This window comes from Lycorma delicatula, chromosome 1 (assembly GCF_047948215.1).
Source record: "Lycorma delicatula isolate Av1 chromosome 1, ASM4794821v1, whole genome shotgun sequence".
Taxonomy (NCBI): domain Eukaryota; kingdom Metazoa; phylum Arthropoda; class Insecta; order Hemiptera; family Fulgoridae; genus Lycorma; species Lycorma delicatula.
Window position 1 is genome coordinate 23,396,898 of NC_134455.1, and position 144,179 is coordinate 23,541,076.

The 144,179-nt window shown below is 30.6% G+C and overlaps 1 protein-coding gene across 1 annotated transcript; it reads left to right on the forward strand.

Annotated features, from left to right (window-relative positions):
- The first annotated feature begins 47,378 nt into the window (after positions 1–47,378).
- LOC142317443 (IQ and AAA domain-containing protein 1-like) lies at positions 47,379–101,620 on the forward strand. The gene is made up of 15 exons (XM_075354010.1): positions 47,379–47,524; positions 52,031–52,183; positions 55,632–55,788; positions 58,111–58,218; positions 62,577–62,652; positions 66,971–67,135; positions 69,637–69,912; positions 71,648–71,868; positions 73,866–74,142; positions 74,465–74,469; positions 75,357–75,584; positions 77,473–77,727; positions 83,519–83,725; positions 89,712–89,975; positions 101,474–101,620. Exons 1-15 carry the CDS (start codon positions 47,379–47,381, stop codon positions 101,618–101,620), a joined length of 2,685 nt encoding a protein of 894 aa, XP_075210125.1.
- The last annotated feature ends 42,559 nt before the right edge of the window (positions 101,621–144,179 follow it).

A 144,179-nucleotide genomic window follows, 5' to 3' on the forward strand; every position in this document is an offset into this window, starting at 1 on the left:
CATACATATTTACTATAGATTCCTCTATTATTAGATTAACTAACTCTGGATGTCTTAATACGAACATAGCCCACCTAGTTCGTCTCCTAACTTGATTCAGTGAGATATTTCTCTCCTCTTCTATTCATAATAAATTTCTTCATTTCGAATTTATCGACCCACCTAATTTTAATATAACATTTCTTTTCCTATTTTCTGTTACTACCATTAAGCGCTGCACATCACACAAATATTTTCAAGAATTATTTTCTTATTCTTAATTTATAAATGGCATCGCAAAAATGCCTCTTTTTACCGAGAAACCTCTCCTTGCTTGAACTAATCTGCTTTTAATATGTTCCTTCATCCTTCGTAATTTTATGACGTAAGTAAAAATTTGTTTCTTGATTCTTCCTTATTATTCGTTAACATGTCTCATTACCCTTTAATATCTTTCATTATCGTTCTTTCTATTAGATGTCAGTGTCTTAGATTAGATTAGATATTAGATGCCTATTGTCTTATTCATATATTATCAAATTTAATTAATCCTTTCTTAAAAACGTATGATTTTTTTTAACCCATTTTTTAGTTTTTGCCAAAAAAAGCATTTTCATCAGCAAATTTAACTGTTTGTTTTTTCTTCTTGGGAATTTTACTCACACTTCTCAAACTTATTTTTACGGCTTCTTCTTTATACACATTGAAAAATTTTTATGGAGACTGTGTATTTCGTTGCTCAGACCTTCTTCAATCACAATAGTAAGAGTACATTTCATTATTGGTAAGAGTACTTTATTTCATAAAGTATAAATCGTTATTGACTTCAATAAATAATTTTGAAATCGTACAATTAGAAAAAGATTGAGATAATGAAATTCCAGTAGAATTTTCTTGTAATACAAGTATACAGTATTTAAAATATTTCAAACACTAAAAAAAAAAATTATCCCTCTTCAAGAGTTAAGAGCTTCAACTCTCTGTTACGGAAATAGGTTAGTTTTTGTTCTTTCAACAAAATTCTTAAAAAAAACTAAAAAACTAACATTAGAAATATTAATTTCTTATTTCAGCAATGAAACAGTGATTTCAGAGATTTCAGCAGTGAACAGGGTTACACAAACAAAAAATTAAAAATATATGAATAGAAACAAGCGTGATGAGTGGCACATATTAACAAGAGGATGTACCTAGGTGCATCAAGAATTAAATTCAGTAAATATATTAAATTTAACCGTTAACCGTTAGATTCTTTCAAATCAAGATATATGTGGTACCGGGTTGGTTTAGTGGTTAACGCGTCTTCCTAAATCAGCTGATTTGGAAGTCGAGAGTTGCAGCGTTCAAGTCCTAGTAAAGCCAGTTATTTTTACACGGATTTGAATACTAGATCGTGGATACCGGTGTTCTTTGGTGGTTGGGTTTCAATTAACAACACGTCTCAGGAATGGTCGAACTGAGAATGTACAAGACTACACTCCATTTTCATTTACACTCATACATATCATTCTAATTCATCCTCTGAAGAATTATCTAAACGGTAGTTACCGGAGGCTAAACAGGAAAAAGAAAAAGAAAGAAGATGTATGTGGTATATTCGAACTGGAAAAGGTATAGTTGCATAAAATTTCAGTTGAAAGATTAAGAATAAAACAATAATTAAAGTCTTGCAAGAAAACTTTCTTTAATGAATCTTTTGATTAGATTAAATAATTGTGCAGCCAGTGAACTAAAGAAACTTTTGGTTGAATATCAAAAAAGAATCTTAATATCATGGATATTGAAATATATATTTTTAAATATAGTTACGGAAGAAAAGGTAGAGGAATAAATATAGTCGGAAAATAAACACGAAACAGAAATGGAATGATAAAAATTGTTATATAAAATATTACGGGAGAAAAGAAAGAGATGTAGAAATCCATCAAACAAGTTGCTAATCTGAATGATTAATAAATGATTACCATCAGGATGATTAATAAAAATAGGATGATTAATAAAAAATAAGGAGAAGGAAAAAAGATATCCCAGATCTTGGTTATTACACGTTATCAGATTCACCATCTTTGTAACAAATCCTTGTAAAATCATTTTTCCGTAATAAAAACCGTTTGCATATTAAATCAGTTTACCAACGGAACGATATGGAGTTTAAGTGATTATTTTCTCCCTTTTTTTAAATGTGGCGTAATATGTTTTGTGCCCCTCTTAGCAAGATACAAGGCTGTTCATTTTTGTTGGAAAATATTTATACGAAGAGATATGTTTTCTTTAGCAAGTTTAACTGTTACGTTTCTCTTACAACTTTTGTCATTATTGATTTATGAACAGGAATAAATTACATATTGTATTCATAAATCTCATTAAAATGTCTAAGTAAATCACTGTTTCAAAAGGAATGTAATATAAATAAATTAAAAGAGCGATTATTTTATTATAAACAATAACAATAATTTAACAATAACAATAATTTTATTATAAACAATAACGGTTTCTATGATTTTTTCACATATATTTACATTAATTCTAAATAAAAAAAATGGATAAGTTTCATTCACATTTTTACTCAAAATTTTAAAGAAGCAATGCAACTAAAACATATAATTCCGTAATATTCGTAATTGTAAAACGTTGGTTTATTTGCCTACTAACGCAACTTTACACTCTGTATGCTTCTTTCTTGGCCAATATTTAACTGTTTTTTATACGATCATCTTAACAAGTATCCTTTGGGTTAACGTTCTTTATTTTGGAAACTACTGACCTAGAGAAACACCACGTAATGTACGTCAAAAAATTATTATAGGCTAGTTTATTAAGAAGTAACATTTCTTCCACTGTATTTAATTATTATTACTAAACATTCCTAGCTGCCTAATCACTACTATTTTTTCTATCGCTTTCAATCGTTGTGAAGTTTAAAATTAAAACAAAAAAATAACAGAAAAAAAAGCAAATTATCATGTAAATAGGATTTAATGTCGGCTGCCTAATGCTCATATAAATGACATTTATTTATTCACGTAATAATAAGCATTTGAAAATTTTATCATTTTTAATAATAACCATTATCTACGCATCTTGTTATTAACCTTTTTCCTAATAAAAAAAGAAACGTTATTCTTTTTTTTACGATGTTGCCTATTAAATTCATTATTTTTTTCTTGCAGGCTAATTGTAATAAAAAACAAAGCAGTTGCCCTTTGACTCGCTACTTTTCCTAGATTGAAATATATTTATTTACGTAACTGTGGATGAAAGCTTCTTATCTCAGTAAAGTTCATCAAAGTAACATAATCGACGTACGAGTACGATCGGAGGTTAACCGGTTCCTTTGCAGAGCAATGTTTTGTTAACCGTGAGGTCTAGTACAGTTTGAAACCGAATGTACAACGTCGGCCGTACTCTGTGTTTGTCCCCAGGGCGAGCGTGCACGACTAGAACAGGAACAAAACGAACCGCCCCACCCGCACGTAACGCCTTTTCGAAATTACGCCCCCCCTTTTCAGTGGGGGCCCGGGGCTAGGGGCAGGGCCGCTTAATGTTGCCTAAGAACAGGGTTTCTACGTGAGATATAGTGACCGGCTCTCTGATAGCAATAGATTTATGAACTGCGCTTGTCATGTCTTCTCTCGCGACGGGTAGACCAAGCCCCTCGACTCATAAACCCGGGCCTGCTCCGGGTTTAGAATTTTGGAATCTGGATGGAGGGGAAAACGTGTTTTTAATCATTCACTACTGCGCAAGGTGGATTATGACTAAAATTAACAACTGTTCCAGGAGTAACACGATAAAAAAATATAGTTCCAGAACTTAACACTGTAATTATTTCATTCAAAATTTCAGGTAAATACGTTTGTACAACAAACCCTCAATTAAATTTCTATTTTTACCTTTAATATACCCTTAAGTTCCACTTATGTTAATATCATGTAATTATTACTAAAAATTATCATTGTAAAAAAATTACTAAGATAATTTTATAACGATTATGTGAAATTAAAATTATATATTATTTTTATAGACATTAAAATATAACTGAGTTAACTAGAAGAATTTATCATTCAGATCCAGAATTAAAAAAAAAACAATATAACACCTGAAATGAGTTTACTACAACTAAATAAATATTTAACTGACAAATTTAAAAAAGCACAATAAAAAAACAGTTAACTTATTTTTATGCTACGCTGGTAAATTCTACTCAAAACAAACGAAAAAAGTGTAATTTCAAACAAAACTTTTGCAAGCAAAATGAAATTAGACTTTTTCTAGATGTTCGAATTCTAAAAGAAGCGAAAAGCTTAACTTCCTTTTACATACCCTTTTATATACTCAAATTTAATAAAAAATTCATAAAAATAAATTAGATAATGTACGTACTTCAATGTATGTGTGTGCGCGCGCGCGTGTGTAAATAATACACACACACATATATATATATATATATACACACACACACACATCCTCACATACACGAATGTATAATAACTACTATTTCGGAGGTACTCAAATAAACATTTTAAAAGTTAAACCAAAAAATGCATACAACGTGAGAGATACAAATAGTGGGTTTTAAATTACAATATGAAGTAAGTAGAAACTTGTTTCAGTATTTAGTTTAGAGGTTGGTTGCAAAGGAAGCTGAAAAAAAAACGAATAAAAGAAAATATAAAGAATTGCATTGATTTATTATTGCAGCTTATTTAGATATATGAAGTGTTTTGTGTGAAACCTTCCGTGTTAGAGGAAGGCCCGGGGATCGCGCTTCTGTGAATCGGTTAATTTGATAGTTGAGAGTTGTAAGACATGGTTGGTGGTCGTGGTTGAAAGAGGTCACATGAAGGCGGTAGTAGGTTATGTATATACACTGATAGAAATATCCGCCGAGATGTTTGAATCGGTAGCACCCTGAAAGAGACCTAAGTGATGACTATTGTGTTATGAAGGGTCTAAAAGACGACCTCCGGCAAAGCCCATCATGGCTAGGAACGGAGGGACGGTGTGGGGACCGGGATCGTCAAAAGGCGTCTGGATGCCTTTTCTTAAGGAGGTGAAGACTTAAATCAGCCTATTTCGAAGAGATATTAATTAGATTAATTTGTATTAATTAGATTAGTTGAAATAACTACAAACTTTAACAGAAAGCACACTGATGTGCCAATACACATGATACACTTCTAGGACTCCTAAATTACTGGATAACTTTGCATAAAGATGAGGTAGGTACAAAAGATAACAGTAGTCTGTTATTTTACTGTCTATGAAACTGGTTGAAAATAATATTTAAAACATAGAACTCCATTTTTAGTAATACATTTTTTATAGATCTAACAGATATCCTTTTTTTAAATTTATTATTTATACCAACAGCTAAGATTGGATAACATAATCAATATAGAACGAATATATAAAGGTAATAAATAATTATTCTTTAAATGTACAAATCCCTATCGTAAACACTTTTTAAAGATTAATTAAAAAAATTCATTAAACCTGAAAAACCTACACAGAAAAAGATTCTTAAATTACAAAAAAGTACATAGCTTCCAGCCTCAATTGTTTACCTCAAATTTAAATCAATATTTTTAAAATTTCAGTCATTTTCTCATTGCAAGTAATAAGGCTAACAATATTGCGTTTTAAAAATATAAAAAAATACTTAATTTTTATGAAAAAATTGAACAAATTTTAATGAAAAATTATACAAAATTTCTGGTAATAAAATTAGTGAATATTAGTGTGTACACCATATTTAACAGAACAATTTAACAGAATTGTACAGATTTCTGTACAGATTTGTACAGAATATTTAACAGAAGTCGTGATCATAATGCAGAGTTTTAGAAAACTGTTGAATTACTCATTAAGAAAGAATTGATAATGTGTACTTTAGATGAACTGATGATTTATTTAATCCACTATCTTTTGTAGAGTTCCTATACAGTACCAAGTTCCTATTAATAAGCAATTAAAATACATATTCTTTTAGATCAAAATCTGACTAAAAAATTTTAATTAAAATAACTGAAACAAATAATTTCGATAAAAATCGGAATGAAAACACTTTTCCAGTTATCTATGAATTTCAACTTTTAGAACTCAGGTTCTAATTAAAAGCAGCTATAAATGAAATTAATTATTTATTTTTAATTTAATTTAAAAATAAAGAAGAATTGAAAAAGTGTCAGTTTACTCATGAGGTTTTATTTAAAAAAATAAATTTATTATTTTTTAAAGTTATAAAACTTAAATAGTTTTAGTTTTATTTTGTTTAAATTATCGATGAGCCAAGAAAAAAACTAATTTAAGAGGCGAGAAACTTGTTTTTTTTAAATAAAATGTTAGATATGAAATGCTAATAAATGAGTACACACTATTTTCGTGCTTAAATCAAGGTTCTCAGGAATGCGGAAGTACATATTAATTTTATCATAACTTTTTAAAATTTGTTATATTTTATGTTCAAGCAAAATAATTAGTTCTTTGAATATCAGAATTCACTACACTATGAGCATCATTACACCATAGTGATCCATTACTAAATAATGATACAAAAAAAATGAAGCAAAGAGAGAAAAAAACGTTTTTTCATGCATGTAGACACTTAAAAAAATATATTTCCAAGTTATCTGGAAGAAATTTACGACATTAATAACAGAGGAAACTTCGTTACACCCTGCAAAATAACGAAATAGTCAAAATCGGTACACTTGCTTAAGTGATGGAGATAGAAAGATTCATCTTATAGAGTGATTCCAAATTGCACGGCAATCTCGCAGGAGATGATTCGATAGTTAAAAATAAGAAAATGTTCATACAAACTTAGGTCAGAAAACGGTTCGTTAGCAACGAAACATTAGCCTTGCTTTCTGCTCCCTCTACGAATTTAAACTGTACTAAAATTCTAGGGGTTCAAATCGAGGGGTAAATTTGGTACGTTTTTGATTTAAGAAATTAAATAAAAGTAGTCCCAGACTTCTACCTTGCTTAAGTTTTAAGATAAACAGGGTAAAACATGAAACATTTTTTCGTAAAATACACGTTTTTAGGTTTGGCATAACTTTGGTAATTTACCAATAAGGAAATAAGAATTTCTGGTTAACTTTTTAGAGAATTTAATTCTGAAAAAGTTATGTAAATACCATCTATTAAAATTAAACACACATTTTAGAAGTTCAACTTAAATAATAGCAAAACACACAAACTGGATCGGAAAAATGATACAATTTTAAATAGAACAATTTTCATCAATGTTTGAACACAAAATGTAAATAAAAATAAATAGAAAAATTATCAGTAAAAGAAAAAAAGAATAAAAAATAAATTTAAAAAAAATAAAAAACACACCTCTTTGTTTTTTCTAAAAATTATTAAATATCAAAAAGGTTACTGGATAAAGCTACAAACAATTCTCCAAAGCAGTTGCTCAATGTGCCTTCTGTTCAATGCATAGTTCAGCTCAGCCGAACTGAATTTATGCAAACCGGGCACATCTAATAGCATAATTATTGCTCCTAATAGTAGCTCCAGCTTCTTTTTTACAATGTATCAATCCTTCTTGTGTGTCAATATGAACGGCATAGAGTAACGACTTCATCCAATCCCAAAGGAAAAGGTCCACTTGAGATCGGGAGATCGAGGTGGTCATTTTATTGGTCTGTTTCAACCAACCCATACTAAATGTGTTACTTAGATGATGCATCACGTCACGGCAGTAGTGAGCAGGTGCGCCATTGGAAAACAACATCTGGACTCTATCTGCAAATGGAGTACCTTCCAAGACTTCCAACAGATTTGTTTGCAAAAAAATGCAAGTATCTCTCACCACTGAGTCTTGTTGGGGAAGAAGGGCCTATGAGATTACCACTAAGAAGACCACACATATAAAACGAAAAAATGCGTTGGAAATGACTTCTAGTTATCTGATGGGGATTTTCTTCCGTCAAAGTGTCTGTGTTTCGATAAATTATATTGCCATTTCTTATAAAATAGAAATCATCAGCAATTAAAATATTATATTACTTAGGATATCGGAATGATGTCCAAATTTTATAATTATCCATAGACAGCATTTTATCCGTTTATCAAAATCAAATGGTAATAGTACTTGCAGACATGAAATGGGTGTAATTGTTGCTCTCGTAACGTTCGCTACACGCTTGATTATGAAACATGAAAACGATGTGACAACCTTGTGAGTCTTGAGATGGGAGGTACTTACATCGCATTCATTATTGCTTCTTCAGCGTTGGCATTTCTCACGAAACGTTGACGATCAGCATCGAATCGTTATGGTTTAAACATACCTGTTTTTCAAACTCGCCTCTCCAAAGTCTCGAATGTTTTACGATGCGGTACTCTTCGATCTGGATAATATTATCAGTATTCACAAACAGCAGCCAATCTATTTTTATTTATTTTACCATAAATTAACAATATTTCCCCGTCAACTTTTTAAACTAAAATATTTTTTGTTATCACCGAATGCGAATGATTGAACGAACAATAACAGCACAAACACCGCTCAAATGATTATTCAAATGCTAGAAAAAACTTAATTGTTGAAAAGCTATTATTGCCAACCTATAAAAAAATAAATTTTAATATGTTTTAGAAAAATGTGTTTCAAATTTATTTTAATAATTTTTAGCATTTGTATCTAAAATGTTCTGTTTAAAATAGAATCGCTTTTTCTATCCAGTTTTGTTTTTTTATTAAAGTTGAATTTCTCAAATTTGTATATAATTTTATCAGGCACTTTTAACATCAGTTTTCTCATAATTAAATTTTCTACAAAGTTAACTAGAAAGTTTTATTTATTGGTACATTAACAAAGTTATACCAAACCTAAATTTGTGAATCATTTCTCCGACAAAATGTTTTCATGTTTTATCTTGGCTTTCTTAAAATCTAAGTAAGGCACAGATCTAGGACTACTTTTATTCAATTTCTTAAATCAAAAACCATAAGGATGCATAAAATTTATCCCTCGACTCATACTCCAAGAATTTTAGTACGGTATTATTTCATAGAGGGAGCAGATAGTAGGGCTAAATGTTTCGTGAGACAAAACTCGCAAACAAACTGTTTTCTGATTTATATTTATGTATGTACTTTATTTCTTATTTTTGGCTATGGAATTTTCTCTTGAGAAAATGCCGTGCAATTTGGAATCTCACTGCATTTATATATATATATATATATATATATATAAAATTACCTGTAGTAGTAAAGTTTGTTGTTAACATCTTTCACCGATTTCTAAAGTAAATAAAATTTTGTAACTATTTAAAAAAAATATATTGAAGATTTTATTACTACTTTTAATATTTTCATCGCATCTAGAAACAGAAATTCTATTATGCAAGAATCACGCTAACTAAATCCAAGACTATTTAAATTTTGATACTTCAAAAAACACATAATAGTTGATATACATAATGTTTCGAATTTTTTAATCAAATAATTATGATTTACAGCTTTTTAAACTGAATTTTTACATAATAGATGAGCTAAATATTGTTAAGTTTTTCAAATAGAAGAAAAAAATTACAGTATTAATTAAAAAATTAGTTAATTAAAAAATAACTATTTAATATCTAAGAAGCAAAACTAATAATTTTTATTTTTTAGATATGATTTTTTTTTTCTTCTTAGATATTATTTTATTATTTCTTCTTAAAAATATGAAAATATTGTGCAAAAACCTCAGTAAGTTATGTATCAAGATAAAAAGTGATGTATCTCGCAAATGCTTGGTCAAAAATAATTCACCGAATAAGGAATATTTACGTACACTTTAAAAATAAAATAAATTGTTTTAGACATAATTGTTTGAATACAGGTTGTACATTAAAATCATATTTGTAATAATATACGCTTGACTGTATGCTGATTACATTTAAAATATATCGAGAATGTTAAAAACCAAGAAAATATGACTGAAAACAATGTATCATTCCGATCACCCTCTTGTCCAGTCTAGACTAAAGGATGGCCTCAGGGGTGGCTCCGACGTAGAACATGCAAGCAAGGCCAGTTTCAATTCTCGCTCCGAGAGTATTGTTTAGTTTCCCTCATGTGAGGGATTCGGAGCCCAGTTTTGAGGGTGAGATTGCCTAGAGAAGAAACACGGATATAAATTGATTCCATTTTGGCTTGCTGCGCAGTTCCTAACTGAGCCAATAATTCTGTCGCTTTTCTATTTCGCCCACTTCCCTTTTTTATCATTAGTGTAACTCCCACACTTTATTTTAACTCCTTTTATTTGAAATATCACTAATAAAACTTTCTTATAATAAAATTATTATTATAATTCGGTTCAATTAATTATCATCATCAATTTTATTCGTGTTGTTTTGAAATAATTCAGTTTAAATAAATGTTTCTATTCAATTATAATTCAAAACCTGAACTTTATCTCCTCTGATTTAACTTCTTAAGTAAAAGAAACAGCTAACTGTTTCTGAAAACTGGTTAAACATAATTTTATTTCTGCACAATAATTTCATCATGAAATAAGTGACGAATAGAGAGATAACTTACTAGTAATATATTTAAACAATCTGCAAAACAATAATTAATACAGAAAAATTAATTAAGTAAAAGAAGACTGGTAGTTATGTATATAAAATATTTAAGCATTTTATTTTACTGATGTTAAAGTATTACTGTAAGTCCCATATTATTATCATATTTAATTTATGGAACATTCGATTGAGATAAGTGATAAATGAAATTAAATTAATTTTTAAACTGAAAATGATTCTGAACCATTCTCAAAATTATTAAAATTAAGTAAAGTTAGTAGTTTTCCAAGTAATGGAAAGAAAAATTTATAAACAGGATAAGTCCAAAAGAAGGAATCTATAAATATATTTGCTTTATTAAATTTAATTTAGTAATAACTTAAGTAAACAATTTTTTTTAAAAAGTAACTAATTTTTTTCTAAAATTTTTTTTGTTCTACTTTACAAGAGGCTTTAATTCAAATTGAAATTTGCTTTCCGTCTTGTCCAACCTACCGAAATTAATGAGATATATTTATCCTTCAACTGATAAGTTTATTACATTTATTTAATGATTACTTATATTTTGAACATCATTATTCTCGGAAAAAGGAATTCTGATAAGTGTCTATTACAATTTATGTGACATTCATACGGACTAAGCCGAATGATCAATTGTTTAAAAGGTAATAAAAAATTAACGTATTCTCTTACTAAGTAGAAAAAAATGAGTTGATCGTGGATAAAGAGAAATTGACTAGTCGGTGTTCATGCTGTAGATTATTCCAGGATTTTTAACAAATTAGGAAAATTTACTTTATTAAAAACTAATTTTTAAATTATGGCTCTGTATTTTAAATATAATTTATTAAATGGATATTAATAAAACTTACTTTTGAAAACCTAAACGGTATAACTGCGGTCTCTAACCGTATTCCACAATAATAATTAAAATAAAATTATTCTCAAAAAATTGTTAAAGAATATTTAACTTTAAAAGTAACAAAAAAAAAAACCTTGGGATTATGTACATATATATATTGGCATGATTCAGCATTTTTATAATTTTACAGTAAAAAAAATTAGGGAGGTACTTTTCTGTGAATTTAAACCGACAAAATAATATGAGTAGTTGTTTTTTGTAAGTAGAGAAAAGATGAGAAAAGAATTTAGAATTTGTTATGGGTAAATATATAAGACAAAGCAACAATAGTCAGTCCTAATGAGAAAACGCTTAACTAAACCATAATTTTACCAAATGAGAGGTGGCAAAACCTAGAAGGTAGTACTTTAGTCTCAATAACAGTAATAGTAATACACCGTTTATTGATATCACAGTAATTGCTGGCATACACCTGGATATATTGCGTCTAAAAAACACATTACAAAATCATAATTAATCTAGTATATGTTGTATATAATGTTAATGAATTAAATAATTAAAAAATAAATTTATTAAACAAAATAAAAAAAATTTAACGATCCTCTACGTACAAACCCATTCTTAATTAACTCAAAAGAGTGAGATGTGTATTCATTATACCAGAAATGCGTCCTCTAAATGATTATAGTGTTCGAATTTTATTTATATTTTACAACTAAATGCAAAATTGTAGCAAGTTTAATTATTATAAGTTGCAACAACCAAAGCATTTTTTTTCATAATAGTATTCGATCATAATCATTAATTTAATATTAAGATGATGCCTTGAAAGTAAACGTAAGAAAATCATTGACAAACAATGATACAGAAAAAAAATTACGTTTTGATGAAAAGAATTGATGAACTGATGATTTATTTAATCCACTATCTTTTGTAGAGTTCCTATACTGTACCAAGTTCCTATTAATAAGCAATTCAAATACATATTCTTTTAGATCAAAATCTGACTAAAAAATTTTAATTAAAAATAACTGAAACAAATAAATTCGATAAAAATCGGAATGAAAACACTTTTACAGTTATCTATGAATTTCAACTTTTAGAACTCAGGTTCTAATTAAAAGCAGCTATAAATGAAATTAATTATTTATTTTTAATTTAATTTAAAAATAAAGAAGAATTGAAAAAATGTCAGTGGTTTTATTAAAAAAAAAATTTATTATTTTTTAAAGTTATAAAACTTTAATAGTTTTAGTTTTATTTTGTTTAAATTATCGATGAGCCAAGAAAAAACTAATTTAAGAGGCGAGAAACTTGTTTTTTTTTTAATAAAATGTTAGATGTGAAATGCTAATAAACGAGTACACACTATTTTCGTGCTTAAATCAAGGTTCTCAGGAATGCGGAAGTACATATTAATTTTATCATAACTTTTTAAAATTTGTTATATTTTATGTTCAAGCAAAATAATTAGTTGTTTGAATATCAGAATTCAGTACACTATGAGCATCATTACACCATAGTGATCCATTACTAAATAATGATACAAAAAAAATGAAGCAAAGAGAGAAAAAAACGTTTTTTCATGCATGTAGACACTTAAAAAAATATATTTCCAAGTTATCTGGAAGAAATTTACGACATTAATAACAGAGGAAACTTCGTTACACACAAAATAACGAAATAGTCAAAATCGGTACACTTGCTTAAGTGATGGAGATAGAAAGATTCATCTTATAGAGTGATTCCAAATTGCACGGCAATCTCGCAGGAGATGATTCGATAGTTAAAAATAAGAAAATGTTCATACAAACTTAGGTCAGAAAACGGTTCGTTAGCAACGAAACATTAGCCTTGCTTTCTGCTCCCTCTACGAATTTAAACTGTACTAAAATTCTAGGGGTTCAAATCGAGGGGTAAATTTGGTACGTTTTTGATTTAAGAAATTAAATAAAAGTAGTCCCAGACTTCTACCTTGCTTAAGTTTTAAGATAAACAGGGTAAAACATGAAACATTTTTTCGTAAAATACACGTTTTTAGGTTTGGCATAACTTTGGTAATTTACCAATAAGGAAATAAGAATTTCTGGTTAACTTTTTAGAGAATTTAATTCTGAAAAAGTTATGTAAATACCATCTATTAAAATTAAACACACATTTTAGAAGTTCAACTTAAATAATAGCAAAACACACAAACTGGATCGGAAAAATGATACAATTTTAAACAGAACAATTTTCATCAATGTTTGAACAACAAAATGTAAATAAAAGTAAATAGAAAAATTATCAGTAAAAGAAAAAAAGAATAAAAAATAAATTTAAAAAAAAAAATCACACCTCTTTGTTTTTTATAAAGATTATTAAATATCAAAAAGTGTTCGAATTTTATTTATATTTTACAACTAAATGCAAAATTGTATGCAGTTTAATTGTAGTTTATTTATTATAAGTTGCAACAACCAAAGCATTTTTTTTCATAATAGTATTCGATCGTAATCATTAATTTAATATTAAGATGATGCCTTGAAAGTAAACGTAAGAAAATCATTGACAAACAATGATACAGAAAAGAAATTTCGTTTTTTGTTAATAGGTTATGCTTTAAATATTCTTCTTTTTCTGCTTAGTCTCCAAAAGCACCGTAAGGTATTATTCCATAGGATGAATGATTATGATATATATAAATATAAAGAGTCTTCACGTGTGGAGTGGTATAAAATAAAAATCATCTATTGAAATTTTATGAAATCTTTATTCAAAATAAGAAAAAATCCGTTAACTATCAGAAAGTTAATTTAATGTTTTGAAAAACCCAATTGTTGACTAATGATTAAGGAATGATTTGTTTATCGCGATATTAATCGTAGTTACTAATCGCAGTTACGTACGGTAAATTAATAAATACTTCATGGTAATATTACTATAACTAATTCAGCATTCGAAACTTTAGAGGTATATGAGAGAAGTAGATCTTCAACTGTATGTTTGCAGTTTTAGAAAATTGTTGAATTACTCATTAAGAAAGAATTGATAATGTGTACTTTAGATGAACTGATGATTTATTTAATCCACTATCTTTTGTAGAGTTCCTATACAGCACCAAGTTCCTATTAATAAGCAATTAAAATACATATTCTTTTAGATCAAAATCTGACTAAAAAAATTTAATTAAAATAACTGAAACAAATAAATTCGATAAAAATCGGAATGAAAACACTTTTCCAGTTATCTATGAATTTCAACTTTTAGAAGGTAATATTACTATAACTAATTCAGCATTCGAAACTTTAGAGGTATATGAGAGAAGTAGATCTACATATATATCTTCAACTGTATGTTTGCAGTTTTAGAAAATTGTTGAATTACTCATTAAGAAAGAATTGATAATGTGTACTTTAGATGAACTGATGATTTATTTAATCCACTATCTTTTGTAGAGTTCCTATACAGTACCAAGTTCCTATTAATAAGCAATTAAAATACATATTCTTTTAGATCAAAATCTGACTAAAAAATTTTAATTAAAATAACTGAAACAAATAAATTCGATAAAAATCGGAATGAAAACACTTTTCCAGTTATCTATGAGTTTCAACTTTTAGAAGGTAATATTACTATAACTAATTCAGCATTCGAAACTTTAGAGGCATATGAGAGAAGTAGATCTACATATAAATCTTCAACTGTATGTTTGCAGTTCCGAGACAATAAAAATGACAAATGACGTCTTCAAAAAGGTAAACATTTTATTGCAGTAAATATGTAGAATATATCCTTGAGTTTATGTTTTCATCAGACATACTGAAAGTAATTTGACCTTCAATAATGGAACTGAGGTATTAAAATCTATAGACAACTGCTTGAATCTAAAGGAAGACATTATGAGCTAAATTTGATGAAATAGCTAGAAATCAACAGAGTTTAACGTACAAACCTACTTGACCTACTGATATCACTCGTAATTTATTTTAAATAATTATTAATCATTGTGACTGATATAAAACTGATTTCAAATGGTAACACTTAAGGGGCTGCATTTTTTCAAACGGAAATTAGTTTGGTTAAATTTTTCTACACTCGAAACAATTTTTAAATTCATATTTCAACCGTTCATTACATGTGTAAAGTAATATTCTGTTAGATAATTTAAATGTTTCTGTTTTCTCTACCAACTAATAAATTCAAGTTTTTAACACGGTGACAGACATTTTTTTCTAATAATGTGTGCATACATCTTCTTATCATGCTTAATCAGCCTATTCTTAAATATTTTTATCACTTTTACTTTTCCGGCATCATAGCTTTAGTGCTATGCTTCAAGAAGGAAACTGTAGTAACCAGTTAACAATTTTTTTTTTTTGCATTAATGGCACAGGAACCGCAAGAAACAAAAAAAAGGAGGTAATGTTCGTACGTACGTGTGTTGGAATATTTGAAGCTTAATAATTTTTGATTGATTTGATAGATTTTGATGAAATTATTTACAAAGACTCGTGTACATGGGACAATTTGTTGGTAAATTTTTGGAATCAATATCTCAAAGAGGTAAGGTGGTTTTTGAGGGTCAATTTTCTCAAGATTTTGCGAACGTAACCCTAATTTGTTAAGCTCAATACATCCTTGAATGCTTATCTTACTATTTAAAAAAATTATTTTTCCCAAAATACCCCTCTTCACCAAAAATCTAAAAATCTACATTTTTATTTATTGCATATTCTTTAACATTTTTTTTTAATGTCCTCGTAGGGATAATAGTAGCGCAAGTGACCCAAAAAAATATCTTGAGGCAGTATTGGAGGTAGGGGAGCTGATAAAATTTAAAAAAATTTAGATTTTTAAAAAGTTTTCAGAACCTTTTTTGGTATTTCAATTTTTAATATCATTAAATGTTTAAACTTTTAAATGATATCTTCAAAAAGAAATAATACGTGATGTTTTATGGGTTGTACGTTTTGAAGTGGAACTATTTTCTATTTCTCCCATTTAATACAATAAATGTAGAAAATAAAAAAAAAAACTTGGAAGGTGATTTTGGAGTTGGAGAACACAGAAGGTTAAAAAATACTGATTTTTTTTATTGAATTTCTTTTTTTTTGGTTTATTTAAAGATATAATTAAAATTTTACAATAATTTTCATCATAAATTATCCCCACCTAAAATATAATGTTTTTCGTATTTTTTTTTCCACGTATAGTATCTTTCCACCAAATAAGAATAATCAACCAAAGCCAGGAAAGTATTACAACTTTGTTTTTATTTCTTTTGTCAGGATTCAGTTTTTTATTATTCTTTTCCAATAAATAATTAAAAACTCAAACATTTATATACAGTATATTCAATGTTGTGTCCATTAATTCCCTAAAACATTACGTATTATTTTGCACGGGTGCAACGGAACTATCTCATAATGTTTCAAATACATCCGTCCCGGTAGATACCTTTACTGATCAACGCCACGACTCCGGTATTTCCGTTATAGCTTCTGTAATAAAGAGTATCACTAATACTTTTTTTTAGAATCACATAATTTTACCTCTTCACTAATGTCATATAACCTACTGTGTTATTTTTTCTCAGAATTTTTTACGGATAAATACGTGAACAAAATCTTCATTTACAACAAAAGTACTTTTTCCTTTCTTAAGCAGAACAATTTGTTACATAAGAGGAAGTTCTCAAACGAAGATTCATTTCTATAACAATTAATCTATTATTAGATATATAAACTATTATATCGTTTAAAGACTGGATTTAATTTTGTATCTTGTTTTTCAAAACTATTTAAATATTTTTGGTTAAGTATAAATGTTGGAAAATCAAATTAAAAATGAATAGAATAAAAATATAAAAATGAGATAGAAGTAGTTAAAATGAAGATTATAAATAGTTAACCTCTTTAACTTTTTTTTATAATAAGTACAATACAAGTTGGTTAAACTACTTGGAACTTAGTTGGATTATCTGTATCTACAAAGGCTATCTGTAAGACAACTTTTGAAGAAGTAATGACATGATATTAATTTTAAAAAGAAATCTGTTTATATTAAAAGGAAAAAGTGAAATAAATTAGTAACAAATTTAAGTAATGCCAAAAATGTAGTAGTTATATATAGTGTTAGGTTACAAGAAAAGTAAAGAACGTCGAATGGATTGACTTAGAGTCCCTATATAAAACCCTCCTTCACACATATTGTCGTAGAACTACTCCTAAGGCTATATAACTCTATTTCCGTCACTTTCACGACTCCTTACCGTTGGTAAATAGAAGAACGGAAATAAAGCAATCAAATCAGAACCGCATAACGGACATGACATACTGATATCCGTCAAACAGTTTTCCTTTCAACACGATTTTACAAACTTAGAAACTTCATACAAAATTCATTTTCTTTAACGAAATTTTTTTTAAAATCTATTAAAACACTTTTTAATCATTTTTTAATAATATATCTATAATTATATCTAGGTAAGGTAAAACTTTTATAATATTAAATATTCAATTTATAAAAAAATTATTGAGATTTTCCAATAGATCTCCGTGGCAGAGTGGTAGCGTCTAGGCCTTTCATCCGGAGGACCTGGGCTCATATCCCGGTAAGGCATGGCATTTTTCATACGCTACAAATTTTAATCTGAGCTAATGACCACAGCTGTTAAACCCGTAATCTAAAAAAAATTCAATAGATTTCATAATTTAAAAACTTTAACTATAATAAAAACTGGCCTACTATTGCATGACTTTACCAGTTATTAATAATACAAATTAAAAAAGTTAATATTTTTTAAAATTAAATTTGGCTCTTATTTCAAAAAATCCAGAAGACAAGAAACAGAACACTTATTTTTAAAGGTAGGGAATAAACTTTAAGATAAACTTTTCTGAAAATATTTAGTAACATATTTACTATGTTAAATATTTCTGAAAATATTTAACATAGGTTAAGTTTCCAAATCTTGTGTAATTGAAGTTTTAGCTAAATCTAATATCCTTTCTTAAATAAAGGATAAAATAAGAAAAAAAATTCTCAAAAACTTTTCTACATTTTAGTACGAGGGTTTATTATTAATTTTAGACATTTCTTGATACATCTATTTATAAAGTATAAACTTTCAAAGAATTTTTGATAAGTATTTAAACGCAAGGGATATAGTGCATAATACAAAAATCATATATTTCAATTTAAATTTTTTTATTTTTGTATCTATTCAAATAGGTAAAACAATTTGTTTAAAGAAGTTTACTCTAAAACGCGTCTGAAGAAAATCGAATTTTGATTTTCTCGATATCCCCTACCCTCCTAAAGAATGTTGAAAAAAAAATGATCAATGCCCCATATATAAAAATATTTGAACCAAATTTGAAGAAAATCAGTATTGTCAATCTTGAGATAAAGTCCAAATGCAGTACGATACACATAGCTAACGTATGTGTATTGCACATACATATGATTTTTGGGTCTGGATGAACTAACTGGCCCCTAAAACGTAAAGATTTCCAAAAAATTCGACATCCCATTTTCGGCACGATCTCCATACTTAATATTGCTATTCTAGCCGTAGCCGGGAAAGTAATAATAATAACAGGGTAATTCAGGAGGAAAGGGAAATAATTTGGGGCTGATTCTAGAGCTTGAAATGAGAAAAGAAGTTCATACAGACATATGTCCGTAAACGCTTTGTTATCGAGTTATGGCTAGCAAAAATTAGTACAATAAATTTAAAGCGATGTGAAATGTAGATTTGTGCTTCAAAACTATCACTTTATTTTATACAGTGCGATCATTTATCGTGCACATCATGTTAATGAACACTATAATTCCACTATCGGCTACAATACAGAGATACATTTGAGTTGATTCATATATCGTAGTTATACACTACTGGTAATGTCTCACAGCAAATGTTGGAAATGTCCACCATTCCTAATCCTGTGCACCATATTTTTGAGATGAATTCCATTAGCCCTGACGTCCTACGAAGGATGTCAAAAATATGGTGCAAAGGATTCGAACTTGCCTTCAGGAAAATGGAGGACTCTTCTAAAACTTGTTATAAGACATAATCAGTTATGTATAACTTCATTCCATGATTAAAATCAAATAATGTGAGTATTTCTGCATTATAATTTATAGTGGTGTCATTATGTGGGCGATAAAATAATCTCACTGTATAAACTTTAATAATTACCAGCAATATTTATATCAAAGTTTTTATTGATGGTTTTTGCTTTTAAAAATTTTTGTTCTTACGTGAAAAAAAAACAATGTGTGTAAAAACGACAAAAATAATCCAAAAACGTCATAGATATTTTAATTGCTGCATTATTAAAAAAAAAAATTATTTGTTGAAAATTTGTTTATATATGAAATAGCTGTTCAACACAGTTACTTTACAAACCATTAAAATATAATCAGATAATTCCAAAGATTTATAATTTTGGTTATTTTTTTTTTATTAAATGAGATGTACAGGCATCGATTGCTATGATCATTTAGCCCGCATGAAAATTTGTAGCGTATGAAAAATGTCATGCCTGACCAAGATTCTAACCCAGAACCTCCGGATGAAAGGTGGAGACGCTACCACTCGCGCCTCGGATGCCAGCACGATTTTAGTTCTTAATTTTTTTTTTAAATTTCGAAGCTACAACGAATAAATCAGTTTTCAGTTTGATTAAATTAGGCACAGGGAACTTCCAAAAAGAATTATTGCAACATATAGCTGTTAGGTTCAGCTTAAATAATACGATACTGCCGTTTAAAGTGTTAAATACTGAAGTTCATATTCACTAATGGTAAATTTATTTCATGCTGATCCTAAATTCCCTTGTTACAAATTTTTAGGTTTAAAACGAAATTTTCTTTGAACCATTGTAAATAATTCTTAACCCTGGCCTATTATGTTTAAAAATTACTTTCTGTTTAAAAATTTAATCGTGAATTTCTTTCGTAGCATTTATCCCTGAAACAGATCTAAACGAAATATTACTAAAAAATGTACTTGTTTTAAGTAACAAATTAGTCCATTAAATTGGAAAACAACATTATACTCGCAAACCGTTTACAAAAAAATAATTACCATCTAAACATAGATATTTCAATTTCGATAATTAAAGAATCATCTTCAGTAGACAATACGGTAAAATATAAATCAAAATAATTAAACATGTAAATGAAATAAGAAATAATAAAGAATTAAATGATAAACAAACAGTACTTACAAAATATAAAACAATTGCTGTCGTTTCTGTTAATCACAATAGAAAGTGTAAATTTTTTTTAGAAATATCTAATCCATTTAAATTTATTGCAAAGCTCTTTATTAGTAAATCATTTTTTTTTACAAATTAAATTTTTATTTTGAATTTTTAGCATTCAAAATAATCGCTACCTGTAATATTTTTTTCTAATTTGCTTCAGTTGTATCTAATACAACTGAGTGAAATTTACCAAGGGTTAACTATTTAAGATAAAAAAAGATAAGAAAGTAAGATGACTATAACAAACGAAAATGGAAAGAAGACAAAATCAGTTCTGATCCGCTTTTGTTTCTGAATAATCCAAACAATGTGTTAATAATCTAGTGTATTGTATAGTTGATATTGATATTATATGTTAGAATGATGTTCTCGGCATCTTGAGACAATTTAATTTTATGAATCATTGTACACTATCAGAATTCTCTGTTCATCATGATGCATATGTACGCGAGTTCTTTATCTCAGAATGTTATTATTAAAGTTATCAGAGAAGTTAAAATAATCAACTTAGCTACTGTTATTACATTTCTGCAGTTAGCTGTTATAGAAGAAAGCCTAGGTGGATCTAATATAATGAAATAGACTAGCGTTTTGGGATTGAAAATAATTTTCATTTCAGATTAAGCATACGAGATAAAAAATAGGAGAAGGTTATTTGGATTAGCTTGAGGCATTTGGCCGATGCCAAAAGGTTAGAAATAAAAATTTAAAAAAAAATCGAAGGCATATTATTTAGTTGTAGGCTGCACCTGTTTTTAATACTAAGTAAAAATAAATATCATATATAATCAGTCTTTTTTTTTGGAAACGAATAGTTTTTATGATGTCTTTAATATATTAAACGCGAGTACATATGCTTTACAGATTTTCATGAGTATATTATTTATACTAATATCTTTATTGTATTAAATATTTTGTGTTCAATAAATTTCTTTGCTTTAAATAGTTAGAGTGGAGGTTTATGAACTATCATGCAACAAATCTTAATTTAACAGGCTACTTTAATAAGTTATGTTTTAGTGATATACTACTCTTATAGTAATTAGCTGGAGTTGCTTGCCTCTAACCCAAACGTTTCCTTGGATAGTTCTAAATCCTTATGTAAATTTAAAAAAATAACTTATTTTTTAACTTATGTTCAGACATAAGCGTATATTTCACATATATCAGAATATATTGTATTCTGATAGAATACACACACACACATATATATATATATACACATACACACAGGGGCACAATTATATTCAGAACTGCTTCTCTTAAAAATTTTGAATAGTAAAACAACCCTGAAGGGTGTGTATTAAACAGACGACAATTTATTACACTCATATAATCAAATTAAAAATAACTTTACTACGTATACCATACAACACAATAAATTTTATATTTTATTTGCCAATTTTTATAATCAAAGTAAAGAAAAAGAGTGTTGATTCATTTGGAAAAAAAGATTATGTTAGCTCACAGCTTATATCAACATTTATATTAAAATGATTAATTATTCTGCTACAATTTTTTTGATTTTCTTTTTCATGCAAGATTAACCAGGTAGGTTATTATTGTACGAAAATAAAAATGTCTTCAGTTTAACTAAAACGATTATTTAATCTTGTGGAAAACCAAAACAGAAACATCTTCCTTATCATCCAAAATTATGCATTCATCTTAGGTTATTTTATTACAGTTTTTGAAGTAAAAAAAATAGTACAGATATATTTTTGACTATCTGAAATAAAATAATACACATTCAAACTGTTCTATAAGAATTATGTGCCCTTTTATTTATTTACTTTAAAATAAGCCTTTCCTTATTCCAATTTTTAGCCAGTTTCTTAATTGCCTTACCGCGGTGAATTTAACTGCTTCAGATAGACAAGTGATGAACAGCATTGCTTGGTGAAAACAGATTCTGCTAATCGAATTTAAGAAAGATATTAGAATGAGATAGCTGCTTCATGAGATATCCGATCTTCAAAAAGACAATTTAAATGTTACAATTTTTTTAAAAAGTTGATGATTTTATTACTCTTTATTTGAATGAAGAATGCTTTCCTTAGAAATACTATTCATAAAATGTCGTAGTCGTAAAAACCAGTAAATTAAACCTTACGTTTAGCGGTTGACTGAATATAGATTTTCTATCAAAAGTCTATGGTAAAATCATTGTACACTTTTTAATATTTTCTTGATGATGGCAGACCGTTTCAAAATCATTCGTTTTTTACACACTAAATCACACTAGTTTTTTAAACAAATTTTCTGAAGATATAGGATTATTGAACAGTAAGTTGTTTATCGTCGAATTAAAATTGTGAAATAAACTGTTTCCTTAACTTTCGGAAGAGATGTTTTCCGTCTGAAATTATTTCAAAAGAATAAGTCATTTTTAATAGATTCTGCCAGCATCTATTCAATTAATCACGAGAAATAGTTTTAAAATTTAAATTATTGTAAATAAAAAGGTTGTGCAAGTATGCAAATTAAAATTCATTGTTCAAATTTTAGGTTATTTAATTAAAAATCAGCATTTTTTTAGATAGTTTAAAATTTCATTATTTTTTATATGCGTATTTCAAATTCACATTTTCCGATAATAATGATATTGTATGCAACTGTCAGTGATTAAATGTAATTTTTTTTCCGCAGGTACTATAGGTACCTATTATAAAAATTTAGTAAAACAGCCAGGTAAATAACTTTTATTTAATATGCTATTCGTACTAGTAATAAGTAATTAACATTACAGTTTTTTTTTAATATCATCAGTAATGGGTTTTATTTAACTTTTTAAAATTATGTCTGATTTATTTTAAAACTAAAAGTGAAACGAAAATTTCTAGTACTTTGAAAACCTTGTATTAATTTGACCACTATTTTATATTAATGAAATGACTAACAGAACTTTCACACAAACATTAAGTTGAAGTGATATTAAACAATGATATTTAAACCAACCTATTTTTCTGCTTCGTAGTTAGTCAAATGTTGAAGTATGTTGGATTTTTTACGGAAAATATCAAAAGGTTTGATTCCGTTTCAGATAAATTTAAATGTTATCGGCTCCGTAATAATTATTTTATATCGGGCTCCGTTTAACAACATTTGTAGCCATGGAACTTTCATCTAGCATAAATATTATTTTCATTCACCTTTTATCTATCATAAGTATTATATTCTGTAACTTCACTTTCCAGTTTGCAATCTGCTGATTTCGAATCATTAAAGCTGCATCGTAAATTTCGTAAATAATAAAATTACAACAGTTTGCTTGTGTTTTTATCCGTTGCCAGCGTGCTCTAATATTAATATAATCATCTTAACCGGAAATTTTTGTATGTTATCTCGGTCTTTAAAAATGAAAATAAGAAACCAACAAAAAGCTAAACGAGTCTGTTGTTAACTGGAGTTAAACATAATTTTCAACGCAACATATATCTCCAAATTTTTTTATAGATAATTTAAACTGTGATTAAATATTAAAGGGTTGAAAATGTGTAAGGTAAAATATTATTATAATCATGTAAGGAAATAATTAGATCTTTCCAGTTAAGAATTTTTTTTTTTTTTATGAATTAATTCACCATGTAAACGTTCAAAGAAGCTTGTGCTTGAGGAAATGGATATTAGTAGCGAATGAAAAATTCCAAGCCTGACCGGGATTCACATCTGGGATCTCCGGGTGAAAGACCAAGACGCTACCACACTGATCGGCATTTTATTTAATATTTAGTTTAACATTTTTTTATTACATTAAGCATTTTATTTTAACAACAAAAACAAAATTATCTTTAATAAAGTAACTTATGCGGACTGAACTTATAATTTTTTCAAATGTTTGTTTTTTTAGTTTAAATATATTTATACCTATGTTGCAAATATATTACAATCCGAGAATGACCCGGCCGATTTCTGTATAGTTTTCTTACAAAGTATACCTTTAAGTTTCTTGTAGAAGTGGTTACAAACAATATTTTTTTATAAATTGTGAAGTATATCTCCTCGCAGCCAGTTAAAATAGCACGAAAAAATAGTTTGTGAAATAAAATTTTACTGATGTATCAGTATTACTTAATATTACGATAAACTCGCAACTCAACGATCGATATATTATGTTTATTTTCCTTTATTAACGTTATTCTAATTAATTTACGGAACGCATTATATTTATCTTCTTTTATTTTATTTATAAACTTGCTTGAGTGGATTTCCCTGCAATAATTATAGAATCTTGTTTTGTAGATTTTTTGCGCTTCTCGTTTAAATTTATTTTTTTCTAGGTTTATAAGGATTAGATAAAAAAAAATGGGTTCTAAATACATACATAACTGTTTTTGTCGTACTTTAATATTATTCAGAACAGAACATAATTTTATATTTATATTTAAATATAATCTTTTTATTAAAACCAAAATGGATTACAGGGACTCAATTTTTTGTCTCTAATAATAATCAGTAGAGACTTTTGGGTTGAAATTAATTTATTTTTAATTATTTTATGCGTAATTAAAAATATAAGGTACAGATTATCTGAGTCATAGTAGGAAAATAACTTAGGTTATATTATCGTACTTAATAATTTGTATATATCGTTTATAATATTTAACAAAATTGCGTATTTATTTTAAGATCAGGTAAATAAAAATACTGTATTAATCAAGACAAAGTTGTTGCTATATAATTTGTACCTAATTATGGTACGGTGTAAAAAAAAAAAATAAAAAAAAGCTCATATAACTCAAAGCATGGGAATTTATTTTTTTGACTGGTATACTTTGTATCTTTTTTCCGAGTATTTTTGGTTGGTTTCTTGATTGATAAAACCGAGCCAACAATTTTGATAAGTTGTTAGTTGCTGGGTACAATAAAAGAGTTTGTTCCGACCGGGAATAGAAAACCCTTTACATTTAACTAAGGTATATAAAGGTAAGACAATGAAGGCTCTTGTTTACCTAATGGATGTTTTGGAGCTGTATAATGACAGAGCAGTGTTATAGCGAGGGTGGTAGGCACTGTATCATTCTATCTAATGACAGGTTAGTAAAAGTTAAGTCGGCGCCAGGGGTTGAACCTCTTACCCTGTGAAACCGCACGAGTTAACCCACCCCCTTTCCTATTCATCCTCTACGTCAGGGTTACTATATCGCAGGTCTTTATCCATTTCATTATAAAACCTGTAATCATCATCAGGTATCATCTGTTCATCTTTATTATACTTTTACTCCCGTGTGTTTTTGTCACTCTATGGAAAAATCGCGTCAAGGACAAAGTATTAAGTTTAATAACAATTTAATGAATTGTTTTGCAGGGATTAATTTTCCTTTTTTTATAAGTAGTTTTGAAAATTGAATTTAATCTTATTAAAAAAATGTATCTTCTTATTTTAACTATGTAATAATTTAAAAAAATTAATGTATTGTACAACTGTTATACGAAGTAATATATAACTATGAAGTACACATACAAATATATAACTGATACATAAATATTTTTTGTTGGTAAGAATCAAATTATTTGTTTCCAGCCCAGATTTTTTCTCATTAAGGACATTTTCGTATCTAACAATAACTAATAAGGAATGAAACAAAATTGCATCATGAGGCAAGAACTTCTTTCAGTGTTAATACTAATAGTATTGGTATAAATTACAAATCTTTTATATTTTTTAAACAAAATCTATGTCGTAAAATATTGTTTAATTGTTTATAATAGCCTGCTTTTTGATGTTAATAAAATAGTATTTATGTAAAATATTTTTATTATTTTATTTGTTAAAAGTATATTTTAAATAAAAAATATAACTGAATTTATATATTTTTTGCAGCACATGTTTCTTCAGCCCCTTACATTTAACCCTAAATAGCACGATTTTATACTTTAAGGATTCGTGATTATGATTAAGTATTACTTACTGTACAAATATTGTCTTATTAAGGATACAACTGTTCTTATCAATTGTTTTTAAAAGACAAACTAAAAGTTTGATTAAATAATTTAATTCTGGCAACATGAAGTAACAAAGTAAGTGCTACTCATGCTTATTACTACATTTAAACTACACGCTACATATAATTTGGGTCTTATGATGATTTTTATCTATGGTTAATAATTACAACTATACCCTTTTTTCTACTATAATTGTAGAATAACTGGTGTTTTAATATTCCAACTATCATCATTAAAAATTTTTAAAAACATTCTTCCTCAGTTCTGCCCAAGAAGACAGGTATTTCGTTATTTTAATTTAGTTTAATATTGCTAACGATTGATCTGCAGATAAAGAGCAACTCGCAGCATCATAACGAATCATCTAACCTTCCCCGGTCAAATTTTTTCAACTTTACATTTTGCGTCACAAGAACGACTCATCCAATCTTCATAAAACTTTCAGATGAACAATTTCTGATACAGTACTACAGTATTTAAATTTCAGTGAAATTGATGTAATAGTTTTGAAGATTTTCGAGCTTTTTTGAAGATGTAAGAGTTTTGAAAGTTTTATAAATATATAACTAAACACCAATTTAAGTGAATGGTATTTTCGAAATCCTCAAAATTCAAAATGAAAAGAAATCATTTTCACCGCCCCCTTTAATTTCACCAAGCGACCGAAATAATATCGTACTTTTCTTCGGTAAAAAAAGTGGAATCACATTATAGACAGAATAATCTGTTTTTAAAAGAATGTAGTGAGAATTTAAACACATATGACAATATGTGAGATATCGGATTTTATATTTTTTTTATAGTTTCAAAGCTTATTTACAGTCGGTTACATTTATATATTTACACAAACCTTTAGTAAATTGGGTCACACCCCAAATTGCATGATAAGGAGTCCTCAGCAAAACTCCTTAAAGCTACATACTACTGTAGTAAAAACTTGTATGACAAGTACATCAAATTAGCATTTATGAAGTAGAAGTAAAAAAAAAAAAACACAAATTTATGAACTAATGCATAAAAAAAATGTATTTCGAAACATTTATTTGCTTATAAATATATAAGGAAATCTAATTTAAGTGAATGATATTTTCATAATCCTCAAATCTCAACATGTAAAGAAAATTCTATTTCATTCCCCCCTCGCACTAAGCTATGAAGTAACACCGTACTTTTCTTCGAAAAGTTGGTAAAAAAAAAGTGGATTCACTTTATGCACAATAATTTTTTTTAGAAGAATGTATATGTATCAGATTTAAAATTAACAGCCAAATAGATTATGCACATTACTCACATCCGAGATTCCGAGACACTTAGGTCTAGAACGTGCAGTCGGTTCAGTCTTCTAATATCATACCCGTTGTTTAGTAGGTTCACTGCCAAGTGATTTTTTTTTTGTCTTCAGTCATTTGACTGGTTTGATGCAGCTCTCCAAGATTCCCTATCTAGTGCTAGTCGTTTCATTTCAGTATACCCTCTACATCCTACATCCCCAACAATTTGTTTTACATACTCCAAACGTGGCCTGCCTACACAATTTTTCACTTCTACCTGTCCTTCCAATATTAAAGCGACTATTCCAGGATGCCTTGGTATGTGGCCTATAAGTCTGTCTCTTCTTTTAACTATATTTTTCCAAATGCTACTTTTCTCATCTATTTGCCGCAATACCTCTTCATTTGTCACTTTATCCACCCATCTGATTTTTAACATTCTCCTATAGCACCACATTTCAAAAGCTTCTAATCTTTTCTTCTCAGATACTCCGATTGTCCACATTTTCCTGACATTAAATTAATTTTTGATGTAAATAAATCATATTTCTGACTGAAGGCTCGTTTCGCTTGTGCTATTCGGCATTTTATATCGCTCCTCCTTCGTCCATCTTTAGTAATTCTACTACCCAAATAACAAAATTCTTCTCCCTCCATAATCTTTTCTCCTCCTATTTTCACATTCAGTGGTCCATCTTTGTTATTTCTACTACATTTCATTACTTTTGTTTTGTTCTTGTTTATTTTCATGCGATAGTTTTTGCGTAGGACGTCATCTATGCCGTTCATTGTTTCTTCTAAATCCTTTTTACTCTCGGCTAGAATTACTATATCATCAGCAAATCGTAGCATCTTTATCTTTTCACTTTGTACTGTTACTCCGAATCTAAATTGTTCTTTAACATCATTAACTGCTAGTTCCATGTAAAGATTAAAAAGTAACGGCCAAGTGATTACCTAAATATTATTTTTTATATCAGCTACTTATAATTGCTTGCAGTGCAGGAATCTTAATATTTTTCAGTAACACAATGTTTTACTACTTTACATTTTTTGACTATGACAAGTCATTTAGTTTCTTTTTTCAATTTTAAATGGAATATTATTTCGTAAACTTTTATCAGATTTTTGGTAATAAAAATGTGAGAAAGTGGTTACACTAAATTATAATTATTAAACGTGATTTTAGTAATAAAGGTATCAAATAACAGGAAAAGTATTAAAAACCTTAAAAACGGTTATCAGTTTCATTTTTTTCAAAATAAAACAAATTATAACTGTGAATTAATCGCTGTTAGGTTTGCAATATACACATCAGTAAATTATTAACAATAGTATTTTTAAAACTTTATTTTACTGGGTGAAGTTACTAGTTATCTAGGAAATTATTTTAATATAACTTGTCACGGATAATAGCAAGACTTCTTTATTAATTAAAGATTAGTCGAAAAATTCAATTGAAATATTTTTTTTTGATTCATTATACTATGTTAAAAAAATAAATCCAACCGGTTTAAATCGGTTTTTTTTACGATAGTATAATAAAAGTTATATTTACCAAAAGCTGGGGAGATAATTTTAAATATTTGTATTAATTTTTTGTAAATACCAATAATAAAATATTTGAATTTTATTTCAAATCAACATCAAAAATAATAAACTAAAAAATTTTATTTTTTTATGCTAATAATAATTTTATTCAATACTTGACTGAGTTCAGTAATAATGGTAAAAGAAATTAAAACATGCTTTTCTTAAAAAAAAAACAATTTTTTTTCAAGAAAGTTTCTTTAAACAAATTAATTTCAAGATAATGATTATTAAACAAATTTTTGGGGGGCTCTCATTACAGCCACTTTATAATTGAAGCGCGCCCCACGGTTTTCGTTTTAGTCATGCATAAATAGCAAATGTTTTTAAAAGTAATTCTCTTGAAAAAAAATTATTTTTTACTTTTCAGTTCGAATTGTTTTCTTTACATTTTTTATTTATTGTATTTTGAAGAAAAGCATGTTTTAAAAAAGATTTTTGTTTAGATTTTATTTTATTTTTACTTTTTAGTCATAATTAAATGAAATTATTATTAAATTTTAAATTAGTTTTATATGTATATAAATATATTTGTGATTCAACTGGCGTCGAATCACAAATCGAATTTCATCCTGTTCTGGTGTTTATGTTGCTTTCAACTTTGCTGTTTATTAGTTATGAACATCCATTCTTGCCCTGATCAGTCTAAGTATCTTCATTTGCTTTTATCTTGGTATTTTTGACGTGCTTTCTCTAACCGTCTCTTTCGCTGGATCTGCCTCTTTTTTCATCGTTGTAAAATTTTGTTCGTTTCCTTTCCTACATGTTTACCGAGAATCGGTGTCTTTCGACTCTTCTTTTATTTTACCACTATTATTTTTTTTAATTGAATAAATATTTAAACTAACAAGTTTTTACTTTTAGTTGTTTTAATTCTTAAACAAACAAGAATATATTTTTATGCAGTTTTTACCTTTAGTATAATGATTATACGTAAAACAAAATTCTCTATCTTGCATAAAAAACCGATTGAAGGTCTTACCTTGGCTGGATAAAGCCAGAGTTGCCTTTAGATATTCCACTGAAGTGTGAAGATGATATCAACGAAGCCGCAAGATAGTTAAGCTCAACAATGAGAGTAGCTGGTTGGCAGTCCATGCCTAGTGGGAAGCGTGCTGATTTGGCAAGCAGGAACTATCCGAGGAGGTGTTGGATCTAATTTCTGACTAGAGAAGGATCAGAAGAAGATAGCAGCGCTACAGGGGTCGGAGGACAGGACAGCCCTGAATAAGGCTGCTCAGAGGTTAAGGTATATTGCTGGGGAAAATCATTAACGAGTCATTCAGAAATTTAGTTGAAAATCTGTCCCATCTCAAGAGAGATGATTATTCATTATGGAGAGTTACGAGGAAATTCGGGCGGCCAACCCTTTCATTGCCTCCTGTATGGACTTCCAACAGATGGGCTTTTGGTGATGTTGCAAAGGATGAGCTAGACATTTTGGCGTGGTGTTCCGGTTCCATGATGAACAAGGAGCCGATGAGGGAAATATTTTTGATTTTTTTAATAGTCCTTCCCTTTGAGTGTGTCCATAGGACTATTTTCTTTTTAAAAGATAACTAGTAACCTCAAGAGGATAGAGAAAAATAAGCAAGACTCCTGGGTTCGACTGTATAATATAAGATGCAATTTATGCTGTCGTTTTCGGTTATAAGAAACTTGTTTCTTATTTATATAATATAACCGAATTGTTGGGATTCTTCGAAAGGCACAGTTTTCTTTGGAATGGAAAGTTTCTCAGGTGACGATGATTGTAATGTAAGCTAAACCCTTACAGGCAGTTTCTTCTTACAGACTGATTAGCCTCTAGCTGATTTTATTTAAGATCTTTGAGAGGCTTTTTCTTCAAAGGCTATGACCTGTTTTAGAGTGAAGATGTAATAACATCAGTTTGATTTAAAAAAAAAGCCACTCAACTATAGAGCAAACCCATCACAGGATTTATAATGTTATTATCAGGTCTCTCGAGACAAAGTACTGCTCTGCGGGGTTTTTAGATGTACAATACACCTTCGACAAAGTTTGGTTACCAGGCCTGCTCTTCAAATTGAAAACTTGCCTTTCTCAACCTTATGACTTGATTCTGCGAAGTTATTTAGATGATCGCTTCTGGCAGATTAGGTATAATTAAAATCTATCTAACGTCTTGGAAGTGCGTCGGAAGTGCCATAGGCTAGGTATTGGGACCGATTTTATTCCTAATGAATACTGCTGACTTTCCTTGCACAGAATCTGTTGTAATTGCTTCGTACGCGGATGATACGGCTATCTTAGCAATTGAGGATGGACGGATTCTAGCCTCGGAAGGTTCAGTCGGCGTTTGATACAATCACTATGTGGCGGCAAAAGTGAAAAATTAAAGTCAATCCGCCGAAATCTACCCACGTTACCTATACGACTAAAAGAGGAAACTGCTGTTCAGTCTGCTTGGATAATGTTGACATTCCTCATATAACTAGTTTGAGACACCTTGGCTTATCTCTAGATCAACGTATGCTTGGAGAAGTCATGTACTGGAGAACAGGAAACAGATTGACCAGAGATTCAAGCATATGAATTGGCTAAGGGTAGGGGTTCTTAGTTGTCTCTCTCTAACATGATCCTTCTTTAAAAGACTTTCTTGAAACCGATTTGAACGTATAGAATTTAGCTCTGGGGAATGACTAATGATTAATATTAATGTAATCCTAAGTTCACAGAACAAGATATTGTGGAAAGTGACCCAACCGTCTTGGTTCGTCAGGAATACTGAAATACATGAATTCCTGGGGATTCAGTATCTTCGGAATTAGATTGTCCGTTTCACTTCAAAATACATGGTTAGACTAAATAGACGTGAAAATCCCCTTGCGTTGAATCTGATAAGCAACGGTGATGACATTAGGCGATTGAGTAGGTTCATGTGATGAAACGAAAAATTATTAAACTTGATTTATTCCAACGAAAAATCGTAAGTATAATTAAAAATAGTCCTACAATAAAATAAAAAATTTAACTTAAAATTTTATTAAGCAAATTAATTAATCCGATCGTATCCATTATAATTCTTATATTATCATTATTATTTAAATACAAATTTATAAGTTTATTAGTAAAATAATATTTCTACTTTTCTAGGCATGTCAAGTTAATATTTTCAGCAGTAAACCCTGAAGAAGAATAATTATACTGGTACAACTAAATAAATTTTGTTAATAGTAGTAGTTAATAGTTGTTACCTTTAAATGTAATCTGTAATCCAAGAAAACTGGTCTTGAAAAAGTTACGTTAAGTATAGTCCTGATACTTTTATCCCTTATTTAATAATGGTTATTTTATTTTAAATACAAGAATTATACCTATTCGTTTTTTTTTACGTCGGAAAATGAGTTTTCTTTGGTGTGTAATATACAAGAATTTTATGGCTGTAGGTGGACAGCCTAACATATGCACATTTGTATCTGGCAGTATTGTTAAATTTAGTAGTGGTATATATTATTTACTGTAATGTACTGATCATTTGATTGCAGTATGAGTTCATTTCATGGCTACTAATTATGGATTACACAAAACAAGGCAGGTGCGTCAGTTCTCAAGCATTATTAATTATGACAGCGTAGTCCACTCAATATCATAGGTCTATTCTCTGCATGATGCACTTCCCCTCGGGGTAAACAGGATGGGTTTACTGCGCATGCTGCTTTTGTACTCTACACACCCACACGTACAGACGCACATTCACAACGGCATACCGGTATTAATTAGAAAAAAAGAGTTGGAATATGTAACAAAAACTATTATATTATTGCAGATTTTGTTTTTGAATTTATATTTAATCTTAAAATATTGATAAGTATTAGTAGTAATTTCTTTATTTCTATATACAAAACCTGTATTTCAAATTTTAGAGTGATTTTTCTTAATTTGTAATTAATTAATGATTAAAATAGTTCTTTATTAAAACTCAAATGCAGGAAAAATTTTATCAGTGAAAAAAAAAACAGTTTTAGGTTATTTTTAACAAGGTAAGTTACGACTAAATGACTAAAACCATTTTCTTTGACGTTTTTCAAGTACAGTAATTCAAACTAGAATATTTTATCTTCAGAAATGCATTCAATCATTTGATTAGAAACATTTCTTGAGATGTTTACATGAACTTAAATATTTCTCTATGCATTTGCAGTGACGGTAACTTTTAAAACAGTTATTGCTGTTTGTTGAATGTAAATTATATATATGTGTGTGGGTCTGTGTGCGAGTGCACGCGCGCCTGTGTGTGTGTGTGTACTCTTAGAAGAAAACAGATTTTAGTTTAGAACTTTGGGTTTTCTTCCGTTAGTATTTTTGAAAGATGTAAAACTGCATTAATTACATATTATATGTATTTAAACCTAATATGTAGCGTATTAAATATCGTAAAAGTGTTGTCATGTATCATACAGTCAGAGTAAAAATACTTCATTAGGTAGTAAATAACCAATCAAGAGGTTGAAATATTGTCAAGATTTTTCGAGATTGACTCGGTAATTTCCTTTCAATTTTATTTTTAATTTTGATTACACTTAAAAAACCATTAAGAATACGCAAACAATTTTATTTCATAATAACAAAAAAAAAAAGATAAAAAACTAATGATTAAAAGATTAGCTGATGCAAAACATCAGATAGAGTTGACCAAAATATAAATTTCCTAAGTATAAGCTACAATCAATGAACTAAAATTAATAAATGTTAATATTATTTAGGGTTGCGAAGTAAATATGTTAATAAAATTTTGAAAATTTTATTTAACAAAATGCTGTATTTATTTCTTATATATACCACACTGAGTGAAAGAACTAAGAGCAGAGATAAACGTTTTGTGTACTATTTAATTAACGTACGACTATTTACAAAAATTGTGCTAATTATATCAAATTATAACTATTTCTTTTAGCACAGTGCTTTCTAAGATTGTTTAATGTTGATAAATAGGAAGGCTAATAGCATATAAACCGATACACATCAGTCATTTCGGGTTTTTAGAACTATGAAGTGTATAACCATAAACGCAGTTATCATAAAACACCTAGCCGTTCATAACTACAAAACTTATTTTTCTAAAAAAAGTACCGTCATAATTTGGTTCTTGAATATTTCTAAAGTCTTTTTATTTGGCCAAAGCAAAAGCAGTTATTAGTGAGGCGACCCGACTCTAAGAGTAGTCTTATACAACACATACTTTTCTTCAAAATTCTATAATCACTTGCCACAAAAATCTTCAATCTCTGGATTACAGGTGTTTAAACTATTCCTTTTCAAGCTCTACAAAAAGTATTATTTTTTTAGATCAACTAGAAAATTTACAGGTTTGTGTCGTGAATGTCCTTTTAAGAAACCTTATTCAGCTCTCAGGAAGATTTAATTTCTTTAATTTCTGTTGCATCATATATTTATGTTGATGTAAAAACCAAATAATGGGCTGCTCCCCAGCCTGAAAAATTCCTACTGAATTACTGTGAGTCCTCATTTACTCAAAATGTGGAATATATCTTCCGGGTTTGATTGATTTCTCGTACTACGATCCTCCTTGGATAAATAATTTTTCTCCCTACCTAATCTTTAAGTACATTTAATTCCTTCTTATTTCCTTCTCATTTTTGTCTGCGATTCAGATCAAGTCGAAACCACCGTAAGGTATTACTTCAGAGGATAAATGAGGATAATATATATGAATGTAAATGAAGTGTAGTCTTTTACACTCTCAGGTCCACCATTCCTGAGATGTGTGGTTAATAGAAACCCAACTACCAAAGAACATCCGTATCCACGATCTAGTATTCAAATCTGTATAAAAGTAACTGCCTTTACGAGGATTTAAACCTTAGAGTTCTCGACTTCAAAATCAGCTGATTTGTGATGACGAATTCACCATTAGCCCCAACTGGTGGGTTACAATTTAGTTCTAGGTAGAGAAATCTGAACGATTAATTAGAGCTGAGCTGAGCTTTGGTGGTTTTACTTAAATAATTTTGCTTTCTAGACCATTTTTCTAGTCTTTCTTAAGATTCTTCCAGAGATTCTACTGTACAGTCACTAACATTGGAAATTTTTAAAAATTATACTTTTTAAAAATACCAAAAATACTTTTTTTATGACTTGTTACCATAGAAACAATGAACTCTTTTTTCGTACTATAAAATATTTGCGTGATAGTTAACAAAATTTTTTTCGTGTAACAAGTGGAGTAAATCTAAATTTCTTGTAAAATAAATTATTAGTTACGAACTAACTGCTACCAATTAAGTAATACTTTCGATTCGTAACTAAATTTTACAGTTTGGTAAGCATCATTTTTCATAATCAGATTGATAGCTGAAATATGCTGTTATGATAGTTGAACATATTCTGTAATTTAAAAGTAGAACCAATGTTACTGGGTTTCTTAAATGTTGTAAGGTCACCGATTTATTATTTTAACAATGTCAGTTAGTTGGTGTGAGTTTGCAGTGATCTCATTCAAACTCGGGCTAATAATTAATGACCATCCTCAACGACTAAAGAACACAGGTAACAGTAACAAATTCGTCTTTAACTGAACTTGAGCCAAGATTCTAGAAGCTGTAAGAAAGAGTTGATATGTGATGATCCTCACGGGTGAAACAATTTCTGTGAACTAATGTATCCGTAAATGTTATTCATTCTTGCATAACTCCTTTATTCTACTCCCAATAAAAATAACCGTTGAAGTTTTTTTTGACCATTATTTCCGAATTTTTTGTATTTAAAGTTAAATAAATACAAATTATATTTTCACTTTTTAGAATTATTGTATAGTTAATACTATTTACAAATTTATACCTAAAATTTAACCACTAATAAGCTGAATAACCTTGATCCACACCACAATAATTTATTAATGAAACGAAGGAAATTTTACCTAAAATACATTTTTTCCCCTAAAATTACTATTATTTGTATTTAATTGAAGTTGACTTTTTTTTCATATAAATTTCTGATTCTTTAAGAATTAGTCACTCTTCGATAATTTACGCACATTAATCGATGTGCGCAAATTTTTTTATATTGACTTCATTACAAAGCAGTCATACATGAATTGAAACAGAGATTTGGTGATTCTTTTTTGAATTAGCGACAATTTCATTCTTTTCTAATGAAAATGTGTACTTTCCAGGAAGGGTTTGTGAATGATATGAAAATATTATAGAAAATCTTATAAAATTTATTTGAATTGGAAAATAAATTTGAAGTATGCATAACTCGAAATAAAGGAAATGGTGAGAAAGCAAAGATTTTCCTCGAAGATTATGTTTAACAGAATTAATAAAATCTGTAGTAGTAACACGAGTGGTGAAAGACAGTTAGCTACATGGGTCTTTACCAGCAGAATCCGCATTTTCATTATCCGGGTTTCTCACATTGCTAGGGATCCAGCAAAAACTCACTTGTGTGTTACGACGGTTCAACTCAGCGATTGCATTATGAATTTTGGTGACGTTAAGGTGTCTAGAATACAAATCTTCTAAAGCTTGGAATGCACTGAACGAATCGCCGCTATAACTAAGGATGTGAAGGTATTTTGGGTTAATGATATTCAAAGTCTTATTGATGGCATACAGTTCAGCATTTTAGACACTTGTAATAGAAGGTAGTCCAATCATGTAAGTTCAGTTGTTTACAGAAAATGCGCAACCAGCAGTATAATTCTGTTTCGATACATCTGTGTATACTAATGCGTCTTGAGTTTATCTCGGATAGAAATTGGTAAAAGGTTTTCTGAAAACCGTTTTTAATTTTTATTATGTATGGTGAGGTCGTAATTAAAATTTATCGGGTCGAGTTTCCATGGAGGATATTAACAGGGGAAGGTTGGGAAAATAGGTGTGTCAACATTTAAAAGGTACAGTAAACGCCGGGTACGAAAACCCGTTGGTGCTATATAACGTGGATGATTTTCATACAGTTGTAAATGAGAATTTGCAATAACTGCTTTAAAAATGGGTGATTTGGTTGTCGTTTAAGATGGGCATAGTAAGATGCTAACAGCTGGACCAGCTGTTAGCAGCCATTATTTTGGTATAAACGGGACCCGTTTATACCAAAATAATGGCTACCCGCAATCACCAAGCATGCTTGCGACAGGACTTGATTTAAAGGCCCGTGTAAGCAAGAGGAAGAAAAGCGTGGTGTATAGCATTAACCACGGTATGACGCATTGAGGAGAAGGCGATACAACCATAATCCATACGGGGTCGAACGAAAAATTAATAAAAACACAACTTAGATGATTGGCTTCCCACTTTGTGTTGCTAAGGACTAGTAGCATATGTAGAATTTTTAAACATCTCACCTTTAATTGTTTTATATATGTGACCAGTGTAAGATGACTTCAAAAAGCTGTGCTAAAAATGTAACGTCAGGAGAGACAGAAATTCGCTCCCCATTGAAAGGAACTTATGGAATAAGTAGGAAGAGACAGCACATTTTGTTTTCTCAGGTGAAGAATGTGAAGCCGGTGACCTTGGACCAAGCATCAAGGCGTGATATAGTATTCTGTACTAGTCTCTCAGCTGTGGCTGTTGAACGAGTCGTGATGTACATAACATAATCATCTACAAATAGGGAAATACAGAACATGGAACAAGCGGCACACATTTAGTAATACTATTGATGGCTATTGTAAACAAGGTGGCACTTAATACACTTCCGTGGGACACTCCATTCTCCAAGATGAAGCTCCTGGACACAGAGTCTTCAACATGAACACGGAAAGTTCAGTTGTTTAAAAAACCCCTAATAAAGGCAAGCATATTGCCAACAACTCCCCCATTCTTCAAGGGTGTTTAGAATACCATGTCGCCAGGCCATGTGGTATGCCCTCCTGATGTCAAATAAAATAGTGACGAGTTGCTGGCGGACCAGAAAATTATCTTAGATAGTTGTTTTCAGTAATACCAAATAGTCAATGGAAGATAGTCCTTAGCGGGAACCACATTGTTCTGGAGAAATTACAGCATGAATACCAAGTAAACATGTGGTTCACCATTCTCTCTATTACTTTGCACAAAATGCTTGTGTAGGAGATACGGTAGTAGTCTAACGAGTTTGCTTTGTCTCTACCAGGTTATACTGGTACGATAATGGCTTCCGACCAAACGGGTGGGAAGAATTGCCCGAAGAACAACACATTATAAATACACAATAGGTGATGTAGTGCCGAATTGGAAAGTTTAAGTGCATACTGAGACGAATGTTGTCTGGTCCAGGACACGTGACACCTCAAATACATGTGACAACTTTTAATGTAACACCTTTTAATGCTGTGACAACTTGTAAAGGGAGCATCTAATTCACCGTCCGAATCACAAACTTTTACCGGTATTATTTCCATCTGTATCTTATACCTCTAAAATACAGAGGGAATCTGAGGATAAAGTTAGGCATATCGAACGAAAGCAATCTGACAGGTTAGCTACGACTGCAAAACATGACGTAAGAAGTTCTTCTTCATGAATAAATACGAGGATAGATTGTTTGAGATCGGCAAATGGCACGAAGTTTCTTACATGTAGTAGACGTGGGAGCAGTGCGTGAAATGGTACCAAAGTAATTCCTTCATCACGTTATCCTAGCGTCTATGAATACACGACAACATACCGATCTATTCTTACGATATAAAATTAAATATTTATTCGAAGGTCCGCGGTTAAATTTACGCTGTGCCTGCCGTCGTTTCCTAATCGCGCAGTGGTGAAGATTGCATTTATTTATACGCAATTGTCAGAGAATGGAGGGACCATTCAATGAGGGATTGGACGTCCTTCCATTTACTGGGGAATGGAGGGACGTCATGGATCTCCTGATGTTTGTGGAATATATCAATTAGCAATCCAGGGAGTATCAGGGAAGAAAAGAAGTAAGTTGATCTACGGCGTCAGCAGTGTCGTTATACTGTGATGGGAAGGCTTTATGGTAACCGTTCCAGTTTACACTTTCAACAATCCATCTCCGTGGTCTTTTGTTCACCACACTATTGGCATCAAAAGCAATAATAATTTGTTTTGTCACTGCCGTAAAAGTCTTGACAAAAAGACCAATTAAGAGGAGGGAGTAAATTCGGTGAGCATAAGGAGAGGTTATTGGATAAACAACCTGTCGATGACTACGGCATAAACTAGCATGATCTATTATTTAGCATACAGAGGTCCATGTCCTGTCTCACACTGTTTGTATTTCCTGTAGAGGAACAAATTTTTGAGCCCCATGAAATATAGTGGGCATTAAAATCTGGACGGGGTAACTGATACCCAGTCCTGCATGAAGATAGCAACCCTACCAACTCTATACTTATACCAGAGAGTGGTATTTCTTACAGAAATAGCCCCTAAGTGTTACTACAACTTGCAGAAGGTGCATTTCTTAAAAGCACATTATTAAAGGTTCTTGTGTACGCATCAATACTTTAACATCTTCAACGCGCGACCGGACCTTGAACGTTCCAGTGGATAATGTTCATAAATGAAGGTAAATGTAGACATATTTAGGTGTAGAATTAGATATATATATATATATATATATATATATATATATATATATATAAAAAAAAAATTAATTATGGGTGATTTGGTTTTTTTTTAGAATTTTTAATTTTAATAATCTCAGATGCCTTGGAATCAGGTAACCTTCTTCAACCATATCGTCCAGTGTATAAGGTGATGGCGAGAGAAACTTTGCAAAGTGGGAAATCACAGACAAGAACCCAAAAAGGGTATTTGTATGGGCTCTGTTTGGTACAAAGTTTGAGAATTGCCTTCTCTTCTTTAAAAGTTGGGCAATCTCGTGAGCGAGCGAAATGTGATCCCCAGGGTTAAACATTTCTTTTCCTCCTGGCAGTCAGAGTCGTTGTGATCTTCTTTTGTGTATCAAGCACGTATTATATATTTCAGTGTTCGAGCAAGAAATTGTAGTGTAGTCATACCTTTAACACTGGAAACATCACCAAGTATTGGGAATGAATTGTCGTACTCGAATAGACATGTAAGCTACTCTTATTATCTCCGGTGGAAGGTTAAACGTTAGTATAAGAGAGCGAGTAGGTTCCTCCATTCCGCTCTGACGTTTTATAATTCGTTTCACTTCTACAACACCTTGGGGAAGAAGTTTATCAGTAATCTCACTTACATCAATCTCAAAAAGTTCTCGGCAAAAGATTTTTTCTCAGCTGGTATTGAAGGATTGTGGCATACCGCCTTTATTTTGATATTACCCATGTTGGTGGGACGCTAGAGTTATCGGCTCTGTTCGTACCTAATTGCTTCGACCAGTATTGATCCGTCCATTAACTTTCTGACGTCTATCAGTGAACCATTTGAACCCGTTATAACTTTATTTATCAGGAAAGGTGAGATGTTTTGAAAGGAGCCTCCTTCCTGATTGTTTTGAAGAACATCTTATGTTATTATATTGTGAATGCGATGCGTCACCTTTTAAACTATTTTCAACAATACAGTTCATATCCTCTTCAGACAATGTTGAGTAAGGTTTTTTCATATGATATCGAGTGTTGGCTTTTTCAGATGGACTACTAACCATCATAGAATTTAAATCAGGACTAGTAATTTTGGTCCCACAAGTACCGCGGAAACACAGAACCACCTCTGCAGAGCCCACACGTACAGAGGATAGAGATACATACGACTAGGTTCATCCAGGCGCCCAGAGAACATCGTTCAAAACTCATCACGTAGAAGCATTCACTCATCGGCTCGATAGTTTCCATCTTGGGTTACAGTTGCGTTTCGCAAGGTGTCGCAACATCACCGAGCGTAAGTGTAGGATGTCGTTATGCTTTTGTGTAAGGGTATATCTTGTGATAAGTAAAATGCTTGTAGTGTGATGTATGTGTATTGTGCAAATTTGTATTACTGAAATCTACGGTAATATCTCGGTAGATACACGAGAATTATAAAAGCACTTCATTGTATCTTTCAGTAAAATTCATGATACAATGTGAAAATGAAAAAAATCTGAATTTCACTTTTTTTTTAAACACCCCCAAGGCAACCGGTCCTCGCCGTTAAGCACAACACAGTCACCTCGGATTGTCGTGGCAGCAGTCTCTGTCAACCCTAGCTAGCCCCCTTCCGGGGCTTTCCCACCGGGGTCTCACTAGGACACACCGACCTTCCTCTTCCGGATAGCCGCTATTCACTTCCGCTAAAGATACCAATCCTGTCCCTAATCTAACAGTTACAGATGTACGTTTTGTACAGTTTTGTAGAGTAGAGAGGCCTGACTTATCCAACCATACGCCGAGGTACTTAACATTCCTCGTCGTGGGAATTCTTGAATCCTTGACCGATAGTTCCAACTCCCTGGTTCGTCTGTAGCCAACCATCGCTACCATAGTTGTTTTCTGGGAGGCCAGAGTAAGTCCTTGCTTCTCCATCCAGTCGCTTACCATGTCACCGCCGCGTTACCGCCTCATTTGCTGTACCTTCAACCTCTTCTTCTGCCTGTACGGCTACCAGGAGCGCCAGATATTCAGCGTAAGCGACCGCCTGGGTGTCACCTGGAACACCACATTCTACTGTATTGAATTTCACATTCTATTGTATTCCAATTATATCTAAATCTCTTTAAGTGAATAATTTTAACAGAAACTTACGTTAGATTTATAATAACTTGCTAGAATGAAGTCTTTAACACGATCTTTGCACTTCATCTGTTTGTGTAGTTTTGACGCGATATAAGAGTTTTATTCCGTCCTTTTATATTAAGGTTTCTTATTATTAGGCAAAACTACGTTAATGTAACCTAAATTTCTGTTTCCAAATGGGAACTGTTGTTTTTCTTAGAGAGGCGCGAGAAAGTAGGAAAATTTCCTTTGCCGACCCGCTGATCTGCACCTGAAAAAATGACCTCCCGTGCGCTCCTGTTCTACTACTTCTTTCAGACGTCACCCATTACTTCAAGTCTAATCCTTAATCCTTAGCAGCTATGATTAAGATTCCTTACTCTGTAATGTTTTAGTCCTTTTTTTTTTTTTTTTTTTTTTTATATTCCCACCTACTCCTCTGGAACGGATCTACAATCAAGTTTGACTCGCGCCAGAGGAGTGTCCTTTATTCTAGCTCGCCTCCCCGCCCGCCGGCTGTATGTCCGGCACGGCAGGTCAGTTCACCGGTTAGCTCTTTTATTTCGTAGGTGGAAATTCCACCTACGACAACCCGTCATCAGCGAGCGGTTTCTTCTTGACGAGCTTCCTCATCTTTCTTCTTTATAACTGCGGTTATAAACGACGAGATCACATTAAAGTTATCCTCGTTAAGTAGCATTTTATCCACCACATTCTCTGTAGATAATGGCCCTATACGTCTTACACAGGATTGCCTGCTTTCAGTCCAACGGTTACATTCAAATACTACATGTTCAGGGGAATCATATGCCCCACAGTAAGGACAGTTGTTGTTATCTACCCTTAGTCTCGCAGATAAATAGGACCTGAACGACTCATGCCCTGTAAAAAATTGCGTTATCCAGTAATTTATGTCCCCGAACTTCCTTTCTATCCATGGTCGGATCAAAGGTATCAAACGATGTGTCCATCGTCCCGTGTTGGCTACATCCCATGTTGCCAATTACGCAGCACCTCTTCATATGCTTCTTTAGAAGGTTGTCCACATGCTATACTCACTCGCATCTCCGCCAGTTGTTTAAGCGGAGGAACTCCTGCAATTACGAGTACTGCCTCGGTGGAGACTGAAGAATATGCGCATATCACTCTTAAGCCCATGCGCCGTTGAATCCCTTCAAGGGCTCTTCTGTTCTTGTCGGCACGTAGAGCTCTTTCCCAGACTTGTATACCGTAAAGTAAGATGGAGTTAACTACGTGAGCGTAAATCTTACGCTTCGCAGTTCTGGATCCTGTCATATTACCAAGTAATCTGCTAAGATTTTTGACCGTGGATTCAGCTCGTTTACGTATATCATTCACGTGTGCCGTAAAACTCCTCCTCTTTTCAAGCCAGATTCCTAAATATTTGGCTGAAGTCTATTGCTGGACAAGATTACCCCCTACTCGAATTAGGATGTCAGATATTCTCCTACGACCTGTCATGACTACGTATTTTGTTTTACCATGCGAAAGTTTTAAGCCTTTAGTGGACATCCAGACTTCTGCCATTCGTATCGCTGCGTTTGCCTTCTCCGATACCTCTACTTCAGTTTTTCCAATAACAACCAAGGCCAGGTCGTCAGCAAAAGCCACTGGGAAAACACCCAGAGGATAAGTCAGCCCGAGAATTCCGTCATAGACCAGATTCCAAAGGAGTGGCCCCAAGACAGAGCCTTGAGGCACTCCACACGTCACTTTGAAGCGGAAGCAGGATCTACCCTGGTGACAAACAACAAACCTATCCTGCCGGTAATTCTGGATAATTCTTCTTAGGTATCCAGGAATATCCTTATCTCTCAACGCTTGTAGGATCGCATCCCATTTCAGCGAATTAAAAGCATTGCTCACATCAAGCAATATCACAATTGGTATCTTCCTGGTGCGCTAAGTACCCGATGCCGCTTCGTCCACCAGACGCATAACTGTCTTAACAGCACCCACCGTAGAACGCCCCTTACGGAAACCAAATTGTGCGTTAGAAAAGCCACCATGTTCTTCAATCGCATTTTTTAGCCGCAATTCCAACAATCTCTCTAGGAGTTTGCAGATGTTATTAATCATGCATATAGGTCTATATGCTACTTGTAAGTCATCGGTCCCCGGTTTCTTGATAAGGGCCAACCTGGACTCTTTCCATTGCATTGGAATACAACCATCTCTCAGGATCTTATTCATGATATTAAGAAGCTCTGCAGGCATCCTCTCTGCTAATATTCTGATTATCTCGGCTGGAATGCCATCTGGGCCGAGTCCCTCATGTTTTAGTCTTTACTTAAATTTATCTTTTTTCTCTGAGGACATTCTCTTACTATTTTACCGCACGGTGACTTTTTCTGTACCTTATTAAATATTTAATCTTTGTTTTTGAAAGTGAAGTTTTATTATAGTTTTCCTTTGGTTCATTCACATTACCAGAAAGAAGGATAGTTAGAAGAATTTGTCTTCGACAACGATTACAATATTTCTAATATAGTAAGATTATTTTTGGCACTGGATAAACCTCGATATACAATTGCAATCAACAATTCTGTTTTGTATTTTTTTATTTTCTCGTTACGAATTAAGTTTTGTTGTAATTTTCATTCTCAAAAAATTGAACCAAATTGATTCTTATATAATCAGTAATATGTAAGAAATAGAATTTATTACAAAAATTCATTTTTTATCATAGTTTGTTTAGTTATTTATTTACGGTTTACAGTTTAATAATATTCATTGCGGTAGGTTACTTTGATAGTGAATTACATTTAATAAAGATGTTACAAAAATACGGCTGATGATTTCAGGAAACAGAATAAACTATTTTTTAATATATAAAATATAAAATTTTCCATTATTAATCTTAGATTTTGAATGTTAAACTCTAGTAGAAGTGGAAGGGTATTTTTTACTTAGTTAAGTGCAAATGAATAGTTAGAAATATAGAAATAATAGAAAGTTTATTAATGAAATAATTTAAAGTTTATATTAATGAATTACAAGATCTATTTGAATATCTCGGTAAATACTTCGTGGAAAAACTACAATAGAAATATACTGTTGGTAATGAAAGTGAGGTGTTCCGCGTGTATTTAAAGTTCGTAGTGGATAACATATATCTTATACTAGGCATAGGACCGTTATTCTAAACAATATATATAATAACACAGTTTACAACGTATTGTCCAATGTTTTCCAATATTCTTCCATTCGTGTAGTCTTCATTCATCCAAGAAAAACACCAAATTAATTTTTTTTTCACATACTGATTATATTAGTTATTTATTGTGAGTTTCTAACTCACAATATTTCGGTGTTAAAACCGAAAATAAGTTCTACTTCTAGTAAAGAAATTATTGCAGGTATCAATTAAGAAGACACAGTTTGAAGACACAATTACGAAAGTATAAAATCCGGCAAACCAGCAAAGAGTGAAATAATATGCATTCGAAAAAAAGTGAAATGTTGCACTCTACAGTCTTTTAAACTTTTCGCAGAAAAAACTCTGTAGCCCTTTTATCTGTTAACTTCAATGACTGAAAACAAGAGGAAATTAAACTTTTAAACTTAGAAAGTTTCTGAAAACTAGTGACAATCAAAAGAGCGAAAGTTATATGACCAGATCTGTAGTTACAATTAGCCAGGAATTCTGGCTGTTGTTAGTTTAATTGCCGTTTAGGTTTTCAAAAAAAGAAATATACACATGCATAATATGTTTCAAGCGCTTTTTCAGAACACAATGATTCTTAGAATCGAACAAATTATAACTTATATCGCTATAAAAAGATGCAAAAAACATCTAATCTTTATCATTGTCTTACGTGATTTTGAAAAGTTTTTCCAGTTATTGAGGATTTTCAATGTGTATGGATTAATATCATCTGCATGCGAGGGTGCATGCGAGATTGCGCAAAGGAAAAAGTCATTTCTGTTTAAACGGTAATTCCTAAATATTAAAAACAACTTAATATGTTTTTTTGATAACATGATTAGAAAAAACAGTTTATTGAGTATGTAAAAGTAAGCTTTCTTTCGACAAGGATGAAAACGTACTGAAAAGAAATCTAAAATAACTACCGCATTAACTGTTATGGGGAGCGAAGTACTGTTATAACTACGTTACAATATATCCTTTGTTGTAATTCTTTGCTAGACCGTCCGTTTTCAGCTTTTTCAGCGTTTCAACTATATATAATGATAACCTAGAAGATTATATACATTTCATTTTGAAAATAAATTTATCTGATTAAGTCTTTTCTAATACCCGTTAAACTCTACATGCAAAGATCGAAAAATTTATAAATAATTTAATGAATTAGAGCTAAACAATGCAAAAATTTCTGTTTACATACGAAGAAAACTTTGCTATGCCATCCATAGCAAGTTTCATCAAGGAAAAGTTAGACATAAATATCATTTTACCGCACTAAATAAAAATTGGTAAACGGCTATTCCTTTCTGCTAAAACTCATCACTTAGAAGAAAAATTAAATGAATACTTTGAATATTTAAATGAATATTTTGATTGAATGCTTGTAATAAATCCTTTGTATCAACTATTATTCTATCTATGATTATGATAGAAAATCTATAAATTGGTTGTGAAATCCTTCCTCATTTTAGGGACGAAAAGTCTCTACAATGAATGAACATCATATTTAAGTTTGTATGCTTTTACTTTCTTAAATATAACGGCTAGTATAATTCCAAGGTAAATTACTAGCAGTATACTACTACTAGCAGTATACTAGCAGTATCTTGTTCAGTAGACAAATAAATTAGTCTTTAAAAAATTTATTTAAAAATTTTTATCTTTATTTTTATGTATGTAAATTGAAGTCTTCTTTTGTATATAATTTTTGTTTTTTTTTAGAGTTCATAATTAATGAAAAGTGTTATCCTTTTTATTCTTTTAAAAAGATACATAAAATTTCTAAATTTAGAATTAAATTTAAAAATAATCATTTGCTAATACTATTCATGATATAAATAAATTTAATAACCAAGTATATTTGTATGTATAAAATGTGAGACTTAGTATTTAAAAAATAATTTTCAGAATTATGAAATCTTTAATTTATATAAATACATACACTCGCGCAATCGTTTGCGTTCGGGTGTGAGAGTGTATTTTTGTGTGTATTTATATATACAATATTGTAATATACACATTTATAAGCAATATAACCCAAATTTATTTTTAATATTGTTTGACATTTCATAAATGATTGTTTTAATATTAAAATAAAATAGCGATAAAAAATATAAAATTATGCTATAGAATCATCAATTTTTAGAAATATGTCTGCTGAAACCTACAATCGATTATACAAAGAAGCGGAGAACGAACTTAGGGATATACAACCAGCAGAATTACAACTAACATCATCAAAACCAATAGAAAATCGTGCTAGCGGTTATAAATGGTTAGCTAGACATTATATCAAGTAAGTTAATATTTTAATTTTTAAGAGCTTGTAGTAATTTTATATTTGATTTGTTTTACTTTTATATGTTAATTATGAACAAAACATTATTCCTTTTTTTTTCGAGGATGGTGACACATATTTACTTTTTCCGAATTTACTTTCTAAAAATACTTAATTTAATAAAAAATACAAGTTAAAATATTTGTTAATATTAACCATATGAATGGGTACTTAGTTCAATTACTTTATGGGCGTATGTTTTGTGTGTATGACTGAGGGAACATTAAAATACTTCAGTTAAAAAATATAAAATCCAAATATAATAATAATTTATCATTTACATATAGCTAATAAAACCAGTTCGCTTCTTATTCATTGTGGATTGTACCTGTTAAACTACTAATTACATTTTTTCTATTTGCATTGAGAAATACTTCATAAAGGATTTGTCACACTTACTAAAATTGTCAAAATACGTCGTCAACATTTTTTCAGAAATTTAAGATGTTTTCACTAGTAGCTACAAAATCAAACGATGGATTTTAAACAAAATCAAAAGTTAAAGCTTTTAATGAAATTCAATACGTTACGTATAAAGATTTTATTACTCATTACAGCGTATTACTTTATTTCAAAAATACAAAATCGTTACACACGTTATTACGTAGTTAACACGGATAAAAATGAATGTTCAAATCGGCTACAGGCACAACCTATTTCCCTTAAGAGTTAATGATTACAAATAATAGAAAAATTTTAAGTTTTCCAACATTTAATATTTAACGTAGCGTAGTTAAAAATATTTCAAGAATAAAAAGTGTGGTATTCGTCACGAAAGAAAAGTTTTAAAGAGTTATATCTTACGGAAAAACTTATGTTTTAAATATTTTTCCTTTCTTTGTTACTTTTCACTTTTAATTTATTTGAAAAAAATATGAAGAGATTAGAGCAAGTTACGCATAAAAATTATTCCATTTTTTCCTTGTTTTTATGATACTGTTACTTCATCGTTTCAAAACTTCGTTAATAAATTACTCAGACTACGAATATTTAAGGGTAAAGAACAAATACCTTCTTATACGAAAGAGTACAGTCAATAAAATCATGGAATACAGTATATACATTGTACTTAGTCTATATAGTTATTTTACTGTAGATCTCTACGAAGCGGTGTATTCTTCCCAATCAAAAAGGCGAGATTGCCAACAATTACAAATATCGTTTTGTCTTCAACATAAATTTTTTTCATTCTGTTAAATGAAATTAATAATAGCGTATTATAATACTATTTTTGAAACATTAAAAAAGTATTTTCTATCTTATCGAGAGCTAAAGCAAATTTAAACAAATTTCCTTCCCTCATCTTGAAACCACCCATCAGAAAATAAAAATAACTGTCTACAAATTTGTTTTTAAATACACTGAAACTTCATAATGTTTTTATAATAAAAATTATGGAATTGTAAACCTGAATTTCAATAAAACAAGAGAAAACCAATGTGGTTTTTTTTGGGTAATATTTTGTAATTCCTATGGATTACTTCAAATAATTGAATAACTCAGGAATAAAGAAGAAAAAGAACGTTTAATACGGTTCAAAACTTAATTAAATAGGTATTAGGTAAAATAAAATACAAACCTTTCCTTTTTATGATTTTTATCAATCTTCTTTATACATTTTTTTTAATTTATAATTTTCAGGTATTAAAATTAAATATAAACAATTTCTAATTACAATCACCAGAAAAGATTATTTTTCTTTGGTTGACTTCCAATTAAGTAATGGATTAACCTAAGCTAAATATTGATCATAATAATTTAGCAAGAGTTTAAAACAGTTACATTCTTATTTCATAATAATCTTAAATTCCAGCATAACATTAAATCTTTATATATATATTTCTTGAGTGCATGTGTATGAAATTGAACTCCTCCTAAACGGCTGGACTGATTTTGATGAAATTTTGTGTGTGTTCAAGGGGATTCGAGAATGATTTAGATTCACAATTTGATCCACTGGAAAATGTTTTTTTAATTAATTTTTCATTTATAAGTAGTTGTTGATTTTGGAATGTTTTACATTGGATCCGGCAGACTGCACTACCATCGCAGAATCGAATATTCAATAATATTATATTTTAATTTTAGTTTGTCCCGACAGTTGGTGCTACGATCAAATTGAGAAAAATATTTCGTAATTTTGTGTTATTATTGTGTTACAAAAAATCGCTAGAAAACAGATTTTTAATAAACAAGAGGCTAATAAATCAGATGGAAATGTAAAAAAAGGAAAACCAATCAGATCAATGCAAGATGGCCGCTGTCAGACACAACGACAAATCACAAAGAGCCCGTATGGCCGTTGCCAATGTAAACAAAATCACAACTGATTAAGTAACAAGTAGGCAGCACTGCGATCGCGTTTAGAATTGTGCGCGTATTGAGAAATATTATATTATTATTTATTGTAATAACGTTTGAAAGTGTATTTAAAAAATGTACATTGTGCAAATTTGTAAGGTACAGTATTGAAGTGAAAATGATTTTTTAATTTATTTATGTGTTTTTGATCTTGGGATGGTTAAGGTTCACAATTGGGTCCGGTAGGCAGCGTGTGGGTCCGGTAGGCAGAGCTGCGATCGCGTTTTAGAAGTTTTTTTTTAATTTTTGGTTTATCAGTCAAACCCGGTAGTTGGTGCTGCGATCGGATTCTAGGAATTTATTTTATTTTGTTGCTTTTTCGCATATCAGTTACTTGCGTCGTAGCTTAGTGTTGTTCTTACATTAAAATTCGTATTTAGAGAATAGTTTGAATTAAATCCGATAGGTAGTGCTGTTCTGACAATTGGAATTATTTACATTCTGAATTTTATAAAATTAAAAGTGAAATTTTATAAGGTTCCGTAATGTTTTGTAAGTTTCTTAATGTTCAGTATTAATTGTAATGATTTTGCAGCCACTACACCTTTCGTTAAAACAATATTTTCCACCGAATACTGTGATTAGAGAGTGGTGTGAATTAAATCCGATAGGTAGTGCTGTTGTTTTGCCATTTGGATTTATTTACATTCTGACTTTTATAAAGTGACAGGTTAAATTTTGTTAAATTGCTAATCTTCAGTTTTTTAAGGCTTTATGAAACTTTAAATTGTTGTCAATTAATCTGTTATATACTCAGATCTAGCAATAGCGAAGCATTGCCGAGTCTGCTAGAATTGCGCGCTTATTGAGAATATTATATTATATTATTATTTATTGAAATAACGTTTTAAAGTTTAATTAAAAAATATACATTGTGCAAATTTGTAAGGTGCGTGCAGTATTGAAGTGAGTATTTTACATGATTTTTCATGAATTTTAATGATGTATACACGTGCATTCAATAACAATCAACTTAACCTACAAATTTAAATTGTCAGTTCTCATTTGATTCTATGCAACTTATGAAGTATTGAACGGCTCGTTGAAAATAAAAATGTCAGTTTGTAAAATAAATTATAACATTTATAAAATTAAAATATAATTTACGTATAATAATTATAGTTTAAAGTATATTTAAAAAATTGAAGTTATAATTTTTGTAGCTGATTAATTTTATTAAAAAGTTTCCTAAAATTATTTTTTATTTACAATTATCTAAAATTTGGTAAAATAGATGTTAAAATAAAGAATGAGAAAAATGATAAAAATTTATACGAAAATTTTAACTACGTTGCTTTTTACAGTGCTTTTATTTTTTTATTAATTGATTAATTAAGCTGTTACATGGTTATGAAACATCAAAATTATTAAATAAATAAAAAAATATGTAATAGGTACTTTTTTAGAATGATGTTAAGTGAAAATTAGTAGTAATGTGGATGAAAATTTATTAAATACACTAATTATTAATTTTACGACGTTTCGATTTTTTAATTCAGTTTTCATCGGTCTTCTCAATATTTAGTGAAAATAAATATTAACCATACTACACATAATTAATCAATAAACCCATTACAATAATACAACAATCACAAACTGATAATATCATACTAATAGTCATTTTAATTAAATTTAGAACACATTCTTGCTAATTTTAACTTAAGTTAATCATATTTATGTGTTTGCATTTATTACAGAATAATGCCGCGTCAGGACAACGTCTGTCGGGTCCGCTAGTATATATATATATATATTTATATATAAAACATTTTTTTAAATTTTATGCTAGAATTATATAAAGAACTAATAATAATTTATTTTCAATAAATAGGAAGTATTTGAATTTATAAAGAATAAGCAATTTCATGAATCTATTTTTTAATTTTAAAATTATTTGAAAGGATATCATTATGATATCAAATTGAATAAAAATAATTAAAAATGTTTCTTTTTTTCTTTGTTGTTTACGATTTAATATATCATATTATTATTTCGATACAGATACCTGTATAAAGAATTCAAAAGAGAATATTTTGCTAGTAAAACCCTACACATATTTATTAAATTAATTATTTATTTGAAGTTATAATTTTATTTTTTTAGATATGTACTCATTATAAATAAGTTGGGACTGTGCTACGATCAGATGACCGATTTACCCAGGCTAATAATAATGCGTAGACTTCTAGATGCTGCTGTTGGACGATTGCTGGAACTCAAAGCAGAACTAGTACGGGAAGAACTCTCAGATTTCAAGTAAATTATATTACTATACGTAGAATAAAAACTGAAAGTTATCCCATTTTTCCACCACAAAAATAATAAACATTATTTACTACTATCTAATTTACATCGTACTGCTCTTTTAAATTAAGAGTAAATAAAAGAAAAAAAAATTAGTACTTTTTTCGTATAAATTCAAGTATTCAATAATTTTAAACATATCTTTTGCTAAATATTTCTGCCTTATCTTGCTAACTTTTGCTATATTTTAATTTTTTTTTTAATTTTAAATGTATACCTTTGTTGTCATATACCTGTATTAAACTAAATATTACGAACTACATGTTTAATCATACAAATAAAAAAATAAATTATCTATACTGATCCATTAATAATACACAGGTTGGTTATCTAAGCATGAAATCTTTCGAGTACATAAAACTTTGTAATTAATTAAGAATTTCAGAGCCGTATAAAAATACACTACCAGAAATGTTTTGGTTTTAATGCGGGTGACCGAAATGACTCGGCTAAAACCGTACATGGAGATTAATACATACATGGTACTAATTCACAAGGTTAAAATATAAAGGAACGAGTCCGTGTAAAGGATTTTTTTACACCATTTTTTCTAATTGTACTCAAAGCAATTAATGTATGAATTTTAGAAATATTTAATTTATTTAAATATTTAATTACAGACATGATTAATTTTAACTTTAATGAATTTTTTTTTAGTAATACAATAAGATTAATCCTGGGTAGATTATTCCTCTTTTGAAATAAAAACAATGAATCGGTTAATCTGAAAAATACGCAACTTAAAAAATACTTGCAGAACTTTTCTCATATGTACAAGTACTCTCATATCGAAATCTTTTATAATTTTCATAACTTTTAGATTAAATTTGGACAACTCGATATGTAGATATATTATTACCCTAAGAAGAGGCTATCATAATGCAGTAACCTAATAATTTAAATTATAATATAATAAGCTAATATAAACATTAATTTTTGGTGGCACTACAGAGAAATAAAGAAAATTAATGACAAAAGTAAGATAAGCTTAGGAATATAATTGTAACTTTTAGATAAATGCAATAAGTTTCACAATTGACTTTTTTTAAAGTTATGTAGTAAAGAAAACTTAAATCAGTTATGCAAGTACTTCTCCTAAGTGTCTTTTTACTTTATCGAGAAGTTAAATTCCAAAAAAATGAAATCCTGTTAGTTAATAATAAAATAATCCGCTAAATAAGGGAAAGGAGTAATCGATTTACTGTTATAAAAATATGGTTAATATGTGTTAAGTATTTAAAAAAATTATTAAAAGCGTACTATCACTGAAGATATTGTAAGAAACGATTGAAAGTAAATATAAATCCTTTTAAATACTGGTTGAGGACAACCATGTAGTCTGTACCGATATAGTCTGCACGCATGATGTGCGAAATATTCTAGTAAATATCCTACAATTAAGATATGAAGCTACGAATACTTTAGTTAAGATAATTTTTGCATCATCATCACTCAAATAATATCTTCTAAATGATATATCGCATAATACCAGTAAACTAGATCGGGCTTGGCATGGAAAACTCGGGTTATATTTTTCCTTAAAAACCTATTATGTTATGAAATGTAATTGGGAATGTTTATTTAGACCATGAGATTCAGTAAGCAATCAGTTGATTGTAAGTTAGAAAATAACTGAATAACAAACAAAATTTATGAACAGAAATCTGAATATCGATCTAAAACGCACAGCTAATGAAGTGGAAAGATTTCCGAAAAATCAGTCCGATTAAAGAGCTGCCAGAACAGAACTGCCATAAACGCTAATAAGAACCGTTTCCACATAAATGTAGAAAAGCCCTGTAATAGCAAAAGAGTTTGTCTTCGTGCTTTGTTAAATAAATAAAAATAACTTGCCCACTTCTGGACAAGAAGACCGACTTTTCGTTTTCGACACTCTCACTATTTTTCAGTCAGAAACGTACTGGTTTTCAGAGTACAACGCATTACATACATTCGGTCAGCAAGTAGACTACACACAAGCATCAAGCTTTATCTCATTCACCAGTGTCTGATTGCATAAGCGCGTATGAAAAATTAACCACTACACAGTCAACATAATCTAAAATTGAGGATTGTGTTGTCTGTTGTCTAGTTGTCTAGTTGTTATTGAGTGTAACTCAAGAACGACTAAACCAATCTTCATGAAATTTTCAGATGCACAACTTCAAATATATTACTACAACATATATAAATTGGTGGGGTTCACCCACAAATCACATCGTATGACCGAAAGTAATACCGTAGGTACTTTTCTTCTAAAAGTCGTAAAAATAGGTTAGTGAAGGTTAGAGAGATTTTTTTTTTTTTGTTTTTTTGCGGGTGTAGAGTTTTTTATTTACTTACAAGAAAAGAATGAAATGAGTTATGTGCCAAACATATTATTTTTTTAGGATTTTTAGAAATAATTTATTTTAATTTGGAAGATTTAATTCCTTTAAATTTGCAATTTAATGAATAATCGTATGTTTTTTAAGTCTTTTTTAATTCATTTTATTCTGTGAAATGTGTTTTTTTTATTTCATTTAAAAAGTAAGGTTCTTGGTCGTATTCAGTTTCCTTGAGATCCAAATTGGTTTAAGTTGTTAGGGTATAATCATCATCATTTGCAGTACTCTGAAATTGTTTAGAGGAAATTCTTTCGGTAATTATTTTAGGTTCAGTTACTTACATTTTCTATACCATAATAAAGAGGATGGAAAATAAATAAAGATTACTCGATTTCAGCAAGTAGATGTAAGAAAAATTTATATTGAAATAAAAATGTGCTAAATATATGCGTACCGTAGAAGGAAAAAGTATTAGAAAAGAAAGAAAATGGAAGTCAATAAGAGAGAATGGAACTAGGAATAAAGGAGAAGAGTCCGTTATGGTGATCTGCATAATGAAAAATAATCTCATATCATTCCTCTAAGTATTACTGTTTTAATTCTAAATCCCTCATTTCACGCAATAAATTAGATCAAATAAAGGCGATTTACCTAATATTTAACATATTTAAAGTTTTCTATAAATTTACAAATTTTGATAGTGGTATTTACATAAATTCTCTAAGGGGTGACAAAGAGAATTAGTAACGATATGTAAACGTACCGACATAAGTATTAATCTCACTAAATTACTCTAAATCAAATATTCTGCTTATCTAACAAAAACAGAAAGTCATGACTTCAATTGCTTTGAATTCATGTTTTAGATACCTTTCCTTTTCAAAGTTTGCCAATAAAAGTAACTCAAAAGCACTATTAGTGTCATTAATAAACTATAAACCGTGTGATATGATTACTTTATTATAAACAGTATACTGAGAATCAGGATTAGTAAAACAATAAGTAATATTCTTCAAATAAATCAATTATAGCACGGATTAATTGTTTAATACAGTTGTTTCTATGTTTAATAGCTATTTCGACGATTTATTGATAGAGATGAAATTAACATGGCAAGATGTAGACCTTATTGTTCCACGTTATTACAGGAGAGACAGGCTAATGGAACTAACCCAGATGAATAAAGATATAGATATGATAATTGAAAGAAAGAAAACAAGTAAGAAAAATGTATTCTTTTTTCTAAGTTTACTATATTTCTCTATTGACTTATTCATTGTAATTATTTTTAGTAACAATATATATAATGTACATATACAGTAAATAAAAAAATATAATAGCATATATATGTATATAAGCTATGTCGGAAAACAACTATGTAGATTTAAAAAAATGTTTATCAGTACCGAACATATATAAACCAAGAGAATAAGTAAAACTTATTCTACTATGTTATGTAATTTTTCTTGGATGATCTTGCAAACTTTAAATTTTAAACTATAACGGAAAACCCATTAAAAGTTTTATAACGAAATTTTTTCTACTATTATATTCCCGTAAAATAACATCATAACGTAGTTTAATGTACGAGTACAAAATTATGTACGAGTGTTGTTTTGATGTACGAGTAAAATTCATGATTAATTAATATTTTGCATGATTTTATAGTAAATTGTATACTTTTAACATAATACAATCTGTTAATAATTTTAGAACCCTATAAAATACCTGATTTACTAAATTAGGATTGCCAGAAAATTACGGCTTTTAATCGATGAGAAAGTTTCTTAGATATGAGTGATTCTGGGTGAACTTCAAATACGTTACTAATAACTTCATCTTATTCATCGCTAATACAACGCTCATCTCATCCATAAAGAGAATACAATACATTCTCCATTATGGACAATCAAAACCTATCAACACATGAGGACATTAAGGATGCAAATAGTGGTCGCCTTCGATCTAGAAAGCCACCTATCAAAACAGCAATTTCTGCCACAGAGGAAGGATTTAACCTACCTGACGCCTGGAGTCAAGAATGGACCACATAGCCGAATAACCAAATCCCATTTATTACTCAAAAGCCGCCGGGTTTTGACTTGCCACGTAGGACATAGTCAACGCTAAACAGAATACGAACTTACAGACTTTTGTCCTAGGACAGCTTATGAAGGGACTCCTGAAGATTTCCTGATGGCGACTCCAGAATCAGTAGCTTATATTAATTTGTTAGATGTTTGTAGTTTTTGACTGTAATTCATGTTCTGTCTTGGTGCCATACACTAAATAAATATCCATCAGTCAAAATAAATTAAATAACAATTATGTTTTTTATGGCAAAAAATGTTTTGTAAAATGATTAATTAATCCTTTTCAGCTTTAATATCCATATTTATTTTTTTTTGTTTGGTTTGATTTAGGATGATTATATTTAACAGAACATTTCAATTCATATATTCAGTTCTGTAGCTTTCAAATAGTATACTACTTTTTTACATAACACATTTTCCTTTTCTTTTATGTTATCGTTACATCCGTTTGTCATAATTTCCGTTATTATCCTAACTTTTATAAAAATAAACATCGCAGTTATCATCACTCAGCGAATTGTTTTACGCGTATCCTTAGGTAGTAAGGTGTAACCCACCTAGTGGTCTAGTGGTGAACGCGTCTTCCCAAATTAGCTGATTTGGAAGTCAGTCGAGAGTTCCAGCGTTCAAGTCCTAGTAAAGTAAGTTATTTTTACACGGATTTGAATACTAGATCGTGGATACCGGTGTTCTTTGGTGGTTGGGTTTCAATTAACCACACATCTCAGAAATGGTCGAACTAAGAATGTACAAGACTACACTTCATTTACACTCATACATCCTCATTCATCCTCTGAAGAATTATCTAAACGGTAGTTACCGGAGGCTAAACAGTAAAGAAAGAAGAAGGTAGTAAGGTGTAGTATATAATACGTACCATTTGGTCTTCCGTTCGTTAATAGTTTGCATATTCCAGAAAATCATAAATTTTTAGATATGTTTTCAATTTTAATTTATTTTTAAATCTCAATAAATAGATTCAATAAAATTATAATTTCACTATTTTAAAAATTAATTATATTAATAGAATTATCTGATAACTTAATTACTTGTGTTTAATGACAACTTTCGGGAAAATGTTCCAACGCAGATAAAAGATCACTGCCTAGTGAGTTATAAATACATGATATAAAGATTAATTAATTTTGAGATTGTATTTGATTATATATTTTTTTTTTTTAAATAGGATTTATTACAATTTATGAATTTTTATATTACAGTAATCAAGAATAATAATATTTTGATGTGTTATCCGACTTTCTAAATTCTACTCATTATAATTCGTTTCTATATATTATTCATTAAAATATTTTTTCCTAAATATTAAAGTAAACTTACTGAAAATTTTATAGCTAGGGTATCAGTGACCTCTCTAAAAAGTGTAGAGAATGTAAACGAAGAAGTTAAAGAAGGAGAAGAAGAAGACAAAAAAGAGGAAAAGAAAGAAGAAAAAAAAGAGGAAAAGAAAGAAGAACCCCCACCACCTCCAGCACTACCGCAAAAAAAGAGGAGGTCAAATATGTCAGCTATAATAATTCCAAAAAAGCCGGAAATTTCACCGGAGAAGGTAGTTCTGTAATGAAATATAATATAGATAATTATTAAACCTTTTATACAAGAGACAAAAGTTTCTTAACAAAATAAGTAATTAAATACAGCAATTTTAAACTCGCTGTACGAAATATTTAATCACTAGGATTCTTTCCATCAAAATTTACATTCAGAACGTTTTGCAGTTATTGTAGGTTTTTTTTATAATTTATGATGTTAGATTCACAGGAATATATATATATATATATATATATATATATATATAAGATCGATAAATATTAGTGGATCATGTTTTAATTTTAAAAGTTATAGGATTTAATTTTCTCAATTAAGATGAAAACAAATATTCTGGGCTTCAACTAAAACTTAAAAAACAACTGAATCACTCACTTAAGAAGAAAATTTTCAAGATTGGATTTTGAACTGTATTAACAACAGTCTAAAATTCTCATTTATCTGATTTCATGTATTCTAATCTTTTCTTCTCTTTTAGACACCTTAAACCAATGATTTTAGTTCCATTAACAAATTAAAAAAAGCACCCCTGCAGATATTCTACCAATCATATTATCATTTTGTAAAAGTGTTTTACTTGGAAACTTACAACAATTATATTAGTCCATTTCTACTAACGCTTATTGATATAAATTCATTTATTTCAACCAAATTACATCCCAATTTTCAACTTTACATATCCTTTTTATTTTATATATATGTACACGCGTATGTAAAGATGTTTATTACTAACTAATGGCCAACCTCAATGCGTAACTCCCAGATCACTCTTAAATAATTTTTTTGTTCTGGTATGGATTTTTTGCGCCCATCTATAAGTAAACCACCAACAGCCATGCGCAAATTGCTATTTTATAATTTAACTCCAATATATATATATATATATATATAATAATTAATGAGATAATTTTTTTGTAATGAGATAAAATTAATGGATGATTTATCAATGTTAAAAACTTACAGGTTCTAATTTACCCTATTAAGATGTAAACGAATATTCTGGGCTTCACCTAAAACTTAAAACAAATGAGTCACTCACTTTCTTAAGTATTTCTAACTTTCAAGTATTCATACAATACTTGATTCAGATATTTATTAAGAAGTAGCCAGTAAAGCAGAAGAAATACAATAACTAATTTAAAAGTTAATTAAACTAATAACTAATTAATATATACATAACTTATTAATTATAACTAATTTAGATGTACATCATTAAATTTGTGCCTATTAGAATTTTTCTAATTTAAGACCGTTCGAAATAATCGCTTCGTTATGTTAAACTAATTAACATCGTTATTTCATTAATTACACAACTTATGTCTAAAATAAGGCGATACTCTTCACCGCCGAGAAGCAATCTCTCTAGGAATTAATTGTCTACTTCTATCCTCCTTCATTCCTTACCTATTATCCGATATTCCTTGAATAGTTACCCCTGTAATTCTGCTAGATATAACACCACCCGTGACGCTGTGATCGCAACTCCTAGAGGCTAGCGGATTCGTTTCTTTATTGGGTCCTAATAGAGTGGAAACTGTCTAGATAGAGTGGTAACATTTGGTTACTATCTGGATTCTCAGTTTGCGTCCCGAAATCCTCAAATGTCCAAAACACTGGCTGAAATTTTTTTCAAATAAAGCTAGGTCTTAATCAACGCTAAAATCTAATCTAAAAGTTGCTTTAATCCTGGTTAATACTGATAATCCAGCCTGAATGTTGGTTACGGGGTACGCTGTACAAGCTAACGGATTACTTTTGAATGGTACCAGGTAGGGAAGCGTCATATTTATAATTCTTTATGGTGATTTATAGAAAAATTATACAGGATGTCCCATATAAAGCGCAACCCAACCTTATATTGGTAAGTACTGAAATAATAAAAAGGCATGTGTAAATGTAAATGTAATTTTTATTATTACCATCCATTACCTTACATTTAGAGTAAATGTTGGAAGTGGCCGCCACCTTCTTGAATAAAAGCTTAAATTCTTTTTACAGCGTTTCTTGTAACTTTTTTCAAAGTTTGTGGCTGGATATTTAATACAGCTTGTTCAATATTGACTTTAAATTGTTCGTGGTTTGTTGCTGTAGGCTTTTTCTTTGAGGTAACCCCGTAAAAAAAATCCGCCGCAGTCAAATCTGGAGATCTTGGTGGCCACAAGCCTCGACCGATAACACGATTACCAAAGAATTCCTCGACGAAATCAGAAGATGAACCTGCGTAGTACGATGTCGCACCGTCATATTGTAGCCAGCAGTCTGTCTTCCTCTTCCAAGAGTGCGATGAACTGAAATAAAATATCCTGATATCGTTCTGCATTAATGGTGTACTCGAAAAAAATAGGACCGATTATTTTCTTCCGCAATATCGCGCACCACACGCCCAACTTCTGCCGTGTAATTGTTTTTCGTGATAAACGTGGGGATTTTCAGCGCTCCAAATTCTACTGTTTTGGCTGTTTACGTAGCCGTCCAAATGAAACCGTGCTTCATCTGTGAGAAATAACGAATCCATAACATTAATTCCCTCGCGCAGAAATCGACGGAACCGTTGACAATATTGTAGCCGTTTTTTTTTGTCGGGCTCAAGAAGTCGATGAACCGTTTGAATGCAAAAAGGTCGTAATTGTAATCGTTTGGTCACCCGATGAACAGTTGATTTAGACAAATTAATTTCAGTCTGATCGATTTATTTGGCGAGGCGAGTAATCGGTCTTTGATTTTAGCGACTGTATCTGTATTCAACACTGATGCAGATCTTTTGTGTTCCTTGTTATTAACAGAACCGGTCTCTCTAAATTTTGCGACTAACCTTAGTACTGATGTTTTGTTAGGAGCTGGTTTATCTGGGTACTTAAACAATGGCGAAACAAATCTTGTTGCATTGCAACTACTGATTTCGTACTCAACAATACGACTCAAAAGTACGACTCAACAATGAAAACACGTTCATCTAGTGAAAACACCATCTTGTCTCTAGCAAGACACTGAACGTTATGATTGCACTGTTGTTACTATCGGTAGTGTTCTACTGCGTCGCCGCGATGTTCAGATGTTGGAGGAGTCCATTTTAGTAAACGAGTAGGGGAGTAAGCTTGACTTTTGAAATTTCATGGATGAGTGATTGATGGGTTGCGTTTTATATGGGACACCTGTACTATTCCGATACAATAAAATACTAAATTTCAAACTGATGAAAGACTGAATTTACTTATTTAATAGAAATCTTTTTGAATTACAAAGATCTCAGATATCTCAGATATTTTTGAATTAAAAATAAACTAATTATATGGGTATTGTGTGCCATAAACAAATGATTATAGACATTTTAACATGAGATAACTCACTCACAAAAATTAAAATAAAAATGACATAATCGCACCAAAGAAAAATAAAATTATTTTAAAAAATATCCAATGCTCTATTTACCTGGAAAAGAGGAGTGCAATGGTTTTCCACTTCCTTCTTTGCTGAAAAGAATTTACTGTTGCGTTTTAGTTTATCCTCCATAATGCAAGTGATATTAATCCTAAAACCGACACTTTCATTTTGTCCACCGTAGATAATTATAATGTACTTATTACTTCCAGAAATGTGATATTTTAGTGTTATGCTAATAACAAAACATAAACACAGGAGTACAGAATCTTGAGCGATTTTGAAAAAATACAACAAGAGGCTTCCATTATAGTACTTTTGCATTTCTAGTTATTTGATAGATTGTCGATTTCAATGAATTTAAAAAAAAATGTTATCTACGATAAGCCTAGATTTTCAAGAAAATGATTTTGTCTAGTGTGTGATTTTCATACATAAATGACTTACCTGAACACAACTATATTCAGTAAGTTACTTACCGTTAATTAAGTTCCAAATGGCAAGTTGGCAATCGGGAAAAATGGTCAAATATAATTTTTATCAATTGCTATAAATACTTTAAATTTTATGCTCTCTGTCGCTTACTTTTTCACTCCATTAATTATACTGAAGAAAACCTCACATGTCTAACTTGAAGAGGATTCTATGTTGATTACGCATACAGAAATCTGTGGAAAACGTTGGAATTTTACGTTTTTGAGTGACGTTGGTGAAGATAATTTAGTTTTAACTTTATAGAAAGGTTTTTTTACGTAAAACTAAAATTTTAACAAATTGCAGGAAAGAGTAACTTGTTAACCACTCATATAGCAGAATATGTAACAAAATATTTTATTTAATATGAACACAGTCCAAAATAAAGACCCAATTATTTTGTTAAAATTGCAATTTTTCAGTATAAAATTAAACTGTATAGTAAGTAAAAATTAATTTAGAAATTACCGGGATATATCTTAAACATTCTAATTTTTTTCTTTTCAGGCAGCTTTTAAAGCTATTATAATGCTATTGCAACGCCACGAAAGAGCAAGGACTTCCAGACTAATAGCACAAAAATGTAACAATATAATTACTTTAAATTTTTGGTAGCTTTTTAATATCTTTACATACTAATATTCCTTTATATCGTATCTGTTTCAAATAACTTTTTTTAGTACTGTGAAATTTCGAAAAGAAAGGTATGCGATAGCAATTTGAAAATATTTACTAAAATTCAACAATAATGACAGCATAAAAAACTAAATATTAATGGCAGTAAATAATTTTTTAGTTTTCAATATTACTATAATTAGCAATCATGATTTTCATGAACGCGATATTAATTACAATATCTCAAATAACTAGAGTAATAATTAATAAGAAATTATTTCTTAAGTGTGAAAATGCAGAATGAAAATCAAATTCTCTATTAATTAAGATGATATATTTCATTCTAGAGAAATATTTTAAATTTTGGAAATAATTTCTTAAAACTCGTAATTTTTTTTATTCAATAACAAATGTAATTATAGTCGGCTCTCCTGCAAAGCGATAAGTAAGTCTCCTGACAAAAACACTTGATAAGGAGGTCCTTAATGAACTCCCAAAATAAGTAATACACAATAAATTCGCAAATAAACTTACTAGTTATGAAATTTCAATCTCAGTCATAAATCATAAAACATTAACTACAGCACACACAAACATTAAAACAAAGAATAAAAGTAAAAAGAAAAAACAAGAATTAAAGGAAAGAGTAAAAGCAAAGAAATTAAATACGATACTAATAAACTTGTTAGATCTCAAACTGTTACGCAGACCCTAAGCCGAATACGTGGACACGTGTCAATTGTTGAATGTCCGTGCTGTTATCGAGTAGATTAATTGCAAAATGGTTCACATGATTCTAAAGTCTCTGCAGGTATTTACACTGCGCTGCCGTGCAATCTCACGAACCGACGGGAGCTCCAGGTAATAGTGAAACTCTTCATTCCGCGTGAACCATGGCGCTTCGGCAATCACCCTCATTATTCTGTTCTGGAATCGTTCAATAATTTCCATATTACTAGTAATAGCCGTTTCCCACAATTCCACACCGTACGCCCAGATTGGGCACAGGATAGCCTTTTAAATTTTGATCTTGTTGGATAAAGTGAGGCCTGAGTTCCTCCGTAGCAGCTAAAGTAGTTCCCTGTACCTTAGGCTCAGCTGTTTACTCTTCATCCTCACGTGACACTTCCAGGTCAAACGGGGATCCAGGTGAAATCTCAATTATCGCACAGTTTCCGTTTGCGGGATCAAGACACCATTAAAGTACACAGTAGGACAGTCATTCCCTTTACATAGCGAATGTGACGTGCCTCGTCTTACCTTGATTAACCTTAATCCTCCACTTTTTCTGTCACGTGCAGATAAGTCTAGCGCCATTTGTAGGTCTGCGAAGCTACGCCAGGGTCTTCGTTAACGGCTAGGATAGCAGTGTCATCGGCGAATGTGGCGACGACGCAATCCTCCAGGGCTGGATTGTCCGCAGCGAATATGGAATAAAACACAGTGCCCAGCACAGAGCCCTGAGGGAAACCAGACCCAATCTCAAAGAATCTTGAAAACTCATTACATTTCATCTGAGCGAAATGCCCTTCAAGGTAATTTCCCAAGACTAGGAAGTAGGATTGAGAAAGTTGTAGCTTTAACTTGTCGAGCCAGCCAGGTATCCATACCTTATCAAAGGCCTGTTGGATGTCTAAGAACGCCGCCGAGAAGAACTTCCTCTCCTCCAAACATCTACTGTTGACTCTATGGGATTGTTCGATTGTGGAATGACCACACCTGAACCCAAACTGGTGGTCCGGAATCATCCCCGTACTCTCCAACACTGACCGAAGCCTGTGCAGTAGAATCTTCTCAAACAATTTAGATAAGACCGATCGATAATAGGCTAATTGCTCTCTAAGAAGAAACTTGTAAAATTAAAAATATTTTTAGCGCAAATATTATTTTATCATAAGCACTTTTATGTTTCTCAATTCCAAAAAAAAGAGAATTAAAAGAATAATTTTCTTTCAAACTGTCCAGTTTTTTCTAACTTCTTAGCAATTATATATTAAGATTTACATTTTAGATGGTAAAAACTTAACATATTTGAAGCATATTTTTTTGAAAATAACTGCAAGAAAAATGTAAAACTCACAGTTCAAGAATAGTGATTTGAAAAGCAGCTGCAGACTGAAATATGAAAATAACCTATTGGTTTGAAACTGTAAGTATTATATAAAGCAACCTTTTTTTATCGGAGGTATTTTATAATTCCGATAAATCAGTTACATTTGTTCACGCCGCCTTGTGCACATAAATGAATAATATTTCTGCTTTTATTTTAGTCAACTGTATGTAATTTCCAGCTAATTATAATATATTGAAATTTTTATTTGACTATTCATAATCGATTTTTTGAACGTGTTTCTGTCCTTATGTATTTGCTTGTAATAGAATTGCAATATTTGTTTACAATTTCTGAAATACCTTATTATAAGTACTGCGTGTAATTGATAAAAAACTGAATATAAGTGCTAAATTTCTTTTAGATTTAAGAAATTCATTCTTTTCTCATTACTGCTAAGTTTTATTAGTTATACCTTGTAAAAGATATTTTAATAAATTATGTATTAAATAAATAACACATAGAAAAAAGAAAGAAATTGTGATTTTAGATTACGGGTACTCTCCAAATATAAAAATTTTATTTTCTCTCTTAACGTTACATTTTTGAATGTACAGCCATTAAGTAAGCTTTGGATTCAACGTATACCTTAAATTAAAACATGGTAAAGGAGTCTATCTTATATGAAACCTTTAGAACTCGAAATCTTTTCCTCTTAAAACACAAAGTATTTGAATCTCAGGAATTGAAGATTGTAGATCATTTTAGATGGAAATAATATACATTTATTTTTTAATTCCTCCTCTATGAATCATGAGACCTTGCCGTTGGTGAGGGGGCTTGAGTGCTCAGGGATACAGAGTAGCTGGACCGAAGGTGCAACCATATCGGAGAGGTATCTGTTGAGAGCCAGACTAAGGAATGACTCCTGAAAGAGGGCAGCAGCTCTTTCAGTAGTTGTTAGGGGCGTAAATCACAATGACTTAAACGGCCATATCAACATCACTCAGTCCTCTGAGTACTGCGCAGCTGAAAGCAATGGAAAACTACAGCTGTTTTTTTTTCCAAGAAAATGTGGCTCTGCATTTTCAAAAGCAATAATGGAGGCGCCTTCCTTGGTAAAATATTCCGGAGGTAAAATAGTCCCCCGTTCGGATCTCCGGGTGGGGACTACTAAGGAAGGGGTCACCAGAAAAGTAAAAAATGTAAAACAAATTGTTAGGGATGTAGGGTGTAGAGGGTATACTGAAATGAAACGACTAGCACTAGATAGGGAATCTTGGAGAGCTGCATCAAACCAGTCAAATGACTGAAGACAAAAAAAAATTTTTTAATTGATTTTTTAACTAAATGTTTTCTAAAAAAAATGCAGTGAAAGTAATTCTGAAGTCATTGAGGTATAATAACAATAATTTTACCAATGTGATCATTCTGAACAGAATTAATTTTTGTATGTTTTACATAACTGGGAATACTAACTTTCAAAGAGATCACATGGAGAGAGCTGGAAATTTAAATGTGTTTAATGAAAATTCCTTGAATTTTTAACTTGCAACTAAATCAGTTTATTTTTTTTGGTTTGATTATGATAACTGAACTTTACGACTAGGAAGTTTTGTTTTCTTCCCTAAACTATCTGCGTAAACAGATTGTATCAAATAAATTTCAAATTGATGGAGTAACGAATCAAACGGTAAACAATTCAATGAATATTTTGAGAAACGGTCTTTATAACAAACCAATCTTTAAATCCTTATTACCATCTAGAATCTCATAATCCTACCCTATCACCTTAAAACGTTTATTTAAAATACTGTACTAAGAATTATAAATATTAAAAGTACTCAACGTATTTACACAACTGGAAAATGGTCCTGAAATCTTGGGCAACATATCAGAAAAATAGTTTGACACCAAAGGAAAGCATTTTAAGTGCATGATTTATGCGAGACAAAAAAAGATAAATATAAATATTTTAATAGTTGGAAAATGAAAACCATGTATGTTTTTTTTTCATTTACACTATTTTTATATGAGCACGGTAGCTTTTATTATAAAAGGCATCATCCATCGATTATATAATTATTTACATTTAATTTTTGTATTTTTTTTAAATTCAAGAATTAGTTGTTTGAAGTTACGCAATTGTAATTTAAAAATTCACTTATTAGTCTATTAAAATAATTATTTTTAAGTAATTATCTCTAGTAAAAGAGTAATAATTACAAATTTTCAGTACGGGAAATGAGGAGGTTACAAGAGGACATAGCATGGCACAGGCACGTACCGATTCCATTAGATGTGATGACCAAAGCGGTGAAAAATATACAAAGGTTTTGGAGAGGTTACGCTGCAAGACTTCATGTCTCTGCAAGAAATATTCGCCTTAGAATACTGATTGGTAGTATAATTTATTTATTATCTAAGCCCGGATACATATATTTGTGAATGTTCGTTTGGGTCCATATTTGTGTCAGGGGTGGTTGAAATTGAAAATCAAGAGAGTTAAGATTCAAGAGAATAAACAGAAATATTCTTCTCCGAAATTTTGCGATTTCTAATATACATATTCGAATATGTTTAAAAGAATTTACTTAAGTTTTAAATATTATTAATTCAGTAATGAAAATATTTATTAATTAAAATTTTTTAAATATGTAAATTCCTTGAATAAATGTAGCCGTTGGAAGGAATCACATCAGCTAGAAAGACAATGAACGCCCACTCAAATATTATATGAATATAAACAACAAACACAAATAATGAAACTAAAAGTGACAACAAAGTATTTTTTATACTTCTTTGTAACAATTTATATTCAGCTGCATAAAACTATATTCAGGTAAATTATCTCTAGGTTGATTATACTGTTTTTTTTTTTTCATATTTTACACAGAATTTTTCCAGTACTATCAATATTTTATTTTACATGTAACTTAAAGTAACAGTTTTAAGATTTGAAGTACAAATCAAGCTTATTACGTTGTTCTTCAAGACTATTACTTAATTTAAGGAGAAAATTAACATTTTTGTGAATTCCCAGACCTGCTGGGATAAGATTGAAAATCTGTGGGAACCATCGTTTTGATTTACCAGAAGTCCGTGGGTTTCCAAAAGAGCAGCCCCACCCAGGCTAATGAGATAGAACAAGGAATACCGGATATTTATATTCATATTGCTTTTTGATGATTGATATTCGAATATAAAAAATACACTCATATATTCACCGATGGATCGAAGACCTAGATCGGCTTCAGAAACTCTGTAATCGTACACGACGAAATCCACTTTTGAGGACATCTAAGATAGACAGTATCTATACAGCAGAGTTGTATGTTATTCAGCCAGCTCTTCGCTTTGTTTTACATTACATTAGCAAAGACAGAATGCTTCTCTGCTATGATTCCTTAAATGCAACTGCTGCTTTAAGGGATAGGTTTACATACGATGAACTTGTTTAAGATGTTTTAACAGCGATTAAGAATATCAAAGACAACGGGAAACAATGTATCTTCATTGGACTTCTGGGAATGAAACAGTGATGGAGCACCCAAACAAGCGGCAAAAAACACGGAAGTCAATATTACTTTAGTCAAACTAGATAACCCCCACTAAGTGTAGGTCGTGTAGGTCATAAGGAAGCAGTGGATAAGGAAATAGGATTTATTCCATTAAGAAAACCCCGTTTTCCATCAAAACAAGAAATGCTCTGACAAGACTACAAGAGTTCGGGTTGGTCATAATATACTCACTTCGTCTTACGTGTTAATAGGAGAACAGAGAACTTGTACCTTACAGTGAAACATATAATAGAAGAGTGCACGCTAAACAGACATCTCAGAGTGAAACTAAAATTAAATGGAAATTGATAATCACTTTATCTTATATAATAAAAGAGAGAAAAAGATTACCAAACTTTTAAGAAAAAGTGGTCTGTTAGAGCGACTATGACTTTAACTTGTCATACGTTTCATGTTATAATAACTATTTATTGATGTTATTTTTGCTTTTCTTTTGAGCTAATGACGAACTTCTTTAAAGATGTGTTCTTTAATTGCGGTTCCTTTACATCTGCTTTTGATTGTTTGATGACATTTTTTTAGCAATGAATTTTATGATTTTAAGTCCAATAGCTCTATACACCCTTGTCATCGTGTCTTTCTTCTGGGGGTTTTATTTTTTATAAGTTTGTTTTCCAGATGATCTGCTTGACAAGAATGATCTTTTGACTTAGCCCCTTATTTTAAAGAGAGTGGAAAAATTAGCTTTTGACAAGGGCTAATGACCACAGTAATCGATGGTCACTATACGAAAAAAAATTTGTTCAAATTATTTAAATTCAGAGCACGAGATAATAATTTGGTAATTAAAAATATTTATCTGGATGCACATTAATTAAAAATTAGCAGTTCAACGTACATTATCAAATTTAAATAAATTTGTTATTTAAATTTGAGCAAACGCTAAACAATGTTGTGTTATTCAAAAAATAAAACGTAGTTTCTATTATAACACGGATAATTACTACGAATAGTCCTTTTATACTTTAAGAAATGTTTTTAAGAATAATTATAACAGGCTTGAATTCTATTTATCGAGGGATGCACTGCAAGAGGCAGAGTCCAAGTTGATAAAATTTTTCGAGATGTGGAATCAGTGAATATTATTTTGATAAAGCAACATATGATTCTCCATGGCATTGATTTACATATTTCATCTTCTTTCTCACATGCAATGGGGGAATAGGGAATGAGAATGTTAGCTTCCGTTAAAGAAATATTAAATGGTTGAGTCGTACATACCTATAGTTAAATTAGTTTAATTATCGTGTCTTAATACTTTAATAATTTAATTATATAAAAATATAATTATATGATTTAATTAACCTATTCCATTTTTAAGGACAGTTAAGGAGTAGTTATGCTATAAGACCTCAGAAATGGGCAGTGGAACAAGTTGAAGAAGTTCGAAGAAGATTAAGAGCAGATGCAGAAAATAAATGGAAAAAAGTATTAGAAGATTCTCATTCCTATTTGATGTCAGAACAGCAAAAAGAGGATATTGGCGGTGAACTTCGATATTTTATAGAATCGTGGTTTAGAATAGTTGCCGAGTTACCAGCTTTCCCCAGTGATGAGTTAATATTTCCTCCACCAGGCTTACTGGGCTTACCAAAAGGTTCTTATACATAATCTACATTATTTAATTTAAATTTATCAGGTTTTTTTATTACTTTTATTTTAATGAAAGCATAGTAAATAAAGATTGAAAACGTACGTTTTAATCATAAACTCTTTATCTTTTAACTTATAATAGTTTATGACTATATCTTAATAATCTTTTGAAGTCTGCCGCTGAAATGAAAGTATTTAAAAAGGCAACTAAAATAAACATATTTATATGAAATCGATTTTACATTTAAAGCAGGCATAAAGTTCCATTTAGTATAAATGTATTTTATAAATTCAATCTATAGAGAATATTTTTGATAATTGTTATTCATCATACGTTAAATATATATCCATATTTTATATTTTCTTGGTACGTTAAATTATCATATAATTACAAAAATTATGTAAACATTTATCCAGAACGATCGATTATTACTTCATACTCCTTAAATGTTTACCAGGAACGTAGCTAAGGAAAGAGGTTGACAGGTGAATCTCCTCTCTGTATTTCAGATGGGAGGAAAGCATACTGCAAAATTAATAGAATTCTGAGTAATGTAAAGTGTTATTGGTTTGAGAAAACGTTCTTTAAGAAGAAATAATTACCATTTTAAATAGGAAGAACTGGATTTAATCGGTGAATTGTAGTAAGAGTAATTTTAAAAAAAGAGGAGAGTGTGTTAACTATTTTAATTTGTAAAGTTTATATAAACCAGTATTAGTTCGTTATTGCAAATTATTGTAATTAATTGGTTAATCTATATTAAGTACTTCAAACTAAAATTTATCAGTGTTTATTATTCAAATATTTTAACTGAAAAAAAGTTGCTGAATTCATTTAACTTCTACCAAATAAATTTAATTAGATTAAATCTGTTTAATTATTTTGAAAATTGATAATAAAAATGTGTAGTTACATTGCTCTTTTATTTTGCATATGAATATGTTTTCCTTTTTTTCTAGTCGTCTGCCAAAACGACCTTGAAGACATATCATAGGTGTAGAAAATTATTGTTATAAATATTTTTATGCGACTATTTTCAGTATTTAATTTTTTTATTTTATACCATTATTATTTTTTTTTGTAAAAAGTCACACAATAACATCTTAGTCATAATTAAAAAATTATTTTACATTTGAATTTATCAAATTTCCTCTTTGCAATGCTTAGTTGTTTATTGTATTCGGTTTTAAATGATTGGAAGCTTAAAAATATTTTTTTGCACATTCGTATTGTTCAAAAATAAAATGTATCTACGTTTCGTGTTCAAAGTATTATTCTTTTGTGTATGTGTGTGCGCGTGTGTGTGAGATCTCTCTCTTTGTGTGTGTGTTCGCGTGCGCGTGCCGGCACGCACAAACATACACCAACTATTGTTAAAAGAGTCGTTTGAACAATACGTATTGTAACATGTATTATCCAATAGTGTTAACTTTGATTGATATTATTGGATTTCAGTTCAAGCAATCCTTCAGCTTACTGAAAATTTCTTAGTTTTATAAGCTTTTACATAGTATTTTCCTCGTATATCATGTTTATAATGTGGAGCTGAAGGAAATGGGTAATAATTTGTTACGTCAACTTTTCGAATATATAAGTGTCATCTACTACGAGAGTTGTTGTAAACCTCTTATTATTACTATTATTATTATTATATTACTATTTTTATTTTTGTTAGACAAATTTTCTAATGAATTTTTGGAATAATTTTGTCATAAGAGTCTTAATTATGTAATTCTAGGAACTCCTGAGGACTTTATTAAAAAAAACTGTCCTCCAGTTGAACCTCAAGGACCCAATATGGCACTGAAAGGATCTGCTCTAATAGTAGCTGGATTCTGGGTCTCTGCTGAGTTGTATGATTTAGCATGGCAAGCTATGTTGATTTTAAAGAAAAAACAGGCTGGTCAGAAACCTCCACCTAAACTAACTGCCGAACAAATTAAAGAAAAAAAAGAGCAGGTAAAGTAATAGCGATTGTAATCAAAGTTTTTTTTATCTAAACTAGAAAAATAACAACCCTTTCCGTTGTAAAAATGCACCTAGTATTGAAAAATACACCTATTGTAAAACATGACTTTTATATCTGGAATTTAATTGAGAAAATAAAATATTAAGACTTAATATTATTTAGTTAATAATCTTTATTAAGAATTATTAATAGTATCGTAGTATTAAAATTTGGTTAAATTTAATGACTGGCTAACAGGTCCAAAATTTTAAAATTTATTTTCATACAAACAAAATTTCAGTTTCCAAAAAGAACGACAAAGTATAAGATTTTGTATTTTAAAATTTTATTCCTTTCAAAATGTATCGGCTTTAGCAGTTAACTGCGGAAACATATGAACGCGATACTTAGATTAGATGTAGATCGATTCCTAAACATTTTTAAGGAAATACTTTTGGTAATGGAAGAGAAAAAATCTTCCTTAAAAAAAATTTTATGTTTTAGACTTTCTTTAACAAACACAAGATGGAGGGACCTTAAATTTAATGATTGCTTAATTAAGGTTTCTTTCTTATTAATTAATGGCTTAACGCTTTCTCAGTTAGAGAGGTTAGCATCTATTTTCTAATGTTAGAGAAAAGAAATCAATAACTGAATAAGAAAAAAGAAGTATTTTGTGATCTCTATAACTTTTATTAGCAATGGTAAGGTAGATCATATTACAAAATATATCCTTAGAGATGAAATCATGTTTTAGATATTACGGAAGAAATGTGGTTTTTGATCAAAACAATTCTAATGAGACTTTTAAACTAAATGACTTACGCCCTTTAATTTTTTTTTAGTAAACAGCACATCTTTCTAGGAACATTAATAAGACATATTGAACATCTTCGTCGTCTTCCCGTAGGTTAGCGATTCGCATGATACAGGGTTACTATAATTAATGTTCAAGAAAATTTGGACTATGTTCCGTAATCAGTAAATTAATAATGAAGTAATGAATCTGGAATTCTAAACTTTTCTCTTTTCCTGGACCATTCCTGTTTATTCAATTTTTGTTTTTATTAATACATTTACCTAAATCTTTTTCCCTTTATTTAATTACGCCGTTCTAAATAATTGTTTACTTCTCAGTAAATCCTCTCACATGCAACTTCTCTCACCTATTCGTGCTTAGCATGATTTTTAAGAAATTCAATTCTTAAGTGTTGGTAAAAAAGGTTTGTTTTTACTTGATGTCAAAAAACGGTAAAATAAGTTAATCGTTGTATTCATTTATAATCTGTTTTGTTAATAAACTTCATAATTTACCAAAAATAATTAACAAATAAATTCATGATTTATTCTAAATATTTTTTAACCATGTTTATCCGTTACACTTTATAAAGAAATAATCTTAAGCAGATGCAACTTTACAAATTATCAATCACCTTTGCTGTGAAGAAAATAATTCTGACAACTAATTGCTTGAAAAAATTCTTGTTATAAAAATCTTAATTTTTCAACATCATAAAAAAATTAAGTTGTATTAGTCTATGTTAAATGAGTGATTGGTATTGATTAATGAAAATTATTTTTTTTTTTAAATTAGGTATTATACAACTAAGACTATTTTAAGAAATATATATATATATATATATATATATATATATATATATATAATTATGTATTCATTAAATTTTTAATCTTTCTTATATTTAGCAATTAATTTTTTAGTTTATAATAAATAAATGAAATAATAAAGAAATACTGTTCTTATTTTCTTAAAAATATTTAATGGTTTAACGTTATCATTAAATATGTTTTCTTTACATTTTTAATCTTTTTTGTCTTGAAAATAAATTTTAATTCAAATTCCGTTGTTTAAGTAAATTATAAATGAAGAAAAAATAAAATGACTGACCTTTAAAACACTTTATTACGTGTTTATTAGACAGGCTTATTCTATTTTTAATGAAATACTCTTTAAAATCATAATAAAAATTTAATAATTATCCGCACACAGGCAAAGGCAGAAGCATTGGAAAGAAAATTAAAAATGGAGGCAGATTTAGAAGAAAAACGTAAAAGAGGGCTTTATCCAATAGAAAGTAAATTCTTGACCGAATTTAAAGAAGCTCTCGAAGAATCTCGATTAGAATGGCGAGTAGATGAAACGTTAGAGGAGAGAGCGCGTATTGCTTTAATAAAAGACGTACATCTGGACTTAAGAGAAATTGTTGATGAAGAAATAAGAGGAGAACTGAAACGGTTGAATGATGCTCTCGATAAAGATCGATCAAGTAAATTATGTTTATACTTTTAGTTATCGATAATTTTAAATAGTATTTTTAAAGAAATATGATTTTCTTTTGAAAAAATTAACAGTTTACGTAAAGTTACATATTTTAAAATTTCTCGATGTAATTAAATTGTTATTAATTAAACTTTTGATGAAGTAACCGACCCAGTTACTTTATTTAGAAATTAAAAGTGTAATGTTATACTTGGTACTTTCATTTTTTGTAAATTATTTAAATTATTCTTTTATTCAACAATTGTTTTAGTCGAAGATACTTTTAATATTAATATTATAAATTATTTATTGTCGATTCTAATTTTAAGTATTTGTAAGCAAAATTATAACAGTATTGATTGATATTCATAACATTATATATAGATTTTCATCATTTGTAGTCACATAAATGGCTATAATTAAAGGCATTCTAGGTCAATAAATTATTTTAGTCCCGTAGTGTTCTATTTCACTTGCATATACTTGTAACATCTGCGCGATATGCGGTTATCAGGTAAAACTAGATTGTTTATACTGTTAATCGGCTGTAAGAATCCTTCTCACCTAATTTTTGGGAAAATAGGCGTGAGAATAACAACAAAAAGTAAACGAATAAAGAAGGCAAAGTGCCCTTTAGAATTTTCGGTAACGTTATTTTATTATAGCTTGATAAAATAGAGGTATATGTCTTTATACGAAGTCACTAGTTATAATTCAGATGGACATTTATAAAATACATTACGTATCTTTTTAGTAAAATAAAAGGTACAATTAAACCCCTAAAAAATTTAAAAGTTGTTTAAATGAACATCGATGATAATTTAATGGAAGTGTAAATTGTAATAGTCTTTATGCTACTGTCTTAATATAATGTAGCGTTCATTTTCACTTGAATGACTGAAAAGTGAACGTTACCATTATAAAAATTTGTTTTATCTGACTGGTTGATAAAGTGAAAAATTTTCAGTAATAAAATTTTAGAATAAATATTTTGGGTAGATTAGAAATTGAAAAATAAAAAGTTTCATCTTATGGGAAATTTTTTGCAAATCACCATTCCTAAGTAATTTATCGCAAACAAGAGAAGATATTACATTAAAAGCTATGTTTTTTCACTGAAAAGCAAAACATATTCTTCATTTCGTACTATATATTTTTTTTTTAATTTTAAAAAGAAATTGTTGATAAAGTATAACATATTTTTCAGGAAAAACCAAAGAACCAAAAAAACCAAAGAAAAAGAAAAAAGCTAAAAGAGGTCCCAAGGATCCGACTAAAGACAGAACTCTGTCCTCATTATTTGAGGAACTAGTTGAAAAAGGCGTAATAAAAAAATATCCTACCGTAAATTTTGATGACATTTGTAAAGACATTGGTTACTGTCAGTGGGACCTTCGTGTTGACCCGTTCAACCAAGACCCTACACCTCAATTCGGTGAAATTATGCAGGTATTGAAATATACGTTTGTGTTTATATAACTAAATCCACTTTTAATAAAGAGAAATTGTTCCATGATTCTTCGGTCAAAAAGAAAGAAAATAATTATAATTTAAAATATTTATCATAAATTTAATCTTCTCATTACACAACCTTATAAAAGACAATTTGTTGTGACAATAGATTAAATTTGTTTAAAAAAGTTTCCTTTATAACTCGTTTGTAAACTAGTAAAAATCACGGAGTATGATAATTAAATTCCCAAGCTTCACTTACAAATAGTCTTTTAATATCGTATTAGTCTGAAACCAAATCGAGACTGTGATTTTCCAACTTTTTTAAATTTCATTCTTTAAAATTAGAGAAAGTTAAATTTTCTAATTATTTAATATTTGTTATAGTATTTTGAATTTTCTGGGGGCTTTTAAGAGACGATTATAAAAATCTGATGATCGTAGTAAAATTAAAGAATACGAGTAATATTTTTTTACAGTGTAAATAGTTTTAAAAATTAATAGAACGTGAACATCTATCACAGGCCGCCTTTTTTTAAAGATATTAAAAAATTCTGGCATATTAAAAAAATATAAGTGCTAGCTTTGACTAGGATCAGGGAATGACAGCGTCTAAAGATCACTAAATCTTTTCCATGTTTCAGCATAACCGTTGTGTAGAGGGCACAGTATGTGACAAACCAACTTTACAATTGACGCTGCAGACGGTAAGTTTGATAGAATTGGAAGTCGCGGAGATATCTAATAGGTAAATCGGGATGAAATATATCTTGTAGATGTCAATCCAGCTTATTTTAGACTTTCAAACATGTTTTTTTAGGGTAATTACATTCGTATCAGGAGCCGTTAAAAACAGAGGACACTCTTGTGGGCATCGTTAACACAGAGATTCCTTAGAATAAGATTGAATATTTTTATTTTTATAGAATTTACTGGTATCGTTATCTATACAGCAAATTTTTTTCTTTTGAGTTTTGAAAAAACTATTAAGTTTTCGTTAACAACAACTTTTGTATCACTTAAATATTACTAGAAATTTACAATCTATATTTTCCTTTTGATAGTTAAAAAATAAAGAATAGTTACCGGCAAATAACTAGAAAAATTGAAAATGATTGATTTATTTCCTTTCATAGCAATGGAAAATGCTAAAAATTTATTCACACCCTGATCACAGATCAATACATGGGAATATTTATGGGATAATAAAAAGAGGTTATATTATACGTTGCATCTATTTTAAATAAAAAGTTATATTTATTAATTTGTTGATTAAACGTATTTATCCCACTTCTGTCTTGTGGCTGTGGTCCTTAAGTATAAGCAGCACTAAACAGAATACCTTTCTCAAAAGTAAACTGTATATCCTTACCTGGACTAGGTTAGTGAAAAGAGTCAATTTCAATTGTGCAGCTGACTGTAACCAGCATTTCAGTGTAGTTGGAATGCTCATATGGAAGTGTCTGGATCTGTTATTAATTCAATGGAAACACTTTCAACATCTTACTTTTCTTAGAAAGCCTGGCATATGGAGCATCTTAATCTTGGGAGTGGTTGAATTATTTTCAGAAGGGAGTGATGTCTCGTGGTCAGAGGCCAGCCAGAATTACAGATTTGGCACCTAATATACAGGCTATGAATATAGAGTGTTACATTAAATGGGTTCATAAGACTACGCATATGTGTATATAAATATACATAGAAGTTTTTTTATTCACATATATGTGTGTTATTCAAATTTGAATTATTTACTTTGTGATTATACACCAATACTTTGGAGAGAAACTTTATATATATAATTTGAATATTGAACTTTATTTTTATAAACTAATAGAACAAATTTTTCATTTTTGAGTTATTTTCTGAAATATTTGTATTAATTTAGGTATTAAAGGAATACTGCATACTTAATGTAATGGGACCACGTTTTGCTCCAACACTACAACCTAGAGGTACATTTCCTCTACCAATAAGATCGGTTTTGCTATTCGGTCCAGAGGGTTCTGGCAAGAAAACACTGGTAGACGCTATTTGCACACAACTTGGAGCAGTGAAGTTTGATCTTACACCATCTAAAGATCTCCGAGAAAATTTTCCTGAAAAGAAGGATGTTAAAATGTTGGTTCATCTTGTTTCAAAGGTGACAAGAAACCTTTTATTCATCGGTATTAATAAATAACTAGTTTAATACTGTTGAAATAGTACTTAAGTAGTAAACTTTTTTTTGTTGAAAACATTTATTTGTTCGTTGTTTTGAAAAATCTCATCGTTATTCGAACGTAAGCTTATGCGACCCTCAGTGAACAAGCTGCATGTGTTAGAAGGTTGAAAAATTTGGGATGTTGCTAGATTTATGAATCATCTTTTAATTTGTGGTTTCCAGTATCCGTGAATCGGAGAAGCACCTTCAAATGGCCGCAGAAAAATCACATACTTTCTCTAATTTCTCTGTAGCCATAATTAACCAGGTATTAGATGGAGTTTCTTTTTCGGAAGGAGTAAGGGTATTTGTACGCAGGAATAAAACTGACCTTATTTTAATTCTATATATCCTAATCTACGTCGATCATTAAATAATGTTCTTTAAGTAAATTTGATCGTCGTTTGCCATCTCCTATTATTTTCTAAGTTACTCATCTATTCAATTAATCATGACAATGATTGTAGATTTCCTAAAAGATAAAATTAGTTTTACTATTTCAAAGATCATTTTTGACATTTTTTTGTAATAGAAAAAAATCAACTTAAAACAATTTAGAAAATATCTGTAATTCCATTATACTATGCTCAAGCTCACAGGGATAGTTTGGGATGGTCGTCGCCGAAAATCAGTTATTTAACAGTTGAAATCGAAGATTTGTAGTTCAAATTTTGGTAAACGTTAGTTGCGTTTATACGGATTGAATACTAGACAGTGGATATCGGTGTACTTTCGTGATTGGGGTTCAATTAACCAGATGTCTCAGGAATGACGGTCTATAAAAGATTACACCTCATTTACATGTCATACATGTCATCCTCATATCGCGGTTGGGGGATGGTTGCTTATTATTCACTGATTGAACAGCTTGCAACATACAAATTGATAAAAAAGATTAAGCTCAAAGGGTTTTTTTTTTGTCTTCAGTCATTTGACTGGTCTGATGCAGCTCTCCAAGATTCCCTATCTAGTGCTAGTCGTTTCATTTCAGTATACCCTCTACATCCTACATCCCTAACAATTTGTTTTACATATTCCAAACGTGGCCTGCCTACACAATTTTTCCCTTCTACCTGTCCTTCCAAAATTAAAGCGACTATTCCAGGATGCCTTAGTATGTGGCCTATAAGTCTGTCTCTTCTTTTAACTATATTTTTCTAAATGCTTCTTTCTTCATCTATTTGCCGCAATACCTCCTCATTTGTCACTTTATCCACCCATCTGATTTTTAACATTCTCCTATAGCACCACATTTCAAAAGCTTCTAACCTTTTCTTCTCAGATACTCCGATTGTCCAAGTTTCACTTCCATATAAAGCGACACTCCAAACATACACTTTCAAAAATCTTTTCCTGACATTTAAATTCATTTTTGATGTAAACAAATTATATTTCTTACTGAAGGCTCGTTTAGCTTTATAAGGCATTTTATATCGCTCCTGCTTCGTCCATCTTTAGTAATTTTACTTCCCAAATAACAAAATTCTTCTACCTCCATAATCTTTTCTCCTCCTATTTTCACATTCAGTGGTCCATCTTTGTTATTTCTACTACATTTCATAACTTTTGTTTTGTTCTTGTTTATTTTCATGCGATAGTTCTTGCGTAGGACTTCATCTATGCCGTTCATTGTTTCTTCTAAATCCATTTTATTCTCGGCTAGAATTACTATATCATCAGCAAATCGTAGCATCTTTATCTTTTACCTTGTACTGTTACTCCGAATCTAAATTGTTGTTTAACATCATTAACTGCTAGTTCCATGGAAAGATTAAAAAGTAACGGAGACAGGGAACACCCTTGTCGGACTCCCTTTCTTATTACGGCTTCGTTATTATGTTCTTCAATTGCTACTGTTGCTGTTTGGTTCCTGTACATGTTAGCAATTGTTCTTCTATCTCTGTACTTGAACCCTATATTTTTTTAAATGCTGAATATTTTATTCCAGTCTACGTTATCGAATGCCTTTTTTAGGTCTATAAACGCCAAGTATGTTGGTTTGTTTTTCTTTAATCTTCCTTCTACTATTAATCTGAGGCCTAAAATTGCTTCCCTTGTCCCTATACTTTTCCTGAAACTAAATTGGTCTTCTCCTAACACTTCCTTCAGTCTCCTCTCAATTCTTCTGTATAGAATTCTAGAAGATTTTTGATGCATGACTAGTTAAACTAATTGTTCTGTATGCTTCACATTTATCTGCCCCTGCTTTCTTTGGTATCATTACTATAACACTTTTTTGGAAGTTTGACGGAAATTCTCCTTTTTCATAAATATTACACACCAGTTTGTATAATCTATCAATCGCTTCCTCACCTGCACTGCGCAGTAATTCTACAGGTATTCCGTCTATTCCAGGAGCCTTTCTGCCATTCAAATCTTTTAATGCTCTCTTAAATTCAGATCTCAGTATTGTTTCTCTCATTTCATCCTCCTCAACTTCCTCTTCTTCCTCTATAAAACCATTTTCTAATTCATTTCCTCCGTATAACTCTTCAATATATTCCACCCATCTATCGACTTTAACTTTCATATTATATATAGGTGTACTATCTTTGTTTAACACATTATTAGATTTTAATTTATGTACCCCAAAATTTTCCTTAACTTTCCTGTATGCTCCGTCTATTTTACCAATGTTCATTTCTCTTTCCACTTCTGAACACTTTTCTTTAATCCACTCTTCTTTCGCCAGTTTGCACTTCCTGTTTATAGCATTTCTTAATTGCCGATAGTTCCTTTTACTTTCTTCATCACTAGCATGCTTATATTTTCTACGTTCATCCATCAGCTGCATGTATCGTCTGAAACCCAAGGTTTTCTATCAGTTCTCTTTATTCCGCCTAAGTTTGCTTCTGCTGATTTAAGAATTTCCTTTTTAACATTCTCCCATTCTTCTTCTACATTTTCTACGGTATCTTTTTTACTCAGAACTCTTGCGATGTCCTCCTCAAAAATCTTCTTTACCTCCTCTTCCTCAAGCTTCTCTAAATTCCACCGATTCATCTGACACCTTTTCTTCAGGTTTTTAAACCCCAATCTACATTTCATTATCACCAAATTATGGTCGTTATCAATGTCTGCTCCAGGGTAAGTTTTGCAGTCCACGAGTTGATTTCTAAATCTTTGCTTAACCATGATATAATCTATCTGATACCTTGCAGTATCGCCTGGCTTTTTCCAAGTGTATATTCTTCTATTATGATTTTTAAATTGGGTATTGGCAATTACTAAATTATACTTCATGCAAAACTCTATAAGTCGGTCCCCTCTTTCATTCCTTTTGCCCAGCCCGTATTCACCCACTATATTTCCTTCCTTGCCTTTTCCAATGCTTGCATTCCAATCTCCAACTATTATTAAATTTTCATCTCCTTTTACGTGTTTAATTGCTTCATCAATCTCTTCGTATACACATTCTACCTCATCATCATCATGGGCACTTGTAGGCATATAGACGTTAACAATCGTTGTCGGTTTAGGTTTTGATTTTTTTAACCCTCAAAGGGTTAATAAATTTTTACAGTAGATAATGATTAATTTATTTGATGAAAACTAAGTTAGATTTTAATTTAAAAATTAAAATATATTAATATTTAGTACAAATAAATTTATAGATATCATATTTAAATAAAATAATTAACATGTGACAATAGCAGTTGTCACTTTTAAGTTTGGATGTAATTTACATTTCAACGCGTATAATATGCTGTTGGGCAGCAATATACGAGTATATATGACTCAGTGAAAAAGAGAAAAGGAAAACATTTTACTTCTTTCTACCTCAATTAAGAGTAACATTGTTACAATCGTTCAGTTACTGCAGACAATAAAAATGAAACATTTACTAAATAGAAATCATTGAATTTTATAAGCAGATGATCTTCGGAAAGCTTATTAATGAAAGTTTTAATTCACATCTAAAGGGAAAAAAATTAATTTTTTTGTAATTATTATATAAAATATATGTATTTTTAGAAGTAAACTTAAATAAATTTTTATTTTAATACTTTTTTTTAGGAAAAATCGTACTCGTGCTTTCATAAAGATTAAGTTAACGATATGTGATGCAGTTTTATTCAAATAAACGAACTTGTTTGCGCACACAATCATGTGTATGGCATGCACACAAATACATACAATAATCTAAACATTTAAGTGAAAACACTGTAACAATCAGACAGGTTGCCTCTAGGGTGGATAAAATATCCGTTGGCTGCAGCCCACTCAGACTCACTGCGAGTCGACAAGCCTCCTACTCAAATTTTGATTGATATGCCAGTTTAGGTGTGCCCGTCAAACTTTCGTTTAAAAAAAAAAAATGCTGGATTCACATTTTCTAAATCAATTGTAAAATGTTACTTTTAAGCAAAATTTATCTCAAAAAACTGTTCTTGGGTTAATTGCATTAAAAATTTCCGAAAAAAATAAAAAGTTACAAACTATATGTCTGTTACTTTTCTCCCAATTCTATAACTGTGGAGATTATTTATAAATAATTTTGTAAAAAAGATTAGTTACCATTTATTAACATTTTTATTTAATTAAAAGTTATTATTATTCATACTTTTAAGTATTAATTAAAATTACTATCATAAAAAAGAGAAAAGTAAAACGATTTAAATTGTTTTTTGTTTTTTTTGTCTTCAGTCATTTGACTGGTTTGATGCAGCTCTCCAAGATTCCCTATCTAGTGCTAGTCGTTTCATTTCAGTATACCCTCTACATCCTACATCCCTAACAATTTGTTTTACATATTCCAAACGTGGCCTGCCTACACAATTTTTCCCTAATAACTGTCCTTCCAAAATTAAAGCGACTATTCCAGGATGCCTTAGTATGTGGCCGATGTGGCAGATAAGTAAGTGACTTATAAGTCTGTCTCTTCTTTTAACTATATTTTTCCAAATGCTTCTTTCTTCATCTATTTGCCGCAATACCTCTTCATTTGTCACTTTATCCACCCATCTGATTTTTAACATTCTACTATAGCACCGCATTTCAAAAGCTTCTAACCTTTTCTTCTCAGATACTCCGATCGTCCAAGTTTCACTTCCATATAAAGCGACACTCCAAACATACACTTTCAAAAATCTTTTCCTGACGTTTAAATTAATTTTTGATGTAAACAAATTATATTTCTTACTGAAGGCTCGTTTAGCTTGTGCTATTCGGCATTTTGTATCGTTCCTGTTTCGTCCATCTTTAGTAATTCTACTTCCCAAATAACAAAATTCTTCTACCTCTGTAATCTTTTCTCCTCCTATTTTCACATTCAGTGGTCCATTCAGTGGTCGATTTAAATTATTGAATGGAAATCACAGCTAAAAACATTTTGTGTAGAGAATAAATTAATTTGTAATCCAGAATAAAACTATGGGTAATTTTGAACTGAGATGAATTTTAAAGAGTTTATAAATTGTTTCAGTGAATTAGTTAATAGTCCACTATATGAACAGTTATGTATAAAACAGAAAGAATTCTTACATAATCGTGATAGTTCAAAAATTGTGATTGTAAAATACTCTACAATTTTCCATTTCTGTTTTTATTTTAATATTAATATCATTTCAAGTAGGAAAGCTAATCTGTTTAAAAATTTAAGGATAATTTTTAAAATGGCTCGTTTCAGTTGCGATTGATGTTACATTAAACTACATTATTATATATATTTTCGTTTCTTATGAAATTATGTACAATAATAAAAATATTTTTCATAATTTTTTTCCTAAAGGTTTCACGACTGTTACAACCAACGGTTATTTTTATTGATGGAGGAGAAAAACCGTTTTATACGAAAGTACCTAAAAATGAGAAAGAGAACAGTCCGCGAATGTTGAAAAGTCATCTTCCAAAATTAATGCGTGAAATTAAGCCCAACGATAGGGTAATATTTGTGGTTACATCAAATTCACCGTGGATGGGAACTGTAAGAAGTATGGTACGTAGAATTTAGACATATGAGTAAGCTCTTGCTGCTTGTGATTACAGTCGCAAACATATGATTAATTTCATGTTAGAAATATATAATTGAAAATATACATTAATGAATAGCCTCTAATACGTTTTGTATTTCATTTTTTATTAAGCTACTCTAACATTACAAATTTTCGGCAGTTTTTAGAATGCTACATTAAAAATAATCACAATAATCTCAGTACCCTAATTTTTGGTAGATTTCATAAGAAAGCTACCTACTGTAATGATACCAAAATTCGACTTCCGGAAAATTTCGACTTAACATCGCGTTTCACATCCCCTAGATCCCAAATCCACCATCAGTTCAAAAGTTTATATATATATATTTTTTTTACTATCTTGTGTAGAAGATAGCTGCCGTAATATTGCGCCAATCACTTTCAAATTGATACATAAAATATAACGACCCAAAATCTCGGTCGTGTTCGGACCATAGGGGTGGAAATGTTGGGGGGGGGGCTTTTTTAAAAGAAGAAAATATCTCTATAACTTTCTTATTAAGTAAATTATGGAATTTGCTTAAAGTTCCTACTATTCTTTAGATAAAGACCTAAAACTTATCTAAGTAAAGTTTTTTGATATCACTAACCATTGGCCCAGTGGGTGGAAAAAATGAGGTTTCGAAGACAATAAAATCATACCTCCCTTAATAGGAACAGTATCGAATCGGTTTAAAGTGACGGTTAGACTTCTATACATTACTTAAAAATTTGTCTGAAACAAGTTTTGATATGACCAACATTTACTGCAAGGAATGATCAAAATATTGCTGGAATCGTAGAAGATAGGCCTTGTCGTATGCTAAACATGTGAGACCTTTTTTCACATGCAACCATTGTCGTATTGAGTAATTTGAAATTTCTTAACTTCAAGGTGAAAATCTTCGTTATCCCCTACTTCGGTCCCCTGCTGTGGAACGTGGTGTTTGACGGATTTCTGGGGTTGACATTCCCAGAAGGGGTCACGGCCCAGACTTTCGCCGATGACTGTCTCCTATTAGTTCGTGGTAATTCACGACCGCAGCTAGAAAGTAGAGCGCAAGCGGCCTTGTCAAACGCCGAGGGCTGGATGGACATTCAAAATTTAAAGATTTCTGTTCCCAAGACGAAGTTCATGCTTCTGAAGGGTGCAGATAAATTATCATGCAGTCGAAACCCCCATATTAAATATAAAAGCTGTGTAATCAGCCGAGTGAGAATTCATAAGTACCTAGGTGTTTTGTTTGATAACTTTTTAGTAACCATATTAAGCAAGTTGCGGCGGACGCTGTCTCTGTGATGGACAAGCTTAGGAGAATTGCTCGGAAGGATTACGGGCTGTCGGGCCGCGAAATGTACTTGGTGTACCGAGGCGTTTTCGACAGTATGATCGCATACGCGGCTCCAGTTTGGGCGCATAAGTTGGAAATAAATAGAGCACTGCTTCAAAATTTAAGGAGTGTTCAGCGCAGAGCCATGATAGTATGCACTATGTATTTAAAACAACCTCCTACGAGGCTACTACCGTATTGGGAAAGGCTCTCCCAATCGATTTAGTGGTGAAAGTTCGAGCGGTCATGTGGAAGTTGCGAAGAGGTCGGGAGGCCGAAGCATTTGGGATGCGGTTTCGAGCCGGGCCAGAACCGGAGCGGAACGGTGATCACAATGCACCGGAACAAAATTTCGTACAGTTGCCCGTCTCCCGTCTGCGAAAGAGACTATGGAGCCTCGCGATGGAGGCATGGCAGCTTGAATGGCACACCACGACTAAGGGAAGATCCTTGTATAGTTTTATACAGGATCTGGGGGGATGGTATGCCTCGAGTTCGTTTTTAAGGGCATCGGGTGTCCAAGTGCTCACCAACCATGTAAACCTGAACCAATATCTGTTTCAGTTTCGCCTGGTGGCTGATCAGTTGTGTGTCTGCGGGGAGGTCCAGTCGAACGTGCATATGATGTTCGACTGCCCTGCTCTTGGGGGGGCCAGAGACCGAGCCACCCTGGAACTTAGAGGTCAGGGGGAAACTTGGCCGCTCACAAACGGCGAGTCAGTGTGGCGAGAGCCGCATTGTCGGACCGTGTGGGAGTTCCTCGATGAGGTTGCTATGTTCAACCATCATCGGTAATTTTAAGGGTTAAAGTAACATAATGTGGACTCCAATAGCTCTGCTGTGGAAGGCAATTCTTGAGAATATGGCCATCAGCCAAATCAGCTCCAAGCGCTGTTAAATGGTGGACAGGTACTAGCTGGCATACAGCGACCGAGGCGTGGCAGCCTAAATTGCTGCCTTTTATTCTAATAATTTACGATAGTTTTAATGGTAACAAGGGGTGCGCCTCCCCGATTTAGTTTTATTGTTGACAAGTGAGCGATTGGGACACTTAGGCGGGTGCTGTACAGCACCTTGCTTAATTCGCTCAAGCAAGTTAGGTAGCTCATTAGGAGCAATTAGGAACGAGGTCGCTTTACCGTTTTTAGAGGCTCAGTAGCCGTTTTTGGCACGGAACATTTGGTCTATGCTCTAGGGCGACCGAATGGGGTGGTGGTGGGAAAAATGCCAGTTAACTAAATTATCCCCTACTTAGCACCGGTGAAATCTACCTCCGCCTTCCGGAGTGCCGAAAGGGATTTTTTATTGTATTGTACTTGACGAGGGATTAGAAGGGCCAATTTGTTTTTGAGATAAGCCACAACTCTTTTTAAAGCCACAGGATGGAAGAAACCTTGGTTTATTACACTTCCAACAACTCGATAATACCAAGATAATGGGTCGGTATTTATAAGAATCGTAATTCGTACAATTTTTAGCTTGGATATTGCAATGGCTTACATTCATTAAACCCAAACTGGGAAAAAAGGATCGATTAAAAAACCAACTCATGGGTAAAAGAGCGAGTTAATCACAGAAAACCGTGCCGTGAAATAAAACGATAAATTTTCTTTTCTTCTAGAAATTAAAGTATAGCCAGAGAAGAAAATTCGGCTTCCTAAAGGAATAGCCTTGTTCATTTTTTGTATTAGAGGTGATTTTGTCCAGCTTGGATGATAAATCGTTATAACAGACCTCCTCTGTAGGTGTATATTGTATTAAATATTCATTTAGACATATTATTAACCTATTCTCCTAATGTTTCCGTTACAATCTGTTCAATTAGTGAATAATAAGCAACCCCCCTCGGCACAATGGGATATTGATACGTATGACATGTAAATGAGGTGTAGTCTTGTACAGACTCAGGCCGATTATTCCTGAAACGTGCGGTAAATTGAACCCCAACCACCAGTTTTGAACCCCACCCCAGTTTTATAAGGTTTTTATAAATCCTTATAAAACTAACTAAATTTTACTAGGGTTTGTGAACTCAGAACCTTTTGAGTTCGAAAATCAGCTGTTGTTAAACAACTGATTTGCGATGTCGAGTTAACCACTACACCAACTCGGTGAGTTTGTATACATTTGCTTTGAGAAACGTAGATCAAAGAATACTAAGATAAAAAAGTCATAATTTGTAACTAAACTTTTTTAAAATAATCGAGTATCTAACAAAGATGATTGACTAAGAGTTAACATCATACTTAATCACCTACTTTTCGAATACCGTCTGAAATTAAACTGCTCTAGTAAACCATCATTGTTAAAAAAAAAGTTATGTTCATTTCTGTGTTGAAAAATGTATCTAGTGTATAAAATCACAACTTCTATAAGCGGTAAATAGTTATACGCCTTCTATGTTTAGATTATTAATAAAACTCTTGAGTGACTGGTTAGACCTTTTTTAAATAAAACATTTTAAATTGCTCTGTTGGAACAGTAATTAGCTGTTTAAGTGTTATCTAATAAGCGATTTCAAAAGACGTAGTTGGAATGGTCTTCAATAGGGGTTAAGACCGGTCATATTTGTTTTCAGTTTACTCATGCAATATAATTTACTCATTAATATGCAAATTAAGCAATTAGGTGAAATGGAGCGGAGTACAGTAAAAGCGTTTACTGCGTTTAGAGCGTGTAAAATAATGGCCGTTCCAGTATTGAAAAAATAATCTTTTCCTACTCATTTTCAAACCTTACCTTCTGAATTGCATACCAGTAGCTGTTTCCTTCGAATATGTGTCACTAAACTATCCGAATTCATTGCTCGGATGGTGTGAAGGGAACTGAAATTCACCGTAGACTTTTATAACAACACTGGAACAGTGGTTTTTTTTACGTAAAAGTGTTTTATCGTGGATCGAGAGTTTAAAAATGGCCGGACAAGTGTGACGCGCAAACAGGAAGCAGGATGCCCGTTTACCTCTACATTGACGACAAGATTCAGCTAGCTCAAGGATAGTTCTGGCATCGCATAGGCGATTTGCCATTGATACGGTCTTCTTTGAACATCAGTCATGGTTCTACTCGTCAAATCATCTGCGACAGGTCATCTTCCACAAAATCTGTGCGGAATGGATACCGAGACAGTTCTACAGACAAGCTCAAACGTTTTTACATCTGCCAACGCTTGCTTGATCGCTTCAACAAGAAAGAGGACACATTTTCAAGCAGAATAATCACCTATGATGAACCGTGGATTCGTCCATGAGCCAGAATCAAAACGCCAGAGTATGAAGTGGAAACTCTCGGCACTCCGACGAAATAAAATTTAAAACTGAACCGTCGACGGGAAAGGTTATGCTAACCGTTTTTGGGACGTATAAGGGACACACCGGGAGAATTATTTTGAAAAATTAAATCTTTCAAAATTATATCGAATTTAATGTGTAAACAATCACTTTGTACGCGTAGTTAATGTGTAATATACAAATTCGTCTGCCGGCACCAAATGTCTTTTTTTCTTAGACTGTAAGAGAAAAGCAGCGACAATTAAATTCAAATAGAAACACTCAAAAGTTATACTTCTAGATTTTCTTTATGACTATACATTACATGACTGATATTTCTTCTTGATCATACAGTGCAGTTTCATTTCGTAAAATATTCACTTTTCATTTTCATTTACAAAAAGTTTGAAAATTGGGGCTACCGAGCATACTTTTTTACATTTACGGAAATCCTTTGCTTATTTTTCCCAAACTTACCGGTTCCTGACAAGAGGTGTTACTATATTCATTAACAAGCATTAACTACCGATATATCTGTGTAACCATTTTTATTTTGGTGACTTAAAATGTAACTAGTTTTAGTAATATTGTTAATGTAAAAAAAAAAATTCGGGAAGAAATCTAAATTAGACCACAATATATGTTGCTTAATACCATTCGTGATCTGGATCGTTGTTGTATGAGAATTTATGAAGAAATTTAATATTATTGAGAATGTCATATTTTATTATATAAGTGATGAAGTATGCACATCGTAGTTATAACACACACACACACCCACACACACACACACACCATGCTTTCGTGTAAACTTTAGTATATAAGTGATGAAGTATGCACATCGTAGTTATAAAACACACACACACCCACTCACACACACACCATGCTTTCGTGTAAATTTTAGGTAATATATTTTTCTTTTTTTACGTATAATTTGTATAATTATTCTTAGTCACTGATTGTAGCTACGTTCAAAATAAAATGAAAAAGAATGAAAGTTTAATATGAAAAAATTAAATGAGAAGATATGACATTCAAAAATGTAAAAAATTAAGTGAGTTATTCAATTTAAGTAAACTACGAAACATTACCAGTATGTAACTGTAAATGACATTATTTTTATTACTACTTTTAAATCTATATGAACATTTGTGAAACGGCAAAAAGCAATAGCACTAACATGCAGAAGTCACACTTTAATGTAATAAAAAGTAGAAACTCAAATGATCGACTTTATTTGTTACATATAAACATCGACTTTTACTGTGTGTGCTTGCGCGCGCGCGCGCGCGCGCGTGTGTGTGTGTGTGTGTTTGATAAAAATAAAGTTAATGTGCGAATTCAGAAATTTGTGTTTTTTTTTATTTCAGACAAAAATGTACGACAAGATGATACCAGTGTATAAAGTAAATTACGGTACTATATACCAGTTTCTGGATGAAAAGTTGATGTCTTACCACGGAATTGACCGTGATTTTCCAATTAGTGTTCTTACAAGGTTGGCTGAATCATATTCTCTTCCAATAATACAAGAAGCTGTGGAAGCAATTCTAACTCCCAGAAGGATAATCCAGTTGAAGTATAATCCGCTAAGCCCGACGGAGATATATGACTATCTTTTAGATAAAAAAGAGGTTCATAAGATTATTGAAAAACGTTCAGTTTTAAAATTAATTTTAGTAGCTTTAATATAAGCAGTAAGTTAAATTTCTGAAGAAATTACTTCCGATTTAAGAAATTAAAGTGTTGCTATTTAATGGATATTGCCGTCCAGTACAAGAACTTACTCAAATTAAAATTTGTAATATTAAAATATGTTACAAAACATAAGTTTAGTAATTTATCCTTTTATAGAGTACGTCATTCTATAACGACACCAATGCGGAATTTTAGAAAGTTTAAAATGAATGTAAATATATAAGGTATAAGAAAAGTATGGTATAATTCAAATAACCACTGCTCACCCAATGAGAGGTAACAAGGATATGATGGGTAGGTTGTATTATTGCGTAACCAGAAATATTTAAGCTCTAATTTATGCGCACTACCCGAAATTATTGAACTCTACATACGTTTAATCAATAATAATTATTACGTGTATAAAATAATTGAATTAATTCGCTAAGTTAGTAGTAAATTTTCATCTATATATTAAGTAGATTAGTTGAGTAACCGAATAATCCAGAATATTCCCTGTAATTTTGTATGAAAAAGAGTTGTTAGTAGCAACGTTCCTCCTCCGTAAATAATTCTTAACTGATAACTGTAAGATCATAGGTTTTCAGATCCGGGAAGAAAGATTGATACTAACAACGTCAAAATTTAAATGGTATACCTTAATTTTGACTTACTGTACTTCCTTACTGTATCTTCAGTTATTTGACTGGTTTGATGCAGCTCTCCAAGATTCCCTATCTAGTGCTAGTCGTTTCATTTCAGTATACCCTCTACATCCTACATCCCTAACAATTTGTTTTACATATTCCAAACGTGGCCTGCCTACACGATTTTTCCCTTCTACCTGTCCTTCCAATATTAAAGCGACTATCCCAGGATGCCTTAGTATGTGGCCTATAAGTCTGTCTCTTCTTTTAACTATATTTTTCCAAAAGCTACTTTCTTCATCTATTTGCCGCAATATCTCTTCATTTGTCACTTTATCCACCCATCTGATTTTTAACATTCTCCTATAGCACCGCATTTCAAAAGCTTCTAATCTTTTCTTCTCAGATACTCCGATTGTCCAAGTTTCACTTCCATATAAAGCGACACTCCAAACATATACTTTCAAAAATCTTTCACTGACATTTAAATTAATTTTTGATGTAAACAACTTATATTTCTTACTGAAGGCTCGTTTAGCTTGTGCTATTCGGCATTTTATATCGCTTCTGCTTCGTCCATCTTTAGTAATTCTACTTCCCAAATAACAAAATTCTTCTACCTCCATAATCTTTTCTCCTCCTATTTTCACATTCAGTGGTTCATCTTTGTTATTTCTATTACATTTCATTACTTTTGTTTTGTTCTTGTTTATTTTCAAGCGATAGTTCTTGCGTAGGACTAAATCTATGACGTTCATTGTTTCTTCTAAATCCTTTTTACTCTCGGCTAGAATTACTATATCATCAGCAAATCGTAGCATCTTTATCTTTTCACCTTGTACTGTTACTCCGAATCTAAATTGTTCTTTAACATCATTAACTGCTAGTTCCATATAAAGATTAAAAAGTAACGGAGACAGGGAACACCCTTGTCGGACTCCCTTTCTTATTACGGCTTCTTTCTTATGTTCTTCAATTGTTACTGTTGCTGTTTGGTTCCTGTACGTGTTAGCAATTGTTCTTCTATCTCTGTATTTGAACCCTAATTTTTTTTAAAATGCTGAACATTTTATTCCAGTCTACGTTATCGAAAGCCTTTTCTAGGTCTATAAACGCCAAGTATGTTGGTTTGTTTTTCTTTAATTTTGCTTCTACTATTAATCTGAGGCCTAAAATTGCTTCCCTTGTCCCTATACTTTTCCTGAAACCAAATTGGTATTCTCCTAACACTTCCTCCACTCTCCTCTCAATTGTTCTGTATAGAATTCTTGTTCTGTATTCTTCCCATTTATCTGCCCCTGCTTTCTTTGGTATCATTACTATAACACTTTTTTTGAAGTCTGACGGAAATTCCCTTTTTTCATAAATATTACACACCAGTTTGTATAATCTATCAATCGCTTCCTCACCTGCACTGCGCAGTAATTCTACAGGTATTCAGTCTACTCCAGGAGCCTTTCTGCCATTTAAATCTTTTAATGCTCTCTTAAATCCAGATCTCAGTATTGTTTCTCCCATTTCATCCTCCTCAACTTCCTCTATAACACCATTTTTTAATTCATTTCCTCCCTATAACTCTTTAATATATTCCACCCATCTATCGACTTTACCTTTCGTATTATATATAGGTGTACTATCTTTGTTTAACACATTATTCGATTTTAATTTATGTACCCCAAAATTTTCCTTAACTTTAAAGATAATCTTTAACCTTTCATAAAACATACATTTCCTTCGATGAACGTTGTTTAATAGCGAATAATTATTTATTTAATTTAATAATTTTTTTTATATCACCAAGTCTTTGCAAAGAAAATTTTATAGTTTAGAAAACTAATACAAGGTTCATATTTCCTAGTCTATAATATCTACTTTGACCAAGATTTTATAAAATTATTAATCTGAGCTAATAATTCTATAAGTAAAACAATTCAGGTGAATCAGAATTCTATTATAATTGATTTTATTTGTAACCCTTTGTATTAACAATAGCTCTAATTTGCATTTTATGTTTTACCTTACTAATTGATGTATTTTCTTACATTGTGTAGATCTGGATAACTTTTATTTTTATTTTTTATATAACTAATTTTTCTTTCAGGAAACACTTTTGTTATGTTAAAATTATTATGAAACTTGATAAAAACAATTTTATTATTAGCCCTATCTTTTTTTATTTTATTTTATATTATAACAGTATTTTAAATGGGAATTTCAACTGCTTATTTTACAATTAAGTTAGATGAAACGTAATATTGTTGGTTTTATTCTTAAATTGTTTTTCGGTTTGCTTATATTCTGCTTATCTCATATCTTATTTTAAACTAATTTTATTTAAGCGGTTTAATTTTATTCAACGTCATTGTATTATCATTATCCCAAGTAGCGTTATAAAAGACAAAACCGTTGTACTACACTTATAATTACTTATTTTTCGAAAACCGTGTGTGACCATCCCTTTAATCCATTTATATGATTATAACGCATTCAGAACTCAAGAACTGCAAAACGTTCTCGTAGAACAGGCTTCTTTGAGCGTTAAATATTCCCTCTACAGCCAATTCCTGTGGTGAACAGGAATGATAATAATTTAATTTTTCTAGGTGGGGTTTTCATACTGTCGTTTACACGAATTAATTCATACAATTTTAATTTTTTGTTGCAGGTATGATGATCTCTATTAATACATTAGTTTAAAACGAAAGGTGAAGTACATACTTCTGCACGGGTAAGTAAAATATATATTTTATTGCTTAACATGGGATCTACGTTATCCAGTTAAATATATTTTCTTTTCACTTTCCTATATAGGGCTATAGCAAACCTATATCTGTTGAAGGGAATGTAATGTAATCGTCCTAATTTGGGCATATGCGGTTTTCACCGGATCTTGACTTGACACCTAAGGAACCCAAAATACCCAAAACTGGATGGAAATTTTCCGGACATACCTGTGTATGTGTGTTTGTTAATCACCTTTCAAGAACTACTGGACCGATTTTGATGAAACATTGTAATATACTTCTTCATATGAAGTATTAAAAGGTCTAGGGGGCGAGATTGTAAAGCAAGGTCACCCTCAGTAACTCGACCTTTTACTTAAGATCTTATTTTTCTTAGGCACATTTGTTAACAATTAAAAAATAATATTTTCAACAAAAACATTTAAAAAAATTGTACTCCCACTCTAAAAAAATGCTCTAAATTAGTGGCTAAGTGGATATACTGCGTCAACAGTGCCCCCTGTCACCATAAGGAGCACTAGTGTCGCGCTGGTGTAGCGCTGACGTACTAAATTAAGTTTTGTGTGTGTGTGTGTGTGTGTGTGTGTGTGTGTTAGCAGCGTGACGGGAAAGTCCTGTAACTGTGTTATCAGCTTTTTTTTAATTGTTTTAATCGGTAGACAAAAAATCTTTTTTAAATTAAGTTTAAAATATTCGATCTGTAGTAAATAATATAGTAGTAATATCAGTTAAATATAGTCATTTTAAAATAATCTAACCAGACTTATTATAGCGAGAATTGCTAATAATGTTTACATTACTTTAAATTTTACATGATTATTACTATGTTGTATTTACTTGCTGTATGTGTATTTGGAATAAAATTCTCAAATCATTTTACTTTAATGAAAATTATTGAAAGTAAAAAAAAAAATAAATAACTTGCAAACTTAATAATAATTTTGCGTAATATGTCTCTTCTTACCGTTATGTTTCTAAATTTTTGCACGCAAAAAATATTTTTCTAATATTTTTAATGTATTCTGTGTTAAACGTGTTCATGAATGTAGTATTTGCAGTAAAATTTTAATAAGTAATTGTTAGTTGTTATAAATATAAACTTAGATTATAACCGATGAAATTTAAATATTATGAAAACAATATAAATGAATAGAAAATTTTTTTCGTATCATAACCATTTAGATTTAGAAAAGAATATAGCTTTTCTTAAATTTCTTTCACTAAACCGTATAACGTTACTTTTATTTGAATTAAATGCAAATAGAAATCAAGACTGTAACGAAATCATACTTCATTACTATATTTCAGGCATGTAAATTGAATACTACATTATTAGATTACACCTACAAGTATCCCTATTGATTATTGTTTAAACTTGGGGTGATATATTAAATATTTTAATAAACATGTACACTGGTCTCAGGTAAAGAAATAAAATAATTCATACGTTCTATTTATGTACTTAAAGATCTTCTACTCCGTATAAAGTAATTGTTCTTCCTTCTTTAATAGTTATTTGCTTATAGTAAGTTATTTAGAGGTGTTTATCCACTAAATATTTGATACTGTCAGGTATACGAGTATAATAAGATCGAAATCGATCAGAAGTACATAATATTTTTAAGCTTAGCAACATCTCAAATTAGATTAGGGATAGAAAGTTTAGGGAAAAATAGGCTACTGAAAAAATAAAATCACTGAAAAGATTCGATTTTCAATTCGAATTTTTTTTAACTATTACCTGGCACAATTTATAATCTTTATAAAAATTCTTGTTCAGTTTTTTTTTAGAAATTCGAATATCATTAACTCTCTTTATATACAGTAGGTTTTGAAAGTCTCTGGGCAGTATACGTTAGAATTACGTGTTGCCTGTTCTTTCGGCGTTAGGATGGTTGCCCTGTGGGTTTGGGGCGTTGCTCAGTAATAAACCAAGACGTTAGTTGTTGAGTAGTGATTGAACGTGCTTCGTTTCGTTTCTTTTATCAGAATCAATAGCTTGGAAATGGTTCTTTGAGTACAGGAGCGCATATTTTTCCGTTGAATTCGTATTTCGTGAAGGTGAAAAGTATACTGATTTAGTGAAGCACAAGTTTTCTGAACGTTTTCAAACGCTACAGCTCCTCACCGCAATGCAATTCGAACTCTTATCGAAATATTTCGGGCAGCAGGCTCTGTTGAAGATGCTGATCGAAGTGGAAGACCACCTAAACTAAACGAACAGAAGCTGCTTGATATATCGGATGCTATGGCCGAAAGTCCATCAAAGTCAATGTTTATAGTAACGCAAACGCAATATATCGGACTAGCTACCGCATGTAAAGCTGTAAGAAAAGAACTGAAATGTTTCCCCTAAAAAGTAATGTGTATTCAAGAACTGAAACCTAAAAATCATGCCAAAAGGTTAAATTATTGTCAATAAAGGTTTTCTTGACCAAACTTTTTCTTTTTTATGTTTAGCCTCCGGTAACTACCGTTTAGATAATTCTTCAGAGGATGAATGAGGATGATATGTATGAGTGTAAATGAAGTGTAGTCTTGTACATTCTCAGTTCGACCGTTCCTGAGATGTGTGGTTAATTGAAACCCAACCACCAAAGAACACCGGTATCCACGATCTAGTATTCAAATCCATGTAAAAATATCTGGCTTTACTAGGACGAACGCTGTAACTCTCGACTTTCAAATCAGCTGATTTGGGAAGACGCGTTAACCACTAGACCAACCCGGTGGGTTTCCTTGACCCAACTACCGAACGTAATCTCGACAATTACGTTTCTTTTACAGATAAAGCGTGGTATCACCTGGAAGGGCATATTAATTCACAAAATATATGACTACCTCCATGAATTATACGAACAATCTTTACGCGAAACGAAATTTGGAGTCTGGGTTGATATGAGTAGAACGCGCATTGTGGGTCCAGTCTTTTTTGAAAATTCAGTTAATAGTGATCGTTATTGTGCTGTTTTAACAAACTTCATTATTCAGTTAACAGAAGTGGAAATCAATCACGGTTGGTCCCAACAAGATGGCGCCACAGCGCATATAACTTAGAAGTTAATAACGTTTTAACGAAATGTCTTTGTTAAATGAATCATTTCGAGGGTTTTCTGGCCTGCACGATCGCTCAATCTGGCTCTCCCAAATTATTTTCTTTGGGAAGGCAGCAAAACAAGCATTGTATCGCAATAGATCACGTACGATTAATGAACTAAAAACCGTAATGACGGCATACGTACGAGACATTCCAGTACATCAGCTGGTTAAAATGTTTAAAAATAAATTGAAATGTGTGGAGTGCTTTATTAATGTTGGAGAAAGTTCAACACCTTTTATAAGCTATTCCAGTTGTAATATCCGTTTCTATAAAATTAGGAAATAAAAATACAAAGTAATAATTAAGAAAGTTTTGTCATTACACTTCTATAATTTCAGTGCACAGCAACTTACTGTATAATGCAATATTAGGTCTAATACAATAGTTTATATTTTCTTCTCTAATTTTCCTACTTTAAACAGAAGGGATTAGAAAAATTTATTACCGAATATTCTAATAACGTCACCTTCTATAAAAATTTGTTAATGTCAGCACCCTCAATAGATAGAATAATCAATTACTATTATCTTATTTAAATTAATGTTCAAGTTGAAACCAATTTAAATTCTGAGAATGCTACTTTATAAAAATATTTAAAATTATTTATTTTTACTGATATCTCATCAATTACGCTTACTTTATTTAAACACATTCTTTAATTAGTTTTTCTGTTTTTGATGCGTGATTTGCCATTTTGTAATGGCAATATTACATTGGATTCCTTGTTTAATAGAATCTGATCTTACAATCTTTACTGTAATAATTTTAATTTTTGTGTTTAAAATATTTATTTATAATTAAATGTACTCGATCGCAAAAATTAATTGACATGACATAAAAATATCTGCTTATAAGTATTAAATAGTTAGGGTGTATTTTCCTGTAATTTATTTACTAGTATTAACTGAAGTGATAATATTTTTATATTCTTCTCACAAAAGAAGTAAAGGTAAGAATAAATCGTATAGGTATACAGCGTAATATGTTATCTGCCCCACCATTTGCCTGGATGGATGATCGAAAACCGTGATAAAACCTTGATCAGAGCAGTATTTTCTGTGCCACACTTCTGTCGCACTCTTAATGACAACCTGCAAATATATGAAAAACAGTATACATCAATTTGACGTAGGCTTTGACGTAGAGGACTTGACACATATTTGTCTTATCGGTTCGATAAAAACAATAAACAAGTAAGGTTTCTTTGCCAGTCCATATTAATAATTTTAAACACAAATATGTAAATAAAATTACATTAAAGAAAACATGTAGATTCTAAATATACGAAATATCTAACTACGAAATAAATCTAAATTCTAAAGGTTTTAATAAAAATTTTTGGTACACTTTAAAGAAATATGCAGAAAATTAGGTTTATTTTTTTAAATGCACTGATTATTTTTTAACACTCCTCTACAAAGTAGATTTTGTTTCTGTTAAAAAAGAAAATCTTTAAATATTTATTTTATATAAATTGTGAAAAATTGTTTTTAAACGGTTCAATAATTTATTAAAAATTGTAATGGAAGAAAATAAAATTTTGTTTGTTGAAGTATTGTGTTAAATTACACCAAGAACTTCTATTGTCTGATTTAGTGGAGGTAGAATTTTTCTAAGATTGACAATTTTTTGTCAGACTTTACAATTCATAGATATAAACCACAGATAAACGATCTTTTTAATTTACTGACTATCAGTCTGCAAGATCCATAAGTACAAAGTACAATAAGTTTTGACAATGGAGTGGCTCCGAAATGCGTCAACATGTGATAAAAAATGAAGATAAAAAAGGTAAACAGTACTCAATGTAGAAACTTTAGCAGAATAGATAGTATTAATTATTATTTTAATAATAAAAAGTTTTGACCCATGTTAACGAGAATAAAAAACGCCAATTTTTATAACTTCGTAACATTTTAAGAGTGCCTCTGTTTGATATCCTGCACTACTGCACTTCAATTGGGAATATACATAGCCAAATAAAAAATGAATGATGAGACAAGCATAATGCCTAATTAATTTAATCACTTTAAAGGAAAACAGTGCAGCTTGATTTAGTTGCAAACGAAAACAATTTGTTTGTGCCAAGAGAATTTGTATCTAATGAAACACCTAGAAATTTTGCACTACAGACAACAGAAATTCCATTGTTAACATCCACGTTGTTCTATCCACGTTATTAGCAATATTAGATCTGTTAAGGAACTACACAGCAACAGTCTTATCTGTATTTAAAAAAAATTATTTCTTATTGCAAACATCCTCTCCATTTTATATGCATTAAATAGAATGGGATAGCGATGTGTCTTTTTACGGACTTCAGGGCATGCTGATATTTCAGTAAATGAAAGAACAGACGAAGCCGCCAGAATGGCAACAATTGTTGATAATATGAACATGATTTCTATTCAAGTGGCAGAGTAAAAATCGTCTAACAATGATTATCAGAACCGCATAGAGTAATGGAGAAGATTAAACACGAAACTGAATATGGTCAAAATTACTTCATATAAATGGCAGAGCAGTGCGAAACTAATAGGCAAAACAAGGAGCGTTGACTATATTGTACATGATAAATCATAAACTGTTATTCATCTACTGGAAGAATGTACAATGTATAAAAGTCTCAGAAAGAGACCTGGATAACAAGTGATATCGCTGCTGATTTGGATAATGGCAAAGAAAAAAAAATAGTATACTAACCGTTTTGAAGTACGTCTTTCACGAAAGTCAGAGTTTGTTCAATTGACAAACCCATATGCGTGGCTTTTGCACCTGAACATAGAGTTCTCACAATCTACATGGCATTGTCTAAATTTTTTGAGTCTTTATTTGAAAGAGTGTTTATTCTTTTCGTCCTAATATTTTTTGAATGTAAATGTCAGGGCTTTTTACACTCTGTATATGATACATTCTGTTTTTTAAAAATCTCGATATTAAATATATTTTTGTGTTTTCATAAAAATGTAAGGGGACCCTAAATACCCTTACACATGACGATTTTACTGGTGATTTTATCTTCTTTTTTACAAATGTGAAAAGGGATAAAGATCTTAGACGTAGATGTCCAAATCTCGATCTCCGTGGCTGAGTAGATAACGTCTCGGGATTTCATGTGATGGAGATCCTGGGTTCGAATCCCGTTCAGGAATGGCATCTTTCCATACGATATCAATTTACACCGGACTAATGATCATAGCTGTTGAAACCCACTCTTTCATAACAAAAAAAAAAGATCAAGGACAGAGGAGACTTCTTTCTGAGACTTTATTTGAAACCTTTAGTGAAGATCTTCATTCTATATATGTATTTTTATCGATAGATGAAACTGCCTGTTTGCGTCGTTTAAGTACGACTAATCAATTGTAACCAGCTCCTCTAAACCATAATAACTAGATTATTTCATCGTAGATTATTTCAACGTAGAAATGTAAGAGCTAAACAGAAAGTTTTCCCATGAAACCAAATTGCAGATGGAATCGTTTTATCTACTCTATTTGAAATATGACTAGAGAATAGGTCCATAATTTTTTCTATCGCTTAAAAAATATAGAAAATTAAGAGATTGACTAATAATTTTATAAAGTAAGTTTTGAAACTGTGTTAAGGTGAAATAACAACAGGCGTTTCAAGCATGGTAATAATCCGTTACTGAAAAAGTTTTTATCCTTAATTAAATCTATAAAACGGGCAATAATAGAAACTACGATGTATTTTTAAATTTTGGCCACAATTTCATTAATACCGCTTGAATTTTTACTCTTTATATTTAAAAAACGACTTTAACTTCCTGGGTATCAACAAAGAAATAACGATTTCTAGTTTTGTCAGAAAAACTATTTAATTTGAATGAGTAGCTATGTCTGAAGTAGATTGATATTTCTTTTTTTTAAATACCGGAAAAAATTATTAAATTTTCTTCTACTAGAATTCTGTATGAGGTAAAGGAGTTTGAGTCGTTTTGTATTTTTGGTAAAGTTGTTTGTTTTATTTATTTATTTTATTATTTTTAGTAAAGTTGACTTGTTTTATTTCCAAATCCGCTTTCACTTTTAAAAACTCTGCAATTATAAAATTACAAATGTTATTTTTGAATTAGATTTTAATTTTTGTAATACTATTTATCTATAAGCTTTACAAATAACCTTTACGTAAATTAGTTCATAATCATTTAAATAATTCTGAAAGTTGTCAAATAATTATGCTTTGACATCCATAGATTCCGTAGATTTACAATTCCTTTGTTAATCTGTGTTTTTTTATTTTATGTTTAAACTATTTATTTCTTTTCTAAAGTGTAATTTAGAAAAGAAGGCTTTCTGAAAAAAAAAACTTAAATTTTTCACCAAAACTAATTTCGTTAAAATACTGGTTGAGTATAGAAATATTTAATCCTGTTACATCAAACTTAGTAGATAATTCATTTATCATAACACTAAAACATATCAAAATATTAATATTTTAGCCGTTAAACACTATGAAATTAAATTTATTAGGAATTATAAAAATAGTTTCATAATTTATGTAAAAAGATTTAAAAAGAACTAGAAGGAAATCTGTAAAATATCAATAATATCAATTTTAAATACAGCTTTGAATTGCACAGCATTCAAAATTATCAAATTCCCGAAATACTCGGTAACCTTAAGTTTTATCAAAAAGGTACTTTCTAAAAAAAATCTAAATTCTTTGTTTTTATGTGTAGATTTATTCGATAGCCTCGATAAATTTGAATTTACTTAGCTCAGTATTGGCCTCTAATTTGGTTAGCTAATGTTCTGAAAAAAAAAATGCAAACACTGGTTACTCAATGAAAAGAAATATTTCAACTTTGTTCGGAAAAAGATATCAGAATGTTAAATTTTTAGATCAGATATTTTTAACTACTGGCGTTAGTGTAAACTAGTAGAATTAATCTTATTTTTAATTTCATTGGTTATGTGCATTTTTAAAAACGTTTTCAGGCCAAAATAACTCCAGAAACCAATCAGATGCATATCGATTGGTATCAACGTGCTTATCCATTAGCTAAAGCCAGGCGTACAAAACTGGAGGCCGAAGCTGAATTGAGAGGAAAATTACAGGCATTGAAAAGTGCAAAGAACAAATAAAATTCTTTCAAAAGATAATAAAAGTATTTTCGAACGATTAAGAACACTACAAACACATTTTACTTGATAGAGATTTTTATTTATAAATTATTAATTTTTTCCTCAATTAATATTACAAAAATTTTATAAAAATTTAAGAAAAAAAATTTTACTTGGAAGAACAGAAAAATACTGAATGGTAACGAGAAAAAAATTACATTAATCAATTAGAATGAACTGAAATTTGTAATCATGGTAGGATTAAATCGCCTTTCATTAACCAATTAAGATAAATAACATAAAGATTAAAGCAATTTGTTGACATCGCTGACACGTGGACGAAGAAAATTACTTTAATGCATAACTATAAAAGAAAATTGCTATTCTTTTACTTTTTATTCTTTTAATAATTTTGTTAATGTTTCATTATGTAATTGTAAACTTAAATGTCAATAAAAAATAATTTTGTTTTATGTCATTGTGTTTGAAACATATTATTTGTATTATATATCTTCCACAAAAAGTAACGTTAATTATAAAAAATACGAAAGTTAACGTTATAATTTTACGACTTTTCGAAAACAAAATCCACTATTTTAAGCAAAACGTTTTAAGTACGAGTAAGATTAAGTTATTTATTTTATGAATTAAAAAAGTTATTTTTTAAATTCAATAACTTTTTAATCATAGAAAACACTTATTTCCTGTTCAGTATTTCAGAATACAACTAACAATCACGTTTTTCATATATAACTTCAGTAACTATCTAATCAGAATTGGAAGGACTAAAAATTAACAGAGACAACAAACATTCCCTGTTTATTACTTCAGATTACAACTAACAATCACCACCTTCTTAGATAACTTCAGTAAAAATCTAATAAGAAATGGAAAGATTTGACATTAACAGTGAACACAAAGTTTAATTATTATTTTTTATTGCAATACAGTAAAACAAATTCGTCATTTTTACATCAGAATTATGATGAAAATTATAAAAGTAAAGTACAGGATCTTATGAGATGTTATAATACGGCAAAAATGCGAATAATAATTGTTTTAGACATTGTTAAATAATTTCATAAATATAAATTAACTGGAGGAATAAAATATTTGTTTATATAAAGAATAATTAATATGAAAAAAAATATTTACTTGAAAATAAAAACAATAATAAAATATTCTTAAAATATAGTTTTATAATAATCTTTATCTAGAATAAAGTATATAGTTTATTATACGAAAAAAATGTAATATTTTATTGGATTTTTTTATCTAAAGAGAATTAAAGCTATATTTTGTTTAAATCGATGAAACTTTTACTAATATAAATTTAATGTAAAATCCCGTTTAAAATTACCACTGTTTCATTAAATATGCTCATTCCAATAAATGATAATTTTGATTCAATATTTGAAATCTATACAAACCTGATTTCAGATATTTCCAGATATTACACAAAAATCAGTCTTATTTAAGTATTTGAATCACCAAATTGCAGCTATTTCAGCCAAAACATCAACCTGAAAATTAACAACAGTCAAATATTGAATTGAATTTTTAAAAAACACATAGCAAGGCAGTGTACGACTTATGTCAGTTTTAAGACTAACAAAAATCAGCAATATTATTTTTTTTAAATAATGTTCTTTCAGTAAAATTTATTTTTGTCTTTTCTACATCGACCAGGTATATAGGTAGAAAGAGAGAGGGATAGAGATAGAAAATACTCATAAGTACTACTTACAGAATAAGCTGTTGCTAAATCTAAAACTTGACTGGATTTGTTGTGGTAGAAATTCGGCTAGAACATTATTTTTACCATACAAGAAGTGATGTTTTCTTTCATTAAATTTCCCTGATTACTAGAATAATACTGAATGGATAAGGGAAAATAGTTTTCATTTTTTCTTCTTTGAAATCTATTTCATTTAGACATCTATACAGTATATTATATATATGATGTCTTTACTCATGTGTTTCATATTATGTAACGTACAATAAATTTAAAAGAAATATATGAAAATATACATTATTAAAAAGAAAAAATTATCAACACCACATTAATGAAACTGATTAAAACAATTTTTTCACTTTAGTATTACATTTTCTAAAAATTTTGGTTAAACATTTATTTAAGATTCATCAGAATATATATATGCTGATATGTGGATATATATACTGTACGTATACGCTTCATTAGCATATGGGTGTAGATTTGTATAACAGGATTTATAAAAAATAACTAATTTCGTAAATTTAAAAAAAAAGAATGACCTTTTCTAATCGTGCTTTGAAAGATAAATTGTTAAGCAAAAATTATTGGAAACGAAATAAATGACCAGAAATAGAATAGTAGTTTGGATAACGAGTAAACATTAGCTTTTAATTTTGAGGTATAGCTGTATACAGGAAAGCAACTGTCACTATATGTTCTTTTAAATTGCTGAGAATTCATATGTAAAGTATTATTATAATACAGCATTTTTTTTCTATTTTACTTTAAAAATATTTAGAAATACTAAGTTAAAATAAATTCTTCCCCGCTTTGATTCATATTATACAGTATATTATTATTAAACCTTTTCTAGGCCCATCATGTTGTGACCAGGGAAACGGACAAAAGGAGCATTGCTTTAGCCCTCTGATGTAATTGCTTCGGGCTAGATAACTGGCCTGAATGGTTTAACATGTCGGACATGATGCATCATTGTATCCTAACGTTTTGCAGTATTATATACAATGCAAATATGGGTGTAGTATGTAAGCGCGCGTATGTTTATGAGAGAGAGAAAGAGATAGAGTAAATTTGGCCTTATGTATAATGAATATTAAACGAACTATGTATTACAGAACGATGTGAGCTTGTATGCTATTCTTTCAAATCAAAAACACGTTTCTACCTCAGTTACATATTACAGTAAGTCACTATTTATTCAATGATTTATATAAAGATCAAATTTATTTAGGTTTAAAATTTTACTGGTGTTTTAAAATGATTTACCATTTAATAGGTAACTATTAAATTGATTTGCTAAACTAACTACAACTGACTGGCACTGTAGTTTTAGAGTAAATTGAAGGGAAATGTAAGTTACGAAAAGTGGTTACAATAGATTCGTTTATATAGCAGAAAAATGTTCTCAACAACGGTTCTAATGAAAAAGAAATTTCATGCAAACAGTATTAAAAAGTGATGTAAAAAAAATATTTGCTTTATAATTAAGGCTTTATTAACAACAAACCCGGTATAATGTAAATTGATAATAAAAATTGTATCTTATTTCAATTATTTATTATTTTTATAAAAATTCTTGAAAACTAGAAATTTTAATCCAAATTCACAAACAATTAGCTATGTGAAACATGAATGGTGTTAATGAATGAACAACTACTGTCCTCATTCACAAATCATTTTTTGAATAAACAATATTTTTCTTCTTTTTCCTTCTCGTTTTAGAGGTGGAATTATTACTTAATTTTAATTCAGAATAAAATAGAACCATGAAATACATAAGACTATATTTAAATTAAGTTAGCTTACGTATAAGTAACTTTGGATTTTTCTTTAAAAGTACGTTTATCATTTTATTTGTAAATTTCAATTAACCTTGAAGTATTTTAAAATAGATTTTATGCTTTTGAGTATTTTTTATTTAATCAATAGATAAGATAGAAAAATTCCTTTTTCTTTTCGTATTACTTTATTTGTAAATTCTATTTATCGTATATGAGTAGAAACTGTTTTTATATAAATTTGATAAATTTATATAATTTTTAAATTTGAACAATACAGTCAAGTGAAATTTATTTGAATGTTAAAAACAAATTCTAGTTCAAAAATTCTGGAAAAAATATACTTTTCTGACATATTTAAGAGAAATTTAGAAACTTCTTCTTTTTCCTTCTCGTTTTAGAGGTGGAATTATTAATTAATTTTAATTCAGAATAAAGCAGAGCTATGAAATACATAAAATTATATTTAAATTAAGTTAGCTTACGTATAAGTAACTTTGGATTTTTCTTTAAAAGTACGTTTATCATTTTATTTGTAAATTTCAATTAACCTTGAAGTATATTTTAAAATAGATTTTATGCTTTTGAGTATTTTTTATTTAATCAATAGATAAGATAGAAAAATTCCTTTTTCTTTTCGCAAAATTTACTTTATTTGTAAATTCTATTTATCGTATACGAGTAGAAACTGTTTTTATATAAATTTGATAAATTTATATAATTTTTTAATTTGAACAATACAGTCAAGTGAAATTTATTTGAATGTTAAAAACAAATTCTAGTTCAAAAATTCTGGAAAAAATATACTTTTCTGACATATTTAAGAGAAATTTAGAAACTTCTTCTTTTTCCTTCTCGTTTTAGAGGTGGAATTATTAATTAATTTTAATTCAGAATAAAGCAGAGCTATGAAATACATAAAATTATATTTAAATTAAGTTAGCTTACGTATAAGTAACTTTGGATTTTTCTTTAAAAGTACGTTTATCATTTTATTTGTAAATTTCAATTAACCTTGAAGTATATTTTAAAATAGATTTTATGCTTTTGAGTATTTTTTATTTAATCAATAGATAAGATAGAAAAATTCCTTTTTCTTTTCGCAAAATTTACTTTATTTGTAAATTCTATTTATCGTATACGAGTAGAAACTGTTTTTATATAAATTTGATAAATTTATATAATTTTTAAATTTGAACAATACAGTCAAGTGAAATTTATTTGAATGTTAAAAACAAATTCTAGTTCAAAAATTCTGGAAAAAATATACTTTTCTGACATATTTAAGAGAAACTTAGGCAAAAACTTGTTTAAGCTGCATAAAATTACTAAAAAAAAAAAAATAGAAAAAGTAATGGTTACGTAAAATTTAGTAATTTCAAAAAGTAAACATTTTTGTTTATACAAACAAAGAATCTTTCTTTTAAGCCTGGAATTTCAACAGAAAAAAGATTACTGTTCAGACTTTTAAATCGTAACGAATCTCAGGAACCATGAAAAACACAAACAAAAATGTATTTTGGATTATATTGTTCAATATCATGGTCACATTTCAAATGCACCATATAACCGATTACATGGCAGTTGCTGAAAAATTAAAAGAATCAACTTTTCTGATGATCTCACAACTCTTTTTCATTCCAACTTAATTACAAGAAAAATTTCCATATTTAATTATACGAATTAATACAGAAATAATAATTAATAGCAATATAATAATAAATTTCCTACATAAATACAGAATGGTCAGCCGCAGTTTAAACTCAGGTCATCAACATTTTGTTTTCTTTTAATACTGGTAGTTTTCAGTCTACAATTGCAATATATTAATGGACAGTAATGATTTAAAATTATTTTCACCAGCATGCAATGTCGAAGACACAATTTTGTTTTATTAACGAAGACAAGTTTTATTAATGGAAATAGGCTGGCATATTAGTAAAGAATATATTCTATTTTATTGTTTCAAAATCAATTTTTACGTTTGCTAGAAAAAAAAAAGGTTACAGTAGAATTTTGGATTAATTTTCTGGATTCATATTTTAACATTATGCTATTTATGGCAGTTGTAAATCAAAGATTATTTTTGGTTTAGCTACGATTTATATCAAATATATTACAACCATGTTTAAGAAAGATATGTCAATGTTAGGTTTTCATAAAAAACGTTTGTAATTTAAGGTAACTCTTAGATCCATAAGTTCTGTAAACTCAGTGCCAAAATTCTTTTTTTATCTGATATTTTATATTGTTTATAATCGAGACATGATAAAATTGAATACGTTTCTTCGATTTATGTTTTTAAAAAAATTATTTCATTGATTAACAGACCTGAAATCAGAATTCGGTGGGTGCTGTGTGGAAAAAGAACTATAAAATTAACGATTTTAGAATTAAAAGAAGTTTCTTTTTATGATCCCAGATTCTTCATCATCATAATTAATTTATTTTACGGATGGAATTGTGCGTGAAATACAACTGCCAACAATGATGATTAAATTGTGATTAATTCTAAAATTAATTAAAAATATCCATTTAAATTCTGTGTTAAAAAAGGAAATAAAATTGTAGGCGTAATTTACATCATTATTAGTTAAAAATTTTAATTTAAAAAAAGTAAAATAAAGTAGCATAAAATTTCGTTAAATTTAAAACTAATCTAGAAATAAATGTTGTTTAAGATGAAACTGAAGAATAATATGGAGAAATGAACGCAGTAAAAGAAAATTCAACGCTTGCCCTTTATGATTTTCACATTTATAAAATAATTAATTTTACGGTTATTATTCGTAAAAATAAATTACAAAGAAATTATAATTATCAACACTGACAAATTGTATAGCAATTCTGTAATCAGATGAAAATCTTCTTTTTTTAAATTTAATCTTATCGGTACATAGCAGGTAGTAAACCACTAATATTAGGCATTCGCTCTACAGAATGTATTTAAACGTTATGACATGCAAATTAATCATTTGTTCATATCATATTGGATTTCACACTTCGGCGGATAGAGTGCATAATTTTCAGTACACAGTTGTAAATGGTAATGCTTATTCAACTAGAATGTAAACTACAAAATTAATTAATACTACCTGCGGTAGAAAAATGGACAAGTGTATTTTATCAAAATTTTAAATGCGTTATAGCAGCAGTTTTGTTTTTAAGCTTTGAAAATACTTAAATCCATGACCAGAATAATTTTTTAAATTTAACTTTACGAACTTCAATGGATAAGTGAAGAATTTTGTTTGTAGTATTGTCATAATTAAATGCTTTGTCCGGCTTATAGATATAATTACCCAACTGGTAGAAAATTTTATCTGACTGAAAATAAATTTAGTCATTAATCCAACGTAAATAAACTTAAATATAGTAAAACAAAACTTAAACGCATTAAAACATAACAAACATAAATTAAAACTATTTTTTTTTTTTTACTAAAGCAGACATATGAACTATCAAAATAATGCTTGTTATTAAAAAAAGAAAGTAAATTCTGGCTGTTATAAAAGTAGAAACGGTATAAACAAATTAAAACACTTTTAAATTAGAACAATTATCAAGAGATTTTAAAGATGATTCAGCTTAACAAAAATAAAACACTTAGCCTGAGCACCGATCTCAAATCAGAGTCGGTTACTTTTTTAAACTTTTTTTATATTTAGTAAACATCTTTTTGTAACAAACACGACAGGAGTGCATGTTTAATAATAATTGATACATACACGTTAAATTTAAAAAAAATCTTCGTGAACGAATAGGCTTAACAAATTTCATCCTTTAACAAAGAGTAAATAATCTGAATACGTGTTTTGATTTCGATATAGATAAGATTTAAAAAGTGCTGTCTGGTAATTTTTACTTAAAAGTAAGTTAAACATCGTGATTTATTATTATTATATTAAATACCGCTTGACTAAAAACTATTTAAGTTACGGTTACCGACAGTTTTAGGGTAATGGACTTTTTTATCGGTACGTAGGAGAGTTGTCGTTGGTTCCACTAATAACAACAACTGGGCAGAGAGGTAGACGTGTTTTGTTTTGTTGTTAGTTACTGTAGAGTACACTGTACTAAAAAGGATAAGAGACATGGCATGGCGGTCGCTGTATCAGTACTATTCATGAAACAGGCGGCCCGGGGCAATCACGAACAGAAACAACCAATCACAACACACTGCTCGGATATCATAGGACTATACCGAACAACATTCTACATAAGATGAGACAAGCAACACATTCTTCATTTACATAGTCGGAATTCAAAGTAAAAGAAGGGAAGTTGAACAGCGCTACTTCAAGGCGTGAAAATGCCAGTTTTTAGATCTACATATAGCCATATAAGTACATACATATTTCTTGTTATTATAAAATCAGTTTTGTAGTATAATTATTACATGAAATGTTGCTGTGAACAGTTTTTACATTAAATTTACGGTAATATCTTTTTGTACTTTTTGTCAAAAGATACATTTCTAACAAAACAGAATTATTTTCGGAAAGTCCACCTTATTTAGTTTTAAATTATAACAAGAAAGCAAATAAAATATTCCTTTGAGAAGTATATTATTCTTGACAAAGAAATGCTAGCAATGCGTTTATTATACTTAGACCTTTAAACTTTAACTGTTTTCTTTAAAAATGTTTTTTTTCTTCTTTCAAAACACGTGATTCTATACTGATTCGTATGTGCTTTTTTTTTAAATATTTGTTATACGGTATTATATTCATTAAATACTGTAAATATTATAAAACGATATTCTGCGACTTAACTGTTTTATAAGAGATAAAACCATATAATAATTAATAAAACATTTTGTCAAAAAAAATATTAAAAAATTACATGTTTGAAAAAACTCATAACAATACAATTTTACCTTATAAAATACTTTATTTTTCCTGTTTAGCCTCCGGTAACTACCGTTTAGATAATTCTTCAGAGGATGATATGTAATGAGTGTAAATGAAGTGTAAGTCTTGTACATTCTCAGTTCGACCATTCCTGAGATGTGTGGTTAATTGAAACCCAACCATCAAAGAACACCGGTATCCACGATCTATTATTCAAATCCGTGTAAAAATAATTGGCTTTACTAGGACTTGAACGCTGGAACACTCGGCTTCCAAACCAGTTGATTTGGCAAGACGCGTTCACCACTAGACTCACCCGGTGGGTCACCTTATAAAATACTAATTCAATAATTCATACCCTGATATTCAGATAAGAAAAATATTTTTTTGATAAATGAGAATTATAATAAAAATAATTTATCGCTTTGAGAAAACGGATTTACAAAAGCAGATAATTTATTTTTTACATTTTCCCCCTTAAAATATTCAATTTATCTTTTCCCGACTTCATTATGAGGAAACGTTCAAATAATGTGCCTGCTAAGCATATATAAGAACAAAATAACATTAAGCTTGAAGAACTAACCAAATTAATACCATTTATTACATGTAATTATGGAAATGTTAAAAAAATTAATAATCTAACATTATCCATAATTGATAAATAATAAATTTATACACTGATTAAAAGAAAATAAATTGATTCCCTGGAAACTCATCGAAATAGTTCAGGATACTGAAGAAAACAATAAAAAATATCAAATATTTGAGAGTAAATTAGTAATAAATATAAAATAATATATCAGCAATAAATTAGACAACAACGATTACTTTATTTTATAAATTTAATTTAAACAACGGATGTAGGTTTAAATATTAATTTTATATTTAAAAATATAAAAATTTCATGAGAGTGATAACACTTCTTATTTGCACCCTATAAGTGACCCAGTACAACAAAACACACAAGCAACATTAAAAAACAATTTAAATCAATACGAAATACAATTATTGTAAACTTCTCAGAACTAAAACTGCTCTGTAAAATCTCGCACTTTCAAATCATATGATTTTTATTTTTTTGTTTTTTAACCAATTTATTGACGTAGTTATTATTAAGTATTTAAAAAAGACATTATTAATAACTATTAACATATTCACGTAATTTATACAAAATTTAATAATATGGTTTTTTTCGAAGCCGAATTATTTTTGGTTAATTGTAAGTGACCCTCAATACGTGCAATGATTAACCGATATGTACTTATATAACAGATTCAATTAATACATTAAAACTAATAATTCTCTTGATTTACAGATAAATAATTATTTTTTTGTTGAAAAGAGAAAGAATTGTTCGAATAGTAACCTAGCATTTATAGAAATGAATTATGTACATTTACTCAAAATAAAAGAGATTAATTAACCATAGAACGTACTTTTGTTTTAAAATATGGTAATGGAGTGTGTAATTTGAATTTATTAATGACTGTATTCTCATGTGTTACATCTTATTTGATTTGGATATTAATTATTATTTTAGATATTATTTTTTTTATATTTATAAGCGATCAGACTAGAATATAAAAAAATTAAATTCTATTTTAATTGATTTTAATTTTGAAGACTTTTAAGTACTAAAGGCATCAAAGAGTTCTTGTCTAAGTTAAAATATAAAAAAATTCACCCTGGAATTTGATTTATTATAGACCATTGTCATAAATTTTTTCCATTTTTAAAGAAAAGTACGCTAGGATTTTCGTGATTGTAGTGAGGGAGGTGAAAATGAATTTTAGATTTGAGTTATGAGGAGTAAAAAAATGCCATTTATTTAAAATCGGGTTTCCTTATATTTTTTCCTATGTATAAGATACAAAGGTGTTTTTTTTACACATGTATAACACCATATACTCATACCTACACATAAAATTTTGTGGTTTAAAAATCTCCAAAACTATTAGATTAATTTCATTGAAATCTATATACGCTAGAGTAGTGTATCTGAAGTTGGGGATGTGAAAATTTGATGAAAATTGGTTGAGTTATGCTCGATTTAAGATTGATAATATTTAAGGTTATATTGAAACTAGTGGTATATTTTTCATACGCGCTTATGCATTGAATCACAGTGGCGAGTTGAACTTTTATTTTTGTTGTAGTGCTTTTTTGACTTTAACTATTATTTATGGATCAAATGTGTTTTTTTTATAAAATTTTAGATGGAATGAATTTCTACCAACTTTTTAAAAACGAAAGAAAATAAAATAACGAAAATTCGCTGTTCTTGCATAGACGTGAGAAATATATATTTTTTTAAATTATTATAATTAAATAAGTTACCTTCAACGTAAACCTACGTAAAAATTAAACTAATGTAAAAAGAGAAGATCCACAAATAGAGTTTCTTACATATAAGTATATAAGTGACTATTCAGAGAATTTAGGATCACATTTTATTTGTCACTAACTACCTTAAGTTTCGTTTCTCCGATGCCAATAATTTAACGATTACTTAAAAAACCTTTCTTTTGAAATATCATGTTCTCAATTTTCCTTATATTAAAGATTATTTTAAATTTTTATTTAAGTTCTTCTACTCAATTATAAACCGTAAACCAATGATATGTTTTAGAAATATAAAATTAATTAATTAAAGAAAGTAATAACATGGAAAATTGATAATAGCGTAACATAGTTTGAAATATGAAACGATTAAAACTTAATAATAACCGTGAGATTATAGGATATTATTGATTTTTAATTATTAATTTTTCAAACTACTAGTATTTTGATATTTTGATTTTTTCGCACTGATATCTAGAGAAATATTTTTTTTTATTTCAACAAAGTTGCAAAGTGAAAACCTTTTAGATATAAAATAAAATATTTTTCGATGTATTACCACCACTGCAACAAACGATATCTGTGTTAATGATGCACAAAATTATGACTACAATGGTGTTCATGGTGAACATGTTGAATACAGTTTAACAAAAATAAATGATAGAGACATTTTTAACCAGTAATCGATCAAAATGTAATTGAAAAATTAAATTTATTCATACTGCAGGATCAGAATAAGAGTAAGAATGTCTTAAATATTACTTGTAAGAATGAATAATAAAGGCATTAATCAATAAAAGGTCCTTTACATCCCTTAATTATTTGATATTTTAATTGATTATTTCCCTGAACAGTTGTTAGTATTAAAGGCAATAGATAATGTTGACGTAAGCAGTCGGTCGGTTGTCAATTGACGGATATGAAGGTTCTGTGTATCTGTTTGTTTGTTTAGAACACGTAGTGAATCTGTTTTACGAGCGGCATTACGATTTACAACCGACAAGTCAAGCCGGTTGTCGGGACGCAAATACATTCAATATACAAGTATGAAACAGCCGGAGTGCGGTGTGACAGCTTCATTTGGGTACCAAATTGTAATCCTCCCACATACACATGCAAATAAACAATAAAATTATACAATTGTTTAGACAAGTTTATTGTTAATGGTTTGTATTGTAGTATTTCTACAAACATATATTCATATTTTAATTCGTTGATTTTATTTTTTTTCAAACAAGTAGTATATCAACTTTATAATATATAACCGCCCAAAATACGTATTTAAAATTAACTGAGGTAATAAATTTGATATGAAAAACTGACTTTCTTCGTACTCTAAAATAATTGTTCTTAATTCTTTTTATCGGCTTGAAACCCTACAAATGTTTTTATTATATATTTCTATTAATTTAATTAAAAACAAAAAGAAAAAATGTATTTAGAATAATCCAGAGATATTAACATGACTTATCCTTTATATTTTTTCACAAAAAGAAGAATCAAATTTCTATCATAATGTATTTTAAAACTATAAGAAACGTAAACGAAGTGATTTTTTATTCTGTGATTTGAATATACGACAAAACGGTTTTTATTTATTTTTTAAATTACTATTTTGTTTCATTCATCTGAATACCAATTTAACTTTTCGTTACGAATAACTGGGTTAGTGTCACCTAACATTGAAGGATAAAGGATAACCAATTAAGTTCATAAGTACTCTTACGAAAGAAAAAAAAAATTATTTCCGTAATTTAAGGCTTTAATATAGTACGTAAGTGCTAAAAGATATTTGGAAGTATGGTAATATTTAATCCTTTCCCGAAGAAAAGTAAGTATTGTGATCGCAAAAAATTACGGTTTCGCATATTTCCGTTGAAATATCCATTTTGACCATCCAAGAATCCATTTTGACTAGTTTCGGCGTGACGGCTATATGTATGGATGTATCTCTCAAAAAAGATTATTTCTCCTTTTGATTGCCTTCAATTGTACCAAAAGTTTTCAAGAAAGCCCAAAATCCAAGAAGTATGGATTTTTTACTTTTTGTTGGTACTTATTTTCACTGGTTCCGAAGTTATAGCCAAATAAAAGCTTAGTTAATGAAATATTTGGATCTTACGAGGGGAAGGCACATCTGTTTGAATCCGACTTAATTTTATTTTTTTTTTATAATTTAAAAATATTGATTTATTAATAATTACACTGATCTACAAATTATTTTGTTAAATGAGAGTGAATAACTGATTCTTATTGTATTTTTCGTGCTGATTTCAAATATACAATCGGAATTCTTCTATCAGGCTAGTTTTTTTTTAACTATCATCCTTATTTTCAGGTAGTTTCATGCATGAATTCATAATTACAGCATTTTGTGAACGTAAATACGTTTACAAACATTCCTTCTGTCATGCGGCCAGTGCCACATAGCCAAGTGCTTCCGATTTCAGAACCACCAGATACATGGAACTTAGATGATGATGAAAATGTGCTGATATATCAGGCGATGAAGAAAGAGATCCAACTTTTTAGAAAATTGATATACTGAACCCCATTTAATTAATCAGTCAGAATTAAAGGATCCAGTTCGTTATCTAGACTTATCAAAGAATCAAGCAGAGATAGTGTCATCAAGGCTGAAAGGATATCATTTTTTACAATCAAACACTAAAATAAGTGCTTTCCGTGACAGATAATCAGAATTGAACATTTCTTCTCACAGTACGAAAACTTAGTATATTATAATGATGTGGATTCTTTATTGAAAGCTTTGGGACATATGCACCATCCTGACAAATGGCGAATTTTTATCGACTTGTCAAAGCTTATTTTGAAAGCCGGTCTACTTCGCATTGGAAATTAATACCGATCAGTACCATTAGTATACGCTGTTTACATGAAGGAGTCTTATGAAAATATGAAATTTGTATTGAGCAGGATTCAGTATGGGAAATATTATTGGTCAATTTGTGAACATCTGGAAGTAATATAGCTTTTATTTGGACTGTAACTTGGGTAAACTAAGTTCTGTTGCTTTTTGTACAAGTGGGACAACGGGGATAGGAAAAGCCATTACATAAAAGAGCAGTGGCCAAAAAGTGACTGTAGGAGAGAAGAATGTTGTTAGTCAGGCATTAGTAAAATCAGAAAAAGTTTATCTATCACCACTACACATTTCGGCAGGTATATTCAAAAATTTTATTAAAGCAATGGATTGTAATGATGTAGGGCTTCAGTTTCTAAAAAAACGAATTCCCTAACATAAGCGATGTTAAAATAAAGAAGGTGAATTTGTAAGACCACAGATAAGAAAAGTAATGAGTGATCTTGCGTTTGAAGAATGTTTGAATGACTTGGAAGTTGCTGCATGGAAATCATTTCAAAATGTGGTGAACAACTTTCTCGGAAATTATAAGGCCAGTAATTACAGAGAACTTGCTCCTTCATAATTCTCATTTGGATTTTTCCTAACAATTTTGATGCTATCAGTGATATTGATTTATTAATAATTATTAACCTCTGATTGTAAAAAGATTCTTAAGATAAATAATAATTCAATAATAATAATAATTGCCCTGAGGTAGGTAATCAGGTAATCCCCACGTCCGGAACACAACATCTACGTTCCACGTCCAGGGCGGTAACAGCTGTACTTATGTACAATACATATAGCTGGCTAACAGGGCTCCGAGTAAATTCCTCGGATATGCTTTTTTTTAACAGTTTCCACCTTCAGGTCCTCACATGGTTTGGATTTTTCGGCTACCTGCAGGATATGGAATAATAAACGATTTTGGAAATGGACTAATGATCCATTAGTTCATAATTAGACTGGCGATGTGGCGGCCAGGGTCAATGTTATTGCAGGTGTAACGGAGACCCTTCCGTTGTCAACATGCCCCCTGCGATGGCAAGCATGTAGCAATGGTGCCCTTGTATGTCGGTGCATGGGAGCTCTGAAAGCTTCGGTGAGTAGGAGCCTGGAGTCAGTGCAGACATTGCGCATCCGCTCTCTGCCAGAACATATGCCGGTTCCATCGGAGTACCGGATCGGACCTCCAAGGTTAGTAGCCCTGGAGTGGGGGTGTACCCCGGCGGCTAGCCTTGCTACAGAAGGGATAAAAGTTCATGAATATTGAACAAACAAACGTGGCAGAGGGTGCACGTAAACACCCTAGTTTAGAAACCTCCGATTCGCCACAAGCGAAGAGGAAAAAGAGCAAGGAGTCAGATAAAATTAAGAGAGATGCTAACAAAATCAGTAAGGAATTGAGAAATTCTTTGTTTGGAAACATTGCTCCCAAACCAAGATTTTTAATTATTACAAAGGAGAATGGAAACTTTAAAAAAGTTAGTCCATTCTTGATCGCAAGAGAGATAACTAATTGTGCTGGTGGTCCTGTTAAGGAAATTCGTAAAACCTTTAACGAATTACACGTTGAAACTATTAACGACAATCAAAGTCAAATAGTCCAGGCATTGAAGAAGATCGATGAATTTGCGGTATCAGTGCAACCGCATAGCACCCTTAATACATCCAGAGGAGTTGTTGTTTGCCGTGATCTTCTAAACTGTACAGAAGAGGAAATAGTACAGGAAATGTCGAGTCAAGGAGTGATTCAGTGTCGCAGACTAAAAATGAGAAGAAATGGCGAAGTTTTTCCTTCGGCCTCTCATGTATTGACATTTAACAGGCCTACCTTTCCTGAAAAGGTGCGTGCTGGTATACATCGGCTTGATGTACGTGCGTTTATTCCGCAGCCTATGCGATGTTTCAAGTGTCAACGTTTCGGGCACACAGCAGCTAGATGTGAAGCGCTAGTGAAAACACATGAGGGTGACCCATGTAAAGACCCTCCAATCTGCGTTAACTGTAAAGGGCACCACAACTGTCGTTCAAGGAACTGCCCTATATATAAATTAGAAACGGCAATTCAGGAAGTTAAAACGCTTCAAAAGGTCAGTTATCCTGAAGCAAAGAAAATTGTTGGTCAGCGTACACCTCGACCATCGACTTCTTATGCAGAAGCAGCGGCTGCTCCTTCCACATCTAAAATTAACGTGGAGCAGTTGCTTAACACGATGGCTCCAAGTCTTGCGACGATGATTGAAAGAATCATTGATTCAAAGATTGAGTCGACTCATCGGATGGAACAAACTAAACTTGAGAAGGCTCACTCTCCGTCTGACGCCGTTGACATGAGAGACGCACCAGCGCTTTTTAAAACACCAGCCAAACCTGCGATTATTAAGCCACCAACTGAAGTAAGAATAAAAAATCTTGACTTATCTAGCAAAGAGAAACAGATCACTCTGTTGTCTAGTCACAAGCCTAAAGAAATTGTGACAAGAAACACTGAATCTACGGAAATGGAGGTGCAAGTTATTATTGAGAAACCACCAGACGTAGAGAATATAAAAACTGTACCAATAGAGCCTCCAAAAGCGCAAAGATCAGCTTCGGCGAGAGCATCTATTTCAGCTGGACCCATTACTGCAGTAGAGATAGAATCCAGCTCATCAGCCGCGGAGAGTGCATCGCTTGCTAGTTTAGATTCCTTAGCAACGATGGTAACAGCACCGACGAAACTTTCATCACCTGATGTAAGTCGGCGAACGTCATTGGCATCACATAGAGAGGATGATGCCATGTCCGAGGCCTCAGACACTCTCTCATCAGAGGTTGAGGCCGTTTGCAGGATGGAAAAATGGTGCAAGAAAAGATAGCCGAAAGGAAAGCCTAGGAAGTAATTTTTTGGATATAAGTTATAGACGAATGCAAAATTTTGAACATTTTCGATTCATGAAAATGAATTACTGAACCTTTTTTTTTTTTTTTTTTTGAAGTGTGATGGGGCTAATGACCAAAGTAGTCGATGCCCCTAGAAACCTCAAAAAAAAAAAAATAAAATAAAAAATAATAGTAATAATAATAATGAAATTAAAAAAAGTGTTGTGGACACCAGATGACTTCTTTGTACGCCTAATAAATTAATTATACACTTTTTTTTTAAAATGAAAAGTACATAAAATTTTATTTCATTAATAACTTCTGATATTTTTTCATTTTTTTTAATATTGTTATTATTGTATTATTATTTATTGTAAAACTTTTTTTACTATCAGAGGTTAATACTCGTAATTACTAATAAATCAATATATTTCAATTAAAAAAAGAAAAATTAAGAAAAAGGAATGAACTCGGATTCCAATCGATGTGCCTTCCCCTTGTAAGATCCAAATATTTCATTAATTAAATTTTTATTGGACTATAACTCTGGAACCAATGAAAATAAGTGCCACTTATGATATATCGTTGAAAAGCTCTCAATTAGGACTTATTACTGCAGTTAAGAAAAAGTCTTTTTTGGACACTTTTGGTCTAGTCGATTGCAGTCAAATGCCGAAACTAGTCAATTCAGGAATGTTCACAATACTTACCTTTATTTCATACAAAGAAGTAAAAATATGAAAAAATGTCAGAAGTTATTAATGAAATAAAATTTTATTTATTTTTCATTTAAAATTAAATGTGTATAAGTTACTTAATAGGCGTACAAGGAAGTCATCTGGTGCCCACATCAGATTTGTTGTCCATGTAATCCAACTTTTATTATCTTTCTCCTTTGCAATTTATTTCAAACCAATATTTATTGTTATGAAAATTTTAAACCATCAGCTTCTATTAGAATTAAATAATATTACGAAGAATTAAAAAAAAACATTTAAAATTATGCATTATACTTTTTAGATATACTTTAATCAAATTACTGTGGTACATTGCACGAATTTAATTAGTAGGTTAATATGGATTTCAAAGGATAACATCAAATATTGAAATTTCTAATATATTTATAAAATATCAAACACATTTCAAATCAAATATTTAATATACAAAGAAACGAGATAATGAAGTTCTTTATTATTAAAATACAATTGTAAATCAACAAGATTTTTTTGTCACTTATATACATTTTACAAATTTACTCCCGTAAGTGGGATGCTGCAAAAGTAATGGTGGAATATTTTATTGTCTCCTGACCTTAGTACCAAAAATTCAATCGGCACAATTTCATCAATCAAAATACTGATTACTAATTTCACTACTTTAAATACTAATTTCATCAATTTAAATACTGTCAGGGAGTATTTAAATTAAGGATGCAAGCTTTGAAGACAAACATGAAAAAAATTGAAAAAACAATTTTGAGTTAAAATAAAGCAAATAAAAATTGCTTTATTTCTTTTAAGATTGGAGCCAAAAATTGCTACTTCAGAACTTTTTTCAGTTGGATATAATCAGATAATTAAATTAGTTTATCAGAAAGTAGGGAATAAAATATTGGTAGACTATTTATGTGAGATAATTTTTAAAAATATCTGTACATATTTGCAAATATGTGAATATATTTGCACTTATACGTGTGTGTATATATATATATATATACGAGGTGCGACAATAAAGTAATGAGACTGATTTTTCTTTGCAACATGTGGCAATCCTGTGTGTGTCAGATTACAATATTTTATCCAGCTCGGTATTACTATTGCTTTCTTCAATATTTTATTGGAATATTTTCACAGTGATCTCATTTCGAGTTAAAAAACGGAATAAAAACCTATTTAAAATTTTAAAATCAAAAACGATTTTTCTAAGCTTGATTATACATATATGAGTTTAACCAATGTATGTTTTAAAATATTAGCTACAATTTTTATAGTTTTAACTTACTGTCTTGCACCTGATAAAAGAATGATCACTGCAAAAATATTCGCAAAGAATATATTAACTATCAGGTAAAAGTGATTATTTTTCTTACATACAATATATTTTTCCTCTAGAGTGGAACAATAAAATAGATAATTTGTGTCTACAATGAGTCGGTTAATTAACAATTAACGGTTTTTATAAACCGTTAATTTAGACCAACGATTTGGAAAAAACAAACAGGAATATAAATAATATAAAAAATAAACAAAAAAGATGTTCAAAAAAAAATTATTAAAAAAAGGTGTAAAAGTTCATATTCTTAAGGTCTGAATATAATTTATATAATCAATAAATTCATTTTTACCACTCATATGAATTTGAAGTAGTTAAAGAAATATAAAGACTACAATAACTACTTGACTAAGATGATTGTGAAAAGAGGAAATAGTGAAAACAAAGCAGTAAAATATGCAATGAATATTTGATTTAAAAAATCAAATTCCTACATTCTATCAATTAGGAAACTAACAGTTTGGCCAAAGTAAAATAACATTATTTTGGAGAAAGGAGTGTTTCCGGACGTCTGGAGGGAGGCTGTAGGCTGTAGTCATTCCTATGGCTAAGCCCAATCGTGACATCTCTTCAGCATAGAACTTCCGTCCGATTGCTCTAACGTGCACCCTTTGCAAGGTGATGGAGAAGATGATAAATAACAGACTGAAATGGCATCTGGAGAGAATCAAATTGTTCTCCCAATACCAACTGGATTCAGAGAAAAGAGATCTACCGTGGACTATCTAGTATCTATACAAACAGATGTGTGTGAGGCATTCGCCTCCAAGGAACACCTCCTTGCTGTAACCTTAAACATTGAAAAGGCTTATAAAAAGGCTTGGAGAGAGAGGATAATTGCTACCTTGTTACAGAATGATGTTAACGGGAATGTGTTGTGCTTTATAGCCAATTTTCTGAGTAAACGGACAATCCGTGTTAGAGCTAATGGAGTCCTTTCAAAGATCTTTAAAATTGAAAACGGAATCCTACGGGGATCTGTTCTATTCTTGTAGTGTATGTGTAAGTGTAAGTGTACTGCTCTTCTTGGTTGATATCAATGGGGTGGCTGATGTTTCAGTCTGCCAGTTACGAAATGTATCTTCGCTGATGATATCACTATCACCTGCAGAGGTAAGGAAATTGGAACTACGAGGAAAATAATGCAGAATTCGTTGAACTCGGTGCTCAGATGGGCTTAGTGTAGTGGTTTCAAATTGTCTGTAACCAAGTCTAAATTTATTGTTTTCTCTAGGCAACCAGTCGGATGCAAAGACTTGATGAGACTGCACTTAGGTGAAGACGAGATAAAGGGAACAAACGAGAATAGGCTTCTTGGTGTAACTTTTGATGAGAAACTGATCTTTTTGAGCCACATTAAGAACACCAAGGCTGAATGTCTAAGAAGAATGAATATCCTTAAACTCATTTCATCTTGCAACTGGGTGTGGATAAATCCATCATCCTGAACACGTACAGAAGCATTGTTCTTTCAAAGTTAGAATATGGGTCTGTACTATATGACTCTGCGAAAGAGGCAATTAAGGGTATACTTGACCCCTTGCACAACACCTGCATTCGCATGTCAATAGGAACATTCGCTACTTCCCCTATACCAAGCTTACTGGTGGAATCCGATGAACTCTTATTGCGTTACAGAAGGAAATACAAGACCATCAAACATGGGATCAACTGCTCACGCCAAATATGACCAGACACGCTCGCACTTCGCTACTTGATGGAAGACAGTTCTTACCGCAGTCTTTCAGCCTCAGGCTGCTTCGCTATATCCAAGAATTAGATCTGCCTGCCCCGAAAATCCTTGAAAAGGGAATAGAATGCGGCGCCCCGTCGTATTCTTGCGGTGCAGAGATCGTATACTTACAATCTGGAAGCCGTAAATGGAACACAGGTTTCTAGTCTGTTAGAGACCAATTTAACAACATGAACAAAACGTAGAATGGGTCACTCTCATCTACACGGACGGGTCTGTCTCGGCCAATGGATGCGGCTGTTCTGTTGTTCTTCCTGACACCAAGATATTATAAAAACTTAATGCCTCTTCTTCCGTGTTCTTTTGCGAGGCCTTTGAGATTTACTCCGCCTTGAAACCCGTAGCGATGACAGCTTCGTAATAATTACAGACTCTAGGAGTGTACCTGAGAGCTTGAGCTGCAAACGTTCTGAATCCATCGTCCAGATTATTCATGATATACTTTTAATGATAAATAAGACTGTGGTACTGGTATGGGTGTCCCTGGCCATTGTGGCATCCTCGGGAACGAACGGGCCGATGAAGCTGCCAAGAGAGTTGCAATAAATGGCATCCGAGTACAATCAACATGGGAGAAAAGCTTCATGAGATCAGTCCGTGTAAAATTGCGGGCTCGATGGAATAGATTCTGGCTGCTGAGTCCTCCCACGGCATTACACAACATCCGGGAGAATGTGCTCGAGAAACCTCCATCCCCGATCAACAGAAGAAACCAAGTCATTTTAACTCGGCTAAGAGTTGGACGCACCAGGCTTACCCACGCTCACCTACTTGTCTCTCCTCAGAAGATCTGTTTGGCTTGCAAGGTCAAATGGTCCGTGTACCACCTGCTCGTTGATTGCCCAATCTTTGGAAATATGCGACAAAACTTAATTTCATATCCGAACTCAGGTCGCATATTTCTGACCTGATTTCATATATGAAATTTCTATTAAACCAAAACGAAGGTATAAAACGTCTGTTTCGTTTCCACTCCTACAGTGGAATGAAGAATATGATTTAGTGATTTTTGTATTTATTGTTGTCACTTGTCTATCCTTGTTATTTATTGTTCCTATTTCTCTATTGTTTATTTTTGTTCTTTATGATTTTTGTTTTGACATACTTGTGTTTATTCCTCAATCGTCAAATTTCATCGAACCGCGAACCGTTCTCTAGAGGTGGTACAAGTAACCCGAGCTTATGAATCTTTACTTCTCTTTTTATGAATTTTATAATGGTTATGTGGGCATAAAAGGAGTAATAATCAGACTTTCTAGTTTTTTATTTATCTTTTATGATTTTTTTTTTTTTTTTTTGTCTTCAGTCACTTGACTGGTTTGATGCAGCTCTCCAAGATTCCCTATCTAGTGCTAGTCGTATCATTTCAGTATACCCTCTACATCCTACATCCCTAACAATTTGTTTTACATATTCCAAACGTGGCCTGCCTACACAATTTTTCCCTTCTACCTGTCCTTCCAAAATTAAAGCGACTATTCCAGGATGCCTTAGTATGTGGCCTATAAGTCTGTCTCTTCTTTTAACTATATTTTTCCAAATGCTTCTTTCTTCATCTATTTGCCGCAATACCTCCTCATTTGTCACTTTATCCCCCCATCTGATTTTTAACATTCTCCTATAGCACCACATTTCAAAAGCTTCTAATCTTTTCTTCTCAGATACTCCGATTGTCCAAGTTTCACTTCCATATAAAGCGACACTCCAAACATACACTTTCAAAAATCTTTTCCTGACATTTAAATTAATTTTTGATGTAAACAACTTATATTTCTTACTGAAGGCTCGTTTAGCTTGTGCTATTCGGCATTTTATATCGCTCCTGCTTCGTCCATCTTTAGTAATTCTACTTCCCAAATAACAAAATTCTTCTACCTCCATAATCTTTTCTCCTCCTATTTTCACATTCAGTGGTCCATCTTTGTTATTTCTACTACATTTCATTACTTTTGTTTTGTTATTGTTTATTTTCATGCGATAGTTCTTGCGTAGGACTTCATCTATGCCGTTCATTGTTTCTTCTAAATCCTTTTTATTCTCGGCTAGAATTACTATATCATCAGCAAATCGTAGCATCTTTATCTTTTCACCTTGTACTGTTACTCCGAATCTAAATTGTTCTTTATCATCATTAACTGCTAGTTCCATGTAAAGATTAAAAAGTAACGGAGATAGAGAACATCCTTGTCGGACTCCCTTTCTTATTATGGCTTCTTTCTTATGTTCTTCAATTGCTACTGTTGCTGTTTGGTTCCTGTACATGTTACCAATTGTTCTTCTATCTCTGTATTTGAACCCTAATTTTTTTAAAATGCTGAACATTTTATTCCAGTCTACGTTATCGAATGCCTTTTCTAGGTCTATAAACGCCAAGTATGTTGGTTTGTTTTTCTTTAATCTTCCTTCTACTATTAATCTGAGGCCTAAAATTGCTCCCCGTGTCCCTATACTTTTCCTGAAACCAAATTGGTCTTCTCCTAACACTTCCTCCACTCTCCTCTCAATTCTTCTGTATAGAATTCTAGTTAAGATTTTTGATGCATGACTAGTTAAACTAATTGTTCTGTATTCTTCACATTTATCTGCTCCTGATTTCTTTGGTATCATTACTATAACACTTTTTTTGAAGTCTGACGGAAATTCCCCTTTTTCATAAATATTACACACCAGTTTGTATAATCTATCAATCGCCTCCTCCCCTGCACTGCGCAGTAATTCTACAGGTATTCCGTCTATTCCAGGAGCCTTCCTGCCATTTAAATCTTTTAATGCTCTCTTAAATTCAGATCTCAGTATTGTTTCTCCCATTTCATCCTCCTCAACTTCCTCTTCTTCCTCTATAAAACCATTTTCTAATTCATTTCCTCCGTATAACTCTTCAATATATTCCACCCATCTATCGACTTTACCTTTCGTATTATATATAGGTGTACCATCTTTGTTTAACACATTATTAGATTTTAATTTATGTACCCCAAAATTTTCCTTAACTTTCCTGTATGCTCCGTCTATTTTACCAATGTTCATTTCTCTTTCCACTTCTGAACACTTTTCTTTAATGATATAATGATACCCTTTAATGATACCTTTTATGATATAAATATTATTATTACGAAATAACTTATTTATTTTTACGGAATATCACCTTTTTCAGAATTTTTAGAAGAAGCATTATAAATTGAGTTTATCCTTGAATTAAATAATTAAAAGATATATAGTTTATTCAGCGTCTAGTAATGTCTACATTTACACAATTTATTTTTTTTTGAAGAAAAGATTTTAGCTATATTACTTTATGAGTTTCCTGTTTGTTGAAATTAAAAATATTAAAATGTTATTTAATTCAAACCCTTTCCTTTCGATGCTTCTTTTAACATAACGAGAATTGAAAACAGTAAAGAAGTTTTGGCTTAACAGTTGATGATGTTCAATCAGAAGATTTAATAAATAAATTTAAATTTCATTATCATAACAATAAAGATTTACACTTTACTAATTTCATTAAAAAACCGGTCGCTCTCAACCAAAAAATTTTCATTAAATGAAAAACAGCATTGAATGAAGAGTGAAGAGTGTAAGTAATCTAAGTTCGATGGTCAAGTTACGAAAAATTTTACAGACTCTCATAAATTATTGAAATTAATATTTCTGTTAACAATGTAAATATATATTCATTTTATATGTAGATTTTATCATATTTATGAAATATAATGCTCCATATTTAAAGTTAATCTAAGAGGAAAAGTTTTATAAAAATCTTGTTAAAAAAAAAACTTCCTGATGTTATCTGATTTTATTAATAATTAAAAAAAAAGAATATTTTCATGAAAATAAAATCTTTTGTATTAACAAATTATCAACAATTACAATTACAATTACAAAATAATTTTGTTTTTCAGGAAAGTAACAAGAGATTATGAATTTAGAGTTGTTTTCTCTTTACATTGCCAAAACAGGTGGGCTAGCAGGTGGTCTACAGTATCGTAAAGCGAAGAGAGCAGACCACCCGGATCTACTGTAGTATCTCTTGTGATTAATACTGTCGTCAGATCTAACGTCAGTAAACTAATCTCAATGTTAACTTTTTATTTTTTAACGATTAAAAATTGTTATCTCACTGGTACTTTAAGACCAATTTTGAACACACTTTCTTCTAAATGGCGATATATTTTTATCTTATCTATCAATATGTATTAAAATATCTTATGCTGTTAATTATGCATAAATAAGAAACTTATATGAAGGTATGCATATTGGTAATTTAAATTTTATCTTACGGTTATATAGATTTATGAATTAGAATTAATATCACGTCACAATTTATAGAATTTTTACAAAGCCGATACGATTACCAAGGCTGGCGAATAACTACACCACTTATCTTCGAATTCATTTGACATTTTTATTCAGCTGATTATTAATTTTCTCTTTTAAATTAATTTTTTTATCAGAAAATTTTACACTTAGCGAAAAATTTCAAGTAAAAATCTTAGCTACGTTTAAACTCATTAAAAATATTTTTTTCTTATAGTTAAATTTCTGTAATTTCAGTGCTTGCAGGAAGGATTACATTTTGAAGAAACATAATTTTTTGTAAACATCATAAAATTATTGTTGAGTAAGATAATTTAAAATAATATTAAAAGTAAAATAATCATTTACCTACTGACGTAGTTAGCTATTAGTATGGAGGATTGATACATAACCAAGCCGATACCTAAATAAACTGCGTTATTAACAAATTTAATAACATCATATTCTAATTTAGTTTTTCGATACCAGGATACCATAATACATTGTAATTCTTTTATGAATAATTTTGAAAATACAATTTTACCATCGATAATTTACAAACATCAAATCATATTATGTAAAAGATATGTGGATGTTATTTTAATCATATTTAATAAAAAAATTAATAATGAAGAAAATATAAAAGTTAATGAAATCAAATCATTAGATGAAAATATTAAATTCACTATGACTCAAGAAGTAAACAATAAAATTTTTTTGATACAACAATTAATAAAAATTTCAATAATTATAAATTGGACATAAACATATATAGGAAGCTAACCTAACAGGATACCTTATTACGCTAATATTTTCATCCGTGGAACCAGAAAATAGCCACTTTCAATTCATTAATTTACACAGCAATTAAAAATCTCAAGCGTAATACAATAAAATTAAATAATAATAAACGCATTGCCACATTGAATCGATACAATAATAATTTAACAAATAAATTGTACTTCAAAATAAAAAATAAATTATATATAAGAAAAAAAATAAAACTGAAACATAACAACTCGGGAACCGATTATGTAAAAATTTCATAAAATTTAAATTATAAAAATTTCATAAAATATATATATAATTTAATCATTTTTTCCCGTTTAGCCTCCGGGAATGACCGTCAGGTATTACTTCAGAGGATGAATGAGGATGATATGTATGAGTGTAGTCTTGTAGTCAATCAAGACTGCACGCCGATCAGGATCATCCGCACGCTGTGCGGTTTTCCTGAGTCGGCACACAGTCCGCTTTATTGCAGTAAATTTCTGAGTCCACCAACCAGCTTCTCCCTCCCAACCCGTGCTTCTGGGAATTGAATGTTCAGCGGCTTTAACAACCGCAGAAGAAAAATTCTCTGCCAGGTCATCTAATGGGACCTCGTCCAGACGTCGAGTAAAAACTCTTAGCCTGGCCGCAAGAATACCGAAATTTTGGTCCAATCCACCTGCCTGTGCAGGAAGCGACCGTGCTGAACAGGAACGTCACCTCTAAAGACATCGCGCTGCCCACCAACCCAATCAAAAATTATTAGCCGGCGATCGCTTTCGCAATCATCGACTACCGACCAATTCAGAATCCTACCGGGAATATGTTACCAATGGTAACATCAATGTTGGCACCATGGAAGACCTTCCGCAAACCAACTGCACCGGCGAAGGTAGTCAATTCGCCGGCTACATTGAAAACATCGCGCACTGATGGTGCGCGATGAAACCTTCAATTAACTCGCCGCTATCGCCCATGATCCCACTGTGCCAAAGAAGCGATTTGGCATTCGTATCAACTCCAATAAGAATAGGACAACCCGCTACCAACCTAACAAATCCTATCCCATCTTTCCAAGTGCTGTTCAGTGGGATCCCTATACTGAAAGTACGAACTAACTACAACCATGTCCAAACCATTCACAGCAACCTTACAACGACGTGATGCGTGTTAGAGGCCTGCCGTATGAAGCCACTATCTATAGACTTCCTGCACAGCACGGCGGATTTGCTATCACCTACGAAAAACTTATTCCAGCCTGAAAAACCTGGCATATTACCCTTGACCATATATAGGTGTTGCAGAAGAACATCGAGGCTCCGTTTCTCAACAACCTCACCTAACTCTACTTGGACTGCATAGGCTCCTTGGGCGTTAAGTTGACCGAACCTAACCATCGATAGAGTTGAAGTACATCTCAACTGCTCTTAAGTAACATCCACACTCCTTGCTATTGACTGAGTGCATATGACTTTTGCGCAACCTTTTACAGTTCACGCAAGACGGAGCCTCTTTCTTTGGCGGACAGTCGTCACGCTTGTGGCCATCCTCGCCACAAAGCGCGCAGACCGACGCATACTTATAGAACTTGGCCCTGTGGCCGAACCCATAACACTTCCAGTCTTGAAGACTAACCTACACTCGTTTTTGAACGAAGCCTCGTCCAAATCGGTGTTTTGCTCTCAAATAAGAGACAAGACCTCCTCATCAGACAGGCTCCGCTCGATGTCATAGATTATTTACCTTGACTATTATTTACCTTGACCTCAAGCTTCTTAGTAGCCGGAGACTCCGTGATGACTCGAACAGTCTCTTTATTGTCAGCAACCACTAGCAACCCTTTGCTTGTCACCTTTGTGTCCCTGATACGAAGGTCCTTCCGGTTGCCGCGAAGAGCAACCTGAAAGTCCCTTTTAGTTCTTGGCTCGTGGTCTTCGAGCCCTCCGCCCTGTTTACAAGTAGCACCTCCGGCTTCTTAGCCTCCTTGTTAGCTTCCCGCTTGTTCCTGAGTACGTCGGCGTTGCGCCTGGGCTGTGCCGGGACCTGAACTACCTTGGGTACTACCTTGACTTCCTTCGGCTTAGAAGCCAAGGATTCGAAGCCATCTGCCAACACCGCTACCGTCTCTTTCACCTTCAACAGCCGCGGTAGCATTGTTTTCCTTGTAACTAACTAGACGAGATTCTCTCTGTCTTTCTCCTACTTGCTAAAGTTGGGCAAGCCCACAAATGTGACAACTGGCCGCAGCGAGACGGGCAGCCGGAGACCTGGATATTCTCCTGTCACTCTTCGTACCTCTTAGCCGCTGCTGGATCGATTAGATGCAATACACCACGTACGCCAAAAAACCACTGATTACGGCCCTCGCTCTGAAAAGAGCGCGAGAGGACTAAAGGGCGCAACCCTTTTCTCGTGACAGGGACTAACGACCAGCAGTCGTTGCCAAATTTAACCGCGATGAGGCGGGTATGCGTTACATAAATCCACCCCAATCACCACCGAAGAAATAAGCAAATATGAGTCTAAAATAAAACTAGCTAGCTGCTACCACAGTCTGAAAACCAGTTAAGCCCTGATACTGCTGGAAGGTACACACTGGACCAGCAGCCAAAAATCACCGATAATCAAAAGAAAGTCACAGTACTCTGGGAACGCACTGAAGGAGACCAGAGGATGGCAGGTTGGTAACTGCCATTTCTTCTATCTCAATCTAAATATTTTAATAATATTAAAGTAATTAATCTATAGAATATATAAGGAAATAATAAAACTAAGCCGACTAATATGATTTTACCAAAACGTTTTAAATTTGTTTGACATCTCGAAAAAGTTTCAACCGAGTTGAACTGACTATTTTTTCAGTATTGTATTTTTTCTCTTTCCTACCTTAAATTACTTTAAAAATTTTTAATTTTAAAGAATTAATATTCTTAAATTTAATGAAATTAATAAATGTAGAATTTTGTAGAATTATGTTTAATATTAATTATACAACGTTATTATATGAAGTCAAACTATTCGCAAGATTTCTTTTTTTCTATTTCACATTTATTGTTAAGAAGTTATACCTACCTAATGCAATAAACAAGATAATTATAAACAGATGAACGGCAATTAACCTATTATATTTCAAGAAAATCATTATACCAATCATAATGTTGAAGAGATCAAACGAATATTTTTTTACGTTCTTGATAATTAATTTCCACATTTATCTATCAATTTTTTTAATTGGATGAAACCAATTCTGTTCAAACAATAATTTTTGGGTTTACATGCTGTAAAACAATTTTACAACATTTAAATATTTTTCATACAATCCTGTATGCTGTCGGCTATCCGTTAATTTCTATTTCATCTAAATTTAGTAATAAAACAGTTTAAGACATGTTATAAAACTTACAGAAGAAACACAAAGAAACCAGAAGAAAACGCCACGTAAAACATTCAGTATTCTAAAATTTTTTAAGTTAATGTTGTTGGTCTTTCCAAATTATATAAGATTAAGTAATTCCATCTAACTGTGAGATTAGAAAAACAGTTATGTCTGTCGCTTCTATTCCTGACTGTAATTACTTAATATGTTATAAAAAAAAAAAATTATATCATATCAGTTATTCTTCTAAAACATAATGGAAGCTTATAATAATTTCCAATTTTCTAATTTTTTATTATTTTTATTCAGCATTTTAATCTAATCTGGAATATATATTTACTTGAAGTAAAATGTCGAAGCGATCGGCCTCGTTCTTTTTTAACTTCTTAACATCATAATTGTGTATGATAAATCTATCAAATTTATTAAAATTATAATATGCAGTCAGCCAATAAAATATTTATTTAAAGTTCGATGACAGTTTTGAATGCAGACACAGTCACTGAAATCAAAGAACGATTAATTTTTTCGTCAAACAAATTGATTAGACGCTTGTCAGATAAAATTAATTTCCGAAAATCAACCGTGTATCGGGCGACAAAACAATTAAACTTACGACGATATCGAATAAAAAACAGTTCAACTTTTGTAAAGTTAATGCAATAAAAACAATTGCATCCCCAGAATATGGGCGTATGGTTTGCGAAATCAGGAAAAAATTATTGGTCCTCTTTTCTTATGTCATACATCATTGCTGCAAAACGATATCAGAATATTTTATTGCAATTCATTGCACTCTTGGAAGAGAAAGATCTATACTGCTGGTTTCAACATTACATTTCGCTCATTCAACTTCTGATTTCGTTAACGAATTATTTGGTGATCGCGTTATTAGTCGTGACACATGGCCAACATTTGACTGCACCAGAATTTTTCTTTAGGATTACCTCCAACAAAGAGGGTGCAGCAACAAACCACGAACACTTGAACAACTGAGGTCAATATCGAACAATTTGTTTTATATATCAACCCACAACACTGAAAACAGTAGTAAGAAACACAGTGAAAAGGGTGTATTCATGGAGATGGCGGCCACTTCCAGTATTTACTCTAGAATTTTTGGTATTGGAAAGTTTGGATATAAAATATTTAATTTAATAATTTACAAATTTCTTTTTTATTTAAGCATATCTACTGACATAGATGGGTTGCATTTTATATGGACACTCTATATTACCTTCTTATTTGTAATTATTTATTATTGTTAACATTTCTTTTCCTTTTACTTATTTTCTTTTATATACCATTTTCTCAGCGTTGTGGTGATTATTATTTAAAAATCGAAATGGTTTTGATTTAGTTGTATAGCCGAGCAGTTATAACAAGGAGCTTGTGGACGGAAGTATATAACCAGCTGCAAGTAGAGGAAAAAGCGCCTTGCTAGAACGACTCTGCTGTACTAAGAGTTTTGTGACGTAAATCACTAACCTGATTATTACATAAATTGACTACAGAAGTGCCTTTACTTTCCACTTTTCAGTTTGGTTCTATATTTTTTTTTTTTTAAATTATAAAAATGTATTTATATAATAATTATTAGTATCCCCTAATACAGTTCATTTTATATACAGGACCAACACAAATCATAACCTTCTTGTCCGCAATTACAGAACAATTACCGAGCAGTAGATGCTGGGAAAACTTGTCGGTGAAGCTGTTGTTCGGTTTCGGTACATCGGTGTCCATCAGAAACTACTCAAAGTTGGAAACAACTCCATCGGATTTTTCTAGGAAGGGAAACCTACTCGACGTAGTCAGGCATCTTGACACTTTATTTGGAGCGACAATGGAGCTCGATAAAGTGTTTACCTACATTTTATTTGGTTACAAATCTATCGGACTGAAGCAGTCGAGGTAATAATGGCAAGGATGTTCGTTTTTGGTGATACCGTTTAAAAGACAAGAAAGCTTGTTCTTCCCACGTTTGATTTCAATCATGGAATTGAATGCAAAGTTGGCTGGAGTTTATTTCTCCTTACAAATCGCAGAACCTGGACAGAGTCCCTTGCTGCTGGATGATTCTAATCGGGCGTGTTTTTAAAAGGTTTATTTTTAAATGGCGGGTATAATTTTTCAAGTTTTGTTTTTTTTATTTAGTAATTTAAGGACGGATGTAATTGCATTCCAATCCGTTGTTTAACCAGCGTTATCGAACCCATTTTATGGGCCGACCGCGGAAGGCTAGGCTTATGAAACCTGTCCTCCTGACGTAATTCCCCTTCAGACCGACCACTGATGTCCTTTCGGTGCTAACGCTTCATAGGCTAGCAGGAATACGCCACAACGGGTCACTAACTATCAGGAGGGAGCAATGCGACCCCTACTCCGGAGGAGTCGCAATTGCTGGTTTAATTTCATTTACTTGTAAGTGTTAAAGGAGAGGTTGTGTAGAAGTTCTTCATCCACTTCTGTTATGGCTGCCTTTCAGGACGCATCTCTGCTGGGCTCTGTTCCGGACTCCAGTCCGTGATGTTGGGACGAATTGAGGGTAATTTCAATCAATCAATAGTAGAAGTTCCTCTCATTTTTCGGGAGAGCAGTAGTAGGTGAATTGTATGCAAAAAATTATGAGTAATCAATTACATTCACTGGATAAATCAGATCACTTTATTCTTCATAACCATAATCGTTCACAAGGATACCTCATTTTATCGCTTAAATAGATCGACACATTCCCCGGTCGCACGGAATCTTCAATACTTCCCAAGTTCACCGTCCACTTGTGTACTCCATTAGTCCATTATCACTCCATTAGAGTGATAATGTCTGTGGTCTTTTCATATAAATATACAAATGTTGACTAAACGAAACACCTTTGATCTTTTAGCACTGTGGGAGTTAATTTCCTTACTTCTGTTTTCTAATTTGATAGCAATGGTAAATAAACAAAGTAGGCGCTTTAGAAAGGCTAATACCGCTACAACATTTAAATTTGTAAGTAGAAAAAAATGTTGCCATATCTGGAAGGAAAACGACTCTAAATATCTGAAATAATAAAGTTTTATAAATACTGTGTTTTATTATTAAAAAAGAAAACCCAAATCTTCTTCATACAGATTTGACTCTCGTGTCTGGAAAACCCATGTAATCTATTAAGTTTGATTTCACCCTTTTCAGAGATTTTTAAATTACGAGCGGAAAAACGAAAGCTTCATAAAAAGAACAGCATAATCCGAATTTCAAATAACCTTTTTTCTTGAGTCATTTACTAGTTTAAGTATTTTTAATTCCCGATTTTATTTGAATAAGAATATCATTTCGTTGGTTTTAACTAAGATTTTGAAAAAAATATTAATATTTTATTCATAACTAAGTTATATCTCTAGTTTGTTAGTACAAATTATTCAGATAAAAATGAATGATAAGCAAACACACTTAGAAGCTAATATAAATATGATGCTTCATGAAGTTAAATCGCACCCACAAGGCTGTTTTACAGCTTCAATGTACCTCCAGGCCGGAGTTCGGGTGGGTAGATGCGAACAGGAAAGGTGCTGATGTTTGGAGGAGCGGGTTACAGCCTTATGCGGTAATTTTTGTGAGTATTTTGGTTTTGTTTTGAATAGAAGGAGCGCGTGCCTCACTCGACTGGATCACTCATTTGAAATGCAAATTAGGAATCCCCTTCGTCTACTACAACGCTAAAGAAACGAAGAGAGTAAGACTGCTGGAACATATTTCTATCTTCATCTCTTCTCTAAATTCATTTCTTCAACGGAGAAAAATTATCCAATTTCACAAGGTAACCCCGGTACTTCATTCCTCCTCTATTTATCTTTATCCTCAACTCTTTCTCTTTGTTTATCATTTTTTCTCAGTCGCTCTTCTCTATTTCTCATCATTCTTTTAAACTGTTAAAAGTTCCTCTCTTATTTTTCTTGTGTTATAAAGTAGATATTCCTCTAAACGTTTGTTTTTTTCTCCTTTTTTTATTAGACTAGTTGTTTCATTCTTCTATTCATATTGCGGTATTTTTTAATCCACATTACATCTTTATTTTATTTTTAAATCACTACCATTAGCCTGTTTATTTTTATTATTATCGCTTACGTTTTTTTTATATTACCTCAAAGTTTTTATTAGTTGTATCCGTATATCTATTGCAACATAGGTTTACAGCTACTTTAAAACCGAATTTAAGTTAATGAGAAATAATTTTTAACGTGAGAAGAAATACAAATTATAAAGCTCAATTAAGATTAAAAGTTGGTAAATAGTAATGTTTAATATTTTAAAGCCTATTTGTGTAAATATAAAATAAATTTTAGCTTAAAGATTTTTAATCTTTCTTTGATAACACGTTCAAAAACTGTTATAGTTACACTAAGGGCAGTCTCAATAGGGCTAAATCGATGAAAATTGTAGGAAAAATTATAATCAATTTTAACTTTAAAATGGATCCGTTATTATTAGAAAATGATGTTACTTAACAGAAAAAATTCTAAAAGAAAACAGAGTATTTTATGTTAAATTATGTCAAATTATATTATGAAATATAATTTGTATAAATCCTTTTCGACGGTTTCTGCAAGTTGAGTGTTTATGTTGAGTATTTATTAAGCACAAACATGACATCTTACTTTTTATTAAAATAACTTTTAAATTATTAAAATTAACTCATTTCAAGAAATGAAAAAATCTTGATAACCAATTATTTCCTTGTACGAAGTAAAGGAAGTATTGTTATCGCGAAAAATTTCGGTTTTCAGATTTCAACGAAAATATCCATTTTGACCATCATTGAATTCTTTTTTAACTAGTTTCGGCGTGACGTCTGTATGTACGTACGTATGTATCTCACTTAACTTAAAAACGATTAAATGTTGAAATTTTAGATTTAAGACTGTTAAAACATCTAGTTGTGCTTCTCCCATTTTGATTTCAATTGACTGGACCAAAAGTGTCCAAAAAAGCCGAAAATCCAAAAAATCTGAATTTTTGACTTTTTTCTTAACTGCAGTAATAAGCTCTCATTGATAGCTTTTCAACGATATCATAAGTGGCACTTACTTTCACAGGTTCCAGAGTTATAAACAAATGAAATTATAATAAATAAAATATTCGGCTTACAAGGGGAAGGCGAATTTATATATATATATATATATATATATATATATATATATGTTTATATTAATAATTATTATCCTCTGATTGTAAAAAAGGTTTTTTACAATAATTAATTCAGTAATAACTATAAAAATAAAATATGAAAAAAATATCAGAAGTTAGTAATGAAATAACATTTTATATACATTTCATTTTAATTCAAAAATTTTTACAGAGATTAATTAATTAATAATAAATCAATATATTTAAATTTAAAAAAAAAAACGATAAGAAAAGAATAAGCATATGAAGTGGGATTCAAACCGATGTGTCTATTATTACGGAATCGACACGTTCTCAATTACACCACATAACTACTTCAGCTAAGTGAAACAAAATTAATATATAAACTAATATAAAATGTTGATGCAGACACCCAAAAAAAAGTGATGCAATATGGTGTCATTTTTTTCCTTTTTTTTGATGCAGCTCTCCAAGATTCCCTATCTAGTGCTAGTCGTTTCATTTCAGTATACCCTCTACATCCTACATCCCTAACAATTTGTTTTACATATTCCAAACGTGGCCTGCCTACACTATTTTTCCCTTCTACCTGTTGTTCCAGTATTAAAGCGACTATCCCAGGATGCTTAAAAATGTGGCCTACAAGACTGTCTCTTCTTTTAACTATATTTTTCCAAAAGCTACTTTCTTCATCTATTTGCCGCAATATCTCTTCATTTGTCACTTTATCCACCCATCTGATTTTTAACATTCTCCTATAGCACCACATTTCAAAAGCTTCTAACCTTTTCTTCTCAGATACTCCGATTGTCCAAGTTTCACTTCCATATAAAGCGACACTCCAAACATACACTTTCAAAAATCTTTTCCTGACAATTAAATTAATTTTTGATGTAAACAAATTATATTTCTTACTGAAGACTCGTTTAGCTTTGCTATTCGGCATTTTATATCGCTCCTGTTTCGTCCATCTTTAGTAATTCTACTTCCCAAATAACAAAATTCTTCTACCTCCATAATTTTTTCTCCTCCTATTTTCACATTCAGTGGTCCATCTTTGTTATTTCTACTACATTTCATAACTTTTGTTTTGTTCTTGTTTATTTTCATGCGATAGTTTTTGCGTAGTATTTCATGTATGCCGTTCATTGTTTCTTCTAAATCCTTTTTACTCTCGGCTGGAATTACTATATCATCAGCAAATCGTAGCATCTTTATCTTTTCACCTTGTACTGTTACTCCGAATCTAAATTGTTCTTTAACAATTAACTGCTAGTTCCATGTAAAGATTAAAAAGTAACGGAGATAGGGAACATCATTGTCGGACTCCCTTTCTTATTACGGCTTCTTTCTTATGTTCTTCAATTATTACTGTTGCTGTTTGGTTCCTGTACATGTTAGCAATTGTTCTTCTATCTCTCTATTTGAACCCTAATTTTTTTTAAATGCTGAATATGGTGTCTACCACAACGCAATTATGCAACTAAATATTTGATGTTAATAAAAACTAATATTTTAACAATTGTATAACTGACCAATTTATTAAAGAATTGGAGAATCGTATCTCACTTTCAAATGAAATTATTTTAAATGAAGAGCAGCAAAAAATGTGTATATCTAATTTAATAGGCGTACAAGAAAGTCATATGGTGTCCACATCAGATTTTTTTTCTTTGGATAAAAGTTTGTTTTGTCCGGGTATAGGTCCAAAACTGAAAAAAAGGTTTACAATTTTCTAAACTGAAAAAAACATTGTTAATAGTATTCCATTTGATTTCTATTTTATTGAAGTTTTTTAATCACCTGAATAGATGACTACTGAGTAAATCCAGAAACAATATAAACATGAACATTTTTATTAGATTTTTATTTCCGAATCGTCGAAGTATATAATCTTCGGAATTTTGTATTTTTGCATGAATTATTTCTAACAATATTGCTAAGAGTTAGAATACTAATGAATAACTTAGATGTAACTGAAACGATAATTTGTTCCATAGCAAAAAAATGAAATGATATAAAAGTGTTGGCTTGTTGGGAAGTAATTTTAAAGAAAAAATTAATTTTTTTAATAATTTAACAGGGAAAAAAATTAAAGCAAATTAATTTTTTAACCTAATAATAAATTTCATAAATAATTATTTGTATTGCAAAAAAATATTAGAACAATTCTACGAATTCATAGCGATACTGTATTTTGGGTTATAATTATTAAAATTCTTTATAAAATATAGATATTTAAAAGTTTATTTTTCTATCATGCCAAATCTAAAAATGCTAAACGCGAAAGAGAAAAAAATTATCATTTTTATACTTTTTTTTTCCAACTACATCCCTGGGCCGGATATCCACTCAAGTATACACGGCCCAGGGATGTGTCCTTGTGACTCTAAGGGGGCCTCCCCACGCACCGGCTGTACGTCCGGCACGGTAGATCAGCCCTCCCGGTTCCGGATCTTTTCTTATTGCTGCCCGCCTCTAATCCTCCGCACGTAAGGGAAGGTCCGGGTATGCCGTCCCCACCCCACACGCAGAGAACCGGGTCTCGGTCTTTACTCTTTTATGCCTGCCTCAAACCGGCGGCGCCAGCCCCAGCAAGCACCGAAGCGCTCCCAGGAACCGACACCGCCGGCCGGGACTCGGTCTTTTCTTTATCCCTTTCAAGCAACCCCAGGAGTTCCCACCCCATCACCGGAACCCGCATACCTAAGCATACGGGGTGGGACTGTCCTCCCTGCCCTATCTTCACGCCTATCGTCTGTGATGCCTCTCCTCTTCCTCTTTAGATTTGAGGACGGTGCTCGCAAAATTGGAAAACCAATCCCAGTTGTTATTGGGTTGCATTAGCCGGCTAACCAGGTTGTCAGGTGTCAGGTTATTATGCCTTATTTCATGTCTGAGACCCTGCCATCTATAGCAGTTGAATACGGTGTGTTCCGCGTCGTCTTCTTCCTGACCGTACGGACACCTTGACGTCTGCCTTTTCCCGATTCTATTAAGGTATTTCCCGAACGACCCATGTCCTGTCATCAACTGAGTGGTGTGGAAATTTAGTCCGCCTTTATCCCTACCCAACCGCTCTTTCAGATTGGGAATAAGTCTCCTTGTCCACTCACCTGTTTGAGCGGATGACCATGCGGTTTGCCACTTGCTAACGACTGTGTCTTCTACCTCGGCTCTTGGCACACCTGCCGCACTCATGCTTCGGCCTTTTATCTGTAATTCAATGGGAGGCGTTTCAGCTAAGACACATAACGCATCGTAAGAAATTGTTCTATATCCTGAGACAACTCGTATTAGTGCTACTCTGTGCACGCTTCTAAGTTTGCGTTTATCGCGTTGTACATTCATTGCAGTGCCCCAGACTGGTGCCGCGTATAAGATAGATGACATCATTGCCGTTGTGATCAACCATCTGACCACCAGTTTCGGTGCACAGTGGTTATTAAACAGACCTCTTAGAGCCTTAATTGTAGGGGCCACCTTTTGACAAATCATATCTATGTGATAACCGTACTTTAGACTCTTATCTATGAATACGCCCAAGTATTTGACGTTACTGACTTCACGAATAATTTCCTCCCTTATTTCTATATTTATTCCTCTGACCCTTCTCCTACCAGAGAGCATCATTTTTATACTGAGAATCTTTAATTGTTTAGCTTAATCTTGCAAGCATTTGGTGTATCCTTTACAACACATTGTATAATTATATATCATTATGTAAAATAAATATTTTTCATAATGTATTTATTTTAAAATATCTTATTAGATGAAAATAAATATTGATATAAATTTTTTAAATTATAAAAAAAAATAAATAAGATTACTTAAAAATAATTTATTAATCGCCTTAAAATGATCGGGGAAAAATTACTTTTAGATGAAAATTTGAAATCAGAAATACTTTGAACATTATTTATATATATATATATATATATATATATATAAACCAGATTAGGTAAATAGATTATTTAGAAAATATATAATTAAGTCTCAGATTTTCATGTTAATACCTGAAAGACATAAAATAATCCACAAATTCGTAAATCACAAACAGATAGAAATTTCATTATAATCTTTTATTTAATGCTCAAAACTTTATTTTTAATTTGTACAAGAGGAAATTTATTTATTTATTTAAAGAATGTTAAATGATTTACTAGAGAATCTAAAAACTTCTTTTAAATATTTTAATTATATTAATAATAGAGTGATAAACTCTTCCGCACGTTTTCACTAAGATGTTGAAATTAGAGACAGCTAAGGTATTTTAAAACTACTTCCTACTAAATTTAAAAATGTTAGAAAACTTTTGAATTTCCGGAGTACAAATTTTAATATTTATTGTTCAACATTGTTTTAGTAAAATAGTTTTTTTCTGAAACGGAATTCGTCGATAGATTAAGAAGATTTATAATTAATTAAATATAAATACAGATATTATCCATATTTTAATTAATGTTCTTAGAATTTTAGAATTTATCTGTCGTTAAATTTTTTTTATCTATCTTTCAAAACGTCCGTATCAGTAGAAATTACCTGTTTTAAAAGTTAACAAATATTTTAGATATGTTTAAATATAGCCTTATTGTAGAAGCTAGAGTTTTTTTAAACTTTTATATTTTTTTATGTAATATTTCAGACTTATTTTTCAAAATATGTAAACCGAAACCGAAACGGGTTTTTCTGTTGAAAAGGATTATAAATACAAACCTATTTGTAAAATACAATTTTTTTATTTAGTAACGAAAAGTAAATTATTGATAGATGATATAGATTTATTAAAAGGATCTGGTATTTTTACCTAAAAGAATTATTTAATCATGAATATAATGGTCCTATATTGTAATGAATTAAGTAATAGAATTACGGAGTAACAGAATTTACTGTTAATATTATAAGTTTTACAACAATGATATCACCGTATTATCTAAAGTTGAACAATAACGTAGGAAATATATATGAGACTCTTTTAGGTTAAATTTTGTTGTAATAGTTAAATTATTATAAAATAAAGCAACTACTTGACGTATGCGTTTTCTTTCCATCTTAAAAAGATAATAGAAAAGTTTGTCTCATTTTGTCAATTTTTATGTTAACGTTATACTTATAAAGTGTTCATCTGTGTTTATAAATAAATATAAATATAAGTATATAAATATAACTTATTGTAAAATCTATTTTTCAAATTAGTCATTGTAAAACAAAATTTACAGTAAGTGTTATCTATACATACAAAAAACTGATAACTAGGGTCATCCCTATGTGCGCATCACGCAGAAACTAGGAAAAAAATTTAATAAAAGTTTACAGATATCTTTAAGATATCAAAAATAATCATCAAAGAAAAAATAATAATCCTTTTAATTCATTTTATTTCTGTAATCATGGTAAAAGAAAAATATCTCGGAGTTCAGATATATACAAATAAAATAATCATTTTTTTTGAAGTTGTGTGTTTTTGTATTATTGGGCTATTTTATACAAACTTTTTCAGAATTAAATTTTCTATTCATATTAATAATACATTTTACGTATTTGTTATTCACTTAAAAAAGTTTTTGTAATACAAGCATAAAAAAAGTTTTTTTAGACAACAAATTTTTCTTCTTTATGTCGGATATTATACAAAGTACAATAGATATGGTTCTGAAATCTATTTCATTCAATTTGTCAGATCAGACACGATTAGAAACCATCAAGTTTACCCCTTAATTTAGGTTAGCAGAATATCAATTTGGTTTATTTCACTCATTGTCCAGGAATCAGGCGAAATCTTTCGCTAACCGTAACCCGCTAACGGAACGTTTCCAGATTCATGTTCATGTGAACGTTTTTAATTATTTTTGCTAGTAAAATAAGGGGGTTCAGATGGCTAGACAGAAAGGGTTCGCTTCGCTCGCTCTGGCCGGCTTGTATACATGCATACATATATATGTATGCATGTATATATATATATATATAAAATTCGATAAAAAAATAAACTATAAATTAATAATATCCTGAAATGATGAGAAAAATAAATTCGTTATGTAAAAGAAACTGAAATTCATTCAGAACTAAAGACTAATATTGTCTATAATTATATTCATTCTATTTTCAATAAAATATTTTTAAAACCAAATGAAAAGTGAACGAAGTTAAATTTTAATTATATCCAGTAGAAGGTTTAGGTGAGGTAGAACATAATAACGCTTCCTTAAGACGGCGGTCTCATAGTGCCCCCAACATAACCAATTAAAAATAAAATTTACTCGGCTTGCCCATCCATCTAAAGTGAATGTTGTGTTGTAATAATTCCTTTATTTGACACAGACAAAAACGGCGGGCCTAGAATACAATTCCGTTTTGGAGAGTTTTAATCAAGTGATTTTAAATTCTACCAAACCGAACCGACTCTATTAACGTTAACAGCTGCTGAGGCCAGATATGAGTTCTGTTGGTCTGTTGTGTATACCGCACACCGCATCTTATCTTACCTATGCTAATAACTTTTACACACTGCAGTCGGGTCCCGTACCGTTCTGTTAACTGAAGTTCTAATAACCTGCAACCCACACACAATTATAAATATCTCTGATCCAATCATAGGACCTTAGAATTATGAGTAGACTATATTGCACAGGATAACAGATGTATCCTTATTTTTTAAGAAATAAAAATTGAATTTCCATAGATTGGAAGTAATTTTAATAACTTTTAAATGTAAATTAAAAATCTTTCTCGATTTCTTGTTTTACTAATACAATTAGCAGTAAGTTTCTACTTTTTTTATTTATTAGTGGATTACAACTGTTAATATGATTTTGTCATTGAATTAACCATCAATATGTCTTGAAATCAATATAAAACGAACTAGAATCAAAAATTAATAATTCAGAAAAAGATTATTGCATGCAACAAGCAAATTTTATGTTTTTTTTTTGTTGTTTAATTGTTTAAAGTGGTATAATACAATAAAAGATTTGTTCACTATCCTAATAAAAACAGTGAATAATATTCTTAAATTGATTTTTACTTCCTTGTACGAAGTAAAGAAAATATTATAATCGCGAAAAATTTCAGTTTTTAGATTTCGGAAATATCAATTTTGACCATCCCTGAATCCATTTTGACTAGTTTCGGCATGACGTCTGTACGTACGGATGTATCTCGCATAACTCAAAAACGATTAGCCGTAGAATGTTGAAATTTTGAATTTAAGACTATTGTAACATCTAGTTATGCACCTCTCCTTTTTATTGCCATAGATTGTACCAAAAGTTTTCAAGAAAGCCCAAAATCCAAGAAGTTTGGATTTTTACTTTTTCTTAACTACACTAATAAGCTCTCATTGACAGCTTTTCAAGATATATGTGGTACTTTTATAGTAATGATACCAAAGAAAGCAGGGGCAGATAAATGTGAAGAATACAGAACAATTAATTTAACTAGTCATGCATCAAAAATCTTAACTAGAATTCTATACAGAAGAATTTAGAGGAGAGTGGAGGAAGTGTTAGGAGAAGACCAATTTGGTTTCAGGAAAAGTATAGGGACAAGGGAAGCAATTTTAGGCCTCAGATTAATAGTAGAAGGAAGATTAAAGAAAAACAAACCAACATACTTGGCGTTTATAGACCTAGAAAAGGCATTCGATAACGTAGACTGGAATAAAATATTCAGCATTTTAAAAAAATTAGGGTTCAAATACAGAGATAGAAGAACAATTGCTAACATGTACAGGAACCATACAGCAACAGTAACAATTGAAGAACAGAAGAAAGAAGCCGTAATAAGAAAGGGAGTCCGACAAGGATGTTCGCTATCTCCGTTACTTTTTAATCTTTACATGGAACTAGCAGTTAATGATGTTAAAGAACAATTTAGATTCGGAGTTACAGTACAAGGTGAAAAGATAAAGATGCTATGATTTGCTGATGATTTAGTAATTCTAGCCGAGAGTAAAAAGGATTTAGAAGAAACAATGAACGGCATAGATGAAATACTACGCAAGAACTATCGCATGAAAATAAACAAAAACAAAACAAAAGTTATGAAATGTAGTAGAAATAACAAAGATGGACCACTGAATGTGAAAATAGGAGGAGAAAAGATTATGGAGGTAGAAGAATTTTGTTATTTGGGAAGTAGAATTACTAAAGATGGACGAAGCAGGAGCGATATAAAATGCCGAATAGCACAAGCTAAACGAGCCTTCAGTAAGAAATATAATTTGTTTACATCAAAAATTAATTTAAATGTCAGGAAAAGATTTTTGAAAGTGTGTTTGGAGTGTCGCTTTATATGGAAGTGAAACTTGGACAATCGGAGTATCTGAGACGAAAAGATTAGAAGCTTTTGAAATGCGGTGCTATAGGAGAATGTTAAAAATCAGATGGGTGGATAAAGTGACAAATGAAGAGGTATTGTGGCAAATAGATGAAGAAAGAAGCATTTGGAAAAATATAGTTAAAAGAAGAGACAAACGTATAGGCCACATACTTAGGCATCCTGGAATAGTCGCTTTAATATTGAAAGGACAGGTAGAAGGGAAAAATTGTGTAGGCAGGCCACGTTTGGAATATGTAAAACAAATTGTTAGGGATGTAGGATGTAGAGGGTATACTGAAATGAAACGACTAGCACTAGATAGGGAATCTTGGAGAACTGCATCAAACCAGTCAAATGACTGAAGACAAAAAAAAGTGGTACTTATTTTCACTGGTTCCGGAGTTATAGCCAAATAAAAGTTTAGTGAATGAAATATTTGGATCTTA

Excerpts from the sequence above, each read along its gene's own strand:
- LOC142317443 (XM_075354010.1), top strand. The coding sequence starts at position 47,379 with ATGTCTGCTGAAACCTACAATCGATTATACAAAGAAGCGGAGAACGAA. Across the intron at positions 47,525-52,030 it reads TTAGCTAGACATTATATCAA|ATATGTACTCATTATAAATA; the intron begins GTAAGTTAATAT and ends TTATTTTTTTAG. Across the intron at positions 71,869-73,865 it reads TTAAAGAAAAAAAAGAGCAG|GCAAAGGCAGAAGCATTGGA; the intron begins GTAAAGTAATAG and ends ATCCGCACACAG.